The following is a 144179-nucleotide window of genomic DNA, read 5'->3' on the forward strand; positions in this document are numbered from 1 at the left end:
ACGGCCCCTCCTTTGCCAACACAGTAGTAGCGCAGTAGCAGCTTATACATAAGCGAGGTCTTTTCTTGACCTTTGCTGCTGCTGCCGCTGCCGCACCCGCCGCGGGCTAACCGCAAATAACCACGACGCGGCGGTCGAGGGTTATCACTCTCGACTCTTCGTCTTTCCTTTTTCTGCTCCTCCGGCCGCCGCCTTTTTCGCGTCTGGCGCATATCGTCACTCTTTTCCTCTGCCTCTCTCTGCTGAATTTTGTAAACTCGATCGTCTCTCGTTCTCCACGTTTTATACGAGCGGTATACACAAACCGTAAGTTTGCTTATTTAAGGTGTATTTTATATACGAGCAACATGAGACTCGATGCAACACACATACGAAGAAAGTAAAATTTAAAAAATATATATATATTCGCGCGCAGTCGTGGTCTTTGACGAGCCCCTTTTTCCCAATAACGCATACACTGCATACATTGCAAATCGATAACTGCACGCGCTACATCATAACCGTGAAAATATTTAAATATATAACGTGGTGGTACAAGCTCCATCATCATGGCCAGGCTCTTTTATGTGCACCCATATCAAAAGCGCGCGCGAGGTACTACTACTATATCTGTAAATAACGATCGGAGCCCCGCGCAAATAAATGAACGAACGCGAGTGATGATGAAAAAAAATCGATGTGTATGTATAAAAGTAACAACTTACCTCGAGATAACCGACTCGTCCATTGAACGGATAATCCCCCAGTCGGCGCTCTTCATCCAAGAATTTTCCAGCTTTCCCATTGACCGGCGGATAGAACAGGCCGTAATTGAAGCTCTCCTTCAATTCCTGCAATTCAACCAAACATTTGAATAATATGTTTGTACAGGTACATAAGTGATTAAAACGAGAAAGAGACGAGATAGAGAGAGAGAAAAAGCATTAAAAAAAAGGGTAGATGGAAAGCTGAAAGAGCGCGCGTATTCCTCGCTCGTTTCTACTTTTATAGTGTTTACGCAGTATAGCGTGATACTCGTATAACTTTGTATAATAAATATAAATATATTATTAAAAAGTAAAAAAAGCTAGATTCTATATTTCATATTGATATAAGCGCTGTATTTGCCTTTTACTTATATTCTGTGTATAAAAAAAGCGCCTATATAATAGCGACTGCAACAGCTTCGAGTGAAAAATACACGGCATCATTAGTCATATAATCATAATGCTGTGTACTCGGATTCGTAGCGAGCTTTGCAATTATTCACTCGTTGCCCTTTTTTTTCTTTAAACAGCAACAAAAATAAATTCAAAGTACAAAACTAATTGGAGTGAATTTTATAATCGTGAGAGTGTAAAATATAATCGCATGCATCAAAGCATAACTTATGTAATAACGACTTACGATCAGACGAATCAAAATTACCTGAAAATATTTGGGAGTAAATTTTTTTACTCGACCCCTCTCGTTGTCTCCGTAGAGCGATAATAATAATAATAATCTTAAATGTGGTGCGGGGCAACGGCGATATCGGAAAATTCTCAAAAGGGAAGTTGCTTTTATAGACTGTATACGCTGTTGTGTACGCGTGGGCGCGATACTCGTGAGCGCAAAAAAGAGCTGCACTGATAACGGGGAGAAAGAGAGAGAGAGAGAGAGAGAAACAATTGCCTCTTGCAGTTCATCGAACTCGTTTGCCATTCGGTAATGGGTTTATGCCTCGCTCGCGCGCCCGAGAACTCGCCCATGCTATATATACCTACCCAGACACATACAGGCACATGTGCAGCACACGGCAGCGCAATGCCACATACACATGCACACATAACGACCAATCGTGACTCTTTCTCCCTTATAACTGCACGGCGATTCGCATGCGAGCTAGAGCTTGCTTTTTCGTTTGTCTGTGTGTCTGTGTGTGTATACAGCGGGCACGAGGGAAATCGATATTCAATTTTAAATTCTAATTTCTATTCTCTCTTTCCTCCTTCGATAACTGGGTAAACTTCGTTGGTAAAGAAAGAAAATAATTAAATGAATTTGGAATAAATCAAGTCTTCACTTTGGGCTCGCTGAAATTTAATAATGAAAATTTTAAAAACTATCAGAAATCATTTAATTTTTCGGACTTCATTTATTTGGATCTAGAAAAGGTCTTGTCTTTATTTTAAAAAACAGCAAGGATGATTTTTTTTCAAGAGGTTCCTCTTCGCAAACATTGAATAGTATATGAAGCAAGCTTCTTTGAATAGAGATGTGTTTATTTAATATAATACGATTTAAGAGAGCTATTTTACATTCAATAAGTAGATGACAACAAAAATCTTTTGTTTACTTGTTAATGTGCTTAGTTAACATCATTTATACATTATCATCTCTCGACTCTCTCAATAGACCCACATCGCATTATATGCGCGCGCGGCTGTAAACATAATTACAGACTACTTAGGGGGCGCCTAACGTTTTTATAATGGATTCAGCTCGGAGCCACCCACGCACTCCGCTGGGCCTTTATATACATATTATAATAGACCAATAATCATCCGCGCGGCACTCTCTAATTTCCAGATTTCGAGATCTCGTTTGGCTCGAGAAGAGAGAGATAATTCGAACTCCTCGAGCCCTTTTTAGGGGGCTCATGCGCGCGGCGGCAACACGATTCTCAGACACGCCTTTGTTTTCTGCTGCCGTTGCTGCTGCTGCTGCTGCTAGCTGCCTTCGAGAAGATAGCGAGAGAGAAAGAGACTTAGTTTCCGTAAAAGCTATAGGATATACGTTCATAAACCTCGAAGCCCTTTAATTTACCACACGTGTTCCTCGCGCGAGCGCAAAAACCTCCTCTCTCGTCTTGATCCTCTCCTTTCAGCTCTCCTTCTTATAGGAAACAACGCTGCTGCTGCTGCCTCTGCTACGAGGCTATTGTTACCGCGCGGGCGCGCGGCGCGGTTGCATATAAACGTCGCGGCTGATTATTGGTCTCTTTCTCTTTCTCTCTCTTATACTTGCGAGCTCTTATGCGATCGTGGCACAACAAACGACGTGATGCTCAATGAAGCAGAGGAGTCTCCGCACTGGCTCTTTGTGCGCGCCTCGGCCCGATGTGTGTATATAAATGTGTACGCGAGCAGCGAGCAGCGAGCAGCGGCGGCGTAAGCATTATAACGACGATATATCTATACCTCTTACAGGCGAAATAAATCGTTGCATTAATGATTCGCGCTCAGGTGTGTGTCCGTGTGCTGTACACGAGTCGCGAGTTGCAGCGAGGAAAATTCTTCGAGCGTACACATGTGTGTGTGTGTGTGTGTGTGTATAATATACACCGGCGAGCTTGTACATACGTGAATCATCATCAAGACGTTTAAAGCCATATAGGACGTGGGGGCAGCAGCACAGCTATATAGCGGCTTATAAAGGCGATGTCATCGCGGCGCGCACGAGAGAGACGTATATTAGAAGGGAAGGGATGAGTGGTATATACGCGAGGTAGAGAAGCGCGATGAATAATAAAAACGTCCGTCGTGCGAGCGAGCTGCATTCCCGCGTATATGTACAGCATGGTAAAAGCTACACGCCACACGTCGGAGCCAAAAAACATTTAGAGCGACCCTTTTTTTCGCGTTTTAAAAACCCAAGGCAACCCCATCAGCGACTGAGTGCACCTCTCGTTTCTTTTTCTTTTTTCTTTTTTTTTGTTGCTTTCCTATACACATATGTGTGTGCACTGCACTACTGCACACGAACACACACGAACACACACATACATACACGCGATGTCTCCAAAGACCGGAGTGCAGTTGCTGTGTAGCTTCATGATATATTTATACGCCGCCTCGAGAGAGGGCTCAGCTCCGCTCGCGGAGCGCGCGGGTCCGTCAAACGCGCTGAATAGGCGCAAGAGCAGCAGCGGCAGCCGTGTTGTTTTTTTAATTTATATAAACGAGACCTGGAGAAGTACGGCTGGCATCGTCATCAATTCGACCCGTACACGTTCTTCGAGACTGAGATTTTTGGTGAGCGCGAGCAACCATGACCGCAGTAAGAATCGTATATTAAAAATCGAGAAGCGAGCTTGCACGAAAATTGTTCACGCTCGACACACTGTAACGTCAAGAATGTGCGTTAATAAACAACTGCCATACATGCACATTACAAAGATGCGCATTAAATAAAAATGCGGAAAAAGAAGCGCCTCTCTCTCTTTCTCTCGAGGTATCATATGTATCATATGATGGGCGTCACGCGGGTGCACACGCGACCTGACAAAAGGATCTCGCGTGTATAATAATATATATAAATGGCGCGCCAAAGAGAGCAGGAGAGAGAGAGAGAGAGAGAGAGAGAGAAAAGTTTATACATACATACGAGCAAAAGAAAATATGGTACGCGTAAACGTCTCGTGCCTCGTGTATACGGAAAGAAAAAAAGGAAGAAGAGACGAAGAATCTTTATATGCCCGGTATGTATAAAGTCGTTTTGTCCGTGCGCGGCAACGCGACGCGACGCGACGCTTGTATATTAATGACGAACTGCCGCCACCGCCGCCGCCGCTATACAGCTTAAAAACCTTATATATACCTTAAGGATTATAATGTAATTTATCCGTAGCCGCGATATAACAAGCGCGACAAGGCGATCGCGCGTACATTGGCTCTTTCGCGTATATTATATGTTTATGCATTAATATACGGATATATTACATACATACACACACAATCGATGAGCCACGGCCCGATCGAGTTTCGCGCCGAACGAGCAAGAGAGCAAAAAGAAAAAAAATTATATCGCGCACGCGAGTAAATTAACTTTGGGGATTAGTGTACGTGCTACAAGTAGTGGCTGGATGCTGGCGCAGGCGTCGAAAGTTATAACTGCAAGTTTAATGAGACGGGTACCGAGAGAGCAAGAAGAAAAAAACACAGCAACAGACCGAAGGGAACAAGGTTAAGTGCAAACGAGAGAGAGAGAGAGAGAGAAAAGTCTTGCCTCGAATAAAGTACATTTTCAACGGTTGCAGTTTGTGTACGGCAACAGCAACATGCAAACTCGAGCATGCAGCGCAGACACGTTAAGATCAAAGTGAAAAGTGACGCATTAACGCGCTCGCAGCACGGCTTGCAGCTCTTTTTTTTTTTATTATTATCATATATATTTGTGTACGTTCCGACGTTACTACTGCTGCTGCTGCTGCCCGACTTCAAAAGACACATTTTTTCATTCTTTCCTGGCGCAAAAGTATATACGTAGGTACGTATTATTATGTACTCGCGTATACGAGAAATGCGAAATTTTACTGCAAGTGACGTGTGTGTGCGCTTGACGACGACGCCCAGGCGGAGGCAGTGAGAGAGAAAGACGAGTAGTAGTATCCTTTATACTCGCGACTCTCCCTTATACATAATATGCGCATATCTTTGATAAATTTAAATATTTTCATGAATTCCAGCACAAACACACACAGCTCGTATGCAGCTATACGTCTCTCGAGCTTGACTATATACATGTCGTGGTGGCACATCGGAGTCATCGAGTCCACGCCCGGATACCTACATATATAACTCCTCGTGGCCGAGTTTTCGGGCAAGGCTTTACGAATAATATCGCAATTTGCACTTGTATCAAGCCCAAGAGAGAAATTCTTCGTATCGTACGGACCAGTACGTACGCGAAATTTATTAACTCGACGTACAACGATATAACGATCGTAATACCGGGACGAAAAAGAAGTTCCGCAGTCGCAGCGGCGGCAGCACGGTGCCAAGTGGACTACGAAGATACTATACACACACGGCGTATAATACGGACGTTTAATTGCCGAGCGCACGGCGCAGCACGGTGCACGAGCTTTAATGGGAGCTTGCGAGAATATTGAGGCAATTATACGACGGACTTCGCTGTGTGCGCAGTACGTACATGCGAGGCAGATCCGCAACGTCGCGCACAAGCCGGTGTATATATCTATACATTGTAATATCATGTATATTTAATAGCGTTATACAAGACAAAGCCGTGGCCAAGAGCCGAGAGAGAGAGAGGATACGACGATGATGCTGTGCACGCTGGTGATACGCGACGAGCGGTTTTCGTGCTTAATACATGCATGCAATGGATCAATGTTGTTACGACTCGATCGTGCGGTCCTATATGTGCGTGTGCGTGTGCACCTATATGCTATAGATATAACAGTGCCAATATTGTGCCGAGCTGATTGTGTGTATGATGTGCTGCGCAGCGATCGAAGCTCGGAGCAACCGCAGCACGACGATTACATACGCCTATAAATGTGTGTATTTTGCATGGGTTGTTACAAACGCATAAATCAGGCTGTCGATGGATTAATTGTTTTTTTTTATTGTTTCAACAAAAATTCCAAAAAAAAAATCATGTACGGATAGAGAACGTTGATTAATCGCACAATTTTTCATTGAATTATATGCGCAACAACAACAACAACAACAAGGCTCTGGAGCTTTTCGAATATGCACGCACGTGTACAAAATAATTATCATCTCTTTCTTTCTCTCTCTATCGAAGCGCCTCTCGGATCGATTTACAAATACGATTAAACGCACTGCACGCACCTTATCGATGCGATTTCCATTTCTATCTCTTATGCGCGCGGCGTACATTAGCGCCCGCGTTCGCATCGGGTACGTGCGCGCAGATTCTATTTATAGACTCGTGCTGGCCAGGGCTATCTCGCGGACTCTATATACGGCGCGGCGCGCGATCGAGAGCTCTTACTTTCAGATCAGCGAGTGTTGTGCGATCGGTGGTGGCGTCGTTGTAAATCGCCAATGATAAAAGGAAATAAATAAGTAATCGCAGCCCCGGCGCTGAACCGCACTGCACTGCACTGCACGCGCTGCGCAAAATAATTAAAAGCTCCTTGCGCGGAGAGCCTCGACGCGAGCAGCAAGACGGCGACTATACGGCCTATCTCAAATGTATGCGCGTGCACGAGTGCAGTGCGCGGAGCATAAGGCGAGGAAGAGAAACTATGTAGCCGTGTGCAGTGCGCGTTGAGTGTCGCGAGCACGAAAAAAAAAAACAGGAGAGCCGAGACCCTCCACGAGCAGACGGATAAATCAGACGTATAACGCGTCGTACGTAGTAGATATATATAGACGGCGGCGCTAAGGTTGCACAGAGTACACCAGTACAGTGTCTGCTGCTGCTGCTGCTACTTCTGCGAGGCTCCTAGACTGTATAATATAAAGCTTTTTTTGTACCTTTATTTTGACTGTGCGTGTGTGACCGTAAACGCATTTCGTTTTCAAGGAAAAACTTAATGAAACGGAGATGCACGACAGATTAATCATCGTTTACGATTAGTATAGTACGGAGTAGTGATAATTGAATTTTTATCTGCTTGTTTTTCTAGCGTTATTGCGAATGGAATTGTTATTGCGCTGTAGCTATAAATAACAATCACACCCACGTAAGCGAACAGCTATGCACTCGGTAAAGTTATAATCTAGTTATCGTACACTTATTAAAATGGGATATACTCGAAACTCTGCATATAATAATGTGCGTATGAATTTTAAACAGGTCGATCGAACTTTCGCGTCTCGCAAAATATTTATAACGAGCATGTATTATAATGCGCAGGGGGCGGCCGCCAAATTTAAAGTGCACTAAAACGACACTATTTAACATTCGCGTACCCGTGTAACATATAATGTATAAAATCGATACGCCGCGCACGCAGCGTGCTCAGGTGTGTACGCGCAATGGCCCGTAAAATTCCGATCTCGCGCAGCTGCGTAATCGAACAGGTCTATGTGTATTTTTTTAGCGTTTATAAACTATGCTGCTCTGCGGCCTGTCGCGCGCGTTAGACACCAACATGACTCGGATATATTATCGGATTGACCCGAGGCGCCGCGCGCGCTCGAATTTTTGCGTCGCACCCGCGGCGATTATAATTTTCGAGAGTAAACTAATTAATTATATATCGACGCGCGCAAAAGCGAGATGGTGCATGATTAAAAAAGTATCTCGTCCCGATCGCGAATTATGGCGTATATATTATGGATAAATACGCGACGAGACACCGCACGCACATCTCGATCGTGGGACGATCTGCACGTTTAATTTTGACTCGAAACTTTCGGAGGCGCGGCGCTTGCATTTTAATATGCTCGATAGGTAATTGCAATTTCGGTTAGAAGTGTCGCTTTTATCAAATTATAATTTCGCTCGTTTCTAGTCTGAGTCTTCTGACCAACCAGAAGCCTTTATAAAATGCTTCGCGTTTCGGGCCATCGTATTCTTTTAAGTACATTTCGTACAAGCGTCGAATGTTATTACAAGTATGTTGCCGGCAACACGGCAGCTCTCGAATACACCGCACGAATCGTGGATCGTAATTTCTCGGTTAGCTTAACCCTCCGGAATATTTGGCACGCGAATTTTAATTTTATTCGACGGCCAGAGGAATGAAAGAGAGAAAGAGGCGTATATATCGTATATAAATACGTTCGAAGCGACGTTGTACAAATACAAGCCGCAAGAAAAAAGAAGAGGAAAGAAAGAAGAAAGAAACGGGGGCAGTGATCTTTGCGCGACACAAATCGGTTACAAGCGGCATTATATCCTCGTCGAAAAAAGATTAGTTATACGCGCGCGAGAGAAGCTTGTATAATTTTTTGCGCTCCTTGTATCGCGCTGAGGTGCAATACAATAAATATGATCGCCCGCGCGCATAAAATCGCGTGTGTTGTACACGCGTGCGCGTTTTTTGGCAATATACTTTGTCGCGTTGCGTCGGAATCGAATCGATTCTGCGCACCGATCGTGAACGATTTTTTTTCAGTTAACAGCAGCAGCTCATCTTCGTGAAAAACGATCGTGTGTAAGTTACAATTTAATACTTTTCTTCTGTGCGCGAGACGCATATTACGCGAATAAAACATTAAGAATCTCGCCGGACTCAAAGGGCCGATGTACGCTCTCATAATCGTACGTTAAGTATAAAAGCGACATATACCAGTCAAGGGAGCTTCTCTCGCGGTTCTGCTGCTGATAAAGGATTATTATATACCTCAACGATCAGCGGCTCAAGTAACCCGCAAGAGAGCCCAAGTGTAAGTGGGAGAGAATGACCTTGTCTAAGAGGGAGCTTCGTCTCTGTCTATGCCATAATACTATAAACTATATCATTTCTCTCCCCCTCCTTGGCTCCTCTTTGTCATAATCAAGCACTATTGGGTGTTTAGGATCGTGGCCTGGGAGATTATGAACGTAGCGTTGCCAGAGAGAGAGAGGTTATAATACTTACTACTACGTATATCCAGGATAATCGAGATTGAGGGATACAATGTAATAATTTTCCGGGGCGTAAATCGCGCGATATATAACATTAACCGCGGGATGATCGTCGAGCTTAAGCCGCGGCTATGTGAGCATGTAAATGCAAGCAGTAGTAAAATCAGCAGCAGCAGCTAGAAGCTCCAAGGATTAGTGTTCATAACCACACCGGGTAAATGGATTATAATAAACTATTTACCAATGTAGCGGTTATATTATCTTCCCTTATTCTATTTTTTGTTCCCTTTTTTTCGCCGCGCTTATCTCGCTCGAACTCGTAAAAATAGAATAAGTCTCGCATTGTGTGCAGGCGAGCAACACATTCGCGAGAACTATGTCGCGAACAGATATTTTCACGTGTATAATAAAAAAAAAAGAAGTGAAAGAGCCGCCCGCTCGGCTCGACTCTCGAGACTCGAAAAAAATTTAATTCTAGGGCTTCGGTTTCGGGGCTAGCCATGCTCGGCACATAATGTACGTATATACGCGTATACACTGCTAGCAGGGACAATTCGCATCCGTGCTGGCGGCTTCGCTGGCTCGGCCGAGTTTTTTTCTTCGCGTCGTTGTTGTTGTTGTTGTTGCAGTCGATATGCTCTTTCGTCGGAAAGAAACTGCGCGAGAAGTTACACACTCGCACATACTCTCAACCTTTATCAGCTCTATATTTGCGAGAGAGCCGCGCGAGAATAATGGCAGAACCGTGTCTCGTCGAAGGCGCGCACTTTATGGGATATGTGCGCCTTTCTCAGCCCCGGCCCGAATATAATTTGTACGCAGAGGCCGACGATTTTGCGCAAAAATTGCAGACTCCTTTTCTTTCCCGCGTGCTGTACTATACTACACTTCTGTTGTTGTTCTTGTTACGCACTGTAGTTCGAAGAAAGAGCTTTGAACTCGAAATTCTCTTTCTCAAAAAGGAGAGTAATAAAAATAAAAAATCTCCGAAGATAGTTCGAGCGAGACTCCGTTTCGTGTTATGACCTATGATTTTCGGAGACATTGCAGAGCGTGAGTCAACCGATTGGTAATTGAGCGTCGCGGCCCTTGTGTGTTATACGTATCCGGAAATTATAAAGGCATAATTTTCACTCGTTTTGATTTTATGCTACCGCACGGGTCAGCAGCACGAGTCTCTGAAGCACGTAACGATGCGTAATAAAAACGACTACTTCGAAGAGCTCGACCGACACACGCAGCACGTACTACAACACGAAAGGGGGGACGCACGGGCGGTGCTGTGCTGCTACACGGCGAAATTTAAAAAGGAAAATTTCGCCTCGAAATCGAGCGTGTTGTACACACCGTGCTTATAAAAGTTAAGCTCGACGATTCAATTATGCAAACTTCCTCGTAAAACGCGTGACGGTGCGGTGCGGCGCGTGGGCGTCGCGTCGTCGTCGTCGTCGCGCGAGTATACACTAATTAATTAGCGGCGCGATGCACGATGACTTTTACATCGCTTTCACGCTTTTGTGTATGTGTGCGACGGAGTGCGTGTTTATATTTGCCGGCGAGCATGTGTATAGTGTATTACGGCGTCGTTATAATAATGCAGCGCGCGCGAAATGATGTGAATTCGAGCGCGGCAGGTCCCGTGACTATATATAATATATACAGGTGCAGAATGAAGAAGAAGAAGCAACAGCAGCAGCGGTAGAGTGGCGATCGATGTGTGGTATATGCACACGCGCGCGCTAGACGGAGCACCTCAAATTACAATGTATCCAGGCGAGAACCATATGTCGCGATCGGTATTTATGGATGCATATTCGTCGACGCATTGACAGGCATATTTATGCCCGCAGCAATTCTTTTAATATTCGAAAATTCTCTCGATTTGCGAAATGTCATTGCCGTTAATGTGTTGCTGAAGTACAGTGCATTCTATACATGTTTGTAATATATAGTGTTGCATTGATGGGCAAACGAAGCGCGTATCCTCGACCGATGACGGGGCTTCCCGCTTCCCGCTTCCTTAATTTACATCGAACGATATCGAATGTCCTCTCGTGCAGTTCAGTTATATACATTTCGAGCATCATTGGACGAGAAAGGAAAAGGACAAACGAGGAGGCGGGGAAAAAAAAATTGGAAAGTAAAAGCGTGAGATGTGCGAAAAAAAGGAAAGAATCACAAGAAAACCGAACGAAATCAATGAGTTTTGACGGCGGCGTGAGAAAATCAATTAGCAACGGCAATTCGTCTCGATGACGGACAAGTTACAAGTTAATTCCTCGGTTAAAAGGATAACCGCGCGCGCGCGCATAATGATATGTATCACGCGCCAAATCGTTCACCGAAAAAAAGGTAACAAACTTCAACAACCGTGAATGAAGTTTAAAGCAGCGGCGCAGTGGTAAGCACGAAGTTATAAGGTGAAGTAAAATACAAGAAAAAAAGTTACAAGAAAAAAAAAAAGAGAGTGAAAATAAAAGAAACGATCGACCACAGAGAGGCAAGTTTGCACCCCGAAGCACATGGCTGGTTGGCTGGCTGCGTGTAACAAGCTCGTGTCACGGGACTGACAGAGATTGAAGTTGCTGCTCTGCACCGAACGATATTATAGCATTTATACACGAGAAGAGATACAAAATGAAAGAGAGAGAGAGAGAGAGAGAGATGGAAAGGAGGTGCTGCTGCTGCTGCGCATTATGAAAAGCACACGTTTGCAGGCAGTAGCAGTTGGAAGGCAATGTTCAGAGATTATCGCGTTTCGAGTTTTAAAACGCACTTGTGCGCGCACGCGAGAGAGAGAGAAACTTCGACTTCGATGAGCTGCTGCCACGGACACTTCTTTCTTTTTCGTTTTCTTCAACCTGCCCCCTTTTTTACTCTTCCTCTGCATCTCTCGAATCTTTCATTTAATCTCGCGCCGCGTGTGCTTTTCACCGAGGTGTTGTGTAGTAGTACGAAACACACGCCCGGCGCGCGCGCGACAGGATGATACCCGCGCGATTGCGAGAATAAGAGAGAAGAAGACGCACGAAAACGAAGAAGGAGAAATTCGTAATCAGCCAAGCGAATCGATAATTGAATTTACCTTCGTATTATTATTTTTCTTTACATTTTTTCTCTCTTTTATTTTTTTTATTTTGCTACGATGCCTTCGCGCGCTCGCGTGCCGCTAATTTGTTCAAACACGTACCTTACCAGTACACATGTAACGTGCGGTGCAGCAGCGCACGTACTTATATGCGCGCGCGAGCGTGGTTACGTTGCGCCAGGGATGTGTGCGCGTGTAATACGCGTTGACGTTTTGTAAATAGCCCGTAACGCAATTTATGCTCTGCGCGTGCACCCTGTCGAAGCTGCAGCGAAGATTATTTAGCGAAAACTGCGCGCTTATTAAAGCTCCTCGTACTTACAACTTTTTTCTTTAGTTTAATATCGAGGAAGAGAAGAAGAAAAATTGAAACTTCGCTTTAGGCTGGAGTTTGAAGTTCCCTGGCACAATCGCATCACGTAATAACGTTTCTATTATCTACGGTAAATGCATAATATACGAAGCCGACATCGCGCATTAGAAATTTATATTATAACCAGAGTTTGATGAAATTTTCTGACGTATTAAAGTATGCGCTGAAGTGTGCAGAAATAAAAATAAAATAAAAAAAAAGTCACGTAGTGGTCGTAAGTAGACACCGTGAAAGGCAATACTGTCTGTGCTGCTCGACGAAAATTTGAAACATCGGGCGAGCTCAACATTTAATACTTGTACTCGTTGCTGCTGCTGTGCCGCTGCTGCCGTCTCAACGAATTTTTGTATCTTCATTATTATACACATTATACAGCATGCAGCGCGTCGACGAACTAAAGAACTTTTTTTCAATATCAGAAATGTTACAACGACAAACTCGTCGTTCTTCCTTCCTTTTTTTTCACGAAAAAAATTTTAACGCCGCTCCTCGCGTGCTCTAGACTCAACAAAAATTGCGATTCATGATACATACATGTATCTCGTTTTAGCTTCCAAAACAAACGTGCCAACATCGTCGTTAATCATATAGCTGCTGCTGCATGCGCAAAGTTACGCGACGCGTCGACGACAGACAACGAAACAATAAAAAAAGAAAAAAGAAGAAAAATGTCACGCCTAGCCGGAAGATGAATTACACCGACACGATTTTACGATATATATAATACGTATATCATGGCAATTATTGTTGTATATTTACGGTACGAAGGCTAGGAAAACAAACGATTTCGAGATTTATTATACGGACACGAAGACACGCAAGGGAGAGAATGAGATAGAAAAAAGTGTTCGTAAATCTCAAGGTAATTCTCGGCGCGTAATGGGGATTTTATTGGTTTCCTAAAACAATTCGCGTACACACATTACATACACCGCACCGAGACGAACGAGGTGCAGTATACAGATACTCGCACGCGAGGAGCAGCAGCAGCAACAGTCAATCGAGGAATAATGATCGACCAGCCGGCTTCAATTCCAGCCAAATTAGTCTTCATTTTCCGCCGCTGCTGCGGCTGCGCTCCTGTGTCCGTGTGTCTGCACCTCGTATGTACGTACAGATTTCAGATTCACCCCGTGTGTGATTTTCAAGTGGCTTCGTCTCGAAAAAAAAAGAGTTTCTTTCAATACAGAAGTTTTACACCATTGAAATATCGACAGCACGAGAATGTATGATGATAAAGCTTTGCGCGCCGCTCTGCACTGCACAACGCGGAAAGAGATAAAGAGAAACAATAAAGCGACGCAGCTCTCTTTCTCTCTTTTGAGATCATAAAAATGAATGAGTCAAAGGCGAGCTGCTCAAAATATATATAATGTATATCAAAAAATAAAAACAGTTATAAATCGTCATTATTTATCTGCACCGACCCGAAAGGATTTGCCTTCGCTCACTGACTTTTTGCGGTGCACATACCCACACTATACACGTATATAGATATACTCCTTGCGCGAGTGTATATCGAAAAATACATCATAAATTATATTGGAAAACGAATGAGAGGGAGAAGAGCCAATCTGCGTTAGTCATACATACGTATGTGTATAAACATGTAATGCATGCGCGCATGAGCAACAAGCGCAGGATGTATACATACGGGGGGAGTAAAGAAAATTTTCTACCTGATTGGACAAGTTAATTGAAAATTGTTCGAGGCATCGCGGGCCTATATGATTATTGATTTTCGAGTACCTGCAATTGCAGTGCGCGTCCCGTGCAGTGTGTGTCTTATTTTTTGCCCTCTAACCCCTGCGATGTATGCGCGTCGAAAAGGTACACGTACAATTTCGTGATACGATAGAAATGTTGTATACGAGTACGTTTCGGAGCATTCGTTTATTAATATTCGCACAGAGAGTTAATTTTGCGAGAACACGAGCTTTTTGAGCTTGAAAAAAATGTCGCAGTAAAAATTACCGGAATGAATATGAAGCAGTATACTGCTCATTTTAACGAGATGGCTCTTCATCAATTTCGCTTATGTATCATTGAAAGCTCTTGATAAACGTCGAAATATACATGTACCCAGGATACGAAACGAGCTATAACATAAGGAGCCTTATTATTTTTAACGGATTTGCCGCGATTTGAACTCGAAATAATAGCTCGAGAGGCTCATTGAGAAATGCAACTGCTCCACGGATAATGTACGTATATTTCCCAACCCCTCCCCCGCAGTACTGCAGCACAGAGTATTATAACGAATGACGCGGGCGCGCGCGGCACGCAATTGCGATAATCGCGCGCTGCAGCGCTATAAGATATAATCCTCTCGCGGCGCGCGGCACGCAATATCGCCAAGTCTCTCGCTCTCGGAAACGGCCACGCCAAAACGACGCTTTTGGCAACGAATTATACGTAGTGCATAAACTCGAGGCATGCAGCTAGCTAGCGATCGCGAGTCCCATCCCTTTTACCACGTAGGTTCGGAAAATTTGCAAAAGGCAGCGAGCGGTGGCGCGCGCTTCGGTAATAATCCGAGGCAATGAGGCGCGCATTCCGATAAGTCAAGAGCAGCGGCGGCAGCAACGGCAGCTGAAAAGCTCGAGGCGGCATAAAGGAGCCAACGGTACAAACCACCGACGATTACATCTTTATAAATGTGCATGTGTGTGTGTGAGTATATGTGTGAGTGTTGCGTTAGAGAGAAAAGGCGAAAAATTCAGGTGGGTATTTCTGCAGGCGAATTGTGCGCGCGGATAGTACAGACCTGCAGCAGCAGCAGCAAGCTCGATCCGGAACTATATAATACACGTATACATGCTCTCTGGCGCGCTAAATGTCAAGAAATAATGATATTCCTTGTTTTCCCGAGCAGAGCAGAGCACAGAGCTCCGAGCTGAGAGATAGAGACTACATAATCGCGTATAATGTCAACGTGTCTTGTAGCATGAAAGAGAGTCATGAGGTCATTATCGCGCCAGAGCCAGAGCTATGATATGCCCTCCAGGGGGGTGATATGGCTTTAGCTTGCTCCTGGCTTTTTATTTTTTCATCTTTTTTTTTTTTGTTTCGTCTCGTTTGTTTATTTTCTCGTTGACGTTTTGCTTTCGCACAGCCAGCGATATTATAATAAACGCGCGGCAAGTGGAAAGTAGCAGAATGGAAAATATATTATAATGTATTAACGTGATATTCCGTAGGTCCGTGCGTGGTGAAGATATATTACGATGTAATTCGTTCTCATCGAGATTGTCAAGCCTGTATAATATTGGCGCCGATTCGATTTTATATACGCACACACACACACAATGACTCGTCGTCGCCTCGAAACGTACACAGCATTTATACAAGATTCCCATAAACAAAAGTTTTACACGTGCGCATACCTGCGAAAAACTTTTTATTTGCTGTTTATAAGGCGCAAAGAAAGACGCGCGGGAGAGAGAGAGAGAGAGAGAGACCATAGAGCGCCTCGTAGCTGTAAATGTAATGGTAGACAGCGGCATTCTCGAGCTGCCGCAAATACCATAGCACGCGTTTTTTCTTTTCCTTCTCTTTTTTTCTCTCTCTCTCTCTCTCTCTCTCTCTCTCTCTTCATTCTCAACGCGCACATTCGCGCGTACATATATAAACACAAATTCCAGGAAAAGTATTCAATTTTATATTACTCGAGTCACATTTCAGCGACGTATACATACATATTATATGCACATCGTGTGTGAGTGTGTAGGTGTGTATACGCGCAACTCCTCGCGTAGTAGTCTCATTGTCGTGTCTATATAATTTTTTCTTTTTCCCTCGCGTACGAAGCTCCTCGATACGCGCGTGTGCGAGGAGGGAAGAAATATCGTTTCGAAGTTTTTCCCAAAGCAAATATACATAATAGTTATGTATGCCACACGATCTCGCGCCTCGCTCGTGGAGGCTGCTGCTGCTGCTGCTGCTGCATTCGCCCTCCGAGCGATATATACGTTATTTTTCCGCGCTGCTGCGAACTTCCTCTCTCTCAGCTCGATCACTACTATAGTATGTGACGTATATAAACGGCCCTGGTTGCACTTGGCTGATTACATAACGAGGACGTTCCAATTCAGGCCTCGTGCTCGCACAGCTGAATTGCAGCTGAAGTTGCAGCGGCAGCAGCAGAAGTGACTTTACGGCGGCGGCGGCTGCATCACGCACACCCTCGGGGCGCAACTCGCGCGAGCGCGAGCTGAGCTGGAGCGAACTACAGCACTCGCATGCTGCGCTCGCCGAGCATTTTGAATGTATGCGAGTGCATCGCGAGTACATTCATGAAGCTCGGGATATACGTAATATACGATAATATTCGTGGCTTTTTCCACCTATTTTTCTTTCCTCCCACCCCCCTATAATATCTCATACTCACAGCTACGGAGGAAAATCAGCTCCGCATCGTGGTGTGCACGCAGCCAGCCGCACTCACGAGGCACAGCTCCACATATAAATATATGATTTGCATGGCTAATGCATAACTCTCTTTCGAGAGAGCGCTTATGTACGCCTACTTGCACGGATATACCGTTGCACGGCCAGTGTCAATGAGCGCATAGCGATGATAATGACGATGATGATTCCAAAGAAACATATTACTATATATGCTGTACTATCTAAGGGCGAGAGGAAATGTTGCGTAATTCTGTGCACGCCATGTGTGGATTATAATGTGTACGTGCGCGTGCGTGTTAAGCTACATGCGCGCGGGTAAACTACCGAGAACACGCATCATAAGTTGCGGAGCAGGATGCAAAGTTCATTTTTGAACTACATCAAACAACAGTGTTCGTGCGTAAATTAATATACGTCGCATGCTTCGAAACTCGAAGTTATTATATTTCCAGAAATTCGTCGAACCGACATTAATCCAATTTCGACACGCGTAACAATTGCTCGCGTACAGTTAAAGCTCTGCTCGCAACATCTAAAAACATCCACGAAGAGCTTTTACTGCAAGCTCTCACTCGGAAGCTGAAAAAAGCGCGCTCGCTACTCTATGCGCGTCTCGAGTTATTAACCCCCGCGTTTTGCGCGAGCTGCGTGTAACTAAACACATCTACGGCCGGGGCATATTACGAGGCGCGCGGGCAGTATTAATTTGTCCAGGATGCAGGACTAATTATCTCGCTCCTCGCACGTGTATTTGCCGTAAAACACTTATATGCACACACACACACACACACACACACACACATAGAGAGAGGCATGCGCAAGCACGCACACAGTGTGCGCGAGCGTAATATAAAATATACATATGTACTTGCGTACACCTGCGAGCACGGGCATGTAACGCGTATTATATACAAACATGGTACGGTGTATAGTGTGCGCAGCCTCGCGAAGAAACTACATCTCTCTCACTCCCCCTCGTGCATGGCATGCTGCACACACGTATTATTATATATAGCCACTTTTAATCGTTAATTGCTCGGTAGCGTTTGGTGTTAACTTCTGCATATACTTCGCTTCGCTCTCTCGAGCTTACGTATTTGGCGCGAGCACCGAGCATATGAGGTATACGTACGACGCCTATATGTACAACTCCCTCGCTCGCTACACTGCGCATTTAACAACTCGCAACGCAGAGAAAGAGTAAGAGAGCGAGAGAGAGAGAGAGAGAGAGAGAGAGAGAGACCGGTTTTAATATCGTTGTGTGTGTATGTGTCGTATGTACACATGAAACGCGTACATGCTTAAATACGCGCCGCGTTCGCGACCGACGACGACGACGGCAACGGCGACGACCTTGTGTCGGCAAAAAGGGCTTATATGCATTTTACTTAGACGCGGTTCATCGAGCATCGAGCTGCTGATGTGGGTGCACGGTGTACGCGCTGCTGCTGTGGCAAGTGTAATACGGGATTGTTCTAGTTTTGCCCTTTGTTTTGTTTTTTTCCTCTTGTTTTGAATATTCGTGCGCGAATCAAGGTTGCGAGAATCTGCGTTTTGTAGTTCAACGATAGATCGGTGAAAAGTAATAATGCCACACCTCGATACTTTTGTATTTTTATAAGTCGGAGATTATTATATTTACGTGTCAACGGCGCACGCGGTTCATACGTAAAGACTTATGCCTATAGCAGCTTACATACAGCTTTTACGCGTGCGTACACGCGTATGTTAAGGTACAATCACTCGAAATTGAATACCTGCACACAACTCTCAGCAGCAGAAGCAGCTCACAAGCTGCAGTAACTTTGTACACTTTATCGCGGATTCTTTTGCACTACTTGCTGCTGCTGCTGCTGCTGCTGCTGCTGCTGCTGCTGCTGCTGAGCGCATGATGTGCAGCAGGCACGCGGCGGAGGAGCTCACTTGGCTCGCGCGAGCGGGAGCATAATCGAAAGCGATATTAATATCACGCCGGAGGGTGTCCATCGCCTACTGCTATATACGTATGGCACGTACGTACTTGTCTTAGCTATGTGTGTGCTGCACGTATGTATTTGTACGTAAGTATGTATGTGGCTCCTCTCTGTAGGGCGGCCCTTAATAAATTACACGCTGATATTTCCCGCGGCCGACGCGCGCCAGCGCGAGCCCAGCAGCAGCAGCGAGGAAGAGCAGCCGAGGTTCAAAAGCACGTTATGTAGCACACACATACACATATACACAGAGAAGAAGGAGGTGACGCCGAAGGAGGTGGAGAAGAAGAAGGAGGAGGAGGAGGAGGAGAGTAAAATTAATCAAGGCTATATACATAAATAACGTTGTTGTACTTGCTGTTGTTGCCGCTGCTGCTGCCGCCGCAGCCGCCGCCACTGCAACGCAGCATAGCAGTATACATCAAGGAGCTTTTCCGTCTTTCGCTTTCTTTTAACGCGGATCCCCCCAGACGTATATTATTGCCTGCCTTGATGTATATTATAAAGAAGGTGCGATACGCTTGCTCCCTATCAAAGCCTCTCTCTCTCTCTCTCTCAACTGAGAATATTACCCATACCATAACACACAGCCTTCTTTTATCTTTCTCGCTTTCTGCGGCGCGCGCGCGCCATACGATGCCAACCCAGCAGCAGCAGCTCCGAGAGTGAGAGACTTGATGAGCTTGAAGGATATACGTATACAATAATGATCGGGCAATGCTGTGTTTTATTTATAATAGAGCCCCGGCCTCGTGTATTATTCGCTTATATATCCCCCGATACGAATGTTGTAACTGTCACGGGATAGATTACCGCGGGGATAAATGTTTTCCCCCCCATCCGCGTTTTGTTTTTCCATTACGCTCATTAACCCTTTTTCCTTCCTTTACTTTTATTTTGGACACAGGGGAAGTGAAGCGATCTAATTACATGCCATATTTTCCGTCAACGTCAGTCATTACTTTGTTAATCTCTTCTTATATGTCTCTCTCTCGTTTTATTTCCAAATGGATAAAAATGGATTCATATCGAGAGCCATAAAAGCGCGGGATCACTCTTGTTTTCCGTGCCCGGTATAATACGTAAGAAAAAAGGGACACTGCGTGCAAAGCTAATTGCTCGTAAATTTCAATTTTAAAAACTTGGAGCGCGCTCGCGGACAACAAACAAGACGTTTCCGTGATCGCACAGTTGAGCGAGCTCGTGGATCCCTTTGGGGGATGATAACACAGACGAGCAATGATGATAATAAGAAGACAAGACAAAGAGAAGAAGAAATTTTAAGTTATAGACTCGATGGATGAATCACTCAGCGTGAATTTAACGAAGCAAATTTCCAGCAGTTACGTACAATTTAAGCGCGTAGCATTTAACACGCGCAGCGATGAGCGATGTCTCTCTCTCTCTATCTTGAAAGTACCCTTTTATCGAAAATTCCGTCCGATCGACTGTCGTGATTCGGCAAAAGAGGCACGGATTATTTCCTCGCTTACACGTGTGTGTGTCTGCGCGAGCGTTGGGTTTCAGTGCGCACGCGGAATACGTGCGCACGTTCAAGCTCGACTCGAACCAGTCGATATAACTACGGCCGAGATACGTTTGGCAAAGGAGCTCTCTCGTTGCGTTGCAGCAGCTCGTTGATGAGAGACAGAGGCGGGGTCCTCTGCTCTCCTCTCGCGCTCCGTTCGGTACTGTATAATCAAACGGGAAATTACCAGCAATGGATTTTCGACTTAGCCGAAATTCCAATCAAGACCATCGTAGTAGAGATTCGAGTCGTCGAGCGGGCGACGACGACGAGAGCGAAAAGCCCTAGAGCGAATCTCCTATATATCGATAGGATAGATTGGCGCCGCGAGACACAATATACCTATAGTTATACAACAATACGTGCCGCTGCAGCCAACAGTGCAGAGAGAGAGAAAGACGATAATAAAAGCTTGCGTTATAGCGATGGGAAAATACCGATTGGGGTAAAGAAAAAAAATATCATCGACTACTTCGACGCAAAATATATTTTGTGTTTCGCCGCGTTGAAAATCTTTTCTTTCTTTCGCGTTCGAAGGTTCGCAAGGAGCAGAGGATATTAAACTGCGAGCGAGGGGTTGAAAAAAATCAGTTTAAAAACGCATAAAACCCAAACACGCGTGTAAAAGCAGGTAATGCAATAACGTAATGATACGTCTCGCTTGGCCACGCGGCTACGTCTCAGGCTCTGCCTTCTTTTTCTCGTTTTCTGTTTCGTCGGCGCGTTACGAAGGAGACGACGAATACGACATTATATTGACACTCGGTGCAAAACGATGATAATTGTCTTTTGCGGTTTTGCGAACCGACGATGACGACGAGATTTAAGGTGAGTGCAATTTTTTTCTTCGATGCCTTTTTTCCCTCGTGTGCAGCGGACACGCGTTTACACGACAGCTACAGTAACGAGCTGCGTGTTTTCTGTTTCGCGCGACGATGGGGGTTTGAAAAAAAAGTATAAAAAGTTTCTCGCGTTAGTTCGAGGAAAGGTAAAAAAAAATCATCGAAAATTAGTTGGGTCGTTATCGCGCAACATGCACGGGTGCTTTTTTTTTATAGCTCTCGAGTTCCTTCGCTCGCTGCGGTGCTTAAACACCCAATCAACGACAAAAAAAATTACAGTCATACGTAATATAAAAATTTCAATGATCGCAGACGCGATCGGGTCTCTGGCACTGTACGTCTCTTCGATTATTCGCAAATGAGTAGTATTATAACAGTAAAACCAGGCACAGAGTCGAGATTCGCGAGTCATTATTCCAGCGGAGCAGCGGAGAGCAGTACCTGTTATAATATAATACAGGTAGAGGATCGTCTACTCTGCCTCCTCGATATCGTGTATAATAGATCGCTCTCAAAGACGCTACGCGAGAAAAAAGCCTGGTAGCAATAGCAGCAGCCAAGGCACCGTTCGCGAGCTCATTCATTTATCTCTCTACTCCGGTATATAAACGTGCGGCTACTATGCTCGTTCGCCAGGCTCGCGCGCGTCCGAGCTATATTACGCCCATTACCAGGGTGCATTACGCAACTATAAAAAGACCCGAGCGAGCTCCGAAGAGGAGGACGCTTATATAGGAGTCGTCTCTCGTTCATATACAGTATTTACGTTATGTACAGGCCTTATATATATTGTACGAAAGATCACTCGGTCAAATTCCTGCCCCGCGGGATAATTTCGCGCGCGCGCGCAAAAGTCGAGCATTGTTAATGGGGTATATGAGCGCCGATGTATAGACACTTTTATATCGAGTGTAAATGCTCAGGATACCGATAACTGAAACTGGTCAGTGAGTTGTGCCGTTATTTATTGCTTTTTTCCCAATCTGACTTTTGAGATCTGTCACGATTCGCTTGTTCTAATATACAGTCTTGTTATTATTTGAATTTTTAATTGCCTATATCTTCGCTCCCTTTTTCAATAATATAGATCTACTTTTAGCAAAAGGTAAAAATTATACAGCACAATTTTCATTTCCTTCATATTAACATAGTCACATAGCGTACAGGCTCGGACAGGCGCAAACTTGTCCATACAAACGCAAGTGTAGGAGTCTGCGAAAGAAAAAGAAAATCCCATGCACACATCTCAGGGTCACAGACGTCGAGAATTAATTCTTGGAATTCTACAAATCGTGCCCCCGTGAGTATAGAGGTATACAGTGTGTCGTCCTCGTCGTCGCCGAGGTATATATAGCTGCTGCCGAGCAGTACACACGAAACAATAGCAAAAGCGATCTTCTCTTCCCCCGTATACTGCTCTTTCATATGCCCGACCACCGGAAAAATGTTTCAATGTATATAGCTACAGGTATATAGTCGAATAATGTAAGCTTCTAAAAGGCCAACGATGGGTGGCGTATAGGCAACGAAAGAGAGAGAGAAAGGAAGAGATTAGATTAGATTAGATTAGAATATTTATTGGGCCATGGTTTCCCGTATGGCACATAGGCTTATACCTCAGGGTAACTAAAGGTATAAGCGTTACATAAATGTAGACAAGAGTAAGGTAAAGTAATTACAAAAGTAAGCAGTAAGCAGTGAGCAGTAAAAGTAAGCAGTAAGTAAGTAGAACAAAAATAGTGAACAGAACGTTGTTTGGTAGCAGTAAGATTTAAGCAATCAAGACATGATTTATGCCAGGGCGCAAAGTCCTAGTGACTAGCTACTCTCCTCTCATCCCCAATCAATTTAGTGAAAATGATGTTTTTGATGTGAGAGATGCGTGATGGGCAGAATAATAAGCGGGTCGTGAAGAACTTATTTAGTAGGTCCGTGGCTGTGTAGACGAAGGACGACTGGTGAGCGCCAGTGCGTACTGAATGACCAACAATAGATCTTTGTGGTAGTCGCGATGATGAACGATCGATGAAGGCCTGTGATGGAGAGTGAGCTAGCACACGATCCTGGCGACTGAGAAGGAGCTCGGGCAATGGAAGAATTTTGCGCGACAATCACGTGGAGTGCTGCAGTGGCTGTACCTCGTTGCAGCTCTTTTGCCTCTTTTCTTACTTTTTGTCGTTGTTTTTTTTTCGTTTCACTTTGTCAACGATTTTCATACCGATATGGAAATGAACAAGACGATGGAATTTGCGAGATTGTAAGTAAGTATACGTGGCTCGCGATGCGCAATGCATACGCTCACGATTGATATGAAAATTCTTAGGATCGCTCTCGGGCGCGCGCAGAGAAAAGAAAATTGAAGAGTCTCGCGCGCAGGCGTAATTGCACGCGGTTAGTTGTGCTCAATATCGTATACTGTGCACACGTCAATGGGAACATCGTTTCATTGAGGCTAATCTCTCTCTAAAATTGTTTGTATAAAATGCGGATAGAATTTCCGAAAAGAACGAAGAAGAAGAAAACAATCTAATATCTCGGTGTCCATTACAGAAACGTTTTGTCGAGTGAAAACGTCCCCGTGTCTTCTTTTTTTTGTTCATTAATCAACCGCGAGGGTCCTGTGTCGTAGTACACAAGTTTTTTTTTTTTATTTTTTTTTTTTTTATATTATATTGCTTTTACCAGCTGGGGCATCTGCACTTACTTTATTTTAAAAACATTAAATATTTATAAGTTATAAAAAGAAAAACAAAATTAATTACAAAATAGTATCGATAGAATGTTCATTGAGACTTTGTCTTGGGTCTTCGACATCTTACTGCTATCCTCAGACTAGCACTCCCAGCCCGATGAAGAAGTCGCATAACATTGTGCAAGCCTCAATGTTTGGACGAGCGATCAAGCGCTCCACCTTCAGCGGAGAGAAGAGCCCGATCCTCTTCAGTCTCCCAAGCAGCACCTTCCTCTGCGTTTGGTACAATCTGCAGTCCCATAGAATGTGGTTCAAAGTTTCCTTGTCGCAACCACACCTGCAGCCCGCGTCCGAGATGATGTTCTTTCTCTCTAGCGACTCTGCTAGGCAGGTGTGGTTGGCACGCATCCTGTTGATCATGACAATGTGCCGCCGAGGTATTTTCACGTTGGAGAACCAGGGTGTAGAGTGAGTGCTGTAAAACTCCTCGAAATATTGCTTCCCCTTTTCCCGACTCTCATCCATGTTCTTGATGTTGCTGTTATTCTTTGCTTCGAGCGCAAAGCTCTCCGACAGGTCAGAAGAAGGGATGAAAGCCGGGTCTGGGGGTTGGTTTTTCGTAGCTTCCTTGGCTACTGCGTCCACCACTTCATTGCCCACGATGCCCATGTGTGATGGAATCCACAGCAGGCTCACTTTTTTGTCTAGGTTGTTATTCGCGTAGTTGGCTAGTCGTTCTTTTATATCCAGGATTAGTGCAGATACTTTTCTGCCTGCGCCTGGTGATTGGATGCTGATTATGGCGCTGAGAGAGTCCGACACGATTACAAATTTTTTATTGTCCAGGCTCTCGATGTAGGTAAGGGCCTCTTTAATTGCGCAGCACTCAGCAGTGAAAATTGAGCATTGTGGGCTCAAGCTACCAGCACTTCGGTATCCTGTTGCCGGGCAGAAAATCCCGTATCCAACACTTGCGGCTCCTCTGATCTTACTGCCGTCAGTGTAAACGGGCAGCGTCTGCTCCGCCTCCAGGCGTTCACACAGCACGTGGTCTGGATCCGGCGAGTTCTTTATGTGGTGTCCGAGAGTCACATTTGTTTCGGCTGTGAAGGTCAGGGTATGGTAGCTGTGGTTGTACGGATTAAATCGTCCTCTTGAGTGGACCCGAGCTTTCGCGTTGTAGATTGCCGCCATACAGCCGAAGAAACATCTGTTTGGAAGTCGCCGTCCCTCGCGCGCTGCGTAGAACCCTTCAATCTTCCGAGTCACTTCAAAATTACTATTGCTAAAGGCTTTAGCGATATATGCTTTGCCGAGCATTTTGGCTCTCTCTTCAAAGGAAGACACCTTGGCCTCGGCGAGCAAAATGTTTGTAGGCGTACTCGTACGGTAGCCCAGGGCACATCTGATCGCCGCAAACTGAATTCTTTCCAACTTTAGCTTGTCCTGCTTGTTCGTTGGTAGGTAGATGAAGCTACCATAATCTAAGATGGAACGGATGTAGCTCTTATAGAGGATCAGCAGCGTGTCCGGGTGTGATCCCCAGTATGTGCCACACAAAAATTTCATGATGTTCATTGCTGAGGTGCATTTTTTCTTTACGTAGCTGATGTGCTCTTTGAATGACAGCTTGTAATCGAAGATCACGCCGAGAAACTTAGTGTGGCTGCTGGAAGAGACCACGTGCTCCCGGATTTTGATCCTCTGGCTTCCCGGCTGAATGTTTCTGGCGTTGAAGTGTATCAGCTTGGTTTTGTATGGCGATATGCCCAGTCCAATGCTGTCCAATTTTTCTCCAAGAATCTCTAATGCGCTCTCCAGAGCGACAACTCCCTCCGCGGGGTCGGCGGCCTCCACGGAGACCGAGACGTCGTCCGCAAACTGAGATGTGCAAACGCCAGGTGGTAATCCGTCAGTCAGTGAGGCAACATATAGCGAGTACAGTAAAGGACTGAGTACTGCGCCTTGAGGTACACCCTTGCATAAGCGCCTGGCAGTCGCGGCTCCCTCCGTGAAGATGAGGCGCTCGCTCGTGACAAATTGTACGAATTTGACTATCCTTCTTGTGCAGCCCAGCGATGCCAGCCTTTCCAGCAGTATATCGACGTTCACGTTGTCGAATGCACCTTCGACGTCCAGGAACGCCGTAAGCACATCTTTTGACCCGCGAAAAGCGTTCTCCACCATCAGGAAGAGGCCAGTCATGTTATCTACACACGAGTGGCCCCGCCTGAAGCCGTGTTGATCTTTAGGTATCCAATCGTTCACCTCTGCCCACCACTGTAGTCGATTCTTCATCATGGTTTCAAAGAGCTTGCAGAAGCATGATGTCAGCGAGACGGGTCGCAGACCTTGTCCTCCAGGTTTTGGTATGAGGAACACAAACACCTCCTTCCATGCCTCAGGGTACATCTCCAGCGTATACATTTCGTTGAATATGTCGAGAAGAATCAGCTTGAGCTTTATCGGGAGCTTCTTGATGGTGTCGAAGCCCGTTCCGTCTAGTCCAGGGGCTGATTTCTCGTTTTTGTCCTCCAGAGCTATATTCAGCTCTGAGAATGAGAACTGCTCGTCTAAAAATACGTTTTCCGTGCATGATGGCGTATATCCAGGATCGGTCTCCACCCATGGGGGACACAGCTTGCCGATGGCTGCCTGGCGAAGTCTTTCCCTGCTGCTGCCGACGTACATGTGGCTCCGATCAACGTCAATCCATTTGTTTTTAAAAATCTTGCATTTTTTCCACACGTATGATGATCCAGTGCGAAAGTTTAAGCTCTCTGCGAATGACGCAAAGCTTTCTTTTTTTTTTGCATTTCAGCATCCTTTTCATTTCTGCACATCGCTTCTTGTAGTTGATCAGATCAGCCAGCTCGAGGGAAAACTTGAATTTTTTGAGCGCAGCCAGTCTCAGCCTTTTTGCGCGATCGCAATCTGCGTCCCACCACGGGACGGGATTGATATGCCTGCGCTTGGTTACATTCTTTTTGTGTGGCGTACAGGTAGATATAGCTTCTGTAATAAGGTCGTAGAAAAATTTAAATTTTCCTGCTGGGTTCAAGCTCACAAAGGTCTCTGAGAAGAAGTCGGTGTAGCGCGCTTCCCACAGCTCGTAGACCCTGTCCCACTCAGTGCGTGTAGAGTTGATTCTGTGACTGCGCTGCAGATGCTTGTGTTTTCCCACAGACACAGTGGTGATTACCGGGTAATGGTCCGAGCCCCATGAGTCCTCACAGACCTCCGTGTTGATCAGCTGATCAATGTCCGGAGTGGAGAACACGAGATCGATGTTAGAACCGTAGTTCCTTCGCAAATTTGCATACGTAATCGTGTCGAAGTTATGCAGAACCAAGCCATGCGTCGTATATGCCTGCTGCAGATACCGGCCGTTGTCATCAGTGCACTCACAGTTCCAGCACACATTGCGAGCGTTGAAATCTCCCATCATAAGTGTAGCCCGATTCCTATCTACGCATTGCACTACCTCGTCCCACCCCTCCTGGGACATTGTGCCATAGGGAGGTCTGTAGCAGATTATAAGGTCCATTGACGGTCTGCAGTTGTTGAGACGAAGCCCGCAGGTCTCGACCCTTTCGTTACGAAGGCTGAAGCGAATCTCACTAAAGTCGATATCCTCACGCACCCAAACTACTATCCCTCCTGCTCTCGAGTCTCGATCCTTTCTAACGGCACGGAAGTTGGGAATACTTAAGTGATGCTTCGAAGTTAGCCATGATTCCACGCACACAATGATGTCAAATTCCGGGGCCGCTTTTCTTACTTCTGAGAATTTGTGAAAGATGCTTCTGGCGTTCCAGAAGACTATTTTGAGCTTTGGAGGAGTGAATTTGGTTTTTAGTTTGTGGTATGGCATTGCAGTTACACTTTATTGTTCGAGTATCGATCTGTTGTTTTCCTTGTCGACCTCGTCTTGATCGGCGAGCTTTTTGATGATTCTATGGATCCTTTGTTTTAGATTGTTACAGGTAATTAGCTGTTTAGTGATACACAGCATCGCTGAGAGAGCCTCAGTGTCTGTGGTGAAGTTCTTGACGATTGTATAGACGTTGCTAGCCCCATAAGTCTGATGTAGCATCGCCGATAGTGACTTGAAATTAAGAGGGTACAGAGATATATTCGCTTCTAGGTAATTTCTTGCTGGTTCTAAATTTTCTTTTACTTCCTGTAACGACGGTTGTTGCTCTACTTGTTTGGAGCGTTTAGCGGCGGGTTCTAATGTTTGTTTGGGCGAGAACACCGGAAACATTTTGCGAGTTTGGTCCCTTTGCAGAGGAGGCTTTACCTTGGTAGGTGAAGGCGACGATAGCTGTCTCTTCATCGTCGTTGAAGCAAGGAGAGATTTGCTCATGAGTGCCTGAGAGTTGTCCTCCGTGGCCTCGGTTGTTGAAGCTGAAGCTGTAGTTTTCGCCACCACCTCAGTTTGTAGGGGCAGAGACTTTGCTGCAGCCGCGATATCCTCTGTAACGTGTTCGACTTCATCCGACTTGTTCGTCCTATGGGGTGTCTCTTCGGTGTTTCTGCAGTATTTCGCAATGTGTCCCTCTTCTTTGCATAAAAAGCAGGTAAGCTTCTCAGTCGTGAAATACAGCGTGTACGTCATTCCGTCATGCTCGATTTCTAATTTGGGGGGTATCTTTTCTATATCGTTGGCTTTAACGTACACCTGCCTTCTGAAACTAAATACATTTTCGTATCCTCGATTCTTCAGGCCCGAGTGCACAAAAGTGATCTGTGAGGCAGGTTGAACTTGCAGTTTGTTCAGTTCCTGTATTATTTCCTCTTGCGTGATGGTTGGGCAAACGTTAGATATAAGCATACGCTTGGAGTGGTTCACTAAGGGGCGAATGGTTAGCTTGTGACCCTCTACTTCAATAGTTCGGTCCGTAAGCTCTTGTACCAGAGCTTTATCGGAGAGGTAGATACATACTCGATTCATCGAGATGCGCGACACGAATCTGACATTTTTGGGCTGGACAATCGTTCCCACGGCGATCGTATATGAATGAATGGAAATACCGTTGATCGAATCAATAATAATGGCTTCTTCTTTCGTTGGATATCTAAAGTGCTGTGTCATCTCAGAGTATGACGGTTTCTGCTGTTTGTTTTGATTGCCCGGCTTTGCCAGTGGTCTAGACTGATGAGCTAAGGCCATCCTGGCTCGTTCAAATAGACTTATAGGTCCTACACAAGATATTATTTTGTTCACTGCACCCCCAGGCACCTGCACACATGCAAGTGACCCAAGGTGTGATAGTTAAAAGTAAAACGAGCACACAAATTCACGAATAGCACGTCAGAGCGACGGAGCGGTAAGCCTGCGATGTTTACTGTACGACAGCTAAACATCGAATCTAGTACACAAGTATAATATAAAATAATTCAAGAGACACGATACATTATGTATAGGTGCACAATGAGAAAGTACGTATACGTACTACTGCGGCACTACATACTGCTGGGGGGAATGGCCAAGATTACAACATTTGCATTCGCGAGATGGATGTCGAGGCGCTCGAGCGCGTCTGTATACGTAGTACGTCTATAAAAGGAATGGGGAGGATTTTTATCAGGATATGGCAAATGGCTCTGCGTGTACCACTACTGGCATGTATCTCTCTAGCTGTGCAGCGCCACCAAGTGCATAGAGTATACCCAGAGAGGAATTTTAAATGTCACGCGCGCAGCGAGCAATTGCGCATTTGGCTCTCACGTCGTCGTCGTCGAGCGCATTGAAAGCGCGAAAAACCAGTTCGATTATCATATTTGATCGTAAAATGCCTTACCGTTAAATATTCGTATGTGAGCTCGAGCGAGAGACGGACAGACGTATACGCGCTCTCTCTCTCTATGCTCGCGAGCATAAATGCACTTGGCGCGCGCACGGCAAGCTCATTTTACGATTCTCGCGCTCGTTGCCGCACGAGTGTGCGCGTCATATAGAGGATATGTGTATATGGGTGCGCGATTCTTTTAATGCGATTTTATTATTATATCTAGCTGCTCGAGCTGCGCACATAGTTTTTTGATAAAAGCTCGCGCAGCAGCAGCGGTACGAACGAGCGCGAATAAATAAATAAATAAAGGCGTGTGTGCGCGAATCTCGAGTGCGAAAGCGCGAACAAAGGGCCAATTTTTTGCCTTGCTCAGCCAATTCTTGTTTCATTTAATTTCCCTTTCCGAAGAGACGAAATTATCCCCCGCCCGCATCTTATGTATACCTGTGTGTATCGAGAGTTGAAGTGGCTGCCGAAGCGCGAATGCAATAATACGTTACTCCGGTGAACAACGCGCGCATTCAGAGAGATGCTCTCGCAGCTCCTTCGTGCAGATGTACCCATACGGAGGAATGCGATTGAAATTTCCTTCGATTCTCCAGAGAGGGGGGGTTGAGAAAAATGCAGCATTGTGAATTTTTTTCCTCGTACACGTAATTTCGGCACAATCGCCGCGAGCGAAGCACCGAATTAAATCGAACTCTGCGAGCAACGTAATAAATTCAACCTTTTTTCTTTCATTTCTTTCGTAAAATAAAAAAGAGGTTGAAAGAAAAAAGGAGATTTTCCAGGCAAAGTTTCTTCTTTAATGCAGAGCTTCTTACTCTTCTAAGCAGCTCTCCTCTCTCATCGTCGTCACACACAGTCAAAAAACCTTACACACGCTTCAAACGCGCGCAGAGAGGGCTATAAACACTTGACTGTATAATATGCGCTGCCACACCGTAACCCCGCGTGGCTGCACTACCATCTCGTATATATCAATTTTCCACTCGAGACACTCTCGTTATATTTACAAATGGTGCTGCTAGAGCTGCGGCAGCGAGCGAGGGTGAGCGTACAACCTATAGCGAATTCTTGAATTTCGTCGTCGTCGTCGTTCGTATTATGTGCGTTGCTCGCAGTGTACGGTTATATTATATAGACGACGAGCGAGGAGGAGGACGAGCGACGCGCGGAATTCGTATAGGCGCGCATTATAATAGCTCGACTATATAATGCTACTCGCGAGGAGGAACTGCGCGAATTATTGCTCGCGCAGGAATAATGTATACTCGGCATTTAACGCAACTACGCAACTGCAGCTTCTTCGTCTTCTTAGCGTTACTTTACTCCAAAGCATGCATACGCATATAGGTAACTATCGTATTACTCCAAGCAGCGGATATGTTTTTCGCTCGATTCGTAAATATGTACGTATACATATGTACGCATACGTATATATATCTGCGTACGACACGTAAAATTTTGCAAACCCTAAAGAAACTCGTTTTACTTGCGAAAGAGCTTATGAGCTGCATTATACCGATTTGTTTGCAAAATACACACATTTTGCTCGTATACACACGCGCATATCCCAAGCACACACGCAGCAGTGCTTTATTGTAATAAATAATACTCGCCTCGCGCGAGAATCGAATTATCGCGCGAAACGGATAATACATACACGTACACACGAGCGTCGGAGTCGAGGAGCGAGCGCGAGCAAAAAAAAAAGTGCCTGATATTGTCCAAGAGGCGCGCGCGAGTTTGCGTCATCGGCGCATTATTATCATATACACGCGCGCGCTAAGGTACTTGCAGTATATAGTATATACGTGCTCCATTGAGCGAAATCATATTTTTCGAAGCTTGGCCTATTCGATTTTATCGACCTGGCGTCATTATTGAGACATTAACCTGCCGCGTTACCGCGAGAGAGAAAAAGAGCGAGAGAGTACATAAAACCTCTCTCGCGCGAGTAAACGCGATTATATACGCGGCCTTTTATAAGTATAATATACATAAGCAGATTAAAGAGCGTACGCGAACGTGCGTGAATATACGAGGCACGTGGAAATTCGTCAATTTTCTACGCGATATATGCGCACTCTTCGTTTTATGGCTCTTTTTTTTGCTGGTATCCTGTTGAAAATGATTCATGAATAACGTATTGTGATTTTTAATACTTCGACATCTCTGCGTTTGAAAAATTTTATGAGGAATTATTTCAAATAAGAAGAGATCGATAATATCTTATACGAATAAATTTTTGGATAAAGTAACTGCTTTAAAATGTCAACACGACACACTGTCAACGTTAAAGGCACACGATTGTACAGTACAGAACTCGAAACGAGCCTGTGCCCTAAATTATATCGATTAATTAACACTTCTGCTCCAGTAGTCACCGGGAAAACATCAACAAACTGTGGTAAGTCTTATTTTGTTATTCCATTCTTGAATCAAATTCATCGGGCAATTTCATTAAGTTGTGTACTACTTTTTCATCTCGTTTAGATTATACTTGAAAAGTACAATCATCGTCAAATTTTAAGCACTAAAAAAGGGTCACGAAACAACTCGTACAACGAGAAATTTGATAAAATTCCCGAAGAAATATAAATCCCCAAGCAACGACATGTCGATCAACGAGGATTTTTTAGAGGTCGAAGTATTCGAATGCGATGATTGCGGCGAGAAACACGAGACCAAAAAACGTTTGGAAGAGCACATACTCAATAATCACTTGGGTAAAGCACAACGCGTGTGTATAAGGTGTGAAAAAAGGTTTGCAAGCGTCCACGTGTTGAAAAAGCATATAAGTGCACAACATTTAGGTGAAATCAATGAATTTACAGTATACGCTTGTAAGATGTGTCCAAAAGTATTCAAAGCGAAATTCTATTTGACATCGCATTACAAAAGCTGTCATATGACAACCAATTGGACATACGCTCAGGGAACGGAGTTAGGCAATTGTGGCAAGGCGCTGACGTTGAAGCTAGTACCCGGAGTTCACTCGTATCTGATGATGCCCGAAATCAGACAACCATCGCCGTTTCGAAAAATGAATCGAATTAATCATTTTTTGCAGAGGATGAGAAGTTTCAAAAGAGACCAACTGCGTGGCAAAGTCAACAACCATGTGAACCAATTACCCACGCGCGCTCAGCAGGCTACACAAGCGCAACGTCAAAGTGGTTTTTCTGTTCAACAGATAAACAAAAGCTTAAATGTTCCTTCGCGCTCGAATATATAAGTTGACTTTTTACTGTATATATAATTTGATTTATTTACAATTATATTGTATAAAATTCAATTTATTTAATAATTAATATGAATAATTTATATAATTTATAATTGTGAATACGACGCGATGCGCTCACGCGTGAAGTCTCGTATCGTATAAGGCATTGCGTTACGAGAAAGTTTCGCCGTTTTATGTATTAGACGCGAGCCTGCACATAGTGTGTGCATATACATACAATATTATATATACGTAATAAATTAGTCGCAACACAGCGCGTGGAATTAACGGAATAATTCGTGAAATTTTTTGTTTCTCCTTCATTTTGATAAATATCTAAAAAGCCCGCGCTAGTGTGTGCGTTGTGTATCATTCAAATAATTTTTTTTTCTGCACTTTCATCTGCGTGTGTAATGTTTTTATTTTTCTGCTTCGCTCGTTTTACGCGCCGTAGATAGATATGTATAAACGTGATACTTTCACACTTGAGAATGTTGAAAAAAGGCATAAAATTCCAACGAATTCGCGGTGACGGCGGCGGGGGACGGGTAATTGGGCGCCCTTCGCGCGCGCCCGAGAATAAGCGTTTGTACAATGATGCAATGTGCATTCGTATATAAATTACGACAATCTCGAGCGACAACAGATGTTGCCGATCGTTTCGAATTGGTATAATATATGAAAAAGAACAAAAAAGTGCACGAATAAAACGGCGATGATGAATTTGATCGGAGCAATGCAGCAGCCACATAGCATACAGCGACGAACGTTATTTTGTTTCTCTCTTTCAGTCAGTCTCTGTCTTTTTTACAAAGCCTACGGAAGAATCGTTGCAAGCTCATATGAAGTTGTTCCCAAGAAGCGCGTCTCGAACAATGCGCGTAATGTGGGCTACGACACCGGTTCAACAACAACAGCAACGCGCCCGCGATCTTTTCTGCATGTGTGTTTGTGCGTCTGTGTTTGTGTGTGAGAAAAGGATTTCGTGTATCCATGCATGGGAGCTGCATGGGAAGTGTTCACGGTGTTATACGCCATAATCGTTGCAGTTTGCATTTTTTCCTCTCTCTCTCTCTCTCTCTCTTTCTTTCTCACTGTGCTCTCTTGGGATATGTAGGTGACGGCGCGAGCGCGCGCGCGAGGCGAGGGAGATCCGACAACAGAGAAAGAAAAAGAAAAAAAAAATTATTTCCGTACCGAAGTTTGAACACACTGTGCATTTCTGTAATTGCACACGATCGCCTTATAATAGCCGCGCGGTAAAGTACTGTAAACCACGTGTCTATATACAGCGTTGCAGCACTCCAAAAGTGATGAAAAAAAAAATCGCGTGATAGATACACGATGTATGACTATAACGTACCACTATACTGTATTGTACGCGGGCGAACGTTGTGCAGTGACGAAAAGTAGTAGCGCATACACACACGTAACAGTTTCAAGGTGCCAAGCGCGCGAAAAATGGGGAAACACACACGGTGAACAGCACGTTCGTGACGCGCGGCGAAGGCAGTAGCTATAGGTGTAGGTAGGTATAACTCGGAAAATTTTCAACAGCGTGTACGTACAGAGCCGCGTAATATTACAACGATCCATTATAATGATGCCATGTGTACAGAGCGCGCCGATATACGAGTATGATTTTTCCCTCATTGCGCGAGTTATTATTATATCGTACGTAAGCTCCGCGGAAACTAAACCAACACATACGTACGTATAGTGAATACAGTGCAGCATACCTCGTGTGCATAGCTATATGCGATGCATGTGTGTGTGTGTGTGTGCAAATCCAGCATTCGCGGACGCATATCGTGCGTATACTTATGCGCGCCCATACATATATTTATATTATACGCGCGTCCATTACGTACGTTATATTTAATTTATGGCATCGAACAATTGAACAAACAGTACCATCTCATCTTTCCGCCTACAGCAGGGCGTTCGCAGTCCGCGTCGTCCCGTGTAGAATCCCCGCGCGTACATATATTGTGTGTATGTATATATCGACGAGAGGCGCGCAGGGAGGAAAAGAGAGAGAGAGAGAAATGTCTTAACGGAGCAGCCGCATTATCATCATCATCATCATCATCATCATCATCAGCATCAAGTCTTGCGGGGTCGGTACATTTCAATCGTCGCGCGCGGCGCGCGTACGACGACGCAGCAGCAGCAGCAGCAGCAGCCAGCACCAGAAGAAGAAGAAGAGAGTCCCGCACACTCTATATAGTTTAGCCTCGAGCAGGTTTTCATCAGCAGCAGCCACAACTCTGAGCTATACATGTATATATTGCACTACGTCTCTGTGTGTATGGAGTACGCGCGTGTGTGTGCGAATTGTATGGCTTATACCTACACTATACACACACACACGTATATATAGTAGTGTATAGTATACCTATATATCGGTGCGCACGAGCCGGTCATTGTACCGTGTGAGTGCAACGATCTGTGCACGAGGGCCTCTCTCTCTCTCTCGCTCACTCATTCACTTATACTTCGTGTGGCTGCATATCTATGTGTGCCTGTGTCTGTGCACACGTGTGTGTGTGCGTTTATAGATTAAATTTATCGCGTGGGCACCTATATGGACGAGAGAGAGAGAGAGAGAGAGGAATGCCTTTGATGGAAAAGTATTATGTAGCGGAGATTTCGATGAACGAGACTTGTACTCTACTCTGTGGTGCTTCAAAAATCCGATTCGCGCGCGCACGCGCGGGCTAAAAGTTTCTTATCGGCCTTTTCGATTTTTCTTTTCCTTTTTTTTTTCGCGGCGCGCCGATATCCCTCGCACCTTTTTCGTAATCGCGGGTGCGCGCGCGAAAACGAGAGGTGTATTACGCGCGGGTTTTGTACGCGGGAGCACATTTCATATACACCGCCAAATCGTGTGTAATCGCAATGCGATACGATACGCAGATTGTATTATATTATATATCGTATATTACACGCAATCGCGCGGCGAAGAAAGTCCGTGTAAGACGGTACGTATGTATGTTTTTTTTCTCTCTTCCTTCGGTTGGTAAAAGGAAAAATGCATAAAAAATCGCGCGAAACGATATTTCGAAATCTAGCGCTGTACGAATTATGACAAAGTTTCTCTCTCTCTCTCTCTCTCTCTCTCTTTTCTCTCTTGATTATAACTGCCAATCCGAATGTACTCTATATTTAATTACCTGAAAATAAATACGCGCGAATAGCTGTTTGGACGTCACGTGCGTCGAGCGGTGAAAATCAAATTACGAAAATTCGAGATGGCGTATATAATATTATATCCACACACGTGCTTGTAATTGTAACGTCATCAGCTACGCGCTGTGAAAACTGCACTGCGCCAATACTGGTACGTATCCCCGATCGGTTGTGCAATATGGAAATATCGAGACTCTCGAGCTATATATCGTATACGCTTCATGCATGCACATCGGAGCGCAGCAGCAGCAGTATAGTAGCAGCGGCAGCATCGAGACGCGATCGAGTTTCGGGGTATATAAAGGGGGTTCAGTGTATACCTCGAAAATTGTTTTTCGAGTGTGCACCTCTATACGTACTATATAATATTCGCTCTATGGCTAAAGTCAACATGTGCTGCATCTCGTGTGTGTATAATATAAACCGCGTGTTAAAATCGCGCAGGTTGTTTTTCTACCTTGCGCTTATATATTATATATACACAAACGCTTATAAAGCCGAAAGATGAATATCGATCCGGCATTTGCTGTATAGAGAGCCGCGTATATAGCTGCGCACCTACACACACACGTGTGCGGCCTAGAGTCTGGTGCACATACGCGCCGCGTGGAGGCAAATTGCGAGTACATAAAATAGACACGATACCGATCTTAGGTATGCAATACGTATTAGGCAATATGGCGAAAATTCGGCCGCGAGATGACAGCAGCGTCGCAGGTCAAGTCATGCGCAGATGCATGCTTTTCGTGACCGGGCCATCTCGATAGCAGTAGATATTTTTCGGTGCGACTAATTGACAGTTCTTTCTGAATAAAAAAATAAATATGAAATAAATAATAAAAATGAACTGTAGTGTTAAAAATTAAAAGGGAAAAAAATTTTAATTCACAAAAGACCCTAAATTAAGGAAACAATGGTTAGAAGCAATTAAAAGACCAAACTATAATCCAAAGTCATGTCATTGTTTGTGCATTAAACATTTTTAACCAACTGATATTTATACAAAAAGTATCCTAGGTATGTAATATTGATAACTTTGTACTAATTTGTTCATATTCTTGAAGTCTTTCTTATATAGTAGTATGAACAAATTAGTACAAAGTTATCAATATGACATACCTATGATACTTTTTGTATAAATATCTGTTGGTTAAAAATGTTTAATGCACTTGGATTATAGTTCGGTCTTTTAATTGCTTCCAACCATTGTTTCCTTAATTTAGGGTCTTTTGGGAATTAAAATTTTTTTCCCTTACAATTTTTAACAGTGCCGTTCATTTTTATTATTTATTTCATATTTACTTTTTTATTTAGAAAGAACTGTCAATGAGTCGCACCGAAAAATATCTACTGCTATCGAGATGGCCCGGTCACGAAAAGCATGCATCTGCGCATGACTTGACCTGCGACGCTGCTGTCATCTCGTGGCCAAATTTTGGCCATATTGCCTAATACAGTCGTATTTATAAGTCCGCGTGTAATAATTCGCACGCGCGCGCGCCGAGTAAGTGCAACGACTCACACTTCTCGTTTTTCTCGAGAAGCGATCGCTAAAAAAGCCAAAATTACACGCGCTCATTTGATACTTTGGTTTGTAATATAGGTATATGCAGCCGTTTATAACTTCGTTTCCAGCAATAATCACCAAAAACGCAAATGTTATCGCGGATATTTCACCCGTTTATATTGCGCGCATTATAACGTGATAAACGCGCGTCACACGAGGCGAGAGACGTTATAGGTATAAAGCTCTCGGCGCGCACGGGATCTTATAAATCTCAAGATGGATCGCGTGCACATGCGTAAATGCTGCTACGGTGCATTATAGTATAAATAGATTGCGTCGTGTCGTTCGGGCGCGCGTTTGAATGAACGCGTGCACCGTACATACGAGAGGAGGGACCCGGCGTACAGATATAGTAGATGAGTATGTAGTAAAAGAACAAGAGAGAGAGAAAGAGAAAGAAAAAAGCACCAACAACAAAATTCAATTCGAGAGCATCACTATACTAAATGAGCTTGAATTATATTATAACGTATGTGTCTGTATGTGTGTGTGTGTGTGTGGGCGGATCTCAGCGAGCGTCTTTGCGAACGACCGACTCGTGTATGTATGTATTATTGTTGTACAAACGATTGCCGATGCAAAAGAGAGCATCATCCTTCACTTCCGATCTGCGTCTGTTATGTGTATAGTATATAAGAAATCACTTGTTCTCCCCCTCCGTGCTTTGTCTCTCTCGTGTCTATAATACATGTGAATGTGCCCGGTTACATATACTTTCTATAGCATACATCGTCTCGCGAGTTCCGAAAATATAAGGCGCGTCGTTTGCTATTGAGCCAGATTTTGCCTCGGGGCACTGTTCTTTTGTTTTTTAATCTTTTCAGCTAAAAAAAAAGAAGAAAAAAGAAAAAGGGAAAATAACAAATGCCTTTAATAACGCTTCCTCCTTCGTTATTACATAATAATCTTTCATCGCCGAACCGCTGCCAGAGCTTTTTGTTTTACAAAGCTGCGCGGCAAAGAAGAGTTTATCGTCGAATTAGTTTCAATCTGGGATTTATGGATGGAAGTTATTAATGTTGTATAGCGAGACAGAAATAATCCGCGACAGAGAGCTAGCGAGCAAATTAAATAATCATCATTTCCGATCCTCCGGTTTTATTTATGTCGTCTCTGCTGTGTTTCCAGCTAGCGATCGCCTCGTGCGTCGCCGCGCAACAAAATCGACAGGCACATCCTCAACGAACAGAGAGAAAGAGAGAGAGACTTGCTGTATACACACAGATGTACCGGTACATTACGCTCAGGGCTATAAGGGCTGACCCGTAGCGCGCGTATAGTGGATATATATAAAGACGAGAGCCCATAAGAAAATAATCCATATCGAGAAACTCGAGTCGTTGAACTAACGCGAAAAATTTTTTTGCGCCTCGCTGAAGCAAGAAACAGCTGTATACTTATACGTATACCTGTTAATATACAGATCAAGGTGTACGTATATATATACACGCATGCTGCAAGTGCGCGGCTGCACGTACGCGTGCTGCGAACGCGTGTCTATATGCGTCTGTGTATAATACATGAAACGCACGTTTGGGGTCAACGAAAAAACGATTTTCATCCGTCCGACAAAGAGATCAGGGTTACGTACGTATTACACACAGCGCACACACACACGTGTATAATAAGTGAAATTACGGTTTGGCATACACTGCATTATACACACACACAGACAGAGAGACCCGCGAGAAAATAGGTGTAAAAAGTTTTAAGTACGAGATGGAGAGAGAGAAACAGACGAGCACGTGCTTGCTTAGCGATATAATTATGGTGTAATGACACGTGTGTTGCAACAACAACAACAGCAGCAACAGCAGCAGCAGCAGAGAGCTCAGGAATATGCACAGGGTACTTTTTTCCTTCTTCTCGCTGAGGCGCTCGCGCGCGAGATTACTTTAGACTACATTTTTCCTCGCGTCTCTGTGCGCTGTATAATAATGAAATTTCGCATTTCGCTCTCTTGCCCGTTACACATTCTGCGCGCACACGGCCAAGTACGTGTGTGTGTTTATCCTTTTGAAATTCGTAATTTCGAGTTATATACACTCTCTTGGGCTTGAATATAATGAAGTCGCGGAGTTTTTGACCCAGTGCGGTACACGTACTGTATACGCTTTGCGTGCTCGTGATATACTTTTGACTGTGTGTGCGTATGTACGCAATTCAGTCAGCAAATTTTTTCGTCGGTGCGCGCGCGAGCGCGTAAAAAGGTATATAATCACTTAATAGGCAGGTTACAATGTACACGCACAAGCTGAGAGAGAGAGAGCTCAGCGAAGAATTTTAAGTACCACGAATGAAACGATACGATAATCGTTTACGTTTTACGTATATAAACAAATGAATCGTTTTTGATGTGAAACTTCTTTATGGGACGTTTGGTGGGAGAGTAACTCCGTGAAAAAGGGAATATCGTGATAATTTCCAAATTATAGACTCCTCAAAGCCATTTTTGTTGAAAAATTAAAGGATTAATATTGTAGCATTTGTTTTGGATTGTAACAAAATTTATGGTAATTAAAGGTGTCATATATGATTGTGAGCTTTCAAATTCCGTCAACAAATGGAGTATTGTCAACTCACAAGTGGCAAAAACATTTCTGTTAAGCATATAACAGTGATTATTATTTTACAGTGACAGAGTATTCGTTTAATGTACATAAGACGATTTCAGTAAATAAACATCGTACTAATTTTCTCGTACCTATACCTGCCTAGAATTTTGCAAAATCACAGCTACTCTTACGAGGAAAATTTCTCAGTTTCAGATCTCGAAATCATCGCCCCATATTTTTTCAGGTGTCATAATGTTATTAAAATACTCGTCCGTGCTATCGACAGCTCCAAACTCTCGGAGCTCTCGGAGCAATCGAAAGTGTGTAATATCGAGTCAAGATCCGGCTGAATTTCAAGGACGAATCTAAACGACTTTAGAGATCGCGAAACCGTTTTTTTTCATGCTTCTCTCCCCCGACGCGAGGAAGAAGCAGCGACAGCGAGGAATCGAGACGATGTTCTATATTATGTTCTCGATAGTTGAAATAGGATAGAAACGTCGCGACTATTGCGCAACTCGCGACAATTGAAGCTAATCGACGAGGCACATCTCTGTCGAGAGAGAACGATCAGCGACAGAGAGAGAAGTACGAAAAAAAAACATAAGCCTTATAATCCAATAATTATACCAATCACTCGATGATCGTCAACAAAACCATCATCGGCGTTAATTATTCTTTCGCGATGATGATGATGATCCCCTGCGCGCGCGCTTCTTGCGCAACCTCTCGATAAATTATATTATTATACGCACGCACGAGCTCAACCGCGAGATCGAGAGTCATGTGTGTGTATGTTGTATTTGCATATAAAAGCACAACCTGCTACGATGTGTGTACGTGTTTACACGCACGATAAACATATGTTTCGTCGACAACATCAACAATAAAAAAAAAAGTGAAAAAAATGAAGCATCATTCGCTATGTTATTATAGGACTCCATATATTCTCCTTTCTCGTGGGACGACGATGCAGCTGTTTGTGTATATTATGTTACACACGAATTTACGAACGAATTACGTAATGGATTTTTCGGCGAAAGTTAAAAGGATGAAATATCGATGTGACACGCGATCGGCAATAATGAAAATGTATGTGTAATATATTTTTTAGTTTACAAAATCGCATTACAACGTTAAATATAAATTTACAACTGTCTCCGATGAAGATGTTGGGGCTTTAATACCGAGTCACTATAAATTTTCGCACGATTTTTCGAGCTTCAAAACATCGGCTGTGCCGCTTGCACGATCGTTTGTTTTTTTCTTTCTTCGAGCAAGTTTACTCCTCGTAACCTAAAAAAGTTTTACGCTACAAAAAATCGTATTTATACACAGTCGCACGAGCGTGTATGATATCTCGCGCGCGAGTCGATGAACCGCAAGAATTAGCACACGCGAGCGAGAGAGGTCTTCTCTCTCTCGAAACGCGAATGCGCGCCTGGCATTCGTCGACGTCCAAACCAAATGCACGATCCGTCAATCAAATTGCGGCAGACACGCGTGGCACAGTGTTTTTTCTGTATACATAATACCATCTCATACGTGTATTCTTTTTCGTTTTTCTACGTTAAAAACGTGTTCGCTTCTATACACTATGTCGCGCTTCACTTCTGTTGGCTGCGGCAGCGCGGCATTAGAGACTGCACGAGATCCGATCCGACGTGTGCACCAGAGAGCTCCGAGAGAGAGAGAGAGAGAAGAGAGAATAATTCGAGAGAGGAAAAGATAGATTAGAATCGGAGTTATAAGCAATGATGGAGTGTATATCTGTATGAAAGGCTCTCTCGAGCTCGCTGCAAGTGCCGACGTTTTTCATCACAGAGACATTTAACAGATATTCATTCGAGTCAATAAATAGTTAAGGCTTAAACGATCCCGACTGCACACAGCGCATATAATATAATAACTTTGGGATATTTGAGATTTTTTCCGAGCCTCGATTGCAGTGTATAGAGTACCCTCGATAGGCAGACGCACATTTATAAAACCGACCATCGAGTGTCGTACACTCCTCCCCGTATTATACAAACGTTTATGTAGGTATGTATGATGGTGAGAGTTTCGCGCCTTCGGGCTGATGATATTCGCAATGCACAATATACGCGGAGAAATATGGCTATACGGAACACGATCGTGAAATTCGACGAGAGGGATTCCTTCTCTCTCTTTCTTCCTCTCGCCGTGTGAGAATTCGGCGATGGAAGAAAATTCGAAAGTTTTCCGCACTCGCTCGCTCCTTACACAGGTTGATGTATATTATTATTTGTTATTCGTTTAAGTGAAGACTATTATGACGACGATTGCCGTAACGGAGATAAGGTGGCGTGCGCGCGCAAATATATACACAAATATTCGCGTGAAAGTTTGATTGTGTGTGTGGACACTCGAGTACCTTTTTTTCTCTCTCTAGTTCTCGATTGATTATACACATAACTCCAGCAGAGCTCGAGAGCAGAGTTGGGAAATCATAGTTAAAAAATTTCAATTTCTAAATTGCAACCTCGACTGCGCGCTGCGATGTTCGCTAGAGACATATACGGCCGATACGATCAATAACAAAAAAAACATACCGGAGCGCCGGTGATTCATGCAATGATCTGCGGACTGGAGCTCTCATAGCAAAGTTGCGCGAGACATCAGTTGCTATAACGTAGAAAAATCGAAACCACACTCTGATGAATTCGTTGGGATATATCTTAATGTGCTCGCGAGTGGAAGCAAAAAAAAATGCGATTGAATATTTGCCCCCAAGGCGTACATGGGCAGGCGGCACGGCGGCGTCAGTAACTACGCAATGCTCTTACGAATGAAAGTCATCGGTGGCCTTTTTCAATTTTTTTCGTGCTTTAACTTTGCCTCGCATGTATACAAATAGTGCGGTGTACATGTGTGAATGGGGGATAAATTCATATTTTTCTGATATATACGACACCTCTTACCATTGATTCAACGTCTGATCATAAATTTTTAATCTCTTAATATTAACATCTTATAAATTAACATTACATGGTACATTAAGCATAAAATATTGCATATAACATGTGGCACATATATGTATAAAAAGTATTAAATGTCTACGTTGTATATATGGAATTAATACATTTACATAGAAAGCGGATAATTTCTTAATAGAAGCTTTTGCGTATGTACAAAAAAAAACAAAGCAAACGCACTCAAAGTAATTGGTTCCATTATGCTTCCTGCGGGCTGTCCCGCTCGGACACATAACGCTATAATACGCACAGACGGACATTCACACACACTACTGCACTCTTGCACACAAAACATTACCAGGAAAAAATTCTACACAAATTCAATTGCTTTCAGCGGCTACTGTATTTTTGTACACGTATGAGACTTCTTGCTATAATCGAAGCTTTCAACGCTAATTACAACGTGCAAGCGAGTTTATTTATAGCAGATTGCAAACATGCCAAGTTACTGAAAAATTAAAGGTAAATATATAATAAGTGATGTCGAAAAACGTACCCTGTACCAAGTAGCCACCTATCGACGTGTTTCGAATTTTTTTTTGTTGCGTTCGTTCGTTAGATAGATTTAACGTTGCCGTGAGCGTATATATTGCGGAACATATACGGACGGAGGTGGTGGGAAGCACAGAGAGATGACGTTGTTGGTTGGTCAGTGCGTCGATGGTAGTAGGCGTCGTCGTTTTTTATAATTTTTTTTTTTTCATTTTGTTTTATTATTGTCGTCAGGTCAGGCATGAACAAAAACATATAATAACATAGGTAAACCCAGAGAAGGTGATATACATGTATATACTTTTCTGCTTTGTTTCATTTATATAGAAAAAAAGAGAATACCAGGAGGGGAGCGAGCGATGCTATTATAAATGCATCATGAGATGCGTTCATGCAAAAACAAACGATGATGATGAGATTTCACTTTTTTCCTCGCTCTTTATTCGAATATCCGCGCAATTGATGAATGCACCGTCTTTTTTTCTAATTTAGCTCTACGGGTGGCCGGATGTAGAAAAAAAAAGGTGATAAATAAATATTGGTCCATACGCGCGCTTATAAAATACCAATCGAGTTCATCCAATATACTTTATATGCGCGCGGCAGAAATATAATACTTTCCAATATTTTTCAAGAGCACGATATATCTATTCACCGTGAGGCAAGGTCGACGCGCATAATTTTTATAACAACCTCGGTGTGCAGAAATGGAAAGGAAAATTACGACGCCGTACATCGACGAGTTCTTTTTTGTTGTCGTCGTTGGTGAATAGATAATTCTAGGAGCGCGATCGACCAGTCGAAGAGAGAAAAACTTTGGAAAAGTTTTCAATACGGAAATATAAGCCGTGAATAATTTTTTTTTACCGTCGATCAACTCTTCAAGAGTTCAAAACAAAATTTTTTTGCAGTCGTCGTCGAGTTCAATGATGAATTGCTCGCAAAAGTCTTCAACAATTATCTCACACGCTCGCGCAGATTATCCTTATAACGAATAGAAAGTCTTTTGCAGGCAAGCGAAATTAAATTCAAGCATTATGCAAACATTCTATCCGAGCGTGAAAAAAATACGTACAACAACAAAAAAAAATAAAGATTTGACGTGAGTTCGCGAGCTTTCATCGATCACCTCGAGCACGCGGGCTGCTCGATCCATCAAAATTATATCCTTATTATTTCACTTTCTCTAGACAATACACGCCTATATGTGTGTGTGCATGTAAGCGAGCGCGAAAGAATTTTAAACTCCATATAATACGCGAGGAACGCGTAATTGTCGTGGAACCGAGACCACCGAGGTAATGACTCACTTCGTACAATATGTATGCAAGCGGATCGATCAAGAGATCGCATTTTCGATAGTAAATATCGCGCAAAACTTTTCGAGAGTCTATTACTAGAGAGAGACTCCGCGGGATAGGAACAGGAAAAAAAGATAGAGAAAAAAAAATTAATCAATACTCGAGAGCGCGTTGCACACGGCTTTTACGATCGTTTGATTTTATGGCTTCATGTTTCTGGCTGCCTTTCGCAATTCAGTCTCTCAATTATAATTCAGCCATGAAAAATTTTTCCTCGACACACGAAAAGGGTATGCCCGAAATGAGCAAAAAAAAAAAAAAAAAANAAAAAAAAAAAAAAAAAGAACGACAACTTTCACCTTCGTCTCACAGTAGTCAAATGGACCTCTAATCGCCTACATAATTTTCAAACACCTACTCGTATCATTGACATTTATATCGGCTGATTAAAATAATCGACCGCAGCAGTGGTTTATAATATAATGTACGACCAATTGTGCTAACGACTTAATTTATTTGCCGTGTCGTAAAACAAAAAGTAAAAAAAGTAAAAAAAAAAGAAGAAAACAAAGAATGCGTATAATTAAATTTCAGATTGAAAATATTGAATTAACAGCTTTTAACACAATGACGTTTTGAATTCGCCGGCGGCGGTGCGTCGGGTAAGCGTTAAAAATGTTATCTTTGCATTCCAACGACAACGACGACGAGAAAAGCGATTGTAAAACGTGTTCGATAGTGCAAAGATAATAACAAACGAATACATAAACGATCGGAGAGAAGAGAAAATAAAATAAAGGGGAGGAAGGAGATTACATCGATATAAATAAATAGCGGAATGTCGAATTACATAACAACAAATCTTTGCCATTAATATTACTTTACGCGCGAGCCGATTGAACGTGCATGCATGTGTGTGTGTGTGTATACCGACAGTTGACACGTGAGAGCCGTAATAAACGCAAAATTTTTTAATCGAACCGCGTCCAATATTATACAATACACACGTACATACGTACGCAAACACACACATAAACTTTATACACTTTACACGCGTCGCGCGCGAGAGCTGGCAAGATCGTGTTCGCGCGAGGCAGCAGCTCAGCCTGCACCACGACCCGTTGACAAGACGAGTTCTTTTTGCGTTATAAAAGTCACCGCTGCTGCTGTTGCTGCACGTATAGAGTTTTGCTGCTGCCGCTGCAGCAGCACACCCGGCCCGCGCGCGTATTTATAGGCTGGATTTTAGTTTATATACGCGCGCGAATGTATTTACACTCACACGTATAAACGCACAGCAGCAGTTCAGTACTAGGAGGTAATACGACATTCCTGCTTTTGATTTGTGCTGTTGAAATTTTACCTATTTTATATATCGCCGCGCGGCTCCGAAGGCCTTGTAAATCGCGCGCGCGTTCAAGCAGTGGCGGCAGCTACTTATCCATGTGCGCGCGTACGAGTGCGCCTTTTTCTCGGCCGGTCGCGGCTGTCGATAATTTTGTTTGCCAATAAAATAGCAGCCGCAGCGAGTAAAAAGGAAGGGAGACAGAGAGAGAGGTTTATTACGGCAAATAAATCAAAATGTGTAGCACGATCACGCGAGTCGTTTCGGGAATTAATTAATAACAAATTTTGCCGCGTGCGCGACGTCGATGTATTATATGGCTTTCAGGTGCTATTTTGACGGTTCGAGTATGGAGCATTTTTTTGGGGGCGTGAGATCGAGATTGAGCAGATTAACTCGTTCCTCCTTTTTTTTCTTTTAACATTGACGAATTTATCGGACATTATTGAGATCTTTCGCCTTGTTTTACAAAAAGATACATACATTTGCATAATCATCATTGAACTCGGGCTGCTGCGATTTATAATCCTTTGAGTCACACTTCCAATAAGTTTTTCCAGGTAAATTTCGGAGCACGCGAAAAGAAACGTGAATTTGATTTCTTCATCACGAGAGCGATCTCGATGTATGAGTGAAATAAAATGAAATGAAATATAAAAAAAATACAGTGTCCTTGGCTATAACTACTTGAACTGAAGAATATGTTGTATGCGGTCGACAGTGCAAAAATGGAACAAAAAATTATGTACATGTTGAATAAATCAACAAAAAAGTTGCTATGCTACGTTTACACGAATGAAAGGTGACAATCAAATTATATTACAATCTAAAACATTTACTACTTTAAACGCAATAAAAATGACACTGAATAGAGAAACACCGAATTTATATGAGAGAAAAAGTTTGAGCGCTGTACCTCCTGAGAAATCCCACAAAGAAGTGAAGGTAAGCATGTTGAGTAGAAAAAAGAGAAAGACGATGCACGTGAATAATCAATGATTATTATTGTTCATATTGATATACTGATATGTATCATGATAGAAATTTACATACAAATTATATACTTCTCACACACTTTTGTACTCAAAACAGATGCACAACTGCGTTTTTCTTAAAAAGCTCACTCGCATTGATACCACATCTTTACGACTACGCACACACAATTTTGGACTACGATCGAGATAAAGAAAAAAATTACATAAATTGTCGAACCTAATAAAAAAGAATGAATCATTGTCGATCGTTAAAAAGTAAATTTAAAACCTAACAAAAAAAAAAGTGTCGAAAAAAATCAATAAAAAACGCGTTTTGATCGCGCGGCGCGAAAGTCTCGAGGTCAAGCTATTTTTAGAGCATCGTTGATAAATAACGTCCTACTTGAAAAAAAGGGATTGAACCTGGCTATACACGACTCGTATCCTCGCGCGTCAATCGTGTTTATGCATTAATGAGATTCGAATTTTCTGCGAACATGCGCACAAATTCATACAGCGTATATACTTCGCACTTTACCAGGATGGCATTAGAAAAAGGAAGAAAAGGTATATAGAAATGAAGGAATAGTTTTATCGCAGACCCGAACGCTACACACGAGATAAGTTCACTATACGCATATATACGGCGCGCTGGCGCAGCTGAAAGCTCCGATTACGCGACTAATTTTTTTTCTGCTTTTTTTTCTTCGCTGTCCACGGTGAATTTAAAACGGCGCTCGACGTTTGAAAAACTATCGAGATATATCGAAGCCTCGCGCGCTGTTAACCCTTCCTTCCTTGCCTGATCTTTCGCATTACGCACGTATGTGTGTATACGCGCTTTTCGAATTGCGATAAACGCAAGCGCGCGCGATGCACAACGGTGCAGTGTGCGCTCGTTTATTTACTTTTATATGTACGCGTACACAGAATGTGGTCGCGGCAAGAAGAATAAAAAAAAAGGGTTAAAAGGTATCGAGATAAGGCACGGCGCTATTTTTCGAATTCCAGCATCGATCGGTGCGGTGCACGCGCGCCATTTATATTACGCGTACGCACATAGCTCTTTCCGCGATCGGAAAAACAGTATAGCGTATATACATTATATCCGCGTGGCACGCGTTTCGGTCCAGCGCGATAAGGGACACGCGCTCGCGAGCGCATAATATACATTACGATTCCGCTCGCTTATTACGAATTTACCGGTCACGGTGAAGCTGCAGCAGCGGCTCTCGTGCTTATTATTAGCGCCTCTCGCGCGCGCGAGTTTGCATCTTTTTAATTACTCGATCGTGCGCTGTTCGGACGAAGTTTCAAGTTCGTATATCCCTACATATCCCCATAGGATGATTCACGCGCGAGATTCTCGCGCTCGTGGCCGCAACCGGTATGTCAGTGTGTGTGTGTGTGTGTGTGTGTGTGTGTGTGCTATTCTGTATAAGTGTAATAATCATAATGATACAACGGCTCGCGCGCGAAACACGTTCGTTTTCGCGCGGCAACGACGACGACGACGACGCGAGCGAGAGGCCGTTACAACGGGAAACGAGTTTCCGAAATATTCATTCCTCTCCGCGAGAGAACTTTGCGCGTTATATTAATGCACTTCACTCTCTTGCTGAAGTGAACTGCTGCTGCTGCGCGATAAATCAAATTATTGCCGCTCGCGCAAGCACGCGCGTGTTCCATAATACGTGTTATACATCATTTAAGCGCAGCCCGATCATCGCGTCATCTTCCATTAGACGCGTCGTTTGCTCGTACGATCGGTATTATTATAATGCGCTGCAGCTACTACAGCGATGTTGTAGTATATACAAGCCTTCGACGAGAATAAGCTACAGCGACGTAGCTCGCCCACACGTTCGACGAGACGAGACCTGTAATTGTGTATATAAGTAGTGCAAAGTAGCTATATGCCGAGATTTATATTTGTGCAGCACGGTCGAGCCTGCGCGCGAGTGCACCTACGCGTCGAGTCTCTTTTGCGTAGCATAATACACACACACACAGACACACTCAAGAACGATAAGCCCCGTAGTAAAACAAGCGTTGTCTACGTGTGTGTATGCGCGTGTATAACGACGACTTCCGTCGTCCCCGAGTACATATATATCGCGTATACTACTACGAGCTGGATAAATAGCGCCTTGGGAAATGGGATAAATGCATATAATGATGAAGAAGAAGAAAAAAAGGATGCATCGTTCGAGTATATACTGCACACGTCTCGCGCGCAGGATAAACAAAAGATCTGTGCAAGCACACACACACATACGGCGCAACATAACGTTCGCAGCTTATTGTGTAATTAAAACGTGTAGGAAACGCCATACGAGCAACTAATGATTACCCGTTTACTGTAAATACTGTCTCGCGGCAGCAGCGCGACTGAACTGCCGCGGAATAATAATAACGACATAATGCAATGTGCCACTCGACTCATGCTCTCTCGAGCTGGCATTATAATATATAGAAACGTTAAAACATGGACATACGTCTTATATACGCGGCGCACGTCGATCGTTGCTCGAGATTATAACATTACATCCGATAGGTTAATAGTTGCGTTAACTCTCGACTTCGCGAGCGAGAGAGATTCAGAAAAATCTATTCATTACGTGTGTGTACCTGCTGCATTATGCATTATAGCCTTGAAAGTCTATGATCGTCGTTGTATGTATAGTATACAAAAAGGGCACCTATATACAATATATGAATCCGGAAAGAATTAGTCCCGCAGCAATTTTTTTTTTATTACTCGCGTGTGTAGCAACTAATCGCGAGCTCCCCTACTTCGAAGCTTCATCTCATTATTTTCTCATCATCATCCGCAATGGCGCGTACAGAGCGGCATCAGAGACACATAGCAAGGAGATAATATGCTGCACTAGTTTTTTTTTTTTCCTCGACGTGTGTAGTACGACATATAGGCCCACATATAGGTATGTACAGCAGAGAGACACACACACGCATACTACACCGTATCTCGAATGAGCTGCAGTGTTCAGAAATGCAGTGTGCTCGCGCTCGAGTTTATTGTAGCGGTAAAGAAATTATGGCACGCGGCGCGGCACTCTCTATATAGGCTCTTCGTCGTCGCTGCAGAACTGAGCTACTACTACTACCTACTACTACCTTGGCTAATACAACTGTTATGACTGCGCACACTCTCTGTGTTATGTAGCTGTATAATACATAAATGTATCTATATCTATACAACAACACAGAGATGCACATTTATATATATATGCCAAGGCGCGCGCGCGCGCTTGCAGGTGAGTGAAATTACACCTCTCTTTTTTTGCCTATTTGCTATTTCTTCGCTTCAAGCTCATTGAAATCGACTTATGCCCCACGACGAAGACGACGAGATGCGCGCCGCGCGAAGAACCGATCGCCTGCGCTGATGAATGTAGGTTAACAGTGGTTAGTCTAATAGAGTAAGCCGAGTCTATATAGTAATAATAGAGGATGGAGAAGGCAGCCATCACCTTCCACCATTATAGGAGTAACTTAATTTTTCTACGTAAAAGACGTTTCCTGAGTGATTTTATGTCGTTTGCTGCTGCCTTTTTTTGCTCATTACCTACGCCTCGCTAAGACGCCGATGCTCCGCCGATAGCTTGACCCAGTTATTCGTAATATTTTCTTTACGAATCGATCGAACGATCTCCCGTGTTGATAAAATGAAGAGAGCGAGAGAAAAAATAAAAATAAAAGAAAACAAACGTTTCACGACGCCAATCGCCAATTATATAATGTTCGTAAGAGAGAAAGATTGAAAAATAAAGAAAAGAAAACAATCTCTACATAATGAAGCCTACTCAAAAATTGTCACGGCTATTCACAAATTCACATCAATCAACGACGTACACACACCATACGAATAATATTATTTATCACACACACACACACACACACACGTATAATAATCTGTCATCTAAAAAAAACATGTCGCAAGACTATACGGACACGCACACCAATATTCACGCACTCTTACATCCCTTCACCAAACACGAGACATACGTATAAACGTAATGATATTATAGAGTCGCGAGTACTGACCTTGGGTAAGGACGCCAAACACTGTTGCTTCACGTCCCAGACGAGCTGATCCTTGGGGAACTGCAGACACTTGCTCACGCACAATTCGGGCACGTGTATCCGCGCCAAGAGTATTCCGTCGTCGACGGGCTCCTGCTCGTCGGGCATCTCGTCCTGCTGCTGCTGCGCTTGTTGCTGCTGTTGCTGTGGTTGTTGCTGGTTGTTCTGAGCACCGCCGAGGGTGGCGCTCGCTGCTGGGGTGCCTGGCATTTTTACGTTTGTTATGGCCTGCTTCGGAACCGCTTCCATTCGGGCGGAGCCGACTAGGCCATCTCGCTCGACCTCGTGGTCGTGGTCTTCGACGTCTCTGCGCCCGAGTCACATCTGCGAACATAAAAAATGATATTTCATAAGTACAAGATAAACATGTGTATCATCTACGTCGCTTGTTTGCTTCGGCACAAAAGTGCAGAGTTTAGAGCCGAGCAGGAGAGAGAGAGAGAAGAACTAAAATTCCAATGACGAGCTTTTTTTAAGTGCTGCGCCGCGGCGCTCGTAAAACAATTTTTATATAAGTGTACAGCGCGAGAGCTTATACGGGCTATTTGCGAGACGCCTTCTCATTTTTTTCCTTCTTACTTCGCTCGAGGAATGTCATTTGGTCTAACGACGTCGAAAATAGCCTCGTAAAAAAAGTTTTTTTTTTCTACTCAACTTCCACTCGCGCTTTTCTTAAATAGCGAGTAATGTTTATAATGGGCGGTTTGCGCGCGCGGCTATTAAGACTCCGACGTGCGTGTGTTATCGATTCTTCGCGTAAAGCGTTAGTATGCGATCGACGAGACGTGAAAATAAGAAAAATACCACGCGAGATGCCGAAAAATTCAAATTATTTCGCATATGCGGCGATGCTGTGTTATTTTAGCGCGCGACGAGCTATACACGAGTCTGATAAGGCTCTTCGTTTCCTCGTATTCCACGAGTATGATATATTATGGGTTACGCATACGCCGCATGCGAAGCGCCCGATGATGCGAAGAGATTAGCCAAACTGCGCGCGCCTCGCCGAAAATTAATAAAAAAAGTTGGAGGAATATAAAAAAAAATTCACGAAACTGTTATAAGAATGGTTTGCAGGAGAGTATCATCATCAGATTATTACGAAGGCAACGGCCCAAGCTCGATAAGTTCTTTTTAACAAAAACGAAATAAAGTAAAAAACACCGTTGCCTTTAAGGTCCAGACATTTTCCATATAACACGTGCTTTAGGATTTGCGGATCGAGCTGCTGAAACTCCTCGAGGTTCAACGAACCCCCTTTCGCGCTATAAAAACCCCTCCGACGTGAGCGAGAGAGAAGGAGCGATGGAGCGAGTAATTTTCGGTGTTAACGCGCGCGCGCGAAAAGATCGAGGTAAGGAATCAAAGGCTTAAAAAGTTCACCGAGCGCTACGCTGCGGAATATTTTTCATTTCGAGGAAGATAGAGAGAGAGAGAGAGAGCGAGAGGAGAATCGATCAAAGCGATTCGTAATCGCGCGCGAGCGTCCCTGATACGTGCCAGAAAAACTTTTCATACAGGAGTAAAAGTCATTTTTAGATCTAAACTTTTTTTCCTACATATCTTCGTCTCGTAAACATCAACGTCTGTCCAAAATCGTCTATTTCATTCCGCAGTTTTATACCGCGCGGCGAAAGAGCAGGAAAAAACGGATCAGTAGAAAACGATTCTTTCTGCGCGCTCTATACGAAAACAGCCCGGGTGCGATTTATCACTGAAGAAAAAAAATCTCGATCGCCGCCGCCGACTGCGTCCGTTATTAAAGTGCTGCTCGCGATATGATCTGGCACTCGCTCTTTTATATATATTGGGTTCTTTTCAAAGTACATACATTACGAAACGTTCACGGCTCTCGGGGGTAATCGTTCCGAGGGCCGGAGAGAATTCGCCTAAAAAGAAAAAAAAGAGAAGAAAAACTTTATGTAGACTGAAAAAGGTCGATGATTTTTTCCTTTCCCCCGATACGATCGACGCAGCTCTCGATCCCGCGCCGCGCGTAATGATGATGAGCAATAGTTAAAATGAAGAAGCTGGAGTAAAAACAGATCGTCGAGTCGAGATATAGGTCTCTGAGAAAATGGCCCGAAGCTTCGAATCGTCGGCGGACGGAGTCTGCGGCAGTTCTGCAGACGTGACCGCACCGACGCGAGCGAGCGAGCGAGGAGGAGGAAAATAATTTACCCCAGATGGCGTGAAAGTTAAGGATTATATACCGAAGGTGACCGATATTAAATATTCATATTAAAAGCGTCGGAGGAAGGAATCAAGAGATTTGCTTTATGGAAATGTTATTATTTATAAGATGCTCAACGACGATAAAAAGCTCTCTGGCGATCGAAGCCCAAGAGAAGAAAGAGGGGGAGGTAGATACATAATATAATCGCATATCGCGCGCGCGGAAAATGCGCGCGTAATAAAATTTACGTAATTACAGTGTAATGACGCTGTTATTATATTCTCGCGCACTTGCGTAGGCCGACGCGCGCGAGATGATCAGATGGCGATCTTTAACGCGATTAAAGCATCTTAAGAGCCAATATTCCTTGCTCTTCGTTTTTATTTCTTCCTCGATCGTTTTTTGTTTTGTTTTTTGTTTTATCGTTGCGTCTCGCGCTGATAAACAAAACAAAAAACTGTATCAGGTTGATTTAATACATGAAATTTCCACGTGTACGATTGTCTTTCGGAAATGTCTTTCGCAATCGCGCGGCACATGTGCGTATACGTACATACGTATTGGCAGGCATTACTTTACATACCGACCGATCGATCGTTATAAGGCCCTTTTTTTCTTTTTCTTATATTTACTTCTGCCGGGGCGCGCGCGCGTGAGACAGAGATACGTAACCGGTACGCGCGTCATGTGCACTTTCACTGGAAAGTCCCCCGCCTGATACGTGCGTAAGCACAAAGTAAGGTATATGGCAGCAGGCATGTAGCAGATACACACATGCACAAAAGAACAAAACGAATGGAAAAAATAAGAAGAAAAAGAGAAAAATCACCAGGAGGACTTCGGCTCGTACTCATCGCACCACCGACGATCTTCGACAAGTTGGCGTCTTGCGTCATTCGGAGATTTTTCGCGATACGCGCGTACAAACTCGCGCGCGTAACGATGGTTTTAGCGTGGTTGTAAGGTACACGAAGGTGGAAAAATTTTTCGAGATAAGAAAGCCATTGGGCCCTGTAATCTTCGCTCGGGATGAATGTACCATAAGATACATGCCGTTGCCGAGTCAAAAGTTTACAAAATAATAATGTGGTCTCTCCATATGGACTTTCTACTTTTTTTCCTCGTCTATGAATAATTCACGCGAGAATCCCATACACAGAGAGGTAAAATAATAGATAGAAAAAGATATCACAAATTGTATAATATCTCGTCTCGAGCTTTATACACACTTGATGATATATAACAATCAAACACAGCAGCGAATTGAGAGGTGAAAAATTCGCAAGGCACCTGCCTGCCGCGCGCCAAAATATTGCGCAAAGATGTTATAGACAACGACTCGAGATTATCAAGAGTGTAAAAAGAAGTTAAGAAAAAATCACACGACGTAAACAACACACACACACACACACACACACACATAGGCGCACATAATATGACAAAGTGAAAACGCCCGCGTGATTTATATCGGTGAAAATATAATAAAAAGGAGTGAGTGAGAGAGAGAGAGAGAGAGAGAGCAAGCAAAGAAGACGTGTTGTGTCTCGCAAGGAGCTCTGCAAGCGGCGGCGACTCGTCGTTATTATCTTCGAGGCGGAATCTTCCGACTCCCGGGGCATGGAAAATTCAATTTCATTAAATTTTAATTTCCACCGCGCGCGCATTATACAAGTGTGCGTCGTATTATATATATCGTACATAAGTATTTAATTTTAAATTTATAAATCCGCGTTGTGTGGCTCGTCGCGCTTCTCTTTCTCTCTCTCTCTCTCTGTCTCGTGTACTTGTATACATGTAATTCTTCCGTCATCAGCGAAAGTTAATTGCCGGCCGGCATTTGCTCCGCTTTACTACCGTGGCGGCAATAATTTATAACTTTTTGCGTCGTGTCGTATATGGATATAATACGCGAGATACGTGTACGTGTGTACGCGCGTGTGTGCAACAATAATTGCACATTTTGGATGACGCTTAATGGCGCTTATACTCCTTTTCTCTCTCGCGCGTACGCGCAAGATATGTCGCGGGCAGTATATACACGCACACAGAGCAGCGTGTCAGTATCGTACGACGCGAGGCGCCACTATCCGCGAGCATTAAATAAGTTCAATGTCGCAAGGTCATTAAAATGCATAAGTGCCGATGATAAAAGTCGAAGCATTATATTAATCAAATGCATTAAGATAATGGATAATTGTTCAATTTGTAAATTACGATTGCTTTCAAGCTTGTACGCTGAGCGCAGTGCTGCGCCACGCGTATTATATGCTGCAAAAGATAAGCAGATGTACTCCGTGTGTGTGTAGAAGAATTTTTAATAGCACGATTCGAAGATACAACGTCAATATTTATACGCACAGCCAATTTTTGTGCGTGTGCGTGAGCGTGTATGAGTAATGAAAGGTTCTTGAATAATTTCAAACTAAGCTCTTACAAGAAATTAATGAAAAATTTAGCGAAACACTACCAGTAGAGTTTTTTTTCTGAAAGTTTTCTAAAATGGAGAACCCACAAAATCCTCATGCACGATATTCAACAACTTCACTTCTATTTTATTTTTATAACATGTTTATGATCGCACTTAAGTATTCTTAGATTTTTTCAATGAATTCTTGGTTTTAGCCTTAAGCTTTGCCAAACATTCTAGTCCCTTTTTCTTCTTTTCTTTCTCTAATCGTCTTTTTTCCTTGATTTTAAGTCTTTTTATTTCTAATTTTTTTTTACGATCATCATCCATGGTTATAATGCCGACACGATTAAAAGTAAAACAATTACACTGCAATTATTTGACACCAAAATGTAACACACTTCAACGCACGATTAAAAGTTATCTCCGCAGAAGCAATGATCACATTTTAATGATGATAATGATATAAAAATACAGTAAATTTCGGCGAAGAAATGTGCCTCCCTAATATAACGTCAAATCGGAATAACCAGATCAACCTGTCAACAAACTGTGCAGACTTAATATTTTAGAATAGTTATTTATGTAACAAGTGCCCAAAAGACGTTTTTGGGCTCGAGTGTGCGGAAAAAGACACGAGTGCCGGCTATGCCGGCACGAGTGGGTGTTTTTTCCGCACACTGTGCGCAAAAAGCTGGGCACGTGTTGCATACAAAATTTTATGCAATAGGAGACGAAAAATACTTTCATTTAAATGAGGCGTTTTACCGCACACCCGTGTCCAAAATGAGGCATTTTACCGCACACAAGTGTCCAAAAACGCTTTTTGCGCACTAAAAAATGTGCAAAAAAAGACATTTTTCGTCATACTATTGCATAAACAATTATATTTCCAATTTATTTTATTAACGTTATTTAATCAGGAACGATCATTTTGTGGGTTCGTCAGTAATTAGTTTTATAGCCTATGCGATTTCTTAACTTAAATTTGCAATATATTGGAGAAAAGAACTTGAGGTGATAAAAGCATTTTTTCAAAACCATGTTTTGACTTATACAATTATTTTGACTTTGCCACTTGCGGATTTGCAGATAAAGATACTTGCCATCTAGTGGTGAAAGTTGAAAGTGGTATTATCTTATTTAGAGTAGTAATTGAAAACTGGTATAAATTTTTTGAACAAATTAAATTGTTATTTTCAAGTTATTACATATTTTTAATATAATTGTGAAGAATATCCTCCCGAAATTTCACAAAAATGCGATGCCATTTCAATCGACTGAGCTATACCTGAGTATGCCAAATTATAAAATTGTACGAGAATCACTCTTATGTACACAAAGGGGAGATTACACCTCGCATTCCACAAATGTACGGCAGGTTGGAGTGAATTTTCATAAACCGATCTTGAGACTCTTATAGGCATACTTATACAACAAAATAACAACAACAGTAACATCAACAACAATAACGAGACGCAACTCTCGCGATGACTCGGCGCAAATAATTCGCGGCGATTTATTCATTATCGTATCATTAAACGAGGTCCAGACAGCTGACTCTCGATCTATGATTTATATTACGTACGAATCTGTGTTGCACGAACGTATGTATGCGTACACGAGTCTCGCGCACTCGCGCTCAATCGATCATCACCGCGAGATGCTTCAACTCCAGAATCGCTGGCAATCAGCGAGTTTTCACCGAAACACCATCGATACATCCTCTCTCGTCCGTAATATCTACATAAGCGCGTCTATTTTGAAACGAGCGCTTCGCGCACGTCTTATCCACGCGCAAATCCATGCGTATTTCATGTATTGCCGTGTATTGACGTTCGAGAGCAGTGGTCATAATTTTTCTAAGAAGCATCATATGCGTGCCTGTGCATGTGTATGAGTGTTTGCCTCACGTCTCACACGCGAGAACGTGTTAAGTGCTGCTATATAAGCGCGGGCAAAAGCACGAGCTAATGATTAACGCGTGGATGCTGCTGCTGCTGCCCACTTCTGATGTTACATGTTTATACAGAGTTGGCGTGTGTATGTACTCGTGGATCGATTTAAAAAAAAAAGGCACTGATTTGTACTTTGTGCGCACATGTATAATGTAACACACATCCCTATTTGGGTTTCAAGGTTATTAGTGTAACACGTGATTACCCACAGGATGCAGGTCACAGCCGAAGAAAATATATATCCAGACAACACGGCAGCGGTACGTATGGAGTAGAGAGAAAGAGGAGCTCGGGGCGCGCGAGCACGTAAAGTTGAAAAGTGAGAAAAATGGCCGCGGACGGACGGAAGCGCACAGCTCGGGCTGCAGCTCTTTCGAGGCTTAATTTATCGATTATACTTCGACGCTCCTCTCGCAATATGCCGCAGAGCGATAAAAAAAGAAGAAGAGCGGCGGCAGCAGCGCAAAATGTACTCCGAGTTCGCACACGAGTTATATTTATACACACGAGCACACAGTGTTCGCGTCATAATATAATACGGTAATAATCAAACGAACCACAAATGTTTAACACACAAGTAGAGATATGTATACGAGAGTGAGCGTGCACGAGTCTTTAGATGTGGAAGACATGCGTCCCAAGTGCATATGTAAAAGAAGGAAAATGAATGAGCCCGAGGACTTTTCTCTCTCTCCTGGTCGGACAAACGTGAAACCGCAAAAGCTCGTTTACGTATGGGTAACAACGATTACGGTTCCATGTATACGTATGTGTGCGTTATATCTGTGCTATAAGGGAGCACGCGGCATGCATGCGCTCGATTATGGCATTTAGAATATCTGTGTCGACCTTTGAAGTTTTCGCTAAAAGTTCCGTTGTTATTGTTTTACGAACTTCGGTCGTTTCATTTGGCACCGATTTTGAAACTGCTCTAAATAAAGTATCCTTGAAGGGAAGCGCGAACGATAAACGGAATTAGTACGAACGCGCGAAAAAAGCTTACTCGATAAAATCAAGTGTATATAAACGAGCTTTTCCACTCCCGCGTTATCATTCGCAATCCCTGCGTGACATCAGTCGTACATAAAGTATAAATCTTCGTATCTACGAGCGCGATGAAAAAACTCTCCTACCGCAGAGCACAAAAATTTATCGTACACAATTATTGCGATACATCTTTCAGACGACGTGCTCGCGCGTCCAGACAATAATAATAAAAAAGTAAAAGTAAAAAAAAAGTAAGTAAATCAATGGACATACGGACAGCTGCAGTTGTACTCGGGCGCGCGGATGTACGTCTCTATATATTCACGTGTACGTGCTCGTTTAAGCGCATCAGTGACACAAGCAACAAATCATAGTTTTACGCTCGGGTTATACTCTTTTCTCGCCTTTTTTTCTCTCCTTCCCCCCCTGTTTCTCCAACGAGAAAGAGAGAAGCGTATAATGTAAGAAGCATCGGCGTAGGAGTTTCAGTACTGCAGCTCGCCACCGTGCACCGTGCGCGTCTTCGGTTTCAAAAAAGAATTGCACTTTACGGCCTGGATATATATTTATAATGCACCACGTGTGTACTACAACGCCATGCACGATACCTATATATATGTACAGCTCGACGCCACGCGAAGGTCGTTCATTAAGGGCGGATAAAATCATTTGCACGCGACGAAATAAAAATAAAAAAAGCTCGATGCAGCATCAGCGGTAGCAGCAGCAGCAGACGCGCTTCGATGGGTCTTTGTCGCGCGTCGTGACGTTCTTCTTCTCCTTTTTTCCGTAACTAATATTCTCCGCAACGACGTAGTACGGCGGAGAAACGGAGAGAGTGAAAATTAGTATGGTATAGTGGCACACACGAGGGAAGAGAGCGAATAATTGGCTACTATTTGACTTGGCAAAAGGATCGCTCGCTGCGAGACAGTAAATGTTACTATATACCACTATATGTACGCATACACGCGGTGTAAAGTGTGTGTGCGCAAGCTGGCTATATATAAGTACGCGGCGGCGAGCCTCTGTTGACTTACGATATGGCTTCTGTAAAATCGAGCTCGACTCAATTTTTGTTGCTCTTCTTTTTTTTTGTATACAAGCGGTGGCGGCGGCGGCGATCTGCTGCTGCTACTCCTCCCTCCCCCGCCCTCGCGCTACGTATTCTATTTAACCGGCGCGACGAGTTGTGTATTATTATATTATATTTATACCTGCATATAAGCGAACGGCGCGGTCGATACGTATCAGGTTATATAGTCCGCGGAATGCATCGCCGTTTATGCTGTGCTTATTAAGAATTCGATGAAGAGAAGATATTTTATCGGATCAGCGCGATATGAGTCAGACTACCCGTTGCGCACACATACGTGCGGCTAATACGGCGAATCATAATTTTTTTTCTCGCAATCAGCGCCACGCACGCGGAAAGGAGAAAAAATAATAGCGGCGGCCGACGATCGGTGCGCGCGCGACGTTGAATACAATTTTTTATTATAGGCAAAATATTGCTAATCAATCGCTGGAAGGCGGTTTCAAAGTCGCGCGCACTTTCGTTTTTAATGTCTTTCCGACGCGTTATATGTACCTTGCGCGAGAGAGAATACGTTTATGTGCGAGTGTGTGTGTGTGTGTGTGTGTGTGCAAGTATATATATGGATGATTTATAGATCACCTTGAAGAAGAAACTTTGAGCTCACGTGCTGCTATATGCACCTTTTGCGTGTGTGCAAACACTTACTACTATACGTACGGGGCTTATATGCAAGCGCGAAATGCTTTTAATACACGTCGAAGCTACTCTATATACTGCCGATGCGTCTCTCTTTCTTTCTCGCTCGCTCGTGTGCACGTATATATATTGTGTCTGCGGCTGCCGGCGACGACTCCGCCGCCGTTATGCGCAGCAGCAGAGGCAGACAGGACAGACACATCCCTGGCTGCCGAGTCTCGCTCGCTGCAGCGCCGCCGAGGTGAAAGCGAAATAATAATCGATATGTGTCGAACGCGCAGGCGGGCGAGAAAAAGCTTTTCGGCGTTATGAGTCGCGTCTCTCTCTCTCTCTCTCTCTCTCTCGGTGCGATTGGATTGGAAATGGCATGTGTTATGTACTGCGTATGTATACCTGCCCTCTCGAGAGCTTTTGAAATCATCGTTTTTATAGAGCGCGCAGACACACACTCGTATCAGCGTGAAGAAGATTTGAAGAATGTAAAAATGTATTATGAAACAAAAAATAAAAAATACAAGAGAGAGAAAGAGAGTAATGTAGCCTGAGAAAGGTAAACAAAACACGTGTCAGTCGAATAAATATACGCGTTGTACACGAAAAAAAAAACCTTCCATCCGCATCTCTCTCTTTCTCGCTCGTATAATGTACGCCATCAAATACTATAAAAACCGAAGACCTGTGTATACGCACGAACCATTCGAGGCAGCGTATGCTTCGCAAGTGGACTCGTAAAAGACCGTCTTTCATTCGCTCTCAGCACGGCGGTATTATATAGTTTAGCGCTCCTTTCAACCCTTTTGTTCCTCGTTTAATGCACAGTACAGGTCTGTTGAGCAGCTCTCTGTACACTATATATACAATAATATCGAAGTGCGCGCGTACAAACGCGTAATACGCGGCGTTATAATACAGTAACTGCACAACAATAACAACAATTTATACTCGCGCGCGAGCTTTTAGAGCACATCCGTTAGCCAAGTGAAGAGAGAGAGAATGAAATATTCTCGAATTAAGAGGGAATCTCGTACCTTTTTATTATTTCTGCCAGAGCTCGAGGCCGCGCAATGATGATTAAGTGATTATTAGATTAATTTTCCCTCCTAACTCGTTAATATTTTATTATATCGCGCGGTTGTACGCGGCCACTAGCGCAGGCGCGAAAAGGAGGAAGCGGCGAGGCGTATTTATTATTACATACATATCGTATAATATAAACGCGTGCGTATATATATACACGCCTAATGGAATATACATGCGTTGAATTTGTATTGCGATATCGTATACACGCGTGCATTATGCACACGATGATTGATAAATTAGCATATTGCACATACGTAGGTGTGCTGTTATAATTTAATTTATATATCTCACTCTGCTTTCCGAATTCTAGTTCACGACCGCGTCTCTTATAGACAGTATTCGCGTGTTCTTGTTTTTCAGCATGACTAAGATTGCAAAAACAAAAAAAAAATAGAAGCCGTGAAAAGGGGGAGAAAAAAGGTGAAAATCGTCACTTTTGATCGTGTTGCGTGACTCTCGCATCATGTCTGTAGCAGCAGCAGCAACAGCGGTGCAGTCGCCGGACGTATATACCGCCGCGTGCGACTTATCTCTCGTCTCGCGCACAAACCCGCGCGCGCGCACTTTCAAGGTCAAATCTCGTGGGCGGCTAATTGGACGTCTGAGTAAGAGATGCGATGGAGTGTGTGTGTATATATTCACGCACACAATCCGAGTAAAGGCACAACTAACGGGTATGCTGTTTTCCGTCTTCGTCGTCGTCGGTGCGCACAACTCTCGAGCGTGTAACCATTTCAAAATACGCCGCGATCCGCAAGAGGTTACGCGAGATATATAATTTGTAATGTATTTATTTAGAGGCAAGCGAAAGATCGAATAATAATGTTACATACATCGCGTGAATTTGTTTTTTTATCTTCCATCCGCATGTTAATATACATATTGCGATACTACTACAAAGCCGATAAGAGAGCAGTTCTCTCGAAAAAAACGAGTCGCAAGAAGCTATATTATATACGTACGTAAAGATAAACTCACACGGAAATCGAGCAGAAAAAAAAACGGAAAGGAAAAAAAAGATACGAAAATAAGGCCAAAAGATCACAGCGTCGTCGAGTCTTGGTGTGTTATGTGCGGGCACATAGTGCAGTTTAACGTATGTGTATGTATATCGCACCAACATACTCGAGCGCAGAGAGAGAGAGAGAGAGAGACACGAGACTGCGGATGCGCGAGATATATATACACGAGCTTAGCTGGCCGAATATAAAACTCGACGAAGACGACGCGGTCTTCGGCGTACTTAGCCGCTCGTCGTCGTCGGATATTCGCTTCTTTAGCGGCTTCGAGTGCGTTCACCTCGTCGTATATAGATATTTACTCACGCATGTATATGGGAAAATCTCGTGGAAATAATTTTGAGAGTGAGTGAGAGAGTGGAAGGCTTGGGTGCAGAGAGATATGTCGTTCAGTTTTTCTTTTCAAAAAAAACAGTTTCTATAAGGATATTTTTTTGATAAAGATATCCCTGATAGAAATGCCCAACATTACTAATGACCAGAAAATGATCGTTTTAACGATGTAAAGTTCATTACTATTGATTGGATTTTATCAACAATTTTTTTTTTACAATTAGGATTTACAATTTACAATTGAATATTAAGCGCATTTTAAATTACCTTATAATAACAATTTAATTGGTTCAAAAAGTTGACACTACTTCTCAACCAAATTATATGGGATAAAACATACTTCAAGTTCGCACCACCAGATGGCGATTGCCTTTTTCTGCAAATTTGCAGGTGGCAAAGTCAATATAATTGTATAAGTAAGAGTATGGTTTTAAACGATGTACTCTCGTTGATGCTTTTACCAATAAAAATTCTTATTCAACAATTGAATTTGTCGGAAGTTGCATCTCTATGATTTGTATATAATTTAAATAACGTACACTGGAATATTAACGTGTCAGCGGATTTTTCCATGTACACAATACTCGAACGTCGCCATCGCCGCCGCCACCGTCGTCGTCGTCGTCGTCGTCGTGCTTATATATAATACACGTCGCACACACTTTCACCCATATAATACCTCCTTCGTCGCTTATCTTGCATTCATGTTCTCTGTAATGCGCGGTGCATGGTGCAGCGCGGCGCGCAAGTCATACACGCGCGTATATACACATATGCACACGCGACAAAGGTCAAAATATACCGTGTGCAAAAGCTTATACGTACATATCGTGCCGGTTGTTGGACTCTGTATACAGTTTACACACATCGCTCGCGCTCGCAATTTTCATTGCGACGAATCGATCCGCGGTTATTATACTCGAAATGATTGCATAGAGAGCGATCGAGAGTCGTCGTCGTCGTCGCAACGAATATACTCCGGAAGCCGGTTCGTTGTATTCGTTTACACGCGTTGTGTGCGCATATATACACGTCGGCGCGCGTTATTTTGTTTACGGAAGCAGTATACGCGCGAGTATTTTTGCGTCGTCGCGTTGCACAGCAGCAGCAGCTCGACTTCAATTAACAACGGTGGCGGTAGTACTCGACGCGCGCGATATTAATAACGTATAAACATCGGCTGTACTGCGCTACGCACACGGCTCGATGCAGCATTGCAAGCGACATGTTTGTACAATAATACTTTTCCATCCGCGTAACGTATCATCGCGTGCCGGCAGTGAATTTTCCGCCTTCTTCGTCTTTTTATTTTTATTTTCATCCTGTTTTTATTTTTCGTTCTCGCTCTCCGTCCTGTGTGTATCGTATAGTGTTTGTGCGCGCATCAGCTGCAGCAGATCTCGCATGCCGATACACACACACGGTACAGCACACGCGCGCAGGAGGAGGACTCATTTGCTTCGTGGAGCGCGCGAGATGTTATTAGATGGATGCAATTAGTTATTCGAATGTAACGATGATAAACCGACGTTCTCTCTCTCTCTCTCTCTCTCTCACTCTCTATCTTTTTCATTCGCTTTTTTCTCTCTTCGTGCGCAGCTGTGCGTGTGTGTGTGTGTGTGCAGCAGCGGCAGCAACGTTACGCAACTGCAGTCGCGCCGAGCGTGAAATTTGCAATGCAAATTCGAGTTTTTCCGCGAAATAATCCTCTATATCAACACGCACGCGTACACACACAACACTCGGGGAAGCTGGCGCGCGCGTGAAAATAAGTACATTTCATAATTATATAGATATCGAATTTCCTCTTTTGTCACGTAGTGCGACGTGTAGAGTCTGCGGATATATCGTTATAATGAAAAGATCTCACATCTATACACACGCGAACACACACACACACAGGCAGTATAATATGCAAGCTCGTTTATGAGTGTATTATAAGTGTTCTGCTGCTGCTGCACAATACGTCCAAGAGTGTTTCGTATGCCTCTCTTGCAACAAAAATATAACGACATGTGCCATACGTTTTATAGTGTAGTGTATGCAATATATGTATATAGGAGCTACTGCTGCCTCTCGTGTGTGTGTATACGTACATACATGAATTATGAAAAGCTTCACAAGAGTGCAATTTTTTAGCCCATATGCCTCGTGTGTGCCTCGTGTATGTATATTTATTATCGCGGACTACGCACTTGAACGTTTCGAGCTAGTGCTGCTGCTGCTGGTGCTGCTCTGTGCATCTGCGAGTCTACGCGATGCAATGTCACGGTGATGCATTTCGGACCACGTGATGTATAGCGACAATACATGCATATGCATGAGCTAAGTGAGAGAGCGAATTATGCGCTATTGAGAGTTTTTTTTCCTTATAAAAGCGAGTTTTTATTCTGCCGCTTCTTCTTTTTTATGATTGTCGTTATTCTTTTGTGCATAGAGCACGAATGATATTGCAAATAAGAAGGAGAAGAATCGAGTATCAGCTTTGAGAAAATAAAAAAAGAATCAACGTTGCATGATTTTTTGCTTTTATTTATTCATCATCTTTATTACTCCAAGAGCACTCGCGAGAGTCGTCGTCGTCAGGTTATAGCAAAGAGGCACACGCGCAGAGTAGAGGAAAGTTTCCAATTTTACGAGGAACGAAAATCCAATCAATTTGCCTCACCGCCGCGCATATATACGATGATATATGTATAAAAGTATATAGCGCAGAGGCAGCAGAAGCCGAGCCAAGCACAAGCAAGCACACCCTCGTCGCAGTCGACGTCGCCCCATAAGGGAGGGGCGCATGCGCCCAAGGAGTCCGAGAGAATCCACCCTTGCTGGCTGGCTGCGCTACTGCTGCACGCGAGCGAGGCGAACAACACGCAGTGGCAGGTACTGCAGACTAACTCTCTCGACCCCTGCAACCTCACCCACGGCCCACAGACACACACGTATACAGCAGAGAGTAGTCGCACGTACAGAGAAACACACCGTGGAGAGAACGTAATAGACAGAAAATATCGAATCAGACATTACGTGCATGTATATGTGTATGAGAGAGGTATACGCACGCACACAGACACATCGCATACAAAATATGCGGAAAGCTACGCCAAGCCGAACGTTGTATATAAATTTCCTTCGAGATGAAAAAAATCGCGTGGCTCGACAGAGTGTGTGTGTGTGTGGGGGGAAGAGAAAAAAAATCTTCCGTCGTCCTCGCGGGCATATAGAAAATTTATATCTAATATACACGCGTCTATCGCGACTCGGCGAGGTAAAGAAAACGAGACTCCGTTTTCCCCCTACACGCACACAATGATATTACACTCGAGGATTTGTCACTTAAACTTGTCTGCATTCCTACGTCCGATTCTTTATTACCCGCTCTGTGGTGGTGCATGCGAGTTGATACACGAAGGAAGAAAAATAACATCTTCTTGGTCGATGAAGCATCACACCCAATGCCGCATGATATTACGAGTAGGCAGCACCCTCGTCTTTTGTTTTTGTACACGCAGGCACGCACACTTACACGACCGGGGTGCAAAGTAAACTCACAAGTGTGTGTTTGTGTATACAGGGGAGAGAAAGGAGTCGTCGGCCGCGCGCGTGTCGATCTAATATAATTGTACAATTTTTTCGACCCGCTCGATCGATGATGAGGCCTTAGTATACACGCATTTTCTCTCTTTCTGACAAATGTGTTTGAACTGTATCGGGGGTTATTTCAATCATTTCTCACGTGCATCGCGATATTAATACAATAACGTTAGGCCTTTTAATCAGTAGCAGCTCGGCAGGGTTCCTGTACATAATATGTAGTTCGTGATCGATATCGTGATGTACGTGAGGAATCGAGTTCGATATCATTTACCGTTCTCAATGAGTCATTGATTACGTTCTTAGATTACGAGTTTTTAGCCTTTTTGTTTTCGTCAGCTGCGTCAAGAGAACATCCCCTTGTGTTTGCGACGGGTATATTTTTCGGTACACCTGCACTTCGAACTCCGAGCTCCCGAGTGCACAAACCCGAGAGAGAGAGAGAGAGAGAGAGAGAGATAGAAGAGAGAGAAGATCCGCCCTTGTATAACAGAGAGAGTAGCGAATCTTTTGCCACTGCACATCGCTACTACTACCATCGACGTGCATACGCACACACTGGCACGTACCTTTACGCGAGTCATAAATATACGAGCGAAGTAAACGAAGTTAAAGGTGGATTTTTTTTCCACGAAATCATAATCACTGGCACTATATTCTTATTACTCCCTGTTAAAGCTGCTGCTGCTGCTGCGAGCCGAGAGATAAGATAATATTCTACGGTTTACTCGTTTGCACTTTGTATAATGTGCAGTTGCGTGTGTGTGTATATATAGATGCGCCTACTTAAATTAATAATGAGAAAGTCCGATAAGACCTACTAGTAGCAGAGGTTGTCGTACGTATATAAAGTTAGTATATAGTCGGAGTAGCAACAGCAAAACTCGCACAAGTCCAAGTACGAATTATATTTCGAAATGTCTCTCTCGCTCGCTCGCGTACCGATATAATATAGTGTCAAGCTCTCTTATATTCACATTTCGTCACTCGTGTACATACGCACGAGACAGCAAAAGATAGAGAGAGAAGAAAAATATTTTCATAAGCAGACAAGTGTGTAGGTTTTCACCTATACGCTGTGTTAGATAGATAGAGACGTATACAGGTATAAAAGCACACATTGTATAGATCGCGTCGAGTCTATACATAAACGTTGTGCATGCTATCCTGTAGTGTATGCTACGTGTGTGCATATGCATTTAATACTTTTAGCGGAGGAAAATTCTGCATCCCGCCTATATCGATCCGCGGCGCGCGTCTCTCCGTTCGCATGACATATATATATATACGTGTATATATGCAGCAGCATCAGCAGTAGCAGTAGTAGCAGCACATATACATTGCTCTTACGGTCGGTCGTCGGTCCTCGTCGTCTTTACAGGTCGTATATACACACACACACTTACACGAAAAACTCTCGAAATGTATACACAGACGCACACATACCCACACAGTCACGAGAGCAGGTACAGTCATCCGTGAAATGCCTTCGTTAAAAAGCCTAAAAATTGATCGACCACTGCCTTTTTTTTTATATACACACACAAACAAACGCACAAGTGCTGCTGCCGCTGCTGCTCACTTGTGGCGAATATATATATAACCGCGAATCTGTGTGAGTGTAAGCTCGCAGTACACGTATATGTTATAATAGAAGTCGAGTGTCTCCAGCGTGCGATGACCTATTTCGTAATGCGCGAGATTATACGTGTATATTATACACATACACAAGTATGGTCGAGAGTAAAGCCGCCGCGCGTGTATGTGTGTTATGCATGAATATATATCGGATTCAGACGGAACCCAAGAGGTCATAGGTCACGACGACGCGGCGATAATGTATAAAATGTCACACACATATACCTGCCAGCGACTACTTAAAACGTAAACCACCGCGACAGACGGACAAAGATTCGAAAAAAAGACGTTTGACACGAAGGAGAAAGAGTTGGGTGAATTGAGTAATACTACTAATTTTCGGAGTTGTGTTTCGTACCGTATCGTCTGCGACGACATTCTTCGCAGCATCGGTTATGTGTACTTTTTTCCCAGCCAGCGAGTGTAATGTATTGCAGCAAAGAGACACACGGCGAAATTCTTCTTCTTCTCCTTTCAACGAGACACTTTTTTTGCAGCTTCTTTCTTTTTCTGTCGCTTACGTTCACTATATAACGTGCACAATATATTTTTTTTTATATTTCTCTCATTCCCAGGCAATTAATATATTATCACACGATCACACATATAGGACGATTCCTCGCTTCATATGTAACAGCTCAATTTCATATATGACAGCTGTGTACGCCACCAAAGCACTGCACTTCTTTCGATGAATTTTGTCACAAGAGCACTTGTGCGTTTCTATCAACGCATTTCTTTTATTTTTCAAAAAATCGAAGCACAACACAATCTTCAACGATTTACATGCACGCACCTCTTCTGCGTTTTCGAAATCGATCTTCCGTTCGAAACCCGCGCACGTTACGTTAAAAACTTCATATAATATATTATAAATTCGAATTTAAAATTGGAAGGCAAGTAGAATCAGTCGTCCGGCTCTCTCGCAACTTATCAACGTGAGTTTCACTTTTCTTTTCGAGGAATCGAGGAAAAAACAAAATAAATAAACGTGCTCGCGACAATAAATGATGTACGACGAGTTTTGTGTTCGCGGCACTGATGTACACTGGAGGTGGCGGTCCCCGCGACTACACGGTGTCGTCTTCTCTCGCACACACGCAGTACGGGCAATAGTAGTAGCCGTCCGCGCGCGGAAAGCCGTCGACGACGCACACACACACGGTATAATACACGGAGACTGCAGAAAGAGAATAGAAAGAGAGATAGTAGTAGTAGAGAGAGAGGAGAATGTACCTGTGTGTGTGTGTATTAAAAGGCAACAACAACGACGGTTGTGCCCAGGAGAGGAGGTTATATTACATACGGTATATACGCGATCGGAACGAGGCAGGGTTCATCCCGCAACTGTCGGACTAGCCGGCGGTACGTGTGTGTGTTAGGTGGCGCCGTTTCGTTTCGCGACTCCCCCTCTTTTCTCTCTCTACTCTACACACACCACCAGCATCGTTGTTGCCGCCGCCGCCGCCGCCGCCGCACTTCTCCCGCTGCTTCCACTGCGTGCTATATATTCGCGTTTCGGTGCTGCTGCTGCTGCGCGCAAAACGCGCACGAGAAGGTATAAGAGGAGAGAGAGAGGAGAGAGAGAGAAACGGCAACGACAGCTTCGCAAAAGCAGCAGCAGCAGCATAGGAGCGCGCTATATAGCACACAGCACACACTGCGAGGCAGTGAACGCGGCCAGTCATTTATGCGCGAAAAGAGGGGAAATTCTCTCTACTCTCTGGCGTTGCCCAGGTAACGCAGCGGCGGCTTCGGCTTCTCTCTCCTCGTCTTTCGCCTCGGCTGCTGCGCGAGTACACTGTACCTATACGTGTGTGCACGAAAGAGAGAGAGAGAGAGAGAGAGATCGACCGATCGTTGCTGATGCCCCGGTGCTATGTACGCAGCGTAGCAGCAGCAGCACGTAGTGAGCGTTGAAAATCGTCATCTCCCTCTGCACGTTACAGGTCCGAGGATCGTAAACATACACGCACACACCATGACCAGGGAGAGCCATGGGCTGCGGAATCGAAATAGAGAAATCGTAGGTGCGCTCGCGACGGATTGCCATTTACTGCTGAACTGCGAATTCGACGTTATGTCGTTTTTGCAATTCCCATAAACGCCTCCGTGTACATACGTACACTTTGCAATACACCGCATATGTATGGTACTTCAAGTGCACAGACTCGTTGCAGACGCATATACACGTACATACCTATACCTATATAATATAACGCGCGAACGTAAACGACTCGACGGAGAAATAAAAGCTCGCGATGTATTTATGTTTGCCCTTCGGACAGGAGCTGCTGCTGCAACACAAGCTACAGCAGCAGCACGTAAGATACTGATCCAATCTCGCTAATTGAAAATACGTCGAGGTCTTGAATAATAAAAACGTACAAAAAATAAGACAAGAGAAGATGGCAATGATAATAAAAAAAATAAAAGAGGGAGAAAGAGAAAAAAAACTCGCCACTACGTACGAGTCGGTCCTCGACAGCGAGCGAGAGCTCGCTATATGTTATACACCTTCAGGCAAGGACACGACTAGCCATGAGCAGAAGCAGCTTCTCTCTCATCCATATGCATAATATTAAAAAACAATGTCTCGACAAAAGACTCCATTAATGCTAGCTTGGTTCAAAAAATAGCGTACATTATATTATACGGGGGATAAAAAACGAGTAAACGTGTACGAAACCATTGACCTGGCCTGACACCGAGCAGCGTTACCTATAGCGACGCTTCATGGCTTATAGCACTCGATTTTCACGTTAAATTGCGTTTTTCCAATTGCCGAGAGAGAGAGAGAAAGACAACCGTCGTCACCACCGACACGTGCGTGACGAGCGAGCTTCGAGCCGTACGATCGCTATAAAGCGCGGAGAGAAACCTTTTCCATGCACACGATACAGGCTAGTATAGCCGGTGGTATGGAGGTGCGAGCTTTTATATACACGGTAGTCGACACTTTTTATTTTCGTATAAAGTAAAAATCATTTCGATCGTACAGCGGGGCGTAAATGAAAACGAAAACTTTTTCGTTTCGTCTCTCCCTCACTCTCTACTTGTTTTTTTTTTTTAATATATACCTTTGTTGTCGTGGGTGAATTGTAATATATTATCGCGTATTCACGCTGGGGATCGTAGCGTTTATATAGCAACACACCCACATATATACATGCAAATGTACTACAAAGCTGCACAACGCTAAATCCTCCGCGTGCAGTTTTGTTATATCCCCGGAAAAAGCCCAATTGCCGACAGCAGCCTAGCTCCTGGTATACTACCGACTACCCTTCCCGTATACGTATATATATACGGTGTTTTCGAGCTTACACGCATACTACGATATTCTCCTATAGTATATAACGGTAGGCAGCCAAAAGCTCTAATTCAATTTGGCCCGAATGGCACACACAGATCAATGCGAGCTTGCAGGGGCCAGCGGCAGCGGCATGACTGCGTGTGTTTCCGTGTGTTCCGTGGGGAAAAAGAGAGAGAGAGAGAAAAAAATAATAATAATACCTCCATAACGATTCGGACGAGCCGCTCGATGGTGCACGCAGCAGCAGCAGCAGCAGCATCGAATGCTTGGCCCGGAATAATTTAACGCGCGCACCCCGCAGTGAAATAGAGCGGATGAACTAATTTGAATTATCAATTAAGCTCTGCGCGCTGTGTGGGCAGCCGATATATACGTAAGTACGATACGGCTACAATATTATAGCTGCTCAAAGTCGAGCGTTAAAAATCAGCCTCGGTGCTGCGTGTATAAATCAGCGATCAAAATCGTGAATTATGCGAAAAATTGAATTTCTCTCTGATGTTGCCTTCAGGAAGCTTATAATATTACTGGTTGGCGAAATATGACCTTACCGAGATGAACTCTCTGGGCTGCTCTTTGCCCGCCCAACAGCAGCTGTTTGCTCGAGGATAGAAATTTTCCATGTTATACGATGTGTCGCGTAGTCAGTGCTGAAGTGCAACAGTCAGGCTTCGAGGTTTTTAAATCCTGAGAAATTTTATTTTATCTTGTTCCTTACGCGGATCAAAGAGAATTTCCGTCGCGAGGGGGTGTACGAATTCTCAGCACTGCACCCCTTCTATAGAGCTAGGAAAATGAGTGAAGGAGAAACGAGATCTCAGCGTCAATCACAAAATTTCGATCGATACGAGATACTTTTTTGAATTAGCGTCGATTACTCGAATTTTCAAGTACCTGATTTTGTTGTCGTTGAACTCAAGTTTTTTCAGATACACGATTATTTTCAAGTGCTCGAATTTAATTTAGTTGATTGTTCAAAAGACAAGTATATTTCTATTACGCTGGATTTACACTTTCTAATCGTTGTCGAGTTTATTGTTGAGACCATAGTTATTAATATCGCACATCAAAATTATAAATATTAAAAAAAATTATTCTACAGTTCAAGTGAAAAAGTACAAGTACTATAGCTCAGCATTAATTTCTATGAAAGATACTTATAATACGTTTACGGAAGCACGTCAAGTTAAATATGGACAAAACGGTTGATAAACGTGATCGTAGATAAAGTTCTGAGCTGATTCAGAGCCGGTGATTATATACTTGTCAGATTGTATACGACAATAAAATCGACATTTAATAATCGATAAAATCACTTGTAATCATGCGTGTGCCTTACATATTCACTTATCGAGACAAAATCTGACTCTCGAGCTTTATTCTCTCTGTTTATAATCTCGTGACCGACAAAGCTCACACGCACACGTGCTACAATATTTACATATCATCTCGCTCTCGCGAGACAGTGAATTACACACTCATGAGCGTAAGTTAGATTAGTCGATTAATCGACTACTTATTTCGTGGAGTGCCTCGATACGTATCCGTGAGCGATGAAAAATCCATCCATTGTTTTCTCACTCGCTCGTTCGCTTTGCTCATTCCCCCCTTCCAAAAAGAGAGAGAGAGACTGGAGAGAAAAAGCTCGGTAGTCACGTTTCCGATAATCCGCCGATCTTTACTCCCTTTCTCTCTCTCTCTCTCTCTCTCTCTCTCTCTCAGTCTGTCTGTCTACCCTCGTTCTTCTCTCGTCTAATTTTCAGGCTATGAGAGTTCGCAATCCTTTCTAATTTACCCTGATTGGTCCCAATCAACGCGCTCGCTGATACGTGTGTGTGCGTGTATCCATGAATATGGAGAGGAGGAGGACGTGTACACGCACATACACACACACACACACACACACACACACACACACTCACGCGATGCTATGACAACGCGAGAACATACATCGAGCTCTTCATCGCGGAAATACGATTCATCGAATACCCAGCGTTTATACAGGGGCCGTGGTCGAGCTCTTTCAATCGATCCTTGGCACACACACGCGTAATGCGCACAATAATTTAGCCATGATGACGGTAGTTAGTTATATCGTCGATGACGGATCTACTTCTGTATAATAATCAACTCGCGTCTCTGTGCATCGAGAGCACGACGAGCTCCGATCGAGAGCCTCTTTCTCTCTGTATATTACATATCTGTATTTCTCTGGAAAGCGATTGCTTTACACGTTCGATTTTGCTTCGCGTCGTGCAATTAACGTGTACCCAAATAGACATATTTTAAATGATACGATAATCATAATAATACTTGTATTATGCTGGCCGGAATATTAATTTAGTCCTGGCACAAGTTTCGAATTGTATACGCCAGGTTTCATTAAATACGTAGCTGCTACGTGCGCGCATAACATGCGGCGAATACAATTGCTAATGTCCAAGTTTGTTTGACCGACCTTTCAAAGTTGCACATCTGTTACGCGGTACGTATACAATGCAACTTGTAACGTGCCAGTACGATATCATCTCATTCCTCGCGACGTAATTACTCCAAGAAGATATCACAGCGACGAATTGCAATAACAGTAATATCAATTCTGCGAATCTCATTGATTTTCCTCATGGCAGTTCGGTACAGCACGAAAATATATTACATTGCTGCAAGCACATCAAAGTCGAGCTTACGTAATATATTTGGTACGTACACAGTGGCCCCGAGCTTGCGACGTAAAAATAATAACTCGCCTCTGCACGCTTGCGTTTCGAGAGGGGGGACAAAAAAGTACAGAAATCAATCTATATCGTTTGGAAGATAAAAGCTCACGCGAAACCGAACGAAATTATACCGCAGGTATATAGAGGCTTGTAAATGTACGATCGGGGTACAAAATTTAGATGTATAACGACGAATAAAACGAAAGAATGCGCGTGAGCTAAGTCGATATAGATATTTTATTTCATATATTACGTAGCAGTCGTGATACACGCAGTGCACAATTGCTCGAGATGCGGTATAGAAAAACAAAAGCAGCGTGCACATAGCCCCGTGCTCGCCACTACCGTATATGTATAAAGCCCCGATGTATTTATAGTATTGTCGCGTGTGTCAAAGCTCGACCCTATATCTGCCCTCTTTCATTGCTGTACTGCTACTGGTACTGCTACCGCCGCTGCTACTGCTACTGTTGTTGCGGAGCTTTTAGCGACTGCCATGGCGAGAGTGTGTGTATGTGTGTGTGTGGTACTACTGCACGATGGATCAGCGAGGGTGGCGTAGTGTAAAGTTTGGTATGCCACGCGCGTGCGAGTGAGAGAGAGGGAGATATATTCACGCGCGGATGTGTCTCGAATTTCTGCACTCTGCACACACGACACTGCTACTGCTGCCACTGCTGCGTGGGACAGCCATTGTTATATCGTCGCATTTATATTTGACTTTGAATTTGTAGCGCTCGTGGCTGTAACGAGTTAAGTGCCGGAGCTAACTTGCAGGATCAAGCGAGCAAATAAGCTGCCAATTTATTTATCATTATGATTTTTTTTCAGGATTTCGAAAATAAGGTTTTCGGGTAAGATGGTTTTGATTTTTCGTTGATGCAGAAAGTAAACGAAAAAAATTGTACAGAACAAAGATTTTTTAAAGCTTTCAAAATGATACTATTTGACATGTAGTACTTGAACTTTCAAAATCACCAAAGCTTTTCATAGAATATATTAATGAATACTGAAGTTATAGTTTTACTATAGTCAAAAAAATTAATTTTGTTAATATCAAATAATGCATTGGTTGGAATATCAATGTTAAAATCCGCGAAATTGTTGCTTTTATTAGATTTTTCAAGACTATCTGTGAATGGATTTGTTCAACGTAGTTAACTAACTGAAAACCACGTCCCAGTGCTTGAAATTAGACTCCATCTCTGATATGAACACGATAAGACGTGCTAGGATAAAAAAAGTAGCAAAAAGTCTAAGTCGTTAAGATTGTCTTAATGCACCTCAATGAATTTTTCAAAATTGTACAGTTATATTATGTATGTACTTCTTGCGAACTTTGCAAGGGAACCTCCTTAACTGGTCGAATGCGCAGTCGCACATATAGCATCATGTAAGATGATGGGTGTTACACTTTTACATAGTACTCACTTTCATCATTACGTCTTTGTTGACTGCTGTGTTAGTACTTGACTTGGACAGATGTAATTGCACTCATGAGAAAAAACGAAATCTTTCACTTATTTTGTTACTTTGATTTCATTTCATGTAACGATAAACCTCGAGAGCCTTTTACTACGTCTATAAAGATGTGGATGACGAACGTTAAATCGACTACCAAATTTTTCGACAATCCTCACGGAGTGATAAGTAAAATTCAATCGATCTAATACGCGTTATTGAATGATTTTAATAAATTTACTGACATATTGATTACTTATTTCAAGACTACAGCTATAGACAAAATGTGTATCAAAATGTTTGTTTTTCGCACATTATACATATTTTTGAAATGTCAAACGATCATTAACGTCCATCACATGCGGCAAGTGACAAAAAAGTTAATCGTGATTTTAGCATCTTGTTTTAACGATTTCTCGTAGAATTACTTATATCCTTATAGCTATAAAGCTGAGGGAGTGAGAGGAAACGCTGAAAGCACGACAAAACTATTCGATAGTTTTGCCTTTCGCTATTCGCTTCGGCAAATCTAATTGGACTCCGAGAGCAGGTTTACACGACTAGCAGTAACAGCAGCAGCAGCAGCAGCAGCAGCAGCAGGAACAGCCTTACATATATATCCACCAGGTATATAATATGAGGTATCGGGATTTCGCCCAAAGTTTTCCTCCTGCGTTGGGTGCGTATACGCATACACACTCACCACATATATTTACGCAGGCACTTCTGGCTTGACTAATTGATTCTTGAGAAATTAACGTGCACATATACGCGTGTACACGCGTTTGCACTGCGTCTTGAGCTTTCGTCTTCGCGTCTCAAACTCAAAACTCTCGCCTAGTAGAATGTTAAGAAAAAACCTCGAATTAAATTTAGAGTTTAATGTAAAATCAGGTATCAAAATTATTTTCAAAGTAATCGATATTAGATTTCATAAAATGTACTTTTACGAGAACTATGCGAAAAAAGTCATGAAAATGCAATGAAATGCATTAGTCTTGATGAAAAAATGAATGAAAAGGATTTAATTTTATGCTGAAATTTTAACATTTTAATTGAATGTTAAGGGGACACACCTGTGTTTATGCCTATAAATGAAAAACATGAAAATTAAGGATTACTATTAAAATTTTTTGTTTCTGATGTAAAAATATGTTTTTATAGGTCCTTTTACAACAAAAAATATGTCTGTAGTTCCTCTTATTATAGAAAATCATCCATCAAACATGTGTATTGACTTGTGATTTCTAAGTCATCGACCGCATGATTTTAAATGCTATTTTTCACCAATCCGGATCTTTGCTGTCTCAAAAGTTTTGTAATGAAATTCTTTTCCACTTAAGTGTAGCAGATTTGTTTTTTAGTAATTTTTTAATCTACTAATCTCCAAATATAGCAATAAGCGTTATTAAAATAGCTATTTTTGTCTTTTTTTTTTGTACTTTAGAATGAAAAAATTTTCCAAGCCTTTTATTAAAATTCTGTTACACTTAAGTGGAAAAGAATTTCATTACAAAACTTTTGAGACAGCAAAGATCCGGATTGGTGAAAAATAGCATTCAAAATCATGCGGTTGATGACTTAGAAATCACAAGTCAATATACATGTTTGATGGATGATTTTCTATAATAAGAGGAACTACAGACATATTTTTTGTTGTAAAAGGACCTATAAAAACATATTTTTACATCAGAAACAAAAAATTTTAATAGTAATCCTTAATTTTCATGTTTTTCATTTATAGGCATAAACACAGGTGTGTCCCCTTAATGTATTAATACCGCTCTACTTTTTACGTCTATGACTCAAAAAAATTTAGATAATTCAATGATAATTAATGCCATTCTCTATCGCTAGATGGCGAGTAACCTTATATTTAAAAATCTGCAAGTGGTAAAGTGAAGATAGTATAAGTCAAAATGAAAATGGATAATTCTCACAACCGAGTTCGTTAAAATATTCATTAAACGTTTGGCATCTGCCAGTAAAAGAACGCGACAGTGTAAATATTTTACTTTTATTCTCAGCATACTTTCTCGACTTTTATATTAATAAACAATAAACAGCTGAGAAACTTTTCGGTTTCTCGCGCGTGCCAGCCTCATACAGTGCATTTTTGGAGTATACAGGAGGATAAAGTTTCTCCGGCCCGCACACTGGTGTATATATAAAAGTACTCAGACGAGAGTCTTTCACTCATTTAGAGGCCGAAAAGTTTTCTTCCATAGACTGCTGTGTGTGTGTGTGTCTGTGTACCAACATAGCGTCGCGCGGAGGAGCATCGATTATTATACGCGCGCGGGGGTGCGCGCGTTCCCCCCTTTTAGCGCGGCAGGAGTTTTCTCTCTTGACTCTCTTCTCTCTCAGTCGGCTCGACAGTCGTCGTCGTCGTCGTCTGTGGAGCTTGCGCCGCGCGCTTGCGTATATCCGAGCCCGGCGCCGCCGCCACCGCTACCATCGTCGCGACCGCCAGTGTCCCTTATAACCTCGCCCTTCTTCCCGTACATAGCACATATAGATATGGCGCATATATACACATAGAGAGACTTACGGGACGCAAGCTAGCGGGTCTCTGGCAGTATACTACTGTACGGGGAAAAATAAAGCCTTTCTCTGCTCTCGCGTGTACGCGGCCCTCTCTCTCTCTGGGATTTATGGACCTGCTGCGCGCGACTCGCTAACGCACACGCGACTCTCTGCCTATGCACAGCTGAGAGCTGCTATAGCTGAGAGAGCGAGCGAAAGAGAGGGAGATATGTTTTTTAACGAGAATAGCGAGAGAAGCTTAATAATAATGTTTATCCTAGCCTTTTCTCGCTCTCTCTCTCTCTCTCTTTCCCGAGAGAGAGGATATAAAGCATAAATGTGTGTACATGTAACGCGCGAGTGCGACCAAGACACATGACCCTCGGTTGGGCTTTTTACCTACATAACTGCTATATGTATGCATAACCAGCTCTGGAGGTGCTCTTGCGCGCCTCGTGTTCTATGGATTTATTATAACGTGGTGGTACTGCTGCTCGCGCGCTCTCTGTCTACGTGTGTCTATGTGTGTGTGTGTACATTCATAAAACTTGAAATTATTACAAGCGTTCTAGCCTCTGGCCGAGGCGCGCGCGTAAGCATAGGCACGCACACACACACACACACACACACATTTACGCGCAGAGGCAGCGTGTATAACGTAAAGAGTTATACTTTTTGCGATAAATAACCTTGCGCCGCGAGCGCGCGGCTCCTCCGGGGGCTGCAGCAGCTAGGCTTATAGATATACCGCTGTTGGTTGGCTGCAGCCGAGAGCTAACTATATTGTTAAGCGACGATAAAAATTGAGTAAATATTTAGCTGCAACGACGAGTTTGAGCCAAGCTACATAACATACAGCATATTCAAGGTTCGAAACATAAGGCACTCGTGTTTTTTCGCCTCTCTTGTTTAGCCATGCGTTTATTTATTTCTTTTTCAATATTTTTGCTTGTAAATGTGCACATACTGCTACACGTATTGTAACGAAGACGACGAGCTATCGGTGCCTATATGCTATTATGCACAACGCGAGCTTGAGAAAAATCGTGCCAACGAGCTCATCCGTTGTGTGCTGCGGTCTGCTTGTGCACATGCGAGTGCATCTATACTCTACGATGATAATGCACGTAACGTGGCTTTTTACATCGTCGCACACGAATTTGACCTCTATATCCAACTCGTTAGTCTGTGTATGTGTGTGTGTGTGTGTGTGCAGTGTGTGCATGTTGTCGTCCGCTGATGTAGCTACACGTAGTCTTCGTTATCTGTACAGAAATACCACACGACAGCAGCAGCAGCAGCAGCAGCAGCAACATCAGCCACAGCAGTAGTTACGCAGCGACGCGTTAAATGTTGTACCCCTCGCGCGATTCGCACGCATCGCATCGCACTGAGAGATATGCCCTTATATCTACTTACAGCGGCAGCAGCGAGCGACGTTAAGCAGGAAACATTTACGCCGCTAACCGAAAAGGGAGATCGTTCCAGACTCTCTACTGCTAGTCCGTGCATCAGTTGGTCTAGGAGTCGTATACACACGCGATTCAAGGGGAGTTTCGAGCTGTAATAATAATATATACACATATTATATAGAACGAGCATCGACGTACAAGTATGTGCGTAGGCACGCACAAACACTTATTTACCACGTGCAGAAAACCGAAATGATGTATATTTATATGCGCGCAGCTTGCGAGGGAGCCGCTTATGCCAGACAGTGGTGGCTCGAAAGAATAAGTTATTTTTTCGCGAGTCGAGCGAACAGATATTCTACGCGTATTCGTATAGCATATACAGGGCTTTACTTGTAATACGAAGGATGAGTTTTTCGGGGGTGCTGTTGCTTCCGAGGATGGAATACAAATGCTATATACGATACCACTGTGTGCTCGTACTTTTTGCCAATTCGTTTCATTACGATACCCCCACATCTCTGCAGTCACAAGTTGAAAGAGAGAGAGAGAGAGAGAAGGAAAAAGCTCGAGTGTAACGATATGCCGAGGCGAGAGCTTGCGGTATAGCTACTACAAATTGGATTGGTATCGTATATATAAGAAAGACTTCGACTGCGTTATACACGTACGTCTTTTGTATTTCTGATAAAAAAAAAAGAAGAAGAAAAACTACCTATAAGCCAATTTTAGCGTCTTCAAAGAATCGGCGCGCGTATTACATTCGTGCGTGCGGACGTACAAGCGTGAAAAGGAAAAATTAGTATCTTGTATTTTTTTTTCCTTCCTCGTGCCAATTGTACGAGCGTCAAGTGTGTGCGAGGCGTCGAGAGGAGCGCGTGAACGAAATAATAATTTATGTGCGTCGAAGTGAGAATTCGCAAACTTCTTCGACGATCGAGAGTAGAGAGGCTGCTGCTGCTGCTGCTGCTGCGTAGACGAGAACGAAGCTCGCGCTGAGTCGCGTTGTACAGCAGCCCCTTTCTGTCGAGACGGTATTAAATATACAATTTATAAAGGGCTTTTGGAAAATTAATAAATCTGCTTGGAAATGTACGTATAGAGAGTAGTAGTAAGCAATATCGGACAAAGTGAAAATTCGCTCGGTCGTGCACCTTTTTTGCATAGCGCGTGGCAAAGGGAAAATAATTATAAAGTATAAAATACGGGTGCGCGCAAGCTCAGGGTAAGAACGATTATTATTTCATGTCAATGACAACGACGATCCCAGCCTGCGACTTTCTCTCTCTCTCTCTCTCTCGTCTCTCGATAAATATAAAATTGTGAATCGCGCTGCGGTAATTGGGTGAAGGCCCCTCACGCACGATCTAATGCCGCGGTTACATTGCACTGCACGCACACGCACGCAGACGGTGTATACAACGCCAGGCTCTCTCAGTTAGTACCGCACGTACACACATATATACATACCTTACGTAATGCTGCGTAAACGAGGGGGAGAATTATTACGCGTGATCAAGACTCATTTATTCTTTCAACGATGAATGTATATATGCGGCTGCGTGTATGTGTGTGTGTACGCCGATGCGCGCAAAAGAGCACGAGGCAGACTGCGTACATTACACACGTACATATTAGGGTGGTCCACTTTTTCAAAAATTTTTTGTATCTCAGGGGATCCATCGGAATCAGAAAGTTTGAGGTTTAAAATGAATTTTCCCGTAAACTAGAACTCAAAAAAATGATTTTAGATGGTGTCGATGGATTTTTGAAGTTTAAAAACGTGCTCCAAAAAAGAAGCAAAATCGGGCTATCATTCGATTTATTTCAAACTCTGTTTAGAGTGTAAAAATAATCTTGACAATACATTTTCTTATGTGTTTTTGTCTGCAGAATCGAATGCCGTAGTCAGTTTTGACCTAGGAGCACAATTTCATTCAAAAAAATACACTTTTTCGATCGTTCTTTTTCGCAAATTCCGCAAAGTTCATTTTCGAGCGAGTGGCAAATGAACAGAAAAAATCTAGAAAATTTTTTGACACCACCAAAATTTAGGATTTTTTATGACAAATCCAATGGTATAAATTAGTATACACTTTGAAATTATTTTAATGCAGAAAAATACAACTTTATCCCAAAAAACGACATTACGAAAAATTGAAAAATCGAAAAGTGTATTAGTTTCTTCCAGGAAATGGCTAAGTAGAATCAACTATGGAAAAAATTGCATGAAACTATCTGATAGGTTTTTTTCTCACCTTTCCAACGCCGGTTTCAGAAGTTAAAAATTCGCAAGATTCGCTGAGATACAGCTATTTTTGTACGATGCATTTTTTAGGCTTAAAATTCAATAATTCTGAGCTAGCTCTATTCATTAAAAAACCTGCGAAGCAGAATTTAAGCTAAAAAATGCATCGTACAAAAATAGCTGTATCTCAGCGAATCTTGCGAATTTTTAACTTCTGAAACCGGCGTTGGAAAGGTGAGAAAAAAACCTATCAGATAGTTTCATGCAATTTTTTCCATAGTTGATTCTACTTAGCCATTTCCTGGAAGAAACTAATACACTTTTCGATTTTTCAATTTTTCGTAATGTCGTTTTTTGGGATAAAGTTGTATTTTTCTGCATTAAAATAATTTCAAAGTGTATACTAATTTATACCATTGGATTTGTCATAAAAAATCCTAAATTTTGGTGGTGTCAAAAAATTTTCTAGATTTTTTCTGTTCATTTGCCACTCGCTCGAAAATGAACTTTGCGGAATTTGCGAAAAAGAACGATCGAAAAAGTGTATTTTTTTGAATGAAATTGTGCTCCTAGGTCAAAACTGACTACGGCATTCGATTCTGCAGACAAAAACACATAAGAAAATGTATTGTCAAGATTATTTTTACCCTCTAAACAGAGTTTGAAATAAATCGAATGATAGCCCGATTTTGCTTCTTCTTGGAGCACGTTTTTAAACTTCAAAAATCCATCGACACCATCTAAAATCATTTTTTTGAGTTCTAGTTTACGGGAAAATTCATTTTAAACCTCAAACTATCTGATTCCGATGGATCCCCCGAGATACAAAAAATTTTTGAAAAAGTGGACCACCCTAGTACATATATGTACGACTACGTACGTGCGAAAAGGAGGGTGTCCCTTTTTTCATCTACGCGCAGCTCTTGTCCTCTTTTGAAATTCACCGCAGCCCACATGTACGCACACACACACACACACGTACGTGCACAGCACTAGGCATTGTGTGTGCATGTACTATGTGTACGCACGCGGCGCCGCTGATAATCGACGCACTTGTAACGTCTCACGTAAATATAAATTTTGCTACTGCGTGAGCTTTGAGCCATGGGTGACCGAGCTCGAGATATAGCTCTGCAGCGCGCGGGGAAAAAGTCGAGCCCACTTTGAAGGGGCGCCGACTGTATACAAGTGCCACTGTGTAACAATACACATTTTCGGCGCTTCTCTGTTCGAAAATATTCTGTATAGTAGGTGCAAGCACGAAGATAATCAAGAAATGATATGATTTTTCTTTTGAAACTATTTATGCATAGCCTTTGTGCCTCGGGTGCTCCTATGCCAATTCGAAATCGAACGCAAGATACTTCGTGCTTGTTTCAAGTTTGAGAGATAAAGCACTATTGATTCGTAAAACTTACGTTAAATCTATTTATTCTGCTATCTCGTCAAAATACATAGATATGAATCATCGGTCAGCCTAAATAGGTGGTGGGTTATTCCCTCTCATGAATTACAATTACATCGTGCGTAAAATTCGCCGGATTTTTAACTTTTGGAGCTCATTGCGAGTATTTGACGTGCAACCATTGACGCCTTCTTGCTTGCGGGAATGAGTACAATAAAGATATTAAAAGTACGTTTTAATACAAGTGAAGCTTTGCCTACACAGGCTACTTAGATAACGAACTATTTTGGTGTGTGGCTAAGATAAAAGTCTTTTTTGTATAAAAATGCTCGGATATTTGATTCAATCTTTATTCGCGTGTGTATCGATTCAGTGACAAGTACGGAGTGAAACAAAAAACGTTGAAGCGGAGATCGAGCAAAAACATGACTTCGGAACCGCTGCTTTACAAGGACAAAGGTAAACGCGTATTGTTGGCAATCAAATTTATTATTGAAAGTTTTATCAATCATAAAAATTGTTAAAATCAGCATTAATAAAATTCAGAAGGGTAACTCTAAAAACAATTGATATCAATGTTGGAATTAATTAAGGTGAAAAAAGTTTTTAAAAGATTTGTTGAATCTTTTATTGTCTTCTATTAATTTAATTGCCAATAAAAACAGTTCACATTTATTCGCTCTTTTTTTGACATTTTTGAAATAAATTATTTTAAAAATATTTTTATATTCACTGAAAAACTTTTGCACTGAATTAGTGATCAACAGTGGTTTTGTATTGATATCACACTGTAGTGTCTTTAATTTAAAAAAAGTTCACGATGATGGTGACAGGAATTTAGGTTCACGAAGCAAAGATAACAAAAATATTGCTTATGAGTTATCGTAACAATATAATTCTTATTAACTAGTTTAACAAATAACTGTAGAGATGCAGAGAAACACTGTAGAGATCTATTATTTAGTGCAACATATTTTCAGTGTATGCAAGTTTCCACTGTTCCCATTGATCTAATATTATTCGCGTGGCATAGCTAACATTTTTTTCCTTATGGCTTTACGATTCGACTCAGGTAAATTATTGTTAAGCAAAATTTGATGGGCACTAGACTTTTTTTACCAAAATATTCTATGACGTACAATAAGCAGTGATGATAAGAGCGCTCATATAGATATGATTTTTTGCTTTATTTTCGGTTGATATTTATCGGCGTAAAAATCGGCGTTTAGACAATTATTCAAAATTATTTACTTTCGGAAGCCAAATTTCATATTTAAATAAAATATTTATTCTTAGAGGACATGAATGAATTTCATAAGTATTAACCTTTAATAGACCCTTATAAAAATTTTCAATACTAAGGGGACCTCCCTCCTACAAATTGAAAAAAGAAATATTTAACCTCACTACCAAGAAATTATGTTTTGAATATATTACTAGTAATTTACTTGTTTGTGACCACTTTCCTGTAACAGTTTATGTAAAAAATAATTGATGTGTACATTAATCGTATTGGACTGGGATATAAGAATAAGAAGATCATTGATTTCCGAATATTTGACATCAGTTTATTTAAATTTAATAGGTCATTACTATAGAGAAAACTATTTTTTTTGTTCGTCTAAGGGTTTATTATGCTATACTGAATCGAAAATTGATGGATGGCTCACCATCATTTAATGTGTTTGACAACTTTTATTGTTTTTCAGGTCCAAAGTACTACGTAAACCTTCAAATTGCTGGGATCTTTTTTGCAATAATTATCTTTCAAACCTTTGACAAGGACTTAGCTTTGTCCGTAGGTAATTATGAGTTTTTCTCTTGAAACATTTACCATAACAATTGTTAAAAAATATTTACAATTTTAGATTGGAAGTACTATGTAAAAAAGTTAGTCTATATTTCGTTGCTCATACCAGCTGGTGGATTAGCTACCAATTGGAGCGCCAAGAAACTTTTATGTCTCAGCATTGCCGGTATCGGTATTGTGCACTTGCTCACAGCGATTCAAATCGGCACCATACATCACATTAACGATTACAAGTTGCAAGTTATTAGTGACCTGTTACTGAATATACTTATTGGTGCAATCCAAGCGCCGGTTCTGCCTTGCGTTTACGCACTTTTGGCGCGTCTCAGATTGCCTGAACGTAGGGCGACCGATTGTAAGCTAACATATTCTTAATTTAAAAAGATACCAACCAGGAACACTGTTAACGATGCTCATCCACTTTCAGACTCTATTGTTTTTTCCGCTAAGTCTTTTATCCTAGCCTTATACCTTATCCTTTCGAGATGGTCAAGCTACGATCACAATTCAGTTTACGCCCGAGTGATTTTGGGATTAATGGCTGTGTTTTGGAGTATCGTATTCCATTATCTGGGATCGAACTGTGACCTGGAATTCGTGGACCAAGCTCCTTCGTTCAAGCCACAAATACCATGGAGGTCGATTCTGTCGTCGCTGCCCGTCTGGACGTTGATACTGTCTCACGCGGCTAGCTATGCTGCTGAATTGATCACATATCGGGTAAGCATGGCGCTTTTCTTTTCTTTCATTGAACTCATCACTAATGCAACGACAATCAGTATATGATAGAGTTCAGAACGCTGAATGCTGGAATAATGCTGACAGTTTTGTTGATCTGGGTGCTGGCTGGCATCGGATCGGGATGGTTATCAGACTCATTCGTGGCAAGACACCGTTTAACAAGACTCAAAGCGCGTAAGATCTTCAATTCCTTATCTACGTTTGTACCAGGGGCCGCATTTGTATTTGTGTATGCGATCGAGTGTATCGCTCGAGGTGGAGATTTTTTTAACAGTTTCATCTGGGTATTAATGAAGTTCATTATAATACTACTGATCAACTTTCGAGGCAGTGGTTTTATGATCAACCACATGGACTTGAGTCCGTACTATGTGGGCATTCTCATCGCTATTACACAAATGGCCAATCAAATAGCACAAGCCGTAATGACTCTGTTCGCAATCGTAAGTATGCAAAAATGTTGTAACGTGTGTATCAATCAATATAACCGAGCTTTTCTTCTCTTTTTCAGTTAATTCCCATTGAGGGAATGTACTTGGCTCTGATCTGTTTATCAGTCCCTTTTTTCATTGTTACGGGTATCTTTTTCGCAATTTGCAGCAAAACGAGTATTCAGGACAAGTGGAGCCCGGTTCCAGCGTCGTATCAAGAGGAACATAAATTGGATAAAGTAAGGGATCTATTGTAATAGAAAAAAATTGATACTCTGAAACCTGAGAGTAATCGGCAGTTTCAATTCTGACGATGCTAATTGTCACTGAATTAGATTGTGTATACTGATGATTATTTTCGTTATAATGTAATAATAATTTTGTATCTGGTAAAAATGCCCCATATTTTATTACTACTTTTCAATTGTTAGCTAAACTGGTTTTATTAAAAACTTTATTGAAAACTAACGACATAGGCACTTTTTTATTAGTTTCATGATCATCCCCTCGAAATTTCAACTTAAGTAGATACTAAGGAAATGAAAAAAAATTATGGAATAAGAAATCATTTTGTGGAAAACCGTGCTATAACTTATACAATTATGTTGACTTTACCACTTGCAGATTTACGGTTAAAAGTACTCGCCATCTATTGGTGGAAACGTAAAGTAGTATTGTCGTGTTCGAATTGGTTGTATTTACCATAGTTCAAATTTTATCGAAACAGTTAAATGATTTTTCAGGGTTTTGAATAGTTTTTTAGCGCATGATTGCTCTAGAAAGGGCACCATAAAAAAAGATAACTAATGACAGTGTGTTTTAAAAAATTTTAAATGGTCATTTTTTATCCCGAAGCCAATATTAATGTTGAATATTTCTGCCAGAAGTAATAATAATTTGGGAACAGCCTTCACTGTTGCTTTAGAAACAATTCTGTGTTGATACCAAAGATGTTAAATTAATCATACTTATAACGTAATAATAATATTTTGAAATAATTGATATTGAACGTTTTATTTATATTTACGATGCTTCGAGCTCGACCTTTAAAATTCCAATTATACGCTCTTTGTAACGCACATTTTTCAAATACGAGCGTACTGCATTACATTTCCGAATTGTCACTTTAATGTCTGTATGCAGGAGCCGTGGATATTTAACATATACTTATAATATATATGATATACAATCTAAGAACGTGTCTAGACGACAATCGGCTTGGCGCCGTCGTCGAGCAGCGCTCCGATATCCGTCCAAAAATGTCCCTCTCTCTATTATACTAGATACGCTCGAGCACTTGAATTTTCATTCTATCCTCGTTTGCTCGCGCGCTCTCGTAATATATTACTTTTCCGCAGCCCGAGCCGAGTTGAGCTTCTATATACTAGCCGAGGTCTATGCTGTAGCTTGCGCGCACGTATCGCTGCACACACACCAGAGCGCAAGCCACCGAGAGAATGTGTGTGAGAGAGAGAAAGAGAGAGAAAGGGGCAGCTTTGGCGAATACGATGTAATATGGTGAAAAAGTAAAGGTAAGTTTTAACGCCGACTACGACGACGACGACGACGACGACGACGTGGTCGTGGTCTTTGAAGCTGAGTTGATGTATATGATATATATACGGAGCGCAAGTTTTTTCCTCCTTATCTTCGGTTAACCGAGTGTTTTTATAGGATTTCTGCTGCTGCGCGGATACGTGTAGGCGCGCGGCACAGCTCTTATACTATATATAAAACCCCCTGCATCATCATCGTCGTCGTCGTCGTCGTCGTCGTCGTCGTCGTCGTCGTGCGCGTTACATTTCAATTGCCGACGCTCTTTTTCTCGCTCTCTTAAAGAGTCGCGCGCTCGAGACTCGTCGGGGCTGCGTGCGTGAAATTATTTATCGAGCGGCTCGGCAGCGGCCGGCGTATAACTAAGTGCGCCTATAGCGTCAAAATGAAAGATAAATATTTCGCTTTTGTAAGGAGCGAGCGTAGCTATCTATACAATATCTCGAAGCTCCTTTTGGCCTGGCAAATTTTCGACGATGAAGCTCGAGTTCGCTCGTGGCTTGCTGTGTAACGAACTTTAATATCGGCTCCTCGCTCGCGCGAGCTTGAAACAACAATGTCGTTGCGGGGGCGCCTGTAGATACTACTAGTACTAGTCGCGCTTACTTAGCGATAAATATAACGTATAAACTACCGGAAACTTACTACCTGGGTCTAAAATCAACACAACATGCTTGTAGGAGAGGCATCGGTTCGTCTTTTCTCTCTCTCTCTCTCTCTTTCAAAGTGCATGTGTTGGCGTGTTTGTATTAGTGCCTCATATCTATGTTATAACGTTTTCTCATCGCCACGGCTTATAACACATATATATACGAAGCTCAAGAAGTGTGAGCCTCGTGGCTCGCGCGCTCAGTAGTGGCGGCCGCGTGCGAACTCTTAAATCACGATTTCTCGTGCAATGAGCTGCCGTTGCAACGGTATTACACCCGTGGAGCAAGCGCAGTAGCGTACTATATATACTAAATACACATCCTGGCGCGATATAGTACATATAGACGCGGTGCACTCATAGACACAATATATATGTGTGTTATTGCGCGCAAGCTTCTTGTGTGCCGTGAGTATAATATGTACCAACAACAAACGATGCCTGCTTCTGTTGCTGCTCACATATTGACGTAAATAACTCCTCGGATGCCGATAGACCGATAGATATTGCGTAACCTTATTTTTTTTCTCGTTCATTTTATCTCTTCGAGTAGTAATAAAAATTATGACAAATCGTTGTGTTACGGGCAAGAGGTGACGGATTACCAGCGATAAGTTAAAGCGTGCGTGTAAATTTACAAGCCAAAAATTCGCGGGCTCGCTCGTTCACCTTACACCTCGCGCCTTTGCACGTCACGGGCTTTACACACACACACACACACACACATTATATGTGAATCTTTTATGCACACGCGCTGCTTCAAACGCACTGGAGCGTATAATATAGATTCCCGGGGTATTTTTGCATTGGTGGCCGCGCTACTAGCGTGCTTGGCATTTCTGCATACGTATGTAATATGGGTACACGTGCAAATGGCCACTGTATATATAAACCATATATAAAACATTCAGGAAGCAATACATCGTATTGTCCGATTTCCGGGAGGCTATCTCTTGCGGCCGTTTTCTACGTATATATATGCCTGGAGCTCACGACCTTATAACATACCTTCTAACGTAAGACTTGGCGCTTGTATTTATTATACGCGTGTACTTGTTTATACACACACACACACGCACACACACGCACACAGGTATACGCAATATATACGATTCATCTGTTTTATATGTGTATAAAACTTGATACTCGCCGCGTGCGCGCAACCGAATAAGAAAAATATTTCTCCTATATGCCTTATAAGCCCCCCCCTAGACAGATCGCATACCTCGCTGGTGGAAGATGCTGCACTTTCGCTGTATAAATACGGGCGCATAGGATGTTTGCTGCGCGTCTCACGTGACTCCCGCGCTCGACTGGACAAGGCAAATTGTATACATTGCGCTGCACCGCAGGTACACACTACACGCGTGCAAATCGTATAAATGGGATATACGTAAGGCATTCGAAACTCGTGGACGCGCCGAATATAATGAATATCTCGCATAAGAAAATTCTGCGCGTCTGGTCCTCTATGGGTACGTATTGTAAGTATCTGTCGTTTTATACACAAGTATAGAGGCAGTGAAAGTATACAACGCGGCGATTAACCTCGATTTTCATTTGTTATTGTGTTGAGCCGCCGCGACGACGATGATCGTCGTTTGTAATAACTATTTTCGTGAAATTACAGCCTTAAATTCTTAATGGAAATCTATCGGCGCGAGAGAGCGAGACGGAGGACTATTCCAGCTTCACAACGCGATATCGACCTTCATTATCACCCGATGAAATTAACGCTCCGCATAGATATTGAAAGTGTTATTTATATTTACGATGTAACGTGTTTATAAGACGTCGCGCCGGCTGACTGTTGATCTTGGAAAATCTAATGCTCGTATACAATGGTAACGGCGCGTCGTTTTTATATGGTATGTGATGGAATCGAGGGCCTGTCACGTTTTAATAAAGGATGAATCGAGATTCGAAAGAGTTCGCCTCTTTTATACTCGAGACTTTCTCTGATCGGTTATGTTTAGACGGACTTTACAATGTATAAATAATGACGACTTTCGCTCATCCCCCTCATCGTCGAAGCCTGGCTGCACAACTACCTAACTACGTAATATCAATCCCAGTCTAATGGATTTGAAAAAAAATGGCTCGAGAACAAATTGGATCGAGACGCTCCCAGTTTTGAATTTCGAGCTATATTAATTGAGTTATGTCATTCTTACATCGTTATCCTTTTGCGAAAGTATTTTATTTTATCATGCCCGTGCGCGCACAGTTGAGACGGAATTTTTCAAGAGGGAATAGTTTCAAATTAGCTGAATAAAAAATAGTAGATTTTCTTCCAAAAGGGGAAAAAATCTACGATTTCCATGATTGTGAGGCGAAACGTTTCCCTGCGCGTCACGTGTGCTGATGTCCACAAAATCAATGATGAGATGTCGAGATTTTTTTGATTCAGTGCGCGAAAAATGAGCCGCTCGTATTAAAGTCATGTCCGTGTCACTGAACGACCGTAATTGAAATGAAACAAACGTCATCAGAAATTGTAAATTTAAATTTTCGTTTATTATAAATAAATTGTGATCTACTGAAAACATAACTGGATTTTGTGAAATGGACGAACTGGTGTAATATTTTTTATATAAGAGAAGCCATGACTGTCATGTAAGATACTGCTGTGTTGACAATCTTTATAAAAGAGGGTATAATTAGATTGGTCATATTGCTTCATGAACTAATTGTTGAATTGATTTCAACTTACTGCACTAAAATTTTCATAATTCAGGTTAAGAACCGCAGACGGACCTGCTTTTAATTCACAAGGCTTGAGTGCTCGAACCATCATCATTATTATGAATGGTTTAGTATTCAAAGGAAAATTGTACCATCCACAGAAGTAACTATAATAGAAACGCACCGTTTAATGAATTATCAAGAGCATAAATAAAAATGCTAACACTTACCAATCATAAAATATATCATCACTCGCATTGACTACTATTTGTCCAAAATGACCAATTAGAAATGCAAAGAATATGACCGCAATAAATGAAATTATCATTTCGACTAAGAGGAAATAATTTTCTATACTCAACGAAAACAGTATCTGAAATTTTATTGGGTGCATTTGTTTAATTTAATCAAAAGAAATCTAAAATAGTTTACCATAGTTCCTGTGAAGCTCAAGCCAACAAAAACATAAGTGGTAAGAATCATGAGCACTTTGCGGCCAATATATTCGCACTTTTCAAAGTACCTGAAAATTTAGTGTAAATACAGTGATACGATTTGAAACATTTCATGGATTCGTATGATACGTTACTCAATAGCGGACAAATGGCTCTGGTGTAAATTTTTAACTTCATCATAAATAAAATAATTCACTGATTTAGTATTTTGAAAGTTATTACTTTGCACAAGTGTACATAATTTATGCAGACGAAAACTGAAAAAATCAGAAGATTTTACGAATGATATTTTTCAATCAAATTTTTTCAAAGCTTACCTCAACAAGTTAAATCTAATGAGAGTAATAGAAACAAAAAATGTCGCTGCAGAGCAAAGAGAAACTCCGATAACAGCCGCCATTGCCATTACGAATACAGTATATCCGAATATATAAAAAAAATATTTTTTCTCATCAATAAAGGAGAAATCTGCAGTGGTACAAAGTTTAGGCGTTAGGTTATACTTATTTGGAAAGATATAATTAACCATATACGGGACAGATACAGGAGAGATAGCAAATCCTGAAAAGCTGGTAAAGATTAAAACTGCAAAGAAACATTTATATGGATATGAATGTAAATTGATAATCGTTAATTTATAGTTTCTAATGTGTATTTTGCTTCCTAATATTATTTTCACCAATTAGTGACATAATTAAAAATTCATCATCAAACCTCTAACGACTATCGTTATTTTGCAATGAAATTGGCTCATGCTTTTCATAAAGTCTTTTTGTTCGGGTTCCGTTATGCTATTCCAAAAATTTACAGTCATCAAAGTGAAAGCTCGTACCTATTATAAATTTATGCTATTTTTGTAAAAAATTAGAGAAACAATTATTGTTTTGCATGAATCGTGAAACCACCACCTCCTGCTCCATAGAACAAAATATGTAGTACATAGAAGACATCATCGAAACAAAACTTATTTCGAATAAATTTTGTATGGCAAATTCCCAGTTGATCGGTGGATGAAGTGCATTATAAGCGGTATGTAATTGAAGAGTCATAACGAAAGAAAAATTTAATGCTATCACAAATCTTCCGAAATATTGCAAAAGACGATTTTGACCCGGCCATATGAGCGTTATGACGTAAAATATTTTACTTCCCGCGTAGTAATTAACATCTAGTTCTTCTAATCCAGGGATTTCGGGAAGATCGTTAAACACGAACAACTTTTTCAACATTTTTAATGAAACAAGACAGACAGATATTGAAACTGACGGTTAAAAATCAAAACTACCCTCCGATTAAGTATTGTAGATATTTGTAAAAATACTAAAATATATTTGTGTGCGGCGATTTGTCAGTAAAATTTAGCCAAACCACAAGCCACTTTTCATTATTAATCATAACTGACAATACAGCGATTTTCGGCTTGAATAAAATACCTCTTGTCATTTTTACACGTGTAGCCGAATGTCATACACCTGAACAAAGGACGTTTCTATAGTAATTTTGGAAATAACAAGATTTTGATTTTTCTTGTTTAACCCTTTAACGTCTAAAATTGCAATTTCGCGAATAAATTTTCCATCGTATCAAAACCGCATTGATAAAGTTAATGTTTTCTCTCGAAAATTCTTACCAGGGGAGTTTTTGGGTTTGCTCTTTCGGTCTTATTTTTGCATAAAATCAACATTACCATTGTTTATTTTGCAATGGAAAAAAATGTGATTTTTCGACTTGAAAATTTTTTCAAAGTCGATTTTCTACCTCTTCCTGCTTTCGAAGAGTTTCGGAAACCCAAAAAATCGTGCAATTTTGTTATAAACCTTCGAAAAAAACATTGTTGCGATTTTTATCTAGCTCTATGTATCTAATATGAAGGATCAAGACCATGCAGCGATATTCTTAGAGTGGTCCACAAAATTCGGAAAAAATTCAATGAACAACTATTTTTGAAATGATAATACTAGGTTTCGAATAAAAAATTATCACCTATTATAATTTTTGTTTTATTACAGAGCTTGTGAAAATGATATTTTGAAACTAATCTACGATTATTTACGAATAAGATGGACAAGTAGTATTTGAGCATTCCCAACTCTAAGCATTCATTTTAATTTTTTATTTTATTTTATACTTGGAAATACATGTCATATACAACAATGAATAACAGAGACCAATATACTTTTGTTTGTAATAGTAAATAAACACATCATTTTATAATATATTGGTTCATTCAACTTTTCTATAAAAAAATAAATAAAATATTAAAAATATCACATTCTTATACTCGAAAATGCGTCGTGTACGAATCATTACAATATCTAAGTACAAGAGCTTTATATCATTCCAAATGTTTATGATCAATTTTTAGTGATCTAATATTCGTACAATTTCATACTATAGTGATTTATCATTCATGGTGCGAAAAAATAAAATCAGACTTTTTTTAAGACTTTTTTTCATGTTTTAAATTTTAAATTCTGAACTTAAATATAAAACCTTTGATCATCAATGGTATTATAATTAAAAAATAACTTTATCTGCAACTGATTGAAGCATTTTATTGAGACTCTTTCCTTTCATCATTTAAGTACAATTGATTTAACATAGAATCAGTTGATGCTGATTAAATAAGAGATGCCATGACAGTCATGTAAGACACTGCAGTATTCATGAGCTTTAAAAAAGTATTTAATTAAATAATAAATACGTTTTATTCTGTCCAAGCTTAACATTGATTAATACTTACTGCGCTAAAACTTTCATAATTTAATTTGAGTGCTGCAGAAGGTCCTGAGGTTAATTCACATGGATATGATGCTCGTAACATAATTAATAAAACATATGGTCTAGTTTTCAGAGGAAAATAGTACCATCCACAATAATAACTGGAATCAACATTTGTATACATTTTTATTTGTAAAATAATCAAATTCCGTTCACGTAAGTCAAGAAAATACAACATATTTACCTCTCATAAAAAATTTCAACACTGACATCAGCTAAAAGTTGTCCAAAATGAGCAATCAGAAATGCATAAAATGATATGCATTCAAATGATACTATCATTTCTACCAATAAGAACAGATTATTAACTGATTTGGCAAATATAATCTAAAATATTGAATAAATAACAAATATTGAATGAATAACATAGTATTTTAAGAATTAATTATTTGATATCAATACTTGAATTCATTACCATTGAACCAGTGAAAATTAAACCAATTAAAATATAAGCAGATATTATCATTAGTACTTTTCGTCCTATATAAAACACCTTTGCAAAAAAACTAGAATTTTAAAATTATAATAAATTATGATTAAAAGTAAAAATGCTTGTTTTAAAGAAATAATTATTTTGAACTTTACTCAAAACATTGATTGTGATTGCAGTGTATGTCTACAATTTCATTATGAATATAATCGTTACGTGATTCATTGAAAACGAAAGAATCACTGTTAACAAGCTTTTCGAGTTTTGAAAACCTGTAACTGCAATATTAATGATAGTATAAATAAAATGTTTCTTACTCAAGCATGAACTTGAAAGATAATTAATAAATATGTTTGCAATTGTAGAATAAATGGCAATGTATCAAGGAGCGCATATAGCGTCCTGAATGGCAAGTATGGCAGATAAACTGCGTTATCAATCGTTCATATTTAAAATCTATTAAAAATATACTGAATTTGACGCTGCTAATGGATTCCTCGTAGAAGGTGACACAAAATAGTGCGTCTAACCATATAATTATATTATTAATGATATAAAACTAACGAAAAATGTTCGCTATTTTTTGTATCACATTAACGTAGAAAATCACTACTTTTCTGCTACTTTTAGATATTTGTGCTATAAAATATTATATGCAGTTTGTGTGAAAATGCTTTTTTAACAAAATTCAATTAAAAAAAAGCATCAAGTACTGCTATAAATTTCTAAAAATTAAATTTAACTAAATGTAGCCTAATTAACATTGTTCAATGTTCATGCTTATTAAGAAATACCTTATATTACTAACAATAAAAAAATTAATGCAAATGTACAGAATCATGCGAATAAATAGCTACCTAAGTAACCTGAATCTCGTAAGATTCACTGAGATGAAAAAAACCGCAGCAATACACAATGCCGAAGCACACATTGCTGCCTGTGTCATAATAATATAGGTATACCCGAGCCAAAAAAAGTAATATTCTTCAGGATCTAGAATTGTTAATTCTCCAGTAGTGCACAATCTTGCAGTAAAATTGTGTTCGCCAGGTAATACAATATTGAGAGCTGGTGGAACAATAGCTGGTAGAATCCAGAAGGACCAGAAGGAACCAAAAACAGCAACTGAATAATGAAAATAATCAAGATTTATGGCACTAAAACGAAATGACAGGGTAAGTAATATAAATACTTTTTACGAAGGTGATCATTATCGAGTGGGATCTACTCATTTTTACTAAGAGTTCTTTTTGGTCGGGAGCGGTGACACTTTTCCAATAAGTGACTGCATCTTCGAGAAAATCTTTGACCTAAAATAGTACAAATATTGAAAAACAAAATTCTTTTACCAGACGATGGTTCATTTTTCAAAATAAAATACCTGTTTGTCTAGAGACATAAATATAAGATATATACAAAATATCATGGAAAGAAATGCCAACTCGAATAAATTTTGAATTGCAAATTCAAAATCAATTGGCGATACAAAAACTTTCCGTTTTGTTGCAAGAGCCTTAGAATGTTAACAATCATAGTTGTAGAAATCTTTGGAAAATCATTATTTTTAGGTATTGTTATATTAAATTTGAATAATTTACCGTTACATATATAGCGTAGCAGAAGTTAATAGAATACAAAACTCTGCCAAAATACTGAATCTTACGGTTGGTATAGGGCCAAATAAAACATAATTTATAAAAAATTCTATTTCCGTTATAATACGTTGAGTCAATTTCGTGCACTAAATCTTCCATTGGATCCATTGTTTAAAATTTTTCAAACGTATTGTAGGCCAAGTATGTTAAGTATCTATAGTAGATTTTAGTAATCTACTGTCAAGTATTATCGAATTTACTGTAATGCTATTAATATTTTCAGAACTCACGTATCGACCAAAGGTTTCCAACCGTAATTCTCAGTCACGTGAATAAAGAATTCAACTCTTTAGTATTTCATGCTTTTGACCACGCATTCGGCTTTTTCAAATGATTTGACGATGCATTATAATGTTTGAATTGTTAACATCAACGTTTGTATAAAAATGTCAAATATACTGGCTTAATTTGGCCCTTATGCTCACATTTTCATTACATTTGAATATACTTACTAATTTGCCGTGATAATTATTCTGAATACTTTCTTTGGCATCGTATCGTTTAAAATTGTATAATTTGTTATTTTCGTAAAAAATTTTCGGCAACATAAAATATTTAACCCAATGATATTTCAAAAAATTATAAGCTGAAATTGTAGGCACTCATATCTATAGAGCCTTCACCATTCAAATTTATAAATTTAGATGGACATGAAAATGAATATCGGCGATTATGATAATACTTTGGTCATTAAATTTTTCAAATAAGTAATGATTTAATTCCTTTTATATTTGTTTTATTCAAAATTTGGATGTTTTAAATTAAAATAACAAATAGTTCAACAGTTGAAAAATAGTGTATAATGTTTAAAATTAGTATAATAGATTTTGCAGACATTTTTTTAAAATTCATGAATAATTTCAATTAGTACATGCCACCTTCTTAGAAAACTATAATGTCCGATCATCAATAGCAGCGAAGCATTTTCACTCGTAATTGTTGAACGCTACATAGTCATTGATGAAAATAGGTGTGCTCTTTAATTTTTCCAATTCATTAGATGACTGAAGCTATGACTGTCATGTATGATATTGAAGTATTGACAATCTATAGAAATCAAATTATTAATCAATACTTTATACATTTTAGTATGTAATTATTTTATTTTTTACTTACAGCGTTAAAATTTTCATAATTGAATTTCATTAAAGCTATTGGTAAAGATTGTAACTCACAAGGTATTGAACACCGAGACATCATCATGTATATCATTTGTTTCGATCTTTTTGGAAACTTGTACCATCCACAGAAGTAACTGAAAAATTTTGATTATCAATTCAGACCGAGAAAATCGACAAAATGAAACCTACCTTTGATAGAAAACATTATCACTTGCGTTGCGTAATATTTGACCGATGTGACTGATTAAAAAAGCAAAGCAAATTATACAGAAAAACGAGACAACCATCTCCAGTATAAGAAAAGTATTTTTAATCTTTAAGGCATACAGAATCTAGAAAATATAATTTAAAAACTGAAATGATGTATTTCTTTAATGTTTTACCTTGTCATACATTCATCTTACCATAGTACCAGTAGCACTCAAGGCAATTAAAACATAAGTAGAAAGAAATACCAAAACTCTACGACTAAAATTTTGAAATAGCATAAAGAATCTGCGAATACCAATATTTCATTACCTAATTAAATTATGGTTACATTTCAATTTTCGTTAATTAAGGATAAACGACTCAACTGTAAGGTTTCATGGTGATTAGCACAAGTTTGTTTGACTTCTATTTCAATGAGCCTCATGTGATTGTGATCATTTGCATCAGATAAAGACATTTCTCGAAGATTTTTCAAGTGATAGCTGAATCATAAAAGTTTCTCCTCAATCGATACGCTTCATAGTAATGTTTTTTTCAACATGCATACGTACCAAATTACATCAAATTTTGCTAGGTTAATAGAAACAAAATATATGCAAAGGCTAATTTGAGCTATCACGATATTTGCAATACCAAACATGAGAAAAGTCGTATACGCCAACCAAAAGTAGTAGTAGTCTTCACGATCTGGATACAGCTCTCCAGAAGTACATAACATTTTTGAATAATTATGATTGCCAATGACATTTAGAGCAGACGGGACCATAGCGGGCAGTATCGCAAATCCAATATACGTAGAATAAATGAAAACTAAAGAATCAATCACACAAAGAAAATAAAGTTATCATAATAAGAGGCCGTGAATTATTTAAAAAATCATCAAACATTTAAAAAAAGTCGATAGCCTATAATATCTTTTGCAAGTCCTAATGGTTATTTCCTTTTCAATGGGTGTACATTCATCATCCCAGTGATCTTGAATGCATTGTTTGAAATGGAGGATCTGTTTCACATGACGTTTAGATGATGACATTAATAAAATTTTATTTTTTTATTATTTTCATGATGCATACATACAGTATCGACACCAGTAATGAAGATGATATAAATACCAAAAATCGTAATTATAAAAGACATTTCAAATACATTTTGAATGGCAAATTCCCAATTTATCGGTGTCTTGAATGATTTATGTAACATTGCAAGCCCCTATTGAAGCATAAAAAATTAAGACTATTGTTTAAAAAATAAATGTAAACATAAGGTATACTTCACCGTAACATAGATGCCGTGTACAATATGAAATAATACGAAACATTGTCCACATTTTCTTAGGGAAGGATTCATGCTGTCTGATAAAAATGCAAGTCTGTAATACTTCTCATCGGCTGCATAAATATCTTGAAGAGATAGGTCATTCCCTACGAATTTTTTAGATGTTACTCCGTTTGGTTGTTGACGAGCTGACATTTCATGAATAGTTTTCTCTGCAGCGGTGTAATAACTAAAAAACTGAGATCATGAATGAGGACGACCCTTCATCGGAACACCAACCATACTTCAGTTCTTCAATAATCAGTAGTAATAGTTTATATTCTAGTATTTTGATAAATGGTTTTGCAGAAAAGGCAGCAATGGATGTTCGTGAAAAATGAATCCATACATTATTAATCTGCCTTCAAACCGCGAATAATTTCGATGAAAAAATAAAAAATTTAAGTAAGTAGCCTGAGCGTGTCTTTACATACAAAAATATTTTGACCTGATTCCAACGGCCGCTCGAGGGGTATTTCCATTTGCCAACGATGTCAATGAGAAAAGCAACAAGAATGCAATGCTTGGAAAAATGAAGTACAAGTTTGCAGCAAGCTTATCAGCCTTAACAAAATGGAGGATATTGACAGATAACAATGAGTTGTCATCTAACATATAAATTATTTTTCACAATAATAAGTACAGAAAAATACATCTTCGTTTTCAATCCACGGCCTTATGCAGTGTTAGTGTATTAAATATGCTACACATGACAATCTTCCATAATAATTGATAATTCATCAATTTTTTTATTAACTGACAAAGCTGTTTTTTTTTTTTTTTTGAAAAACTATTTTCTTCGTGAATTATATAGTACAATGCTAGTGCTGTAGTCAATCGTCAATCATAAATATTTCTATAAAACAAGTTTATAGATTATTTCTAATATCTATTGATCAAAATTAGATCTACATGTTTCAAACTTCACTTTATTGCCGCAGCAGCTGAGCAAGGTTTACGTAGAATATAAGTGACTTTAAAAAAAAATTCCAGTCGCAACAATAAAAAAATTTGTTTTATTGCCACATTTCAATTGCCAAATACTGATCAGAATAAATTTCAAATTCATAAAGATAATTCAGATACTAGACAAGGATTTTCAACCATAATGGTATGCATTTCTTAAATATTATTTTTTAAATACGATCACCTTTCAGAAATTTATTTTCGATAGATGTTTTCTCAAAGCGTACGAGGGGAAAAAATATATTTTGTCACTTGGCAACTGGAGTTGCAGCGAATTATCGTTTTTCAGTGATAGTTATTTTCTTTTACATACTTTTGATATGTCTGGATTTAGTAATTTACTATTTTCAGTTCCTTATCAACGTTTAAAAAATGTTGTTAAAATCATTGAAACTGTTGTGCAAAGAAAAATTTATCCAGTTATTATTGTCATCATTGAAGGGACTTGAGATTTTAATTTTTTTTAAATTTCTCGAAGCCTTTCAAGACTCTGTCTTCTGGAACAGTCAGGCATTGTTTTTGGTTGTGAACAAGAATCCCGAGACCTCGTGTCCATCGGATTATTCAGTGTTGAGTTTGGCGTGGAAATTTGAACTTTTGAACTCTTTTTACTTATGTGTGACCTGTAATCGCAGTGATATGCTCTATACACTTACAACCCGTTTTCTTCGACAGCTATGTACTTTTGGAAAATTAAGGCTATTTTTACGATCGACGCTAAAAATTGGATATTATTATCTCGCGATATCAACGAATTGACAGAAATTGAAGGTCAGTCATAGAATCTGTCGATTTTAATTTTATTTATTTTTCCAAAGCTTTATTTATATTTTATCCAACACATCGTGGTCACGATGAAATGCATTATTTCAATAAACTAGCCGATTTGTCTTATTACAAAATATCGTTAGGCGCTGAAGTAGCGAACTCGTCAAGATCATCAGGCATAAAGTTGTCAGATATCAAGGAAAATAATGCCAGGCTGATGAAAATGGTAATAGAGCGCGTCGGAGTGAGTTATGATGCGAAGATGTAGTACTATTGTGCGTGAAATTAATGATTGTATGAATGATATTTTGCACCACAATTAGGCGATCTGCGTTTGTGGAAACATATTAATTAACTATAGGAGCGTTCACGAGTCTAACACGATCCACATATCGAAGCCATGGTTCAACATGCACAGTGTAGTTTTTCCAATAAGACCGGATTGGTTCTCAAAGCCAAAGGTCAATTACATACACATCGATACACATAATATTTTCAGCTATACTTGGAGGTTACCCACTAGCAATTTTTGTATTCATTGTAGAGTTATTTATTAGACGATTTAATTGACGAATTACATAAATGTATGTTTATTTTGTGATTATTAAAAATTGATGTCACTTTGTAATTCTACATTTTGTTGTTCATGTATGCATTGTCTCTTCAGAATTGTGTATCGATTTCTTGACCTTGCCTTATGTAAAGTTCTTTTCATTTGCTTCTCTCAAAGACATGTGTTTTGTATTGCTCATTTCTGAAGTGAATACCTCTTTCAAGTAGTTCCTTCGTGGATGAAAATTAAAATTTTTCATTAAACCATGTTATTCTTCTAAAATTTTTTTGTCATTTAATTCAAAGCTTAGAAGTAATTGGAATTTTATTATTACCAGTTTACCTTTGATGCGCGCGCTGTGCGCTGATGAGTCTACCATTGTATGCACACTTGTATATGCAGTGAGTCAATATTCAGTTGCACTGCAGAGAGGAATATTTTAATTATCATTATTATTATTTTAATTATAATTAAACAGAGTAAGAGCTGTGAGACATTTTCTAACGAACGAGGTAGAAAATGCCGTCACCCGTATTTCCTTAGCATATTATTTTTTCCGACTCTTCGGGAGCAAATAAATTTTTTTACGTACGAAGACGTTACTCAACACGTCTGCGTTTGCGGACTGTAATCTATTTTTTAGCCCTGAAGACACACACGGCCATTATTGTTTCTTCTCGTTCTTTATTTTTTCTTCCACATCATGGTCAATTGTTCGAGACACCTTGCAAGACTTTTAACATGTCAAAACGACAGTACGTCGAGGTTTTCTATATATTATATATATACCACGAGCGATTAGCTATTGCGAAATAATTGCACGTGTTATACACGTTGTGCTCGTTAAAAAGGAAGATAGTCCGTGGCGCCGTTGGGAGATCGTCTCCCTCCTCGTATATAGAGGCTCTCTGGCTATACCCAGCATACAGTATAGTATGCATGAGATAGGAATCGATACATAAGCGACGTGATTACGGAGTCAAGTATATGCTTGGTGGATAGTCATTAGCAGCTGCGTCTAGGCACTGCACTGCGCGCGGATCATCCGCGAGTATTATCCGAGACGACGTCGATGATGGAACAGAAAAAAAAGAACAAGAGGAAAAATTCCTTCCTGTCGATTACAAAGTGATCGTTGAATGCGCGGCTAATTTCGCCGAGGTAGAATCTTCGTTTCTCTCTCGGACTCGGCATAATTTATGCGTGAGAAACGATTTTTCGCATGCGATGATATGCCTCGTTGCCATTGTCATCGTATGATTGCCACGGCCGCGTCTATTGAGATATCATTTATGTGTAAGTGCGCGACGTGCTCCCCGGGCACAGACAACGACGTGTGTGTATATGTATGGCATGCCTGCATGTATATCGCGTGCGCTGAACCGAATTTTTCTCGCTTTCTCTCTCTCTCTCTCTCTCTCTCTCTCTATTTCTTTTTCGTTGTATATGAGGGCGAGAAAAAGAGTTAATGTCTGTATTTGCATCGCAGTGGCTTCTCTCGTTCGTGCATCGATTACGGGTCGACGAGTCGCAATACCGCTTAATATGACATTGAACTATGAAATAGGCGCAATATAAGCATCGCAATATTTCATTTTTTTTTGTCTTGAAAAATAAATAACGTATTCAACCTATGCAAATCGAGGCTACGTAACGTGCGATTAATATAATATAATTTTTTGCACGTGTCTGTTGAAATTATGAATAACGGAACGATATGAAATTATTTTTTAATCAAAAGTAAACGCTTTTATGTATTCGTACCTACTACACTTGGTACTTATAAAATTTGGTCCAAGATGAATTCCAGGATCGAAATAATTATGAAAGAGACCAAAGAAAAAATTTGCTACCACCGATTGAACAAGTTACTTTATGCCCAATGATGATTGTTAATAATGTAAAAAATGAAAAAAACAAAGAATAAGCGTGGTACGCATGAAACGTCGGATACACGGAAGATGAAAGAAAAAACCCTCGAAGACGACGATGTACACGAAGAAGAAAAACTTGCGCATGAATGCGTATGTATGTTTGTGTAAGTGTGCAGGCACAGACACACACAAAGGACAATAAAAAGCAAGGTATAAGGCAGCCGAAACAGAAGATGCGTTTTACAACCACGTGCACGCTAGTCGAGCCGAGAGTGGTGTAACGATTTATTGGCAAGCCTTATACACACACAAACGTATATATACAGCTTTGACCAATAGGTAAAATGGAAAGAGTGAGAGCGAGAGATGAAAATGGCACGGAAAAAATTTGCACAAAAAAATTATTTATGCAGAAGAATCTCATACTCTATAGCAGCTGCGTGCTGCTGATCGAAAGGAAAATTCCGTGAACCTTACGGTTGCATTTTGTTCGTTGAAAGAGAAAAATGATAGAAGAGAAAATTCTTTTTTTTCCAAAACGAATACCGCATTGAAATGTTGAAATGAAGTCCTGACACTTCTGGATTTTTTTTTTTTTTTAGAAATCTGCTCGAGGCGGAACGATCGGTTGATTCTATGCTGATATGAAAAAAAACGAATAAACCTCGAGATCAATCGATAAAGTACTTTCATCGCCGGTGTATCTCCTCTCTTTCTCTCTCTCTGTCCCGTGCAAAAACAATCGTGCAAAGCTCCACAAGTTCACAAAGGACCCGTTCTTATAATACCATACTCTATTACACAGATGTATCCTATAATATATGTAGAGAAAAGTGCAGTACAAGAATATCTTCGAGAATCCCGTCGTATCAATAACACACGCAGATACATATATATGAAACACACAGCGCAACAGCAGAAGCAGCAGCAGCAGCAATGAGAGAAGCAAAAAACAACAACAGTAAGAACAAAAAAGGCAAAGGGAATCCTCTTAAAGATTCAGACAGGAAAAATTAGCCCTAGTGTACGGCGAGACACCCCGCTGCCATACTAAACTTTTCTTCTTCTTCTTTTCCTTCTGCTTCTTCTTCGCTTCTACCTTTTTACCTCTCTCGATGTACTCGCAAGATATCTTTCCTTATTCTCTCTCTATTTCTCAGGTTTGAGCATACTTTTTTCGTCGATAAAAGAAGTTATTAGGTTTTATGGAAATGTCTTCATTTCAAACCAAAAGTTTAACGCTCTCGATTATTTACATTTTGAAAATTGTACTTTAGATCCCCTATTTTTGTTCGATAAGTATAAAACCGAATATAAATTCGGAGCATAATTCTTGCGTATACATATACGCACTTGCATCGCGCATACACGCACACACACGAGCACATATATAATGTATTTAAGCATTTCTTTAGCCGGCTGCCCGTCCTTGAGCAGCGTATTTATACGAACCGATGCACGATTGCGTGTATATTGCTCTCAGCGCCGCGCTGCACTCGAGTCTCTATATAGCTCGTACACGACGACGATTGAATAAATGTCGTATAATATAGATAGGCCGCTTTGCTCGCGCGCTCCGCATGCAGCAGCAGCAGCAGAAGTTGCGAGTCTCGTGGATATAAAGAGTTAGAGGATGTATACTGCGTGTGTTTATACGGCGCGTCGGGATAGGATATTGTCTCGCGAAGCCGAGCGAGGACCTTGAGAAGGCCGAGGGTGTGTTGTGCACTGCGCGGCTTGTGCGGAGAGGCTCATGGAGATATAACATAATATATCCTGCGCGCGCGAGCCGTAGACCGCGTTGTTTGTGCTCCCGAGCTTTAAAGCTTTTCTCTTCTCCACTCGACGTCTCTCTTAGCATATACTATATACGTTCGCAATTTATCGTCGTGCGTGCTCGGGGCGCTCGATTATTTTTTACAGTTTGTCTTTTTTTGCTGTGTAAAAAAAATTAAGGACCATTGCTCGGCGTGCGTAATGAAAAATACCGAAGCCTAACAAATCTGACACGCGCGTCTTTTACCCGCGCGATTCAGCTGCTTTTTGCTTCTTTTTTCTTTCTTTTTGTCGCATCGACTCGCACTCTATGGTGGAGCTTGCGTATCAACCCCTCTTTAGTGTACGGTTTTCCCTCGTTTAAATCTCGGACTACTGCTGGCTTTTTAATTAAGCTCGAGAGAGAGACAGAGAGAGATAGAGAAAACGAAGTACAGGAAGAGGCACGGGAGAAAAAGCGGTAAAGGAAAAGCTAACTTTTACCACTTGCCCGGCCAGAGTGACTCGATAAATACCTTAAAACCATGAGGGGAGGTCGAAGGTAACTTTTGCCTCTTCGTTTTCTACCGCTCGACTCGTTCCGTCCGTTTGTTTGTTCGTTTGGGCTTATTTTTTGTTTCAAGCGTGCAATCCTCGGCATTGTGCGTTGTTGCCTACCTCGCAAACAGAGCTCGATTCGCTGCCGGCAATCTTTGCTTTTTTTGTGCTTCCTCTCGCTTTTACGCTAAAGGATAGGAAAATTCATTTTGTATGAAGCTATATAGCTATATAGAGAGAAGCAAGCTCGATTCATGGATGGTCGTGATTCAGCACAGTAGCAAAGACAAACTCTCGGATGGAAATTTTGCCCAAGTGCACTATATACGTGTGTGAATGTAATGCCATGCGCTGCGGTTTTTACGTAACTCTGTTCGTCGCCGAGCATGTGCACAATTGGCACCGTTTGGCACGCGTGTTGTAATACATCGATGAATGTGTGCGAGTGTGTAAGTGGATATCTCTAGACGAGGTAGCTGGGAGAAATTGAATTTTTCACGAAATTCGCGCGAATGTTTACAATCGAGCTCAACGCGGCGGCCTTTTATTCGGTCCTTTTTATTCACCCCATTGCCAACAAACGACGACTACTCTCACCTCTACTCCGTTTTAAACCCTGACTCTGTGTTCCCCAGTGGGCGTGTGTATAATAACGCCATATATATACACACAGAGAGGCAATGGCTGCATGTACATAGCAGGATCAAAAATTCGAGAGTACAATATTCGCGTGTATCTCGCAATGTGTACAGACATTTTTCTCAGGCATTGACAGTTCATTAGGCCCGGGCTTGCTACCTACCTACCTACTGCTGCTCAATGCTCACTGGAGAAGATATATCTCGATGCCGGAAAATAGAGTTTGCGCAACTCCCGCGCGCGCGAAACGAGGTGTATGCTCTTTTGTTGCCTCCTTCCTTTTATACATACGTATATAATGCCGAGAATTTAGAGCGCGCAGCTCTGCACCAGCAGCACCAGGCAGAGCAGCAGAGGCAGAGGCAGAGCAGCAACTCGAGTGAGAGTTATATAGTCTGCGAATTAGCACTGCACCCGGCTTTTTCGCCAGCTCTTATTATATACACACACATACATACACACACATGCACACGCGCGATACAGTAACGATTTCATAAGAAGCTTTTGATATAGCCGATCTCTTTTTCAGATAGCTTTTTATACGGTTCTGTGCCAGCAGCAGCAGCAGCAGCAGCAGCAGCAGCAGCAGCAGCAGCGGCAGCAGCCGCAATGTGTGTGCATGTGTTATTTGCTTTTTGCTGAATCAAGGATGTGTAACATTACATACGTATCAGCTTTGATAAGGATTTCTGGCTGTTCTGAAGACTCTTAACTTTTATTGCTCGATGATAAGAAACTGGGTTGAATTGTCTTCATTTTTTCAGGTTCATACATCATACATTTACTCGCGATGATGGATGTTGTACTTGTGCGCATATAGTGCATGAAGATACGATAAATTGATTGCCGCAGCGATGCATTTTTTTTCCTTTCGTCAATGCGGCCTGGAACCGATTATCGCGTAATTGTTACCCACTTGCAAGAAACGAAAACAGGTCGTTTGATATTAAGTACATGAAATTAATATATTACAGTAGTCTCGAAATAGTGCGCGTGGCATGGAGCAATCGCGCGAGTCGACTTTATCAAGTAGCTTAAATTATTAACAAAGTTATATATCTCTCTCTCTCTCTCTCTTACGAGTCAATTTCGCGGTGTACATCTGTGCGCGCATAGCTAGCTCGAGTAAAATTTAATAAGAGCCCCAGAGCCAATCTCTCTCTCATAATGTTATATTTTCTCTCTTGTCTCTCGAGGTGCACACGATATATTCCCCCGCACGAAAATCGTATTATCTATCGAGGAAAAAAAAAAGAAATCGAAAGGAAAAACTTTTATCCAACGATCGGTCGTCTTTCCTATTGCAGGCATGTGTGTCTGTGTGTATCTGTATGTGCCACACACACACACACATTATCAGAAATCCCGAAAGAATCTTGCAATCCCCGTACAATATATAAGACATATATTTATTCCCGGAGCCGTTGGCCGCGGGAGAGCACGTCTCGCGTTTGCTCGCGCGATTTTGCATGCATAATGTGTCTGTGTGTGTACCCACTGCGCATGTGTATGTATGGGCTTTGCGCGCACACGTGTTTACATAAAGGTGCGAACGACTGTCGTTTTCTTTCGCCAACTGGGAGTTGAATTTCTTTCCGAGGATCTTAGAGCAGCACGTGTGTGAGTGCAAGTGTACGTGTGTGTCAGTGCTCTCTCGCTTCGTCGTCGTCGTCGTGTGATGCACGATATGTGTGAAAATTCATATACATTATTTTGCTTTATATTATATTGTATACAATCGCGTCATGAACTTTCGTTTCACGCTCACGCCGCTGCATTTATAGAAGCGAAAGAAACGAATTACGGCTCGAGATATAATATATTGTAATACGCGATAAAAGATTGAATTCTTAGAAGATAAAAAGGTATAGTGTTGAATATTTTCGAGAACAAAAAAAGACACACGCATATTAATGTTGATTTTTTTTTGTATAGTAACGCAACGCGCATATTATCCAGAATTGAGAAACAACTATTGCGCGCGAGCGACTCTGGCTCCGTTGCACTAATACCTGGAAAAGTCTTATGAATAATAAAGTACGCGAACGATGGACGATATTAATAACTCGATATAACTGCGCCACGCGACGCATATTAAAATCACACCGTCGCGTGCTTTCATAATCATCGGTGGCGCTATCGATTGGATCGTTGCGTTTAAAAAAAGATAAACATAAGCTAGAGAGGTGAGTTTCGATGGATATTATATTGTAAAAAAAAAAAAAGGAAAAATGAAACTATATCGCATCGATACTCTAGTAATCGATAGAATATTTTTAAACGACAGGTTATACAGATACTCTCGACTCGCGAGCTTGCGTCGAACGAAACAGAGTGCAGTTGAAATAAAAAAACGTACAACTCCTGTATCCCGCTAGCTCACGAGTATCAAATCTCTTTTTATACTCCGCGTGGAGTGAAACTCGAAATATAAATAATCGAAACGAATGATTTCGCGCGAAACACACATCGTAGGCGTATCAGGTGCTCTCTTCGCTGCGAGGTGTAAAAAAGAGAGCTAGCCAAGAAATTAGCGCCAGTGGCTCTTGAATCAGACTAAAAGCTTTTCTTTCGTCTCTGGCATATATCGCGCTGCACATGTATGACACATGAGCTACACGGCAGCGGAGGACGAATGCCAGGTAAGAATGTCAAGTGAGCCGGAGAGTAATTAATTTTTCAATCCGCGCCGCGCAATACACACTTGCAAACACACACACACACACATGTACCACTTTTTCGTGCAAACATACACAAACACACATCACACTCACATGTGCACCTGACATTCGGATGAAAATGACGATGACGAGAAAGAAGAAACGAGAGCGTTTCTCGAAAGTGGAGCACGTAGAAGCGGCAGCAGCAGCTCTGGCGACGTCATATTACCCTTAAAAGTTTCTATTTAGACTTGCCGCGTATGCAGTTCGTACGTATAGTTTAATATTTTTCTTTACGTTTTCGAGAAGAAAACAATCTCGCTCGGCAATGACACTACTGCAGATGTGCAGGCGTGTGTGTATATGTGAGTTATCAGTGGCAAATATTTCGCTCGGTCGAGGAGAGATGCGCACTTCTTCTTGTGCAGACTTCGAAATGTCGTTATAAATGCTGTATGCAAGGAAAATTTGAGGTCAAGCGGACGCAAACTGCGTTATATTGTCTAGCGAGCCTTGACTGTATGAAAATTTAGCACATGTAGTATACAATTAAATACGAATAATACGTAAGCTCCATATCAGCAGTAGCAGCAGCAGCAAATATCACTATCGTGTTTTGCATAAATTGGCAAGGAGTGTGGTGAGCTCGCTTTTTTTACTAAACGTTTCAATCGAAAGTTTCTATAATCAAAAAAACTGCAAGGATCCGTTTTTCACAATAGTCTAATAAGCTGTTCGAGGCTAGACAATAGTACGTTAAATCAGCTTATCAAAAGATTATACCAAGAATTTTTTATTATTTAGAGCTAATAATTTATTATTTTAATCATGATATTTGATGAATTCTAAATGATGTAGTTATTCTAAATGAAATTAACATTGTTTACTTTATGAATGACTTAATTTGAAAACAGAATAATATCTGCCTTTTTTGTACATTATTTGAATGAAAAATCATACTTTCATACTTGCATTACAAGTATAATGAAAAACAAAATTTATCACTGACTTGCAATTTAACTTTATAAAACTAAAGGTTGGAAAATTGAATATATTTAATATTTCGTTACTATCATAGCAAAGTAATTAATCAATGGTGGATTGAAATTGAGTTTCAACAATTTGAAAAAGAAAAGATTTTAAATTTAGGCTTAAATTAAAACGACCAGACTGTCTTACTTGCCCATATTTAAACTTTTGAAACAAATATCACCACGGTTTTGAATTCTTCTATTGTAAACATTTCAGTAGGTTAACAGTTTGAAATATAAAATTGTTAGTTTGACGAATACTTGACGGAATTTATTTGATTTAAATAATATGATAGCTTTTAATTTACATCTTTACACGAATTTGAATTTGGCGCTCACTCTTGGTATTGCTTTTTAGAGCACTGGAGAGATAAAGCTATTTCCAACGGCCGTCAGTTGGCACTGCGGCTCCACCCGCATTAAAAGAAACGAATAATATAGACTTAGCTTCAGTTAGAACAGATCTATTGATCACGCATCATCAGAAAAAGTGGCAGCATTCAACTGTAGATCTCTCGTCCAAGCATCTCGACAACGTGAATATTTCGTTTGCAAAAGCCTTTTCATACCTGATTAAAGTAAGTTTCAATTAAATTTACATGATTAATTTTTTTATAGAAGATCTTGCGCAAAAAAGAAAATATCTGTAGGTATAGAAATATGAACACGTTTAAACATTTTGTCCATTCTAACCTGAAATACGCAACTTTGGCGGAAACTTAAGCTTTCCTGAGAAAAAATAGAATTATCAACTGGTGCAGACACAGGCTTCTAACAAATCAAGGATCAGCCCACGCTTCCGACTCGTAAAATCGTTTATTTTACGAAAAAAAAAACATCATTATATACATTGAAAAATATTCAATGCGCGTGCCATAAGACTGTTTTTGTTTTTTTACAGCGTTGCGTAGCAATATACTATTTTATTACTATGAGTTCGATTTCTTAGGTTTTTTCTGTTATTTAGTCTCGTTTGTTAGACTATATGCCTAAAAATTTTGATTGTTTTTCTTTAAACAAAATAACTACTAAAAAGAGAAGAATGATTCCTATCTTACTCATTCACGTGCGTTTTACCTAACCTCAATCTGTCGAAATAACAGTGCAATAAGTGATCGACATTTTCCTAGATAATTTAAAAGATCAACCATCTTAATGAAAAATATATTTTCTGAAAGAGAAAGTTCCAAGCTTTCGATTGGTATGTTAAAAATTACCCCTTAACGAACTAACTAATGAGTAATTAAACAAAATGTGCGTAAAATCATTGATTTCGAATAGTGCGAGCGGTTTCCTGCCTAATGCGAGAAAGAGACAGACAGATGCCTAGCTTTACTATTGTTATGATTGGTGTAGAGCCTCTTTAATATTTAAATTAAGGTGGCTAGTCAGTAATCATAACAATAGTAACCGAAGCGACTACTTTCACTTTTTCGTGTTATGCAGTTGACACATTTCGTAGTTTGCGACTGCGCCGTCAGGTGGCGTGGCGTTGGCGAAAACGACGGTCGACCGTCGTCGCATTTGCTCAACAAACCTATACAGAGCTTACATTTTGACAAGTTTTTATTCGCCTCGAGCGTTGATTATGATTATTGGTCACGTGGTACCTAGCAGAAAAAACAGGACGCTTATACATTGAGTCAAGTAGAACATGAGTTCAATTTTATGTAACAACCAAATAAAATTATCTTTTCGTACAAACAAAACATCATTTCAAATTCTTTATGATTAAACTCGAAGATACATTTTAGTTCAAAACAGTATCAGCCGTTTCTTTTGTAAAAAAGTTGCGCAGAAAGTTTTCGAAAAAGGTTATGTCAATCTTGAGTTTGAAACTGCGTGAACGATTTCTGTGAGCGTAAGTCTGCATATAGGGTGACTATACCAATACCCGGACAGCTAAGAAGTGATGTTCTATTGCCCGACCATTTTCTACCCTCAAATATGTCGAAATTCACAAAGAGAGTTTAAAAAAAAAACCGTAAACGTCGTAAATTTAAATTAAAAAGTGGCTGGTAATTGGTCTTAAGAAAAATCACTTTGCGCCAATATCCGTCCACTTTTTAATACTATATGATTCCATTAATTTAATTGAAAATTACCATATAAAACGATAATTTCACTTCATGAATAATACTTAACTCGATCATACCATTCGTATCATTTTATTATTTGTTCAAATGTTTATATGACTTGAATAAAAGTGTCCGGGTATTGGGGGGTGGCCGGATATTGGTACAGTTACCCTATTCTATTTGACAGCACTCAAACTTATGAAAATGAGGTTATGTCATACTTATTCCTTCTAACGGCTTTGATCCACTCATTCCGGTGGTTAAGTCTATTTTGGGAATAAGGAAATTAATAAAATTTAATATCAGTGTTTCTCCACGTATTACCGCAGTTGATAACGCAACAATTTACATGAGAAGGCATTTTTTAAATCACTTGTATTGTTTAACTCATGTATAAGCATGTATAAGCATGTAAAAGCGTCCTGTTTTTTTTCTTGAGTCTGCGAAGCAGCGCTGACATCGTATACCCCCACCATGCTAACTCTCGGTCCGAATAAACATATACAGTTACTTTTGAATACGGGCGTGAGTGGCGCCAAGCGGCGGTTACAGTGTTGCCAAATGCTTGAAAATAACCGACCGAATAACTACTCACATTTTGTTTAATTACTAATTAGTTAGTTTAATTATTAATTAATTAGTGACTTAAAGCATAACATACTCGTTTTTAGTTAAGATCTGTTGTTTAATAAAAAAGTTATGGCGTAAAATGTATGAAATTATGGTGGCCTCCCATAATAGCCCATGTTAAATTTGATATTTTCAACGGCTTCGTTCTCAAAAATTAGTTCGAGAACCCATGCTGAAATTTCTACAGCATATCAAAGAGCACTTTGAATGATACTTCTGCAAAGTTTCATAAACATCTGTTGTCGACCCATTTTGCTGACTAGCCACCTTAAATAGCATGGACTTTAATTCAAGGAGGTAAATACATTTTGAATAAAAAAAATGAAATTTATAAAAGTAATTTATTAAAACTCTTAGAATAATGATTGATAATATGAAGAAGTAGTAAAAAAAAACATATTTTTTAAGATTGAAAATAACGCCATAAACACCTGATTTACTATAATTGACGATTTAGTACCGTAGTGATGATTTCTCGAAAACTAACCGTTCTAATAACCGTTCTAATGATCGCTCTAAGCCGAATCGTTCTAAAATTCTGCACACGTGTGAGAAAAATTCTTAAATTTTCTTTGGGTCATTTGCAGAATTTCTAATTTCAAAACGATTCGTATAGAGCAAGCTTGAAAATTTATTAAAAAAAAAAAAAAAACAACCGAAAGATTGTAATCTTTTTTGTAATTTAAAACTCATGTTAAGGTTTATTAATTTTAACAATGGTGTTGAACAATAATGCACAACACAATATAATGAATAATACGTACATTGGAACTTGATTTTTTCTCTGAAAAAACTTGACTAACGTCGATCGTTTATTATTATTTGTTGCAGCAACTGTACAGATAGAGGAGCAGCAACAAAGGGACCAGACACTCCGTGTAGCTAATATACATACATACAAACAATGATTGTCATGGACGATATAGCGTCGAAACCCGGCCCAATGTCCTCCTTCAGAAGTCTCTTCACCTTCACCAAGCCTGCCGTAAAAAGGCTCCTGGGTTGGAAGCAAATCGGCGAGGACGATAAATGGGCGGAGAAAGCCGTCGAGTCGCTAGTAAAGAAGCTCAAAAGAAAGAAGGGCGACTACGAGGAGCTCATGCGAGCCATCTCGAATCCAGACGTACCGACAAGATGCGTCACCATTCCTCGCTCGGTCGACGGTCGTCTCCAGGTGTCCCATCGCAAGGTCATGCCCCACGTCATCTACTGCCGAGTCTGGCGATGGCCCGACATCCAGTCTCATCACGAGCTCAAACCCCTCGAGATCTGCCAGTTTCCGTTCTCGAGCAGTCAGAAGGAGGTCTGCATCAACCCGTACCACTACAAGCGCGTCGGCAATGCTAAGCTGCCGCCCGTGCTCGTTCCCACGGTTTCGGAGTACGCCCCGGGCCGCGAGCCCGTCCAGTACTACGTGGAGCAACAGAGCGAGGACACCATGCCCCAGAACGTAACGTACAACCCGACCGAGGAAATAGTGTCACAGACCATGAATTATAACTACCCGATCGAGAATTACAATCAGTATCCCCAGTACAACTCGAGCAATAGCAACAGCTGCAGTAGCAGTAGTAGCACGAATACAGCCAACTGCTCGCCTGTATCGAGCTACGAATCCGTTTCCAGCTGGTTTGGCGCCACGAGTCCAGAAGGCAGTCCTCAGCTGTATTATGAGCAGCAAACGCCGTCACCGACGGACTCGCCGTCGAACAGCCCGGGCAGCGCTGAAGTCTCGTACCAAGAGCAGCAGTACTGGGCGTCGATCGCCTATTACGAGCTCAACAGTCGCGTGGGCGAAGTTTTTCAATGCGAGCACAAGTCGGTAGTCGTGGACGGCTACACGGATCCACGCAAAGACACGGCCAGATTCTGTCTAGGTCAGCTGTCCAACGTCGATCGAAACTCGACCATCGAGAACACGCGAAAACATATCGGCCCAGGATTGCGTCTCAACTACGCCGCCAATGCCCTCTTCGTCGAGAACTACTCCGAAACGTCCATTTTCGTGCAATCTAGGAATTGCAATCACGAGAGAGGATTCCACATCAGTACCGTCATCAAAGTACCGCCAGGTTGTTCGATCAAGATATTTGACAATACACTATTTGCTAATCTGCTGGGTGAACGAATCCACGAGGGCTACGAGTCAGTTTTTGATCTTGTGAAAATGTGTACGATAAGAATATCCTTCGTGAAAGGATGGGGAGTAAATTATCACCGTCAAGACGTAACTTCTACACCGTGCTGGATCGAGATACATCTTAATGGCCCTTTGATATGGCTCGATAATGTTTTATTGCGTATGGGTTCACCGACTGATAGAATTAGTTCGGTATCGTGAACGACTCTAAAAGCATTAATTAGAGATATGTATAAAAAAAATTGTAAATTTATTGTATATAGTCTCGATTTAAAAATTGTTTAATATAATATTTTTATAAATAAATAAAAGACTGAAAATAAAAACAAAAATTTTTTTTATTGTACTGTGCATAACGAAGTCATAAGACCATTCCCTTTAAGGTATTTACAACTATTCTTGACAAAGAGTTGGCCCCTTCACTGTATAGAAAATGCGATTACTGGGGATGAACATGTGATTTTATTGTCAAAACTCAAACGCCTGATTACAATTTTCATTCGACGAAAGATAAATATTTAATTTGGGAACATTTATTTTTGGAAATGCCGATTGTAACCTTTATTCTCACCCCGACGCACCTCGTCGGTTACTTGTGTCCTTTGGGCTGGTGGATCCGTTTTGCGCGACCGGAGTCTACCTGTAAGATACATGCAATACGGGAAAGGAAAGCTTTTTACACTCACACATCTATCAAGAATCAAACATTCAATATTAACAATAACAACTAACAGGTTTATTCGTATTAAACAAACATTATACACTGCCTCAGAGAGTACCCTGGCGGACACGTCGGCGCGCACGACTCACAAATACAACGACTGAGGACTGGGCCGTCCGACTCACCACACGATGTCGAGATCTTCTCCTGGTCCAGATCCACCCTTGGTTGTCCTTGTGGTTTGCTCGGCCATTGGATCCACTGGTTCTCACTCGCGCACTCGGATCGATTCGTACCGGAACTCGCACTCTTTACTCGGGCGACGTAGGATCTTACTCGCCGTGCGGTACTCGTCAATCCGACGTAGACATCCCCGACGATGTCGCGCTCAACTCGCACACTCGAGCTCCGTTCGCTCTCGAAGCAAATCTTTGACTCCCTCTTCTGTTCATATGTACGCTCTCTTATCTCAACGGATACGCGTGTTTACGTTCTATTCTTCCACACTTGGTGCTCACATGAAATCAGATTCAAAATACCATTATTAATAATGATTCTTATAACTAACTATGCACTCGGCAAGTCGACGATGGCTCGTCAGGGCGGCCCAACAGATAATGCCAGTTCCGGCATTACACGATTTATCAGCATATTCATGAGTACATGTTAGTATTGCAAATGAAAATACTCAGGAAAAGTTGTAGATCAACGGGATAATTCGATTCATTTAGTCGATATGAGTTGACATGCTTTGCTTGTCAGTAGTACTTGTGACATCGCGTTGGCGAATAGCTAAAAGTCTCATTAATCGATAGTTCTATGCATTCAATGGAAATGTATAAACAAAATGGGTCTCGAACATGAAACAGTGAGACGTTTAAGATTATTCAGTTATTACAAGTGAGCCAAGAAAATGAAAAATGTCGAAGAACATTCGCGAACGATGCGCTTTTTACTACTTTAAGATTTTCTGTTTGACTGGTAACATTGATTTCAAAAATTCAAAAAAAATCGACTGCCTTCATTATTACAGTACGAAGCTGCCGCTATTCAGCGCAGTTTATAGCGTTTTTTTCGTGTCGATTCTGATATCATCACAATGCAATTCGATTTACAAAATGTCGCTCGTACACGGATACAAGTTCAATATAGTGGTGGAAGTTTTCATAAACTTACTCATCAGTCTAGCTTATGTGGATTTTTTCACTACATTTTACAGAAAGCACGAAGCCATTCAAGAGGTCCTCAAGCAAATTAACGCCGTTAGAATTTTGACGGACAGTATCGAAAAGAACAGGGATAAAAAGTCATCGCCCAGTTCGATCAATGCTATCGTAATTCTGTACTCGATAACATTCGTCCTGATCTTGAGCAAGGTGGTTTTGCACGTGACATTTTGCATGTACCAGGGTAGCTGGGACTTTGAGGATTTTGGCGACCATATGCTGGACCTGTTGATGCACGGCATGACTATGCATTACATCACCACCGTCGGCGTTTGTCACGCTGCATTCAAAGCCATCAATGGCAGCTTACTTTCTCTATTAAAGCGCTTCAATTTGCTTTTCAGTAGAAAAATCGTACTTTCGAAGGAAAAACCCAGCCTGATTTACAACATTATGGACCAGCAGCAGCCGCGAGAAATCTCGATCTACCGCAATTACAATAATGCCCGCTTCAACAAGCAAGTGACGAAATTGAAGACGTATTACGCCGTCGTGGTTAAGCTGGCCCAGAATCTCTCGAGCTTGTACCAGACGGTCTTGTTTCTCTGCGTGTTCCACTACTTCATAACCATAATCAGCAGCTCCTACACATTGGTCGAGATCGTCGTTTGCAGTAGCTGCCCGTTGACGCCGATACTCAATATATGCAAGCACTTGTTCAATATCATTTTCCACTTAATTTCCTTGGTCATGCTGACGGGCTTGGCAACTGTCACCTTGAAGGAGGTAACGCTGACTTGATCACCAAACTGAATCAGATTGCCATTTTCTTTTCTTTTCGAACTTTTTAGAGCAGTCGTACCGGCAAAATCATAAGCGAAAGTATAATAGTCAACGATTACGATGAACCGACCGAACAACGAGTACGAAAAAACATTAATACTTTAACTTTGGCAACTTTAAATGATCTTTTTATTCATTTTAGTTGTGCCATATACTCGATTATCTGACCTGCAACGATATACACTTTTCTGTTCACGGATATTACGACATAAACGACGATTTAGTCGTTCCAGTAAGTTTTTACAGCTGATTTGCATCTCATTTTAATAGCTTACTAATTTACATCTTATTCTGTAGTTTGTTGGTACCATTTGTACTTATGTGATATTAATGGTACAGTTCTTTTAAATCATCCTTCGGCATCGTAGCTGTATCAAGTTCAATAGTATGGATAAAAAATAAACTAAATTTTTGCAAGATTGAAATGAAAAAGTTCTTATATTTTGACTGAATCGGGGCCGTTTCCACGGCCGAAACGAAGTTTTACATCACATCAAAAGATACCTCAGAATGACATGAATTGGCCCTTGTACATAACGCTTAATACTTCATTGAGAATTCTAGATAAAAGATAGATAAGTACCTAATTATTAAAAGAATTTTAGTTGAATTCTGAAAAATTAATTAAATTATACATTGAACTATTAGAAAAAAAATGCCATATTTAAAATGCACTTCATTTTAAACTACCCAAGATTAATTGAACAGCTAAGGCCATTAAAAAATATTTTATGTATAAGAGATGAAGCAAAACACAAAAGTTTTAAAATTACAGCTCAATTAAAAGCAGTACATTTTTGTTTTTTTTTTCAAATCTGTTATAAATTGTTTAAAATCCATAGCATAGTTACATGGGCTTTGGTAATTAAAAGTAATCATTTTGCTTCGTGGACTTATGGAGTTATACCTTCTGGTCCCGTAAAAAATAAATCAAATGACACAATAAGATTACGTGTTAAACTATCAACTTTTGTTTCGAGGTTCTTGAAAGTTTTATTGATGAAATTAAATAATATTCAAATGATTCTCACATTTAAAAAAAAAATATGCTAGAGACACTTTGAATACAATTTTTTTAATTTTTCGTTATTTATCGAAATTCACATCATCGTCATAAAACTATACTTATCGAAACGAACCCTCTTAATTTTTTTTATTTTCAATTCCCGTTAATTCCTTACATCCGGACTAATGTCCACAAGAGACACACTTGATATTTCCCTCACATTGACGCGTTTCACTCATCTAGCCGTCGATCACGCGACGCAGTGAACCGTGCCGAAAGCTTTTGATCTGCTTTTATACACGTTAATATAGCGCGTACTGGTCATGCTCATTACCGTAAACGCAATGACCCTCGGCGAAATTGCGCGCGACGTCCCGTGCGGGTTCGTTTGGTCGATTTTCTATGTGCTAACGTTGGCGTCAAAAAACGAACGCGCGGCATCGTCCGGCAAATATTTCCCCCTTCGCTCGTTTCATCGTCGTCCATACATACGTATATATAGTTCGTCTCGTCTACGATGGAAGCTCGATAATGGTTGCACGCGCAGCCTCTCCGAAAAAGGCGTAACGTATAGAAGGATATATAACGAATCGCTCTGATGCGCTCTGCAGCCGGGCTGTACCTATATACTGCTCGCAAGCATCGTGGATTTACGAGAGAAACAGCGTCGCCCGGCCGTAACATACAACCCCCTTAATGGAAATGTATGTTTGAGCTTGCGAGAGAGTGTGTGCGAGTGAGAGAGAGTCAGGCGGTTCTTCACGGCGAGTAAGAGAGAGGCACGTTCGTATACGTGCATATATATATTGTATATACATATAATATAAAAGGTAGAACGAGATCGTCGTGTGCTGCTGCTGCTGCTGCTGCGGAGGGTTGAAAGCACTGCAGAAGCCGCGCGGCAAGCGACGACGCACAAGCTAGCGCTCGACTCGGCGCCACTATGCCGGACCGTCATATTGATCTGTCGCTAGAGACTCTAGAGATGTGTGTGCCTCGCTATATAGAGTCGTCGTCGTATACCCACAGCGCTATAAGCTCTGATTCTCTCTCTCTCTCCCTGTGTTTTATATAGCCTTGAGAAGCTTTTGGGCGCAAAGAGCGAGCCGATGCTCGAGCGCGATAGAGCCTTTGCTTAGGAGCAAAGGAAAAGTCGTATAAAGAGTCGTCGCGATCGCAGTGACGCCCTGATTTTTCACTTTCACGGCGAAACTTTTCTTCGCTAACGGTCGTTCGTCGTTTAAGTTGGGATTGTGCGACTGTCGGGTGATTTTTCAACTGCGCAAAGTTACACGCGGGCTTCACGTGTATATATAATTAACCAAGGTATATCTTTGTCGAGCGATGGAGAACAATGAGATTCATTTACACATAAAAGGACTCACTCGCTCTCTTGCTCTTCCAGCAGTCTCGAAAATTGTATAAAATAGCGTCATAGAGTAACAGCCGAGCATGTAGCCCTTAACGCGAGAGAAAAGCCAAAGAGTAGACTACCAAGGCCGTCATCAACAACGCGGCGAGCGTAAGCAGCTTTCGGAGCTTTAACTGCGCGCTGCCGAGCAAAGGCTAGACACGGCAACGACGACGACGACGACGACGACGACGACGACGACGACTTTGTGTGAGTCCCTTAAGGGATGCGACACACGACAGGCACACGATATGCTTTTCGACTCTCTTTCTCTCTCTCTCTCTTCTCGCTCTCTGTCTCTCGCGCACCACCCGAGAGATCGCGAAAGATGTCCTTGCACGCGTACATTTTAGCCTCGTCAAAGCCACGACGATGCTCTCGAATTTATCTCGTCGAGAGCGTGCAACGTTTGAAGTCTGCAATTGGCGTAATTGAAATAACTTCCGTGTATTCTCAATTATCGCTTACTTATATACTCTTCAAAGTAAACGATCAGAAAAAACGATATTATACTCCTTTTTCAAGTGAAACAACAGATACATCGGAGAAAAATCCCCTACCAATTCATTGGCAAAGAGCTTTTTCATAGAAACAAATCTTTTTATGTATGACTACTAATGTAAAGTAACTAAACTTTTGTTATCGATGAATTAATTATAAATCTTCAATTGAAGCTGATTGAAAGAGGGTGTGAAGAGAGTACATTGCTTTTAATGTACATACCTAAACACACATTTTAAGCTGTGATAAGCTGTAATTTTCAGTAAAATTGTATGACAATATCACTTGTAGCGGAGAACCGCCTATGCTGGAGTACCTCAGGCTTTTTCGTCAATATCCAAAAATGTACTTGATAAAAGGACATTTGAAGTACATCATTTTATTCCTTAGATCTTTATCTTTTGAAATGTAACTCTTGTACCGTATCAATAATAAAAGTTTGCTCAGTTTATATTAAGGGTTTATATATATGTAATAATAACATCTTTTATGAGGAAGCTCTTTGCCAATGAATTGGCAGTGGTTTTTTTGTCTGCAAAACTCCAACACAAGCGATATAAAAGCTCAAGTGTCTATCGACCAATTAGTCTATTTTCTCATTTCTTATATCGAGAGTGGAAAATTTTACATACAAGTAAGCAAAAAAGCTCTGTATTGAAAATTCAAATAATAAATTCTAGAATATGTCAAGAGAAGTTATGCATATTCCAGAATCCAGAAATTACTGATAGCCTGAAGCAATAGACAAAAAACTTCCTCGATAAAAAAAATATTCACGATACTGTTAAAAAGTATTAATTTATTTTTTAATTTTTGTATATTTGTAAATTTGTCATTTAAAAACTGCTGTTTAAGCTTTGTTTTTCAAGTAATGATAAATTCCGCATGCGAAACAAATTTACACTGGGTACATAGCTTATTAATAAAAATCCATTATTCTAGTAACAAAAAAGTTAAAATGACTGTGACGGTAAGAAATATCTAAAATAAAATTCTAATTTTCAAAATCAGCCTCTATGCCTTTCACGAGATATATACCAAAACCTACAATACCGACTAACACCTAATTACCGTAATCTAATAATAAATATCAACAGGGCTTTTTTATTATATCGATGAAAGTGGTAATAAATATATGGCATTTTATTTGAAAAGAGAACCCGATGCACCAAAAGAGAGAGTTTAATTTTCATATAATAAATGGTATAGCTAAATTTGGACCAGCTATTTGAAAGATGATACTGTCTATAATCATTCTCATTACATGTCACGCACATTCACATTGATAAATGATAGATGTTCAATGATAAAAATATTAATGAAAGTTGATTTTAGCCTCTAGTTATGAGAGTCGCTTTTACACTCGTCACAAAACTTCCTCCAAAGGAGAAAGCAATATGTGTAACGCTGGCTAAGCAGGGAAAAATGATTATAATTGTCTCTCTCTTGGTAAAATCATCGGTTGACGGGAAAAATGTCACGATTGCGTGCGGAGTGCATCATAATACACGTGCGCATGCAAGTCACGTATCGTGAACAGAATTGTGTCAGTGCACCCGTTTTTTTTTATAAACGCTGTTTATGTGCTTTGGATTTACAAAGGACATAATATGCACGATCCAACACCTTTACGATAAAAATCAAAACATGTTCGACGAGTGACGAGTTTTTAAATTCATTTCGGTTACTGGCACTTTCATTGTCTAAAACGTAGGTGTATGAAAATTCTTGTTCTTTTACAACGCATCCCGAGACTTTTCTCAGTATTTAACTAACTTTTCCTTCATTTGATTTGCTGCAAAAAAAAATAAAATATCGTTTTGCTCGTGACACATATAATTATAATTGCAATCATGCGTATAAATGAGCTCTTTGAAAAAAAATCATACTGGATATTTTTTTCAAATGTAAGTAAAAACTCATCTCGAAAACGAGAAAATTACTCGATTCATAAATAATCCGAAGCTGACTTAAGCTGGCTACGTTGCACTCTCGAAGCAAGTATTATACGCGTATCCTGGTCATTACGACATTCTTTTTTTCCTCGCGTGCACACACAATAGTAAAATGGAAAAACTCTAGCGTCTCGCGCACGTGTCGAAGCTGCTCTTACGCGACACATCGAATCTAAAAATATAATACGCCTGCTGCTGCTGCAGCCGCGCTGTTTTAATCATTGGCGCGGCGGAGCATCTTGTGTGTGTGCGCGCACCTGTACGCCCGTACGTCGCATTCTGCGACGATCATCCTCTCCTCGTCGTAATTTTTTTTCTACCATCCACTCTCTTTACTTATTCATACGGAAATTATTGAATCGTTTGAAACTTTTATTGCCGGTGATCGGTCAACGCGGAGTTTTTTCTCTTATTTTTTTTTCTCGTCTTGCATACGTGTGTATATGCGCGCGCGAGCCCCGAGACTGCGAACCTTGAAATGTACATTGCCACATAAATAAGTGTTTTAGCAAGGCACTTAATACCTTACCAGATTTGGTATTTTACTCTATTAAATGGATATTTCCAACTGTTTTAAAATTGCCGACGTATACACGTACACACGCGGGAGAGAGAGAGAAAGAGAGGCCTGCAAGGGATATTACTCCGAGCCATTGCGATTATAAATTGTTGCTCTCCTCTGGTTCGATTTCGCACACACACATACACACATATATACGTTCTGCTATATCTCAATTCTATATTATTACTCAACTGATGTTTCTTTCTTGTTCCTTTTTTTTTGGTGCGCGTTTCGTTCAACGTCAGGGGCGATGTTGAACGAAGCCGAAAAATCGCTTTTTCATTTCTTCTTTTCTGCCCATGGTACACATAAATAATACCCATACGATAATCAACACTCATTTGTCAAACGAGCATCGAGTGTCACATTTAATTGCGCTCGTGCGCACACACGTGTGTGCGTATTATACGCTTTCGTACACACAATGCCAAGTGCAGCCCTGTATACACACACATACATGCACAGACAGAAATATGCATTACAAGCTAAGTTAATGTTTAATTACTAATAATTGTTATATCATTTTTCACAAAGTGCAATTTACAAGTTTTCGTTGTTAAGTACCGCTGCTGCTGCGGCTGCTGATTCTGATCGTTCTTGGCCACAGTTTATATAGACGTGTATCTCTCTCTCTCTCTATACGGCCAAGAGAGTCGGGCCACATCGATGTCGTTGATTAATGAACGAAATTTGCAAGGAATAGTAATTAGATCTCGATCATAAATTACTGGCTGTATGTTCTCTCTCTCTTTTTCTCTCGAGTGCACATATTTGCTATTTGAGAGCTGACCTTGAAAGGGATCACAGTCCCTCGCGCACGCGCATTTATGTATGTGTTTGTGTGTGCACAATGTGCCTTATACGCGTCACAAGACGATCGCTTTGATAAACGAATGCGAAGTACGTGTGTGGGGTACTTCTTTTTTTTCTGCAATGCCTATTACATTCCCATTGTTCGTTTAACATAAACGAGGCATATTTAACTTAAACGGCTCGGCTTTATTACATGCATTATAACGTTTGATCGGTGAGATCGTGTTAAGCTTGCTTCATTTCTTTTTTCCTTGTGTGTGTACTTTCCGATCGTGCGCATCGAGCGAAGAATTACAACAACAAAAAAGCCACACCCTTTGAGCGAATCAATTTTCATAATTGAAGCAAATATAGTTATATCAAAAAAATATGAAGAAGACAACGTTACCTCGAGTTTTGTCACACGAGTGTCAAGGTACACATACACATGAGGAAAAGAAGATGCGAGCAAAGCAGACGGATTATACAGGTATACGTAGGAACGTAAGTACGCGTAAGAGTCAAGAGAGAAAGAGGAGACACAGCAATAGGCGAATTAGTGGTAAAAGTCCGTCCGAGCCGTAAGATGTCGAAGAAGGATGCTGCGCAGCAGAGGATTATACTTATATATACCTTGCTCTAAACGCTTCCGGCTGTACATGCAATTTTTTTCTTTCCACTCGGTCTAGTAGTAATACGTCTTATTCAGGCTGCATGTTCTGGATGCAGCGGTGTAATTTAAATTCGCAGGACAGAAAATGCGTGTAATACACGATGATAGGCTTGTTATTTTCTAGCATTGCTTCCTATATCATGAAAAAAAAATTTTTTGATGCCGTTTTCCTTAGTTTTGTGAAATTATTACTTAATTTTAGCATCAAATAAATTGAATTTTAGATGATCTACTATGCGTATAATCCATCGATGTGCAGAGCTTACACCTGGAAATTTCGTGAAATAAGCGTGGAAAATAATCAAAAATATCATATTCAAACGAGCTCTCGAGAGTTTTGACCTCGGGCAATATTCAATGGCGAACTTGGTCAAAGTACAAAATTACTCGCCTGCCTCAATTTCACCACCCTTATCCACTTTTCGACTCTTCGAGCTTCCGACTTGGCCGCCAAGTGACGCAGTGCCACGCAAATTTCGTACCGCAAAAGAAATTTAAGGAGCGCTGGCAAAGTCAGTCCATACAATGTGATATCGCTGCTTAAATGCGATAATAGAAACATTATCTATTTTATAGGAAAATTTCTTTATGATATCGAATGTAAAATTTAATATACGGATACTAAGTATTATAGATTTAAGTTTAATTATAAGAATCAATATGTAATATAAATATACGTTTGTATTTCGCGCTATTTTGTATTATACGTGGCTATGTACAAATTTCTTTGTGTTGCCAATAAAACTATATTCAAGTCAAGTACCGCAAAAGAAAGAGTCGAGTTTAGGGTACTAGTATAAGTACCTCGCAGTAATAGGTTTTAGACTGCGTATTTTGTAAAATTTAAGCTAACTTTACAATTGACCTATGATTCACAATTGTAACATATCACGATATCAAACCAATAAATATTTTAAGATCATCATTCTGATCGAGAATATTAGTTAACGATTCGGCAATTTATGATACAAACATTGACCCAGTCTTGCCTCTTTGTCAATAGGTACACAAGGAAAAAATACCTTGCATTCGTGTCTCCTATGCTACATAGTGTGCGTCGTAATGAGATGGCGGGGGAGCTTGCGTAATCGGAAAAAATGCACTCACACAGTCCGCGCGACCGACTTGTGCTACACACGTGTGCGCTTATCGTTTATTATGCACCTGCGGTATAATCGTTCGTAATAGTTTTTCGTTCGCAGGCCTTCGCGAGTTTGATCCCATAATTACTCTCCTGGTACACGCCGCGCGGAGCTATTATCAAACCCGAGCTTTCGTCGAGGTGTACGTTCGAATTTGGCGATGAAATTGAGCCGCTTGCGTGATTAATTGCCGTGTGCGCGCTCGACACAAAGATCGGCCCGCGCAATTAAATTCGGAAAGAAAATAAGCTGCTGCATACGTGAGATTTTAGAATAGCGTCTATGCAGAAGTTGCTTCGACTCGAGATAACAATGGGCCGAGTTTATACGCGGCGCATACGGCATAAGTTACACACAGGCCATTACCGTATGTATACAGTATATAGCGAGGAGGTATCGGACTGTAAACGAGTCGTCTGCTTTATAATACACGAGCACACATACACACATACACACACACACACACACAAATCCCATACATAAACACAACAGCGGAAGAGGCAATTAGAAGCCGTTACTCGGCGGTTATTCTTCGTGACCGTCATCGTATTAACAAGAGATGAAGAAGATCTTTTTCCTCTGTGTGCTTGTGTGTGGATCTATGTGTGTGTGTGTGTGTGTGTGTTTGTGTATAGCACATTATCTCCGCGTCTCTCGAATTTTCTTTCGATCGTGAATCAAGATCGATGTCATGCCTCATAAATTTCTCTTCCCTCTTTCGCGCATACACACACACATACGGTGGCCCGCGTGTATGCACGACGTTTCACGTGCATATTATGTACGGCGCGCAAGACTGCGCGGCTCTTTGTTCAAATTTTTTAATTCTTATATGCACCCATGAATAAAGCCGGATAGTAATCTGCATGCTTTTTTCCAGCTCTTTAATCGTTCTTTAATGGAATATTCTCTATATACGCTGGGAAATAATTGATTTTCCACCGTCACGCGCGCGGCAGTGCAGTGGTGGCGACTCGACGCAGGGCACAAAAAAACAGCAAATTGTTATTGTCGAAATTGCAGCGGCTGGGTGAGCGAGCGCGCACCAAATATCGAAATGCCACATTATAATGCTCGCGCGTGTGACGCAAGGGTGCCTTGTTAAAATTAGAGGCTAGACCGCAGCGTGGAATTTGACAATAGACAAACGATAATGACCTGTATATGAAAATAGTTTTTCCTTTTTTGCGTACACGAAACGACCAGAGTTGGAGCATTTACATTCTCGCAATCGTACCTATGTATATTCGTTTGGTTTAGCGAGCATTGCTATGAAATTCATGCATATACCGAGTGCACGGGCGCGCGCGCGTGCAAAAGAAAGAGCGAGAGAGAGAAACCGAAAGTTATCAGTGATGATTAATGGCGGCAATCTGTTAAAACATGTACACGCGCTGTATGTGTATACAGGATGCACTTACATACAGGATCTATCAATGAAGAAATTCATTAAAGAACGTGTTGGCGTGAAATTGCCGTAACTCGAAATTCTTGATCAAATTAGCAGAAGGCAGAGAAATGATGAATGCGGCTATGGTATGTGTGTGTATATCGCTTGGAGAGGATGGAACTTCGGCGCTGGTAAGGAGCTATATACGAGTAGTGTTCACATCCGACGAACGATATGCCGGTTGAATGATTTTGATGTTATTTAGTTTCATATATTTTGCAAATTAGATCGGTATCAAATTGGATACATCAGCGTATTATTTCCTTCATTCCATATAGATAAATTCATTGCTTGGACCCTCGATCATTGGTTTCGGTCACCCTGGCACGGAATCTCAAGGAATTTCCATCCTTGAACTTTTTTTCACATTCGACTGTATTTATTTCATCCGTCATGCGCCGAGCTATGAAAACGATCGGAATTATTTTTATCGTTAACACCTTAACCGCGTTTGCACAAATATTACAACAAACCGCGGGTATTACGCGAGACGCGATTATAATTTCACATTACAGCGCGACTTTGATGGTGTGAACTGCTCTGCCCGAGATCGACCGTTTACGAGCGAACACCGAGAGACAACGAGACCAAACGAGCCACACGGCGTATTGCAGGTATATTAAGTACAACGACCTCGATACATCGATAAATTGACGGTCGCGCAGAAATTGCCCGGAGAACGTGTGTATATGCACAAAGATATTGTACGATCGTCGCGCGATACCGCAATTTCTCTCGCGCCGGGGGTACGAACGACTACTGTTTATCTCTCGAGAAAGTCGTCGAGATGACAATTTTTGAAAAGTCAATCTTTGTGTTTCCATGAGAAAAGGCGATTTGCGCGGGAATAAACACAATACACATGATCGTGTATTAGGTACAACAACAACGACGACGACGACGACGACGACTCAATCGGGTATATGATTTATTCTCACCGCGCGCGAACGCGTAGCAATCGCGAAAAACCTCAAATAAATTGCGCAACTTAGCCTTGACAACGACGAAAGTATTCCGTATACCAAGGCGTACACGGCAGCAGAGTGGACCCAATTTTCGAGTTTGCGGCGCGAGTCTGCGTGCCGATCTTCTGCGGATTTTCGCTCTCGCTCTTTCTCTTTTGTCACGACCGCTGACGTTCTCGCAACGCCGAAAAGCTCGAACGGGGTTTCGATCGTGCACGACAGCCTCGGCGCGTCGCTGATCTCTATATTTTCTTCGTGTATGATTAATTGAATTTTTTTGCGACTCGGTCGAATACGTATTGCGTGCATGAATATTCAATGCCTCGAACCAATCGAATTAACGATCATTATTATCATTTTAAAATGACTCTAATACAAGCCGGCGCGTATATACGTATAATGTTCCCTTTAAATGAAACAGCAACATCGCCGAGTGCAGCAACGCGCGCAACGGGTATATACATCATCTTACAATGTATCGTTATAGGGCCATTGAAAATGCGAGAAAATTTAATTGGAAATATACAACTGCGGCGCGAGCTATAACATAACATATAAATACGCGCCGAGGCGGCCAAACAATTATGTTTGCTTTTAATCGCGATCGATCATATAGCGATGGGCTTCTCTTGTACTCCGTCTATCTCTCTTTCTCTCTTTCTTTCTCACTCCAGCCCTCACTCGACTTCAATGAATCTTACCCTTCTTGTTTCTTTATTTTAGCCTACATATATATTTTGATTATTAATAAACGATGAGCCTATCTTATCTCCGCCTTCCACCTTGCCACCTTATAATAATCCTTGCGCTCACTGCCGTGCACTTGCTTCGCATCGGAATATAATAATATAATATAACGATTGTGAAACGCGCGGCTGTCTTTCTCGATGGCAGCTCTCCAGAGTATATATAATACGTACGGTGATATTGCTGCGGTGCATTCATTTTTCCTCACCTTTTTTTGCGACCCAAGTGATTTTGAGTAATTGAGCGATTAAAGATGCGGATCTGATTGCGGCGGCAGCGGCACGGCTCAGTATAGCAAGTAATATGCGTACGTATATGTACGGCCGTGTCATTGATTAATTCGTCGGTATGTGCGAATGAGATATATCGCGAGCGCAGCGCGTTTATTCTGTAATAATCCTGCTATTTTTCAGCGCCTGTGTATCATATACTTGTGCGAAGCAAAACGATTTTCATGTGACTAGTGTTGCTGCAATTAAATACTTATTTATTTCAATTTTCTATGATATTGCGGTGTAAACCAAGTTTAAGAGCTACGCTTTCAAAAGTACGAACGTTTTTTACTAAACTAAATGTCATTTGTCTTACCATTTTGTACAAATTTCTTCAAGAATTTGTTTAAGTTGATATCATTGCAACCTTTTTTCTATTTGAAAATCAAGAGTGAACTTATCGTAATTCTCTTGAAAGCTGCTTTACAACAGATTTATTTAAATGCTCAAGGTAGAGACGTTAAAATTCTCACCTAAATACATGCTCTAATTTCGTGCGCACAGCTTTTATTCGTAGTTTTTGTAATACCAACCCATTAAAATTCAATGGATAATCCGATTTGAAATACGGAAATAGAATAATGCGATTGTATCGTCGGTGCATCTGCATTATATACATCGTGCAATATAATTCATTCGTCCGCGCAGCGAGCTTTAAAGCGCAAAAACACGTTTTATTATTCGGTGCAGATTTTGCTTATTACAAGAATCCTGGCAACAACGGCCGCTGCTTCATTGAATTACCACCCTCTCGAATCACTGAATTATTTTATGAATTTTATCGCATTCTCATCGCCGCCGTCCCGTGCAATATTTTTATCACTCTCTGTTTCTTGCGCTTTTGCGCTCTGCATACGAGTCGTTAACATCAATGATTTTATTATTGCACTTTAAAGTCTTGAAAATAAGTATACTCCGAATATTGCAAAATTGCATCTCGTAAATAAGTACGTGGATACACGCATACGCTACGCACGTGCACGCGGAAATAAAACAAATTTAACGTTTTCATTGGTAGCGTATAGATATAAGGCCGATTACAATTCAAGCCTCGAAGTCGTAAAAAGTCAAATTTATACCTATTACTTTTCTCTCTCTCGGCGTCCCTCCTCCCATTATCTATTTCTTCCTAACACACACGCATACAAGAATGAACTTGGAACAGCTACCAATTTGCATCGCAGTTATTATCTCTCTCTCTCTCTCTCTCTCTCTGTCTCTTTTTCGTCTGCCCAGCTTGTATCGCTGAAAAAAATGCGCGAATGTTTGTACGTACACGTTTGCGCGTCTGCTACTTGTGCACACACACACATACACACGAGACGCGCAGACGGACAGAAGAAACAAAATATAAGTGCACCGGCGGAGGAGAATAAAAACTTGCGCGCAATACACACAATCTCATTCAAGGTTACTTGCCCGCCTGTATAGTCACTCTCGCGAGCCCGTGCGCGCGCGACTTTACAACTAGTACAACAACGCGTGTATACACATGCGGAGAAGTTTACAACCGCCGCGTGTATTATGAGCCGCGCGTAGCTGCAGCACAGCCGCCGCGTAGGTATATGCACTTTTTCCCTCTCGACGCTCTCGCCGAGTTAGTTAGCGAACGCGGCGCGGACAACAACAGTTCGCGAAACAACAACAACTAAGTAACAACTGTTGCGCGAATATAATTCCAATCTCGTTGTCGCGTAGTTGTCTTTCTTTCATTCTTTTTTTCTCGCAGCTGCTGCTGCTGCAGCTATAATACGCGGCAATGCGTGTGCAACGGCTCGTGTTTTCTTGCGAGCTCCGCGAGGAATTATAACGGTGCGATTTTCAGCGCAAAAAAAAAATTTTATACTTCTCGCGCGGGGACGATATGCGCAGGTATATATCGAATGGTCGCACGTGGAATTGCGCGTACCGCGCAATGCGTTATACGGTCGCGTACAAGAACGTAAACAAACGCGGGTAATAATAATTAGCTCCGATCGCAGTCGTGCATATTTGTACATTTATATCATATATAGATATTATATTGTCTTTTGACGAGCGACCTTGAAGCTCGCCACGTTATGATTGTATTTTCTTCTCACGCGCTGTATCTCGTAGTATACCGCGAGGATGTAAAAGTTCAAATGCCACAGTCGCGACTCCCGCGACAATAAGCGAATAAAGTTATTAGCGAGCTCATTGATAAAAGCGACAGATAAATCGCGTTCGCGATATTACGGTCGTCGTGGTCGAGCTTTTCGATTTTATCGAAATTTTATTGCCGCCTTCGGGATTTAACGAGCGTTTCGAACGCGTTTAATATACGCGGTTAAGAAAGTAACGACGCCCGTAAAATAATAGTCTCATAATAATCTAAACGCACTCAATTACAATTATTTCATCAATTCGCGTACGATTTCGCTCGAAAGGCGCGCGAGATTGCGTCGAACCCATAAATGGCCTAATAAACTTGTCAAGATGCGGTTGGCGGATTAGAGCCTTTACTCACTCGCACAAACACACCCATTCATCAGATAATCCGCATAATCCGTATATAATCAAAACACGCGCAGTCTCCGCATGCAGATACAACTGTATGTACTCGACTTTTGTCGCCGCGATACCGGATCGAGTCTTTTCCCCCCTTATTTGCGATCGGCATGCGCGTACGTATACATGCAGCGCAGCGTAGCTCACGAACGAATTCGAATCGATTTAATTTTCATTCGTCGGGGCGCGTGCGACTTTATCGGACCAGTTGCGCCTGCACATTAATCCCGTGGCGAGCATTCCGAGCGATACGTATATATATAAAGCCCCGATGCGCGCGCGCGCGATGTCGAAATAGAAAAAGGATTATAAGGAAATATAAAAGAGGGAATCTAGAGAGCCGCCACCAATGCTGCTGCTGTTGCTGCCAGAAGCGTATATAGGAGAGCTTTATTTTATAAGTATAGAAAAATCAATGTATCGCCAAGGCTAATAGCGGTAAATAGCGAGACAAGTGCGAGATCCTCGACTGTGACCGCAAATTATAGGGCGCGAGGCTGCAGCAGCAGCAACTATATAGATACATTACTCTCTCTCTCTCTCTTTCTCGCGTGCCACGACGACGACGACTGCCACGACGAGAGGGCAATATCGCGATCCTGATTTACCGTTAAGTCGCTCGCGCGCACTATCCAAGAGCGGGGCACTTGTGCCACCGTTCGAGCGACGATGGCCTCTATCTACTCTCTTATATATAAACATTACACTATTTTAACTGCACACGCAGCGCAACAGCATCACGGCTTTGTGCAGTACTAGACGTGTGTATATATGTATCTGTACGCGAAAGGGGACGGAGCACCAAGACCATTGCCAAGGACGCAAGGAACGTTCATACATGCTATGTAGCTGCGAGAGCTTTTTTTTCGGTCTCTTAACAGTAAACTCGTGACTGCGGCTACGAGTGACAAACTATTTTCGATCCGCGCGTTGCGTAGCTTGACAATTTTACTGAATTTATCGACCTATGCAAACGAATACAGTCACGCACACGCACAATACGTCGGTCGAGCTCTCGTGCGCAGTGGCGCGGCGGTGTACGGTTGCAGTTGTTGCGTCGTTGTACTCCACAAAGATCGAGACTTTATTTCGAAAGCTCGAAAACCAGTTCATCGCGAATCCATTTTTCCGCACGCTCGCGAACGAGATCGATCATGTTTCTCGCTCGACGAATTATATCTCTGCCTGTGCAATACATTTTATTGATAGGGTTCATGCACTATAAAAAATAAGAGCTGACGAATGCATAATTCGTTTAATTTGGCATCTTTATTAGCTCTTTCCCCCCCCCCCCCCCCTCTCTCTCTCTCTCTCAACCTGCATCTTCAAGACAACACGAAAATACAACTGTTAATATTACTTCCTTTAATTCCATTAATTCTCTAGGCACGCAAAGTGATGTTTCGTACTGAAAGTCTGAATATACATGAACGAAAGTAATAATGTATTACCAGTGAAAATTTTGATTCTTGCCTTTTTTAGACATGATTATCTTTTGAACAATGCATCAGAACGAAATATGTACATAATAAATTGCTCTTTATAATAAGAGTTGTTTCATGGTTATTGGTCAAACAATATGCATACAATGCATCTTTGACGATTACTTTTATATTTTAATATTTTAATGAATTATCATCGTAGACGTTGTAAACTACCCTGAAAAAATCAATGTAGGTCACAAGAGAGCAAATAATTGAATGTACTTTTCGACAATTATTTTGATGCTTTAATATTAATTATAATCGAATCGTAAAATATTACAATGAATCAGTCACGTTGATATTGAAGTTCTGTTGTTGCTAATAAAAATTCTAATATATTATCATCGTGAAAACAATACAATACTTTGCCGAAATTCAAACTTATTTGTAATAAGTTATTCAACATGTAATATTAACTATCCCCGATCGGGCATTGCGTTATAATGTTCTCATTAAAAAATTACTAATCATTATCATCAAATTTTTCATTCAAACAGTAAACTTTCGTTAAGTTCGCATTTGCACAAAGTTTTTTCAGTAAAAGTTAGGCAATAATTGTCCATTAAAACGAAAGGACAAGTAGATTAAAAAAATGTGTGTCATAGTTATAATTATTTTGACTTTGCCACTTGCAGATTAACAGGTGGATTGTACTCGCCATGTAGTGGCGGCGATGGTTGATTTTAATAATTTGCATTTTGTGTGCAGTTATGCGAAATAAAACGGAACAGAACCTCGATCACGAAATTCAGCGAACGTTTACTTTCACTATAATGTCTGATTTTACAAATTTTTTTTTTTTTTAAGGGCAGTGCGTTTTTCTTATTTTTACGTTTGTAACGCTATTCGAAAAAATAAGTACAAAACTTTCTCGACTAATGAAACTTAAAATTGGATAAAATTATTGATTCCATCCTTGTAACGCGAGTCTTGTTGTTATTGAATCGCTTGTTCCACCGATAGAATTGGTTTGTTGACAGCACAGCCTCTCTCACCAGCGATAGTAGTCAATGATCCGAGCTGAAAAACGACGGTCGCATGTAATTATTTCAGGCGTTAAAACATTTAATTCGTGTCAATCAGTTATTACAATTACGATAATCAAAAAATAGCAGACAAAAATATGATGCCGAAGAAGAAGCTTTTGTATGCATGGTGGCAGGAGGAAGAGAAGAAAAAAATCGAGGTTGGTATTATAACGTGCAAAGTAATCGAGCCCATCACCGTAGAGGCGAAACGATTTTATTAGCTCCAACTTCATTTTTTTGAGCCTACGTAAGGGTGAATCGAGCGAAAAATTGCTGAACAGAACGAAATTGACGCGGCAATCGAGGTTGATATAACATCACGCACATCACCGTAGAGGCGAGACAATTTTTTTTGCTTCTACTTTATTTTTATTTTTTTGTGCCAACAGGAGGCTGAATCGAGCGAAGAAATCGCCGAACAGAACGGAACTGACGTGTCAAACGAGGTTGGTACAACGTCGCGCACATCAACGCAGAGGCGAGACGATTTTTATTTGCTTTAACTTTTTTTTAATATTTGTGTTCGAACAGGAGGCTGAATCGAGCGATAAAGTCGACGTACAGAACGGAATTGACGCGTCAAACGAGGTTGGTATAACATCACGCACATCAACGCAGAGACGAGACGATTTTTTTTTCTTCAACTTATTTTTTTTTTTGTGCCAACAGGAGGTTGAATCAAGCAAAAAAATCGACGAACAGAACGGAACTGACCCACCAAACGAGGTTGGTACAACGTCGCGCACATCAACGCAGAGGCGAGACGATTTTTTTTTGCTTTAACTTTATTTTTATATTTGTGTTCTAACAGGAGGCTGAATCGAGCGAAAAAATCGACGTACAGAACGGAACTGACGTGTCAAACGAGGTTGGTATAACGTCACGCACATCACCGTAGAGGCGAGACGATTTTTTTTTGCTTCAACTTTATTTTTATTTTTTTGTGCCGACAGGAGGCTGAATCGAGCGAAAAAATCGACGTACAGAACGGAACTGACGTGTCAAACGAGGTTGGTATAACGTCACGCACATCAACGTTGAGGGGATACGATTTTTTTTTGCTTCAACTTTATTTTTATTTTTTTGTGCCGACAGGAGGTTCAATCGAGCGATAAAGTCGACGTACAGAACGGATTTAACGCGTCAAACGAGGTTGGTATAACGTCACGCACATTAACGCAGAGGCGAGACGCTTTTTTTGGTTTTTATTGTTTCTTTTTTTTAAGCAGGACGCCAAGATATCGAGGCAACCCCCGGTTAAACGAAAACGAACCCTCACACAAGTCGAGGTTGGTATAATACCGTGTCATATAATTCACGCACATCACCGTAGAGGCGAGACGATTTTTTTTTACTTCAACTTTATTTTTATTTTTTTGGGCCAACAGGAGGTTAAATCGAGCGAAAAAATTGACGAACAGAACGAAACGAACACGACAGTCGAGGTTCGTAAAATATCAAGCAAATTATTTCGCGCACATCAACGCAGAGGCAAGACGATTTTTTTTTGCTTCAACTTTATTTTTATTTTTTTGTGCCCACAGGAGGTTGAATCGAGCGAAAAAATCGACGTACAGAACGGAATTAACGCGTCAAACGAGGTTGGTATAATGTCACGCCCATCAACGCAGATGCGAGACGATTTTTTTTGCTTCAACTTTATTTTTATTTTTTTGTGCCAACAGGAGGTTGAATCGAGCGAAAAAATCGACGAACAGAACGAAACGGACACGACAGTCGAGGTTCGTAAAATATCGAGCAAATTATTTCGCGTACATCATCGCAGAGGCGAGACGCTTTTTTTTGGTTTTTATTGTTTCTTTTTTTTAAGCAGGACGCCAAGATATCGAGGCAACCCCCGGTTAAACGAAAACGAACCCTCACACAAGTTGAGGTTTGTATAATACCGTGTGTCAAATAATTCACGCACATCACCGTAGAAGCGAGACGATTTTTTTTTGCTTCAACTTTATTTTTATTTTTTTGTGCCAACAGGACGTTGAATCGAGCGAAAAAATCACCGAACAGAACGAAATGGACACGACAGTCAAGGTTCGTAAAATATGGAGCAAATTTTTTCGCCTACTTCACCGCAGAGGCCAGACGTTATTTTTTGGTTTCTATTGTTCTTTTTTGTTTTCAAGCAGGACAGCAAGATATCGAGGCGACCCCCTGCTAAACGAAAACGAACCCGCATGCAAGTCGAGGTTGGTATAATACCATGCCCAATAATTCACGTACATCCCCGCAGAAGCGAGACGATTTTTTTCGCTTTAACTTTATTTTTATTTTTTTGGGCCAACAGAAGGGTGAATCGAGCAAAAAAATCGCCGAACAGAACGGAACTGACGTGTCAAACGAGGTTGGTACAACGTCGCGCACATCAACGCAGAGGCGAGACGATTTTTTTTTGTTTCTACTTTATTTTTATTTTTTTGTGCCAACAGAAGGGTCAATCTAGCAAAAAAATCGCCGAACAGAATAATCCCAACGACATCGCCGAACAGAATAATCCCAACGACATCGCCGAACAGAATAATCCCAACGACATCGTCGACTTGCATACGCTGTCGGACAGGCTCTGGTGCTTCGAATGCGACCTTCCGATCTCGCTCAAGCACATCGAGAGCACAGAGGTCAATCTCCTGGTCAGGATTTTCAATGTGGAGTGCCAGAAGTGCAAGGCAATTTGCATTGTACCGACGAGCGCCAACTGCCCTGACTACATACCGAAACCTCCGAAATTGAATGGGGAAGGCTCGAAATCGAATGGGAAAGGCTCGAAATCGAATGGGAAAGGCTCGAAATCGAATGGGAAAGGCTCGAAATCGAATGGGAAAGGCTCGAAATCGATTGGGAACGGCTCGAACTCAATGGCAAACGACTCAGAATCGGATACCTCTTCAACTTCACAAGGAAATTGCTCGAAGTCAATGGCAAGCGACTCAGATTCATTGGCGGCTCCGACCTCTACGGCGATGGCTTCGACTTCTGCGACGACGGCTTCAACTTCTGCGATCGCGACATCCACAGAAGCTCCGAACGTGAAGGATAAATATAAACCTCTTTACACACCCGTCGAAGGCCGCACTATCGTCGATCTTGAGTATCTGGCGAATAAGCTCTGGTGCGAAAATTGTCAGCTTCCGCTGTCGTTGCGACACGTCCTTGAGTGGTGCGTCGACAACCTCGTCGTGATCTTCCGAGTTCACTGCCAGAAGTGCAATGCGGAGGTCGAGGCGGAGACCAGCTCGAAGGAGCGCGGGGAGAACCGTTACAAAATCAACGTTCAAGCGTCAAGGGAGGACATCAAGGAAGAGATGAAGGTAGTCTTTAAAATTATAAATTTGACGTGGAAACTGATCGAGCAGAGCCCCCAGGAGAATGTGGAAAATTCTCGGCCAGTAGAAGCTGGAGAAGAGAATGTGGAAAATTCTCGGCCAGTAGAAGCTGGAGAAGAGAATGAGGAAAGTCCTCGGCCAGTAGAAGCGAGAGAAGGGAATGTAGAAACTCCCGTGTCTGACGATGAGAGCAGAAAGGAAGGAAAAGCTCACAAGTCTTAAAAAAACTCGTCGAAAAAGGATAAAAAAGGACGTCAATGAAGAATTAGCCTCGAAGAGCCATTCAGAATGTGACATCGATTTTCCAGCGAGGAAGATCGATTATATCTTTAGTAATTTTATCTTAACGGTTATGATTTATTTTTATATAATATAATATATTTATGTTGTATCAAGAACGTATGTAAGAGACTATTAACCAATTGTAAATTTGACTTTTGTATAGCGCATGTGTGATACATGATAAATAATTACGATCGATTTTAATAAGCCATAAAAATGTATTTACTTCTTCAACACTTATAACATTTAAACATTGATTTCCCTATGAAATTAAAACATTTTTCAAATTATATCCACTCTTTTACGACAATTTGAGCTAGTTTGAAGTTTGAATTTAAACTGACAAGTGTTGCGAATATGAGTGTGCAAAAGTATTTTTTTAACACTGCGTGCGCGAAACACGGGTTTTCTAACCTTAAAGCGTCAGATAACCCTAGTTTCACGCAAGCAGAGTTAAAAAATATCGTTTGCAACTAGTCCGCGAGGAAGTTGACTCACCCAGGAGTCTTTGCACCCTCGCTACGCTCGGGTGAAAACAACTCCTGGATGAGTCAACTGCTTCGCGCACTTGTTGCAAAATATACTATAAAGATTTTATAAGAGTAGCTTATAAAAAAGAAAGTTTATGTAAAAATATGTTGATAATATTATTAATGTTTCATTTGACTAGTCCTTTAGGGGCTTCTGGTAGAGGAGTATGAAGTAAATACGAAAAAATTAAACGTACAGTGAGTAGACTGATAATCGTTATACTATCGCAAATGTCTCTGCGGACCAATGTTGCAAACCATTTTTTATATCACTCGAATAAATAAATTTAAAAAAAATTAAATTTATAATTTGCTTGGGTTTTTATTTTATTTCAATTTTATTTTCAAAAATCATTAAGAAGTTTGCTTCATAATGAATGAAAAATAATCTTTAAATATCCGAAGGTTCGTCGATCGATTCACTAATCGATCTCGGTAGCGTTACGGCGACGATTATAGCGATTGACATCGCTCCAATGGCGGCGTAAACGTATAGACGCTTTTTTCGTTTCACGAAATCATTAACTGAAAATACATATATTACATATATTAGCCTACAGTTGAACGCGTGCCAGAAATTACAGAGCGCTTATCTACGGGAAAGTGTTTTAGAACAAATATACAGTTTGTTCTATGGATCAATAGTTATGATCTTACCTATTTTCGAAGAGCCTCTAAGCAATTAAAATGGCAACATAAAAATATCTAATTCTCATTGTTTTCATCCACTTACCTCGAACGAAACCGTCGCTCTTGTCGATCGTCGTCGGGGATAATTTCCTCTCGTAATATCTTTTCTCGTCGACGCTGCTCGCGCAGCTAGAGACATCGTCGCGCTCGGAATCTTCATGCCCGGCAAAAAGTAGCAGCAGAATCAGTTCCATTGGGGTATCATATCATTGGTAGACACCAGTAGTTACTGTTGCTGGGTAATAATGTGACCAAGTTACCAGTTCGTCTCCAAGTGAATACATTGGTTGCTGTTGCGGATGAGGATGATATTTGCAAATTTGATCATAAAGTAATCGTTTTAACAAAAAGTTTAAAGGTTAAAAAATGAAAACGATTTAAAGGAACAAAGAAAAAAAAAACAGAAATCCGAATAGAAAGAAAAAGAATGGAAATTAGCCATGACGAATCTGATATGAGAAAAATTTATAAAAAATTTAAAAGTTATTGAAGATATAAAATAAATTTGAGAAATTCAAAAGCCACTATAAGAATTTATTCTAAAAAATTTGTAAATTATAAAATAATTTTTCTCGCTTTATACACTCACTTTATACATAATAAAATAATTATCTATAAAAAGGATTAATTATGCATAAATTAATTATCTATAAAATGCTTGTTTAAAATATTGTTGTAACTATCTAAAAAGAGTTTAGTAAACTGATAAAATCTCAATTAATAGTGGAAAAATTAAATGTCCGGCGATAGATGCATCGTCTTATTAACATTTTAATATTTTTAAATACATTTATATTATAAATTATTTTTAAAAAATTTCAACACATTAATGAAGTTCTGTTAAAAAAATAATCACTGATATTAAAATCATTTTTGTTTTTTGTGATTTCTGCTGTAGAATCAGAGATTCGAAACGTGCGCACTCATAGCCCCGGTCACCTCTTTATTTTTTATTACTGTTCATAATATTTTTATAAATTAAAAAAATTCACGTGCTCTGTGACGATAACATGAAAATTTGTAGATATTGTTTTCTTCCCATATCAGTAAAGAAGAATGAATTTGCTTTAAGGTTACGTCTGCCGCATATGTAAATGGGTACTTTAATAGAGTGTGCACTATGCACTGATAGAAAATTTGACCATATTACTGAGAAAACTTTTTGGAATATACGTGAGAATTATTCGATTCTTGACCAGAATCCGAGCGAGTTTGAAGTAATATGATAAATATTTTATCAGTGTGAGGTAGAGGTGGAGCTCCTGAAGCTGGTATAAAAATTGATATCTCCAAAATTAATTTTGAAATGTATGATTACTCCGAATTTTATGTGGATCTGTTCCTTTAGCGAGCGTTGATGCTTTCTTACATGTAAGTTTTACTAAATCTGGCATATTTAAAAAATTGGCTGCCTTGATAAGGTCATATAAAGTGTCGAGATCAACCTGTAACATTATAATTATAATTTTTACTCGTTCGTTTTTAAGTTCTAATTTTAAATTTAAACTTTCAACTTGGATTCCAATAATAAGAATATTTAAACTTAATATTGTTCAAGTACCTCGAGAAATTGTTTATCCCATTTCGATATTTGATCCCATTCCGATATTTGATCTAATCCTTTTCTCCTGTTCAATTGTCTTCTCTTTGGATTCTCTTCTTTGTCTTTTTTGTTGTCTTTATCTGGCATTGGGTCATTTTTATGATAAGTAGCGAATTTAATAACCATTTCTAAAATATCAGACTTAACTTCGGATAGAACAAGAGGCTCTTCCAAGTCTTCATCGCCTAAACTTTCAATCATTTCGTGTATCACTAATGAGCGCTTAGCGATTGCTAACTCCACTTCAAAAATTTTTTCATCATTACCTTTTAAGCGGATGATTGTCATCTGCAATAAAATTAAAAACTATATTAGTCAAATGCTTTACATTTATTCCATTGATTCAGAAAAGGAATTCATAAATTATAATTTTCTAACCGCGTGTTATTGAAAAATGGAGATGTTGGTGGGTACTATGAAGGCAGAGCTTATTTCATCATATGACACAACGATCCATGTTTAACATTGGAATATAAGATAAAATAAATTTCCAGATCCAAAATTTCAAAAATTGATCGCGGTTCTATTAAATTTCCTATAAACACGATCGTAATCGAGAAAGAATATCTATAACTTTCTTAGAAAACTTTAGATTAAGGCGACAGACTGGTGTTAAAAGCTGAAATTCAAGAATAGTCGTATGAATTGATGTATTTGAAATTTTTTTTTTATGATAGTAAAATATGTTCATTCTACACCTGATTGACCAAGAACAACTTCTGCCCAAGCTCTGAAATCCCAATTACATTAATTTTTTCATAATACTAAATATTGCAATTGGATTTACTTCCCATACGATTCTGACGTAAGTTTTTCATCAATCACTAAATGCTATATTTAAGCTCTTGGAAAAGAAGCAACAATTTTTTTCCAAATTCTGTTCCGCTCAAGTGGATGAAGGAATTTTTCTAAAGATTCCCTTAAATCAAAATTGATGAAAAACTCACGTCAGAATCGTCTGGGAAGTAAATCCAATTGCAATATTTAGTATTATGAAAAAATTAATGGGTCAAAATAATACTTTTTTACAAAACCGTGCGCACGTATGTCACCGATCTTGACGCGCTTTTGGTATGTTATAGTACATGGTAAAAAGGTCCCAAAAACAAAATTTTAGACCCCCTCCCCCCTCCTACCCCCCACTTCCGGTATAAACGTCCATTTTCGATCTATATTTTTTCTGAGGACATGAAGCAAGTAAAAAATCTGAAAAAATTCATAAAAATACTTTTCCACAATCCAAACAACCTTGAATTTTTTCAGATTTTTTGAGTGCTTCAGGCCTTCAGATAAAATCATTGAAAATTTCAAAAATCGAGATACGGCGGTATGAGCCGATGTAGTACTCGGAAATTTTTTCAGTTATTTTTCGCATTAAAAAACATAACCTCAATTTTTTTCAGATTTTTTCAGATTACCTAACGCACCTTTTGAAGCCAAAAACCGATTTTTTTGACGAAAATAATTTTTTTAGGACAGTACGGAGCCTCGAAAAATCTGAAAAAAATTTTTTCTTGTTTTTTTCATCAAAATACGTAATCTCAAATTTTTTCAGATTTTTTAATTGAAGGCGATAGCTTCTAGGGCCGAAAAATGCTATTTTTAACAAAAAATGGTTCCTAGAACCCGATGGTTCCGGTGAAAAAATTTGAAAATATTTTTTTTGAATTCCTTGTCAAATTTTAATAAATTTTGACCGTTTCAAAAGTTCGATTGAAGCTTCCTAGCTCATTTTAGAGCATCAAACGAGTTTTATCATTCCTTAATGTCTTCAGAAACGTCTTCAGATATTTTGCACTAATCTTTGTCCTGCTCTAAAATGAGCTAGGAAGCTTCAATCGAACTTTTGAAACGGTCAAAATTTATTAAAATTTGACAAGGAATTCAAAAAAAATATTTTCAAATTTTTTCACCGGAACCATCGGGTTCTAGGAACCATTTTTTGTTAAAAATAGCATTTTTCGGCCCTAGAAGCTATCGCCTTCAATTAAAAAATCTGAAAAAATTTGAGATTACGTATTTTGATGAAAAAAACAAGAAAAAATTTTTTTCAGATTTTTCGAGGCTCCGTACTGTCCTAAAAAAATTATTTTCGTCAAAAAAATCGGTTTTTGGCTTCAAAAGGTGCGTTAGGTAATCTGAAAAAATCTGAAAAAAATTGAGGTTATGTTTTTTAATGCGAAAAATAACTGAAAAAATTTCCGAGTACTACATCGGCTCATACCGCCGTATCTCGATTTTTGAAATTTTCAATGATTTTATCTGAAGGCCTGAAGCACTCAAAAAATCTGAAAAAATTCAAGGTTGTTTGGATTGTGGAAAAGTATTTTTATGAATTTTTTCAGATTTTTTACTTGCTTCATGTCCTCAGAAAAAATATAGATCGAAAATGGACGTTTATACCGGAAGTGGGGGGTAGGAGGGGGGAGGGGGTCTAAAAATTTTTTTTTGGGACCTTTTTACCATGTACTATAACATACCAAAAGCGCGTCAAGATCGGTGACATACGTGCGCACGGTTTTGTAAAAAAGTATTATTTTGACCCTAATGTAATTGGGATTTCAGAGCTTGGGCAGAAGTGGTTCTTGGTCAATCAGATGTAGAATGAAAATATTTTACTATCATAAAAAGAAAATGTCAACTATTTCGATTTACACGGCTATTTTTAAATTTAAACGTTTAACACCAGTTTGTCCCCTCATAATTCCTTCATCCGATGAGGTTTGATCAAATATTTTCACCTTCACATTTTCGATTAGCCACGAGGAACCTCTAGAATTTAAACACCTTAGATTTGCTTCAGTTGATAATTAAAGGTGCTCTGAGGCTTTCTAGCTTTACGTTCCCTAAGCACGCAATTTACTAAGGTACATAAGAGACAATATAGACTGAGGATAACGCGCGAGTCGGATATAATAAAGTCAACGGAGTCTAATCGAAGTGGTTGAAGAACATTAATTATAAGTAGCTCATGCGCGAAGTGGGATACATACATATAAAGAAAATTTATAGCGTAAGTCGAAAGAAAAGAAAATTTACTGAGTCTCATCGAAGTTATGGGATAAAATTAATTGTAACGACTTTACAGGCCCCGTTTTGGAATAAAAATCGTCCTATTTTTTGATGGATTGTTTTGGATTGACGCGATAAAAATTCCCGCACCATTCACCCTCAAACTATTAACGAATATATTTATTTTTAGCTTACTTTGATTGAGTTTGGTGTTGCTGTTCAAATATTCAATTTTCCGCAAGGCTTGGTCGAGCGTTCCTTTCACAATGAAGATTGTATTTACTTTTCGTCTTATTTACAGCCCAGAACCACAACGTGCC

The 144179-nt window shown here is 40.8% G+C and overlaps 10 protein-coding genes across 28 annotated transcripts in view; 5 read left to right on the plus strand and 5 right to left on the minus strand.

Annotated features, from left to right (window-relative positions):
• Positions 1 to 704: 704 nt before the first annotated feature.
• LOC106655980 (protein shank-like) lies at positions 705 to 69975 on the minus strand (the record flags this gene model as incomplete). The annotated part of the gene is made up of 4 exons (XM_023461656.1): positions 69000 to 69975; positions 51679 to 52041; positions 43995 to 44012; positions 705 to 830 (listed from the first exon to the last, which is right to left on the minus strand). Coding segments are annotated over exons 2-4 (432 nt in total), but the record flags the coding sequence as incomplete, so codon positions are not given.
• LOC106656108 (zinc finger protein 73-like) lies at positions 32167 to 33481 on the plus strand. Its single transcript, XM_014376783.2, has 2 exons — positions 32167 to 32372; positions 32459 to 33481. Exon 2 carries the CDS (start codon positions 32580 to 32582, stop codon positions 33198 to 33200), a length of 621 nt encoding a protein of 206 aa, XP_014232269.1. The 5' UTR covers positions 32167 to 32372; positions 32459 to 32579; the 3' UTR covers positions 33201 to 33481.
• A 14176-nt stretch (positions 69976 to 84151) lies between the features above and the next one.
• LOC106655981 (sialin-like) lies at positions 84152 to 86965 on the plus strand. Its single transcript, XM_014376591.1, has 7 exons — positions 84152 to 84185; positions 85436 to 85528; positions 85595 to 85891; positions 85964 to 86256; positions 86316 to 86720; positions 86789 to 86808; positions 86878 to 86965. The coding sequence occupies exons 1-7, from the start codon at positions 84152 to 84154 to the stop codon at positions 86963 to 86965; spliced, it is 1230 nt and encodes a 409-aa protein (XP_014232077.1).
• Positions 86966 to 91822: 4857 nt separating this feature from the next.
• Positions 91823 to 92457, minus strand: LOC106655982. Its single transcript, XM_023461596.1, has 4 exons — positions 92369 to 92457; positions 92186 to 92308; positions 92029 to 92119; positions 91823 to 91969 (listed from the first exon to the last, which is right to left on the minus strand). The coding sequence occupies exons 1-4, from the start codon at positions 92455 to 92457 to the stop codon at positions 91823 to 91825; spliced, it is 450 nt and encodes a 149-aa protein (XP_023317364.1).
• Positions 92458 to 92745: 288 nt separating this feature from the next.
• Positions 92746 to 93321, minus strand: LOC111694243. The gene is made up of 2 exons (XM_023461597.1): positions 92960 to 93321; positions 92746 to 92883 (listed from the first exon to the last, which is right to left on the minus strand). The coding sequence occupies exons 1-2, from the start codon at positions 93278 to 93280 to the stop codon at positions 92746 to 92748; spliced, it is 459 nt and encodes a 152-aa protein (XP_023317365.1). The 5' UTR covers positions 93281 to 93321.
• Positions 93322 to 113987: 20666 nt separating this feature from the next.
• Positions 113988 to 115415, plus strand: LOC106656122 (protein mothers against dpp-like). Of its 2 annotated transcripts, XM_014376808.1 has the most exons (2): positions 113988 to 114529; positions 114620 to 115415. In XM_014376808.1, the coding sequence occupies exons 1-2, from the start codon at positions 113988 to 113990 to the stop codon at positions 115413 to 115415; spliced, it is 1338 nt and encodes a 445-aa protein (XP_014232294.1). The 2 variants fall into 2 exon arrangements, with proteins under 2 accessions (XP_014232294.1, XP_014232293.1); XM_014376807.1 differs by having other exon boundaries at positions 113988 to 115415.
• Positions 115416 to 115747: 332 nt separating this feature from the next.
• On the minus strand, positions 115748 to 116652 carry LOC106655983. The gene is made up of 3 exons (XM_014376593.1): positions 116644 to 116652; positions 116061 to 116319; positions 115748 to 115854 (listed from the first exon to the last, which is right to left on the minus strand). Exons 1-3 carry the CDS (start codon positions 116650 to 116652, stop codon positions 115748 to 115750), a joined length of 375 nt encoding a protein of 124 aa, XP_014232079.1.
• Positions 116653 to 116722: 70 nt separating this feature from the next.
• On the plus strand, positions 116723 to 118232 carry LOC106655984. The gene is made up of 5 exons (XM_014376594.1): positions 116723 to 116775; positions 117095 to 117827; positions 117893 to 117964; positions 118027 to 118116; positions 118182 to 118232. Exons 1-5 carry the CDS (start codon positions 116723 to 116725, stop codon positions 118230 to 118232), a joined length of 999 nt encoding a protein of 332 aa, XP_014232080.1.
• Positions 118233 to 134338: 16106 nt separating this feature from the next.
• Positions 134339 to 138264, plus strand: LOC106656339 (uncharacterized protein PF11_0213-like). 18 transcript variants are annotated; one of them, XM_023461664.1, is made up of 16 exons: positions 134341 to 134559; positions 134791 to 134847; positions 134933 to 134989; positions 135071 to 135127; positions 135213 to 135269; positions 135355 to 135411; positions 135497 to 135553; positions 135628 to 135690; positions 135790 to 135846; positions 135946 to 136002; positions 136087 to 136143; positions 136233 to 136295; positions 136397 to 136453; positions 136549 to 136608; positions 136707 to 136763; positions 136849 to 138264. In XM_023461664.1, the coding sequence occupies exons 1-16, from the start codon at positions 134497 to 134499 to the stop codon at positions 137962 to 137964; spliced, it is 1992 nt and encodes a 663-aa protein (XP_023317432.1). In that variant the 5' UTR covers positions 134341 to 134496; the 3' UTR covers positions 137965 to 138264. The 18 variants fall into 18 exon arrangements, with proteins under 18 accessions (XP_023317439.1, XP_023317437.1, XP_023317440.1 ...); XM_023461666.1 differs by having other exon boundaries at positions 135631 to 135690; XM_023461665.1 differs by having other exon boundaries at positions 134343 to 134559; positions 136236 to 136295.
• Positions 138265 to 139853: 1589 nt separating this feature from the next.
• LOC106656340 (S-phase kinase-associated protein 1-like) overlaps positions 139854 to 144179 on the minus strand; it is a 4329-nt gene continuing 3 nt past the window's right edge. Inside the window, exons 1-3 of the mRNA XM_014377285.2 lie at positions 144055 to 144179; positions 140806 to 141135; positions 139854 to 140689 (exon numbers count right to left, since the gene is read on the minus strand). The exon at positions 144055 to 144179 is cut by the window's right edge and continues 3 nt beyond it. Coding sequence (XP_014232771.1) covers positions 140540 to 140689; positions 140806 to 141135 — 480 coding nt within the window. The 5' untranslated portion in view covers positions 144055 to 144179 and the 3' untranslated portion in view covers positions 139854 to 140539. The remainder of the gene's footprint in view (positions 140690 to 140805; positions 141136 to 144054) is intronic.

The sequence above is a fragment of the Trichogramma pretiosum genome, unplaced genomic scaffold (genome assembly GCF_000599845.2).
Source record: "Trichogramma pretiosum strain Unisexual culture from Peru unplaced genomic scaffold, Tpre_2.0 scaffold4, whole genome shotgun sequence".
Taxonomy (NCBI): domain Eukaryota; kingdom Metazoa; phylum Arthropoda; class Insecta; order Hymenoptera; family Trichogrammatidae; genus Trichogramma; species Trichogramma pretiosum.

Bases quoted from the DNA above. Each gene is read 5' to 3' on its own strand.
- LOC106656108 (XM_014376783.2), top strand. From the start codon at position 32,580: ATGTCGATCAACGAGGATTTTTTAGAGGTCGAAGTATTCGAATGCGAT.
- LOC106655981 (XM_014376591.1), top strand. From the start codon at position 84,152: ATGACTTCGGAACCGCTGCTTTACAAGGACAAAG. The intron at 85,892-85,963 runs GTAAGCTAACAT...ATCCACTTTCAG, and splicing joins TGAACGTAGGGCGACCGATT to ACTCTATTGTTTTTTCCGCT. The intron at 86,809-86,877 runs GTACTTGGCTCT...CGCAATTTGCAG, and splicing joins TTAATTCCCATTGAGGGAAT to CAAAACGAGTATTCAGGACA.
- LOC106655982 (XM_023461596.1), bottom strand. From the start codon at position 92,457: ATGGCAATGGCGGCTGTTATCGGAGTTTCTCTTTGCTCTGCAGCGACA. The intron at 92,309-92,368 runs GTAAGCTTTGAA...TGATTTTTTCAG, and splicing joins ATTAGATTTAACTTGTTGAG to TTTTCGTCTGCATAAATTAT. The intron at 91,970-92,028 runs GTAAACTATTTT...ATAAAATTTCAG, and splicing joins TGAGCTTCACAGGAACTATG to ATACTGTTTTCGTTGAGTAT.
- LOC111694243 (XM_023461597.1), bottom strand. From the start codon at position 93,280: ATGTTGAAAAAGTTGTTCGTGTTTAACGATCTTCCCGAAATCCCTGGA. The intron at 92,884-92,959 runs GTGGTGGTTTCA...AATTTATAATAG, and splicing joins TTTGTTCTATGGAGCAGGAG to GTACGAGCTTTCACTTTGAT.
- LOC106656122 (XM_014376807.1), top strand. From the start codon at position 113,988: ATGGACGATATAGCGTCGAAACCCGGCCCAATGTCCTCCTTCAGAAGT.
- LOC106655983 (XM_014376593.1), bottom strand. The intron at 115,855-116,060 runs GTGAGTCGGACG...TGTATCTTACAG, and splicing joins GAAGATCTCGACATCGTGTG to GTAGACTCCGGTCGCGCAAA.
- LOC106655984 (XM_014376594.1), top strand. From the start codon at position 116,723: ATGGGTCTCGAACATGAAACAGTGAGACGTTTAAGATTATTCAGTTAT. The intron at 116,776-117,094 runs GTGAGCCAAGAA...TACATTTTACAG, and splicing joins AGATTATTCAGTTATTACAA to AAAGCACGAAGCCATTCAAG. The intron at 117,828-117,892 runs GTAACGCTGACT...CGAACTTTTTAG, and splicing joins CAACTGTCACCTTGAAGGAG to AGCAGTCGTACCGGCAAAAT.
- LOC106656339 (XM_023461664.1), top strand. From the start codon at position 134,497: ATGATGCCGAAGAAGAAGCTTTTGTATGCATGGTGGCAGGAGGAAGAG. The intron at 134,848-134,932 runs GTTGGTACAACG...GTGTTCGAACAG, and splicing joins GAACTGACGTGTCAAACGAG to GAGGCTGAATCGAGCGATAA. The intron at 136,144-136,232 runs GTTCGTAAAATA...CTTTTTTTTAAG, and splicing joins AAACGGACACGACAGTCGAG to CAGGACGCCAAGATATCGAG.